The 142,249-nt window shown below is 43.1% G+C and overlaps 10 protein-coding genes across 12 annotated transcripts in view; 5 read left to right on the plus strand and 5 right to left on the minus strand.

The window, feature by feature from the left end:
* The window catches only part of PAO1 (polyamine oxidase 1), a 3,715-nt gene extending 2,997 nt beyond the window's left edge, over window positions 1-718 (minus strand). Inside the window, exons 1-3 of the mRNA XM_078580729.1 lie at window positions 560-718; window positions 242-485; window positions 24-170 (exon numbers count right to left, since the gene is read on the minus strand). Of these exons, the coding sequence (XP_078436855.1) occupies window positions 24-170; window positions 242-485; window positions 560-686 (518 nt within the window). The 5' untranslated portion in view covers window positions 687-718. The remainder of the gene's footprint in view (window positions 1-23; window positions 171-241; window positions 486-559) is intronic.
* A 2,228-nt stretch (window positions 719-2,946) lies between these two features.
* LOC144707429 (uncharacterized) lies at window positions 2,947-4,771 on the plus strand. The gene is made up of 4 exons (XM_078580527.1): window positions 2,947-3,006; window positions 3,104-3,208; window positions 3,492-4,477; window positions 4,593-4,771. Coding segments are annotated over exons 1-4 (1,152 nt in total). The 3' UTR covers window positions 4,594-4,771.
* Window positions 4,772-6,573: 1,802 nt separating this feature from the next.
* LDL2 (LSD1-like2) lies at window positions 6,574-9,255 on the minus strand. The gene is made up of 2 exons (XM_078581361.1): window positions 7,722-9,255; window positions 6,574-7,426 (listed from the first exon to the last, which is right to left on the minus strand). Exons 1-2 carry the CDS (start codon window positions 9,253-9,255, stop codon window positions 6,672-6,674), a joined length of 2,289 nt encoding a protein of 762 aa, XP_078437487.1. The 3' UTR covers window positions 6,574-6,671.
* A 54-nt stretch (window positions 9,256-9,309) lies between these two features.
* LOC144708067 (oxidoreductase, zinc-binding dehydrogenase family protein) lies at window positions 9,310-10,947 on the minus strand. The gene is made up of 5 exons (XM_078581362.1): window positions 10,334-10,947; window positions 10,180-10,261; window positions 10,004-10,111; window positions 9,766-9,924; window positions 9,310-9,687 (listed from the first exon to the last, which is right to left on the minus strand). Exons 1-5 carry the CDS (start codon window positions 10,763-10,765, stop codon window positions 9,491-9,493), a joined length of 978 nt encoding a protein of 325 aa, XP_078437488.1. The 5' UTR covers window positions 10,766-10,947; the 3' UTR covers window positions 9,310-9,490.
* A 33,741-nt stretch (window positions 10,948-44,688) lies between these two features.
* LOC144707504 (katanin p80 WD40 repeat-containing subunit B1 homolog KTN80.3-like) lies at window positions 44,689-53,753 on the minus strand. 2 transcript variants are annotated; one of them, XR_013582481.1, is made up of 20 exons: window positions 52,742-53,753; window positions 51,627-51,757; window positions 51,263-51,380; window positions 50,816-51,042; window positions 50,623-50,725; window positions 49,791-49,861; window positions 49,418-49,492; window positions 49,198-49,341; window positions 48,924-49,110; window positions 48,219-48,851; window positions 47,203-47,262; window positions 47,081-47,134; window positions 46,834-46,961; window positions 46,607-46,738; window positions 46,442-46,516; window positions 46,206-46,318; window positions 45,333-45,449; window positions 45,192-45,260; window positions 45,009-45,118; window positions 44,689-44,929 (listed from the first exon to the last, which is right to left on the minus strand). XR_013582481.1 is itself a non-coding variant. In XM_078580641.1 (19 exons), exons 1-19 carry the CDS (start codon window positions 52,770-52,772, stop codon window positions 45,061-45,063), a joined length of 2,526 nt encoding a protein of 841 aa, XP_078436767.1. In that variant the 5' UTR covers window positions 52,773-53,753; the 3' UTR covers window positions 44,689-45,060. The 2 variants fall into 2 exon arrangements, 1 of the variants encoding a protein (XP_078436767.1); XM_078580641.1 differs by having other exon boundaries at window positions 44,689-45,118.
* Window positions 53,754-55,055: 1,302 nt separating this feature from the next.
* On the plus strand, window positions 55,056-60,460 carry LOC144707503 (helicase-like transcription factor CHR28). 2 transcript variants are annotated; one of them, XM_078580640.1, is made up of 13 exons: window positions 55,056-55,305; window positions 55,413-55,491; window positions 55,573-55,601; window positions 55,705-55,783; window positions 55,862-56,113; window positions 56,268-57,010; window positions 57,096-57,167; window positions 57,256-57,333; window positions 57,415-58,210; window positions 58,365-58,495; window positions 58,654-58,875; window positions 59,178-59,951; window positions 60,112-60,460. In XM_078580640.1, exons 1-13 carry the CDS (start codon window positions 55,171-55,173, stop codon window positions 60,214-60,216), a joined length of 3,495 nt encoding a protein of 1,164 aa, XP_078436766.1. In that variant the 5' UTR covers window positions 55,056-55,170; the 3' UTR covers window positions 60,217-60,460. The 2 variants fall into 2 exon arrangements, with proteins under 2 accessions (XP_078436766.1, XP_078436765.1); XM_078580639.1 differs by having other exon boundaries at window positions 55,057-55,305; window positions 55,862-56,188.
* A 4,001-nt stretch (window positions 60,461-64,461) lies between these two features.
* Window positions 64,462-66,767, minus strand: LOC144707994 (Pentatricopeptide repeat (PPR-like) superfamily protein). The gene has a single exon (XM_078581285.1). It carries the CDS (start codon window positions 66,465-66,467, stop codon window positions 64,596-64,598), a length of 1,872 nt encoding a protein of 623 aa, XP_078437411.1. The 5' UTR covers window positions 66,468-66,767; the 3' UTR covers window positions 64,462-64,595.
* A 6,124-nt stretch (window positions 66,768-72,891) lies between these two features.
* On the plus strand, window positions 72,892-74,054 carry LOC144707927 (alpha/beta-Hydrolases superfamily protein). The gene has a single exon (XM_078581204.1). It carries the CDS (start codon window positions 72,907-72,909, stop codon window positions 73,960-73,962), a length of 1,056 nt encoding a protein of 351 aa, XP_078437330.1. The 5' UTR covers window positions 72,892-72,906; the 3' UTR covers window positions 73,963-74,054.
* An 8,019-nt stretch (window positions 74,055-82,073) lies between these two features.
* Window positions 82,074-89,826, plus strand: CLUB (TRAPP II complex TRAPPC10/CLUB). Its single transcript, XM_078580703.1, has 21 exons — window positions 82,074-82,314; window positions 83,540-83,769; window positions 83,848-84,029; window positions 84,212-84,395; window positions 84,569-84,659; window positions 84,994-85,157; window positions 85,455-85,544; window positions 85,652-85,813; window positions 85,889-85,950; window positions 86,125-86,215; window positions 86,301-86,464; window positions 86,553-86,745; window positions 86,812-87,357; window positions 87,434-87,646; window positions 87,723-88,056; window positions 88,130-88,223; window positions 88,423-88,507; window positions 88,597-88,768; window positions 88,837-89,105; window positions 89,408-89,498; window positions 89,580-89,826. Exons 1-21 carry the CDS (start codon window positions 82,251-82,253, stop codon window positions 89,756-89,758), a joined length of 3,660 nt encoding a protein of 1,219 aa, XP_078436829.1. The 5' UTR covers window positions 82,074-82,250; the 3' UTR covers window positions 89,759-89,826.
* Window positions 89,827-92,895: 3,069 nt separating this feature from the next.
* On the plus strand, window positions 92,896-97,363 carry LOC144707768 (uncharacterized). Its single transcript, XM_078581009.1, has 8 exons — window positions 92,896-93,236; window positions 93,347-93,432; window positions 94,130-94,271; window positions 94,635-96,422; window positions 96,590-96,680; window positions 96,841-96,893; window positions 97,021-97,078; window positions 97,198-97,363. Exons 1-8 carry the CDS (start codon window positions 93,102-93,104, stop codon window positions 97,239-97,241), a joined length of 2,397 nt encoding a protein of 798 aa, XP_078437135.1. The 5' UTR covers window positions 92,896-93,101; the 3' UTR covers window positions 97,242-97,363.
* Window positions 97,364-142,249: the final 44,886 nt, after the last annotated feature.

A 142,249-nucleotide genomic window follows, 5' to 3' on the forward strand; every position in this document is an offset into this window, starting at 1 on the left:
CCTAGAGAATTCTTCTGTCCTACCTTTGCGAGAGTCGCTGGAAAGTCAGGACGGAGATATCATCCTGTCCGCTGGGAGACAAAGATTTGGAAAACTCCGACGCGGCCTCCGCAACTTTATCCGCGTCATCCAGAACACTCTGAGCAGTAGAGGAGTTTAGCAGCCCGTTCCTGAAGACTTAACCGCATCACACAAAGAAAGAGTAGAAGACAGTTAAAGATTTGAAGGGGACGTGGCGTACTCGTAGACGTTGGACGAGAGATTGCTGAAGTCGGAGCGAAACGTCCGAAGCTTGAGCTTGTTCGCCAAAGTCCATATGGGATTGACCTCTTGTCCGTTAACTCCTTCGACCCAGTTCGCTCCGATCTCCACGTTGAGGCCCGCAAAGTTTTTCTTGTGAATCCGCCCGCCGATGCGGTTTGTGGCCTCGAGTATCAGTATGTTCTTAATGCCGGAATCGGAGAGAGTCTTCGCCGCCGAGATGCCTGCCAAGGTTTAATCAAAAGATTAAATCATAGTCTATGGTTCATGAAATTTTGACCCATTATGCAAAACTTACCAGACATGCCAGCGCCGATGATGATCACCGCTGGCTGTTGCTCTGACCTTGCCGAAACGCTGTAGATGTCGAGCACGAACAGGAGAAGCGTAAGGACTGCTCCGTGAAGCATCTTGAGGACTGCCATATCTTCACCGAAGTTGATTTTCGCCAATGGGGAATGCTAGAACGTCTAAATAGCAAGAGCGGGCGTTTGCCAGCGCCGACCGGCCACTTGGCACGTTACTATTAATCATTAAATTAGCCAATAAAAAAAACGGGATGGGGACAAACAAGACCATTCCATCAACAAGATAGCAAAATCGTTTAAACCGCAGACTGGTTCGGGTGAATTCAGTTCTGACCCGTAGTCGGACTTCATGCCGTTCAGATTGTCTGACCAAAGGAATAGGGAAACACGGAGAAAGAGGAACTCGAATGGTAAATTGCCTGAAACTGTGACTGTTGGTCAGTCCTCTATCTGTGATTCGTAATCTTCAATAGCTGTGCTAGGTCGAAGCTAAGTTTATCCAACGGTAGGTTTATTCGTAGCCTGGGCTTCTCCTTGATTTATTTTGGTAAGAGTAAGTTGGCGACAGGTTGCTTCCCTGTTTGTCCTTTCGTGTCTTACGTTTCCAACTTTCCAGACGATTTACACGTGAAAATCCGTCCCGTGAACATTATAATATATTCAGAAGGAAGAAAATGCGGATTAAAATCAGACCCAAAGAAGGGGCCTACGCCAGTAATATTGGTTTGTAAATTCGGCTCGTAGAAGAGCAAAACAAATACCCCTTTGCCAGTACATTTCGGACCTAGGGAGGATCATTTTTCTTTAAAACAATGTGGGCAACATTTATTTGAATCATTTGATCGATACTCCCCATTAAGACTGTGCCATCTTCGTGGCCCTACTGACATTGAATGAGGATCTTGTCTCTCCCCCTGTGTCTGTACCTTTCTTTTTCTCATTTAATAGTGGGCCACAAGGCTTAAATAAAAATCTTATCTTTCCCTCGTTTTCCCATACTGTGGCAAAAGTACTGCGGAGATTTTGGAGGGGAGAATGAAGGTACATTCAGTAAGCTTGAAAGGATAAGCATTCCGTCCTACATTTTCAAAGCACACGAGTTTCATGCATGGAGGATAATGTCAGATGTAGGAAGGTCGGAGGGCCAGACTCCCTCCAACGAAGGGACCTACTTCACCGGATAGAGGACACGTAACTGGATATCAGATAACAATATCGGTAGCTGTTTCGTCAAACTTTCGTAAAGATAATGGAGTTCCATTATCGGTTCTCCTTTAACTGATAATACGGTATCGGTATTCGGGTCCGTTGTCCGGATCGGATGTGCACCTCGATGTTTGAAATTTACATAATTCGATAGCCAATATCGTAAACGAATATAGGATACTGAAACAAATTAAAAATAGAACATACTAATATAAGTCTGTCTATTGCAAAAATCAGAGAAGAAGAGAGCTGGAGAACGAGCGAGAATCAGTGAGAGACAGACATACATAAAGGGAGAGAGAGAGAAGGGGTGAGCCATAGAGTTAAAGAGAGAGCAGGAGGGCAAGACAAAGAGAACAGGAGAGCCAGAGAGAAGAAGAGCAAAGGAGGAAGAGAGAGAGAATCAGATAGAGGGAGGAAGAGCTAACATGAGAGCAAGAGAAGGAGAAAGAGGCGGGAGTGAGAGACAGAATTGGTCCAAATGGGAGACCGAAACTTTTTTGTGCGATGAGATTTCAGCATATGATAATTGATGATGATAATGATTCCACGAGAGACTTTATTTATTACTATGTGCCTTCTGGAGAGCGAGTTGTAAGTTAACACCCCACGTCCTAGAAACTTGGCCTAAATGGCATTGAATGATTAAAGTTATTGACTCGACTAATACATAGGACTAGAGGGCCACGCTGGCAAGATTTTTGGATGATAGGTATACTTCAATTATAAGAGTTTTCAAAAAAAGGTTCCAAAAATAAGTATAAATAGGGGCACTCGTTCTAGGTCCCCATGCCAGCCAGATCTGGGTGGCCCCCCTTTCTTTTATCTTTCGAAAAATCTCACTAATTGTGGTGTGACTAGTTGGTTAGAAGATAAGGTGGACCGAAGAAGATTGAGAGAAGATCCATCATCACATTGATTGCACGGATACATCAAGAGGCCAAACACATGATCAACACGAAGGATCTCTTCCACAATTGTCCATCAGCACCCTTTCTTTTATGCATGAATTTGAACATGGGTGTGTCCTCCTAAAGCCGACTTAGTTTGACCTGGCTCATGCTACCTACAGGTGGGCCCTACCAATGAAGAGCCGTATCAAACCCAATCTACTTCTAGTGGGCTCACTAGCACAATGCTGGGCCAGCGTAACATGAATAAGAGTGTAGACATGCGCCAAACCGTGCGAGCGGATCGCGCTCGGGCGGTTGGGCGCAAGTGCGACGCGTGTGTGCGAAATATCGCACACAAATTTCGCACACCGCACCGCCCATCGCATAGGGGTCGGTGCGGTGCGAAATTTTTGCGTTGTGCGATAATTTTTGAAGCCCGCCCACCTCCCCGCTCTTGCCCCCCTCTCCGCCGCGATCCGCCCCCTCCACCTCCCGGCTCCCGCCCCCTCGCCGCCGTCCCTTGCACCTGCTGAGTCTGCGGTCGCTCTCCGCCCCCCTGGTCCCTGCTGAGTCGTCTGCCCACCGCTGCCCAGGTCAACCGCGCCGCTGAGTCCTCTCCTCTGAATTTTTAACTGCACCGTTAGAATCGATTCTTCAAGATAGAAGAATCGATTCTTCAAGACTGAATTTTTCTCTTCTTCTTCCTTTTCCTCTTCTTCTCTTCTTCTATTCTACTTCTTTTTTTCTCCTACTTCTCTTATTCTTCTTCTCTGCTTCTGCTTCTCCATTTTCTTCTTTTTCTTCTCCTCTCTTCTCTTCTTAGTCTTCTATTCTTCTTCTTCTCCTTATTTTCCTTCTCCTCCTTCTTCCTTTTCTCTTCATCTCCTTCTTCTTCTCTTCTTCTTCTTCTCCTGCTTCTTCTCTTCTTCTTCTTCTCTTCTTCTTCTTCTTTTTCTCTTCTTCTTCTTTTACTTCTTTTTTTTCTTCTCTTCTTCTCCTCTTCTTCTTCTTCGTTTTCCCTGTTCCTCCTCTTCATTTCTTCTTCTCTTGTTCATCTTCTTCATTTTCTTCTTCTTCTTCTCTTCTTCTCCTCTTCTTCTTTTCTACTTATTTTTTTCTCCCACTTCTCTTATTCTTCTCTGCTTCTGCTTCTTCATTTTCTTCTTTTTCTTCTCTCTTCGCATCTGCTTCTTCGTTTTCTTCTTTTTCTTCTCCTCTCCTCTTCTTCGTCTTCTATTCTTCTTCCTCTCCTTATTCTCCTTCTCCTCCGTCTTCCTTTTCTCTTCATCTCCTTCTTCTTCTTCTTCTTCTTCTTCTTCTTCTTCTTTATTTTTTTCCCCTACTTCTCTTATTCTTCTCTGCATCTGCTTCTTCATTTTCTTATTCTCTCTTCTTCTTCTTTTACTTCCTTTTTTTCTTCTCTTCCTCTCCTCTTCTTCTTCTTCGTTTTCTCTGCTCCTCCTCTTCATTTCTTCTTCTCTTGTTCATCTTCTTCATTTTCTTCTTCTACTTCTCGTATTCTTCTTCTCTGCTACTCCTCTCTTCGCATCTTCTTCTTCATTTTCTTCTTTTTCTTCTCCTCTCTTCGCTTCTTCTTCTTCTTTTCTTCTTCTTCTTTTTATTCTCCTCCTCCTTCCTTTTCTCTTCATCTTCTTCTTTTTCTCTTCTTCTTCTTTTACTTTTTTTTTTCTCCTCTTCTTCTTCTTCGTTTTCCCTGTTCCCTGTCCCTGTCCCTGTTACTTCTTTAGGTGACCTGAAACGAGTCGAAGTCGTTTTGAAGAGGAGGAGCATGATTCTCCGAGCTTCTTGGTAACCGCATCTTCATTTTCATATTTATGTTGATGGAGTCCTCTCTTTCGCTCAATACGTGGGGGTCATGGCCATGAGAGCCATTAAATGAATTCTTCTTGATGTTTTATTACAGATGAGCAACGGCGCGGAGCGCGGAGGTGCCATCGCTATAGGGATGGAATGCTTTGCCCGCCGTCTTCTCACACGTCTCTAATGAAAGAGCCAATCCTGATTTTGTGCCATCGCTTATCTGTTGATATTTTGGAATTGCAATCAAGGATTTTTTAAAGAAACTTTTCTATAATTTTGAAAGCCGTTGTTGTGAATTCGATCTTTAGAATTACTATTCTCCTTGCCTTTGAAATAAAGCAGGAAGAAGAAGAAGAAGAAAAAGGAGGAGGAGGAGGAGGAGGAGAAGAAGAAGAAGAAGGAGAAGGAGAAGGAGAAGGAGAAGGAGAAGAAGAAGCAGAAGCAGAAGAAGAAGAAGAAGAAGAAGAAGAAGAAGAAGAAGAGGGAGAGGGAGAGGGAGAGGGAGAGGGAGAGGGAAAGGGAGAGGGGAGGGAGAGGAGAGGGAGAGGGAGAGGGAGAGGGAGAGGAGAAGGAGAAGGAGAGGGAGAGGAGAGGGAGAGGGAGAGGGAGAGGGAGAGGGTGGAGGAGAAGGGGGAGGAGTAGTTTTAAAATTTAATACTATCATTTAATAATGCTTAATAAAATTGCTTAAAAACAGCGAATTAAATATGATTTAATTATTTTTAACTAAGAATTAATTATTCAATAGTGTTACCACATATATTATGAATTAAATATTAAATAATGTTTAATATTCCTTTAAAAAATAAAAAATTAAATATTTAGTAATGTTTAATAAGAATTAAATATTTTAAAATGTAATACTATGATTTAATAATGCTTACTAAAATTGCTTAAAAAACATCGAATAAATATGATTTAATAATGTTTCATTTATAGTTAACTATTTAATAATGTTTACCACATATATTATGAATCAAATATTAAATAATGATTAATATTTAAAACAAATATAGAATTAAAGATTTAATAATGTTCAATATGAATTAAATATTTTATAATTTAATACTATGATTTAATAATGCTTAATAAAATTGCTTAAAAAACAGCGAATTAAATATGATTCAATTATGTTTATTTTAGAATTAAATATTTAATAATGTTTACCACAAATATTATGAATTAACTATTAAATAATGTTTACCAATTTAAAAAATATAGAGTTAAATATTTAATAAAGTTTAATATGAATTAAATGTTTTAAACTTTAACACTATGATTTAATAATGTTTAATTAAATTGCTTAAAAAATAGCCACTTAAATATGATTTAATAATGTTTAATTTAGAATTAAATATTTTATAATGTTTAACACATATATTATGAATTATATGTTGAATAACATCGCTTAAAAAAATTCAAAAATGTGCGAATTTGGTGCGGTGTGCGGTGCGTTTATGCACACATAACCGCACCGCCCACCGCCCATGGCCATTTGTGCGTGCGGAAATTCGCACACCTGGTGCGAATTTCTGCACCACACCGCACGCGCATGTCTATAAGAGTGAATAGGATTTCAAAAACTAATTGAAAAATATTTTTTTGCACCCCATTATGGGTGATTTTGATGTCATTTTTTCATCCCAATCTCAACAAAACTCAGCTCTGACACAACTGTTAGGTTCTAAGGCATAGATTAAGGCAAAAGTTGAATAATTCATGCAGTAGAGTAGACATAACAAAGTTACTCAGAATGTTATTTATGATTTATCTTTCCCCCTTAAATCATTATTAATCAGCAATTAGCCTCACATAGTGTTTGACAGTCCTGGTCCGTTCTGGGTTTTTAGTAAAGACCTAAACCTTACCTAAACTTCGGTCTGGTTCTGGCGCTCCCGTCCTGTGAAGTTGACTAGTCAATGTCAAAGTCAAAGTAGAAATTTTGAATGTACTAACATTACTAAATGTAGTAATGTTAAATAAATATTTAATAATATACTTTGGGTTTATCCCTTGGACCTAAACCTGTTTGACCAACTGGTCCGTCCTAATTGTCCCAACTCTAGAGAGTCTCGCATCCAAAATTCAAGCAAGAAGAGTCCAATGGAATCCGCCGGAGATCTTCCCAGAGCAAAATTTACAAAAAGAATCAGATTAAATGTCCCACAAAGAGGGTTCTTCTTTACATTTGTGTTGTGCCAGAGTTGGACGCGTCGTCGCGGTCAATTTCATCCGGAAGAGAGGCTCGACATATACCCGACTCCTGCGGCGGTGGGCGGCGGCGTCGCCGGCCCCTGCGCGCGTCGGCGATGGCGGAGATCAAGAAAGCTCCGGCATCACAGAGGCAGGCCAGGCCCATCAACCTGAGCCCAAACTCCTCACACAGGACAGACAGCGCGGCGGCGGCGGAGTCCTCGGCGGCCACCGCCGCCAGCCTCCGCGCCTGGTCCCTGGACACCAGCGCGTACAAGTGGAGCTCCGTCGGGCCGCCGTCGGCGGCGGCGGCGGCGGCGGCGGCGGGAACGGGGACGGCGATCCTGAGCAGGCCGACGGCGGAGGACGGGCCGAAGACGAAGGAGAGGCAGCCGGCGGAGGAGTCGGGGGTCCGGAAGAGGTCGGCCACGGCGCGGGGGCCGGGCTTGGAGGCGGCTCGGTGATGGGCCGGTCGGAGGTGGGGGTGGTGGTGGAGGATCTTGGCGGCCTCGCGCAGGCCGCTGAGGAAGGCGCCGTGCATGGTGGCGGGGTAGTGGCGGCTGGTGGCCTCGCCGGCGAAGAAGAGGCGGCCTCCGACGTCCTCCGCCAGCGCGTCGTAGTCCTCCCCGGACGAGCCCACTCGGACGTGCGAGTAGGAGCCCCGGCTGAGCTCGTCGCTCCCCCACCGCGTGCACGCCGTCTCGATCGGCTCCGGCACCTCCACGCCCTTCCTCCCGAATATCCCTACAACCCGCTAGAATAAGCAGAAGCAGTAGCTCGTCCTAGACGAAGAAGCTCTAAGAAGAAGAAACTTGAACAAGCTCGAAGAAGAAGCTTGAACAAGCTCGAAGAAGAAGAAGAAGAAGAAGAAGATGCTTGAACAAGGTCGAAGAAGAAGAAGATGCTTGAACAAGGTCGAAGAAGAAGAAGAAGATGCTTGAACAAGGTCGAAGAAGAAGAAGATGCTTGAACAAGGTCGAAGAAGAAGAAGAAGACGAAGAAAAGGAAGAAGATGAAGGAGGAGGGTGGCATGGCGTACCGCGGAGGACGGCGAGAACGCGGTGGAGGGAGGCGACGGGATCGGCGGCCTCGAAGGCGAGGGCGGCCTCGCCGGCGACGAGCGCGACGAGGGCGGCGCCGCCGGCGACGGTGTGGTAGCAGTAGAAGAGGAAGAACTCGCCGCGGCGGCGAGAGTCGCGGCTGAGGCGGCCGAAGGTGTCCGTGTCCTCGCCCCAAAAGGGGTACGCAAAGACCATGGCGATCTTGTTCAGCACGCCGAAGCCCAGCCTGGCGATGGCCGCCGCCTTCCGCGCCGGCAGCGGCGGCTCGAACCAGACCCCCCCGCTCTTGAGCACCCCCAGCGGCACCGTGCACAGCGCCGCGTCCGCCACGAACCGCTGCCCCCCCGCCACCACCACCTCCACGCCGCCCTCCCCGCGCCGGACGCCGCTCACCGTCTTCCCGTAGAGCACCGGCACGCCCTCCGCCATGGCGCGGACCAGCCGCCCGTTCCCCCCCGCGACGAAGCAGTGGTCGCCGCCCATCTCGTAGGGGTCGTCCTGGTCCCAGTGCGCCAGCGACAGCTCCGCCAGCCGCCCCGCGTTGGCGTACTCGAGGTTCGCCAGGTGCCACTCCAGCACCTCCCTCTCCTCCCTCCTCCGCCCCGCGCCGTACAGCCGCCGCAGCGTCTCCACCGCGCGCCCCAGCGAGATCTCCCCCGCCGCCGCCTCCCCCACCGCGCTCCTCACCCGCGCCGCCTTCTCCAGCAGCTGGTTGAAGGCCGCGCCCGCCGCCGCGTCCAGCCCGGGATCCACGGCGGCGCCGTCGGGGTCGTAGAGAGGGCAATTCTCCCACCGGATCTTGTGCAGCGGCGCGCCCACCTGCCGCGCCACGACCCCCAGCGGGTTCGCGTGGATCCCCGTGATCACGCTGCCGCCGAGGTCCACCGCGACGGCGCCGCCGTTCATCCGCCGCGTGTAGACTCTCCCCCCCGGCCGGCTCCTCCCTTCCAGCACCAGGACCTTGAACCCGAAGCTCATCAGCTGGCCCGCCGCGGCCAGCCCGGCCAGCCCCGCGCCGACCACGACCACCGAGCCGCGCGGGCTCTGGTCCGGCGCGGCCCGGGCCCGGACCACGCCGAAGTTGATGTGGCCGCGGTGGAGGAGGAAGTCGAAGGCCCTGCGCATGAGCGCGTCGTACTCGGCGCTGACGGACTCGCGGACGCGCGCGCGGCTGAGGGGGGAGCGGACGTCGTCGCGCCAGAGCGCGAGGATGTGGTTGCGGAGGACGATGTACGCGTTCTGGTCGGCGCCGGCGGGGAGAACGCCGCCGCGGAGCTCCTCGTCCGTGAGAGAATCGATCGGGAAGCCCAGGGACAGCGCGATCATCGCCTCCGTCTCCGTCTCCCTCTCCCGCTCCTCCGCCGTCCGATTGCGGCGGCGCCGCCGCCGTTCCGCGTCTCCGCCGCCGATGTGCTCCCGCAAGAGCTCGTCCAGCGCCGCCTCGTCGTAGGCGCTGCGCTTCCTCGCCGCCGCCGCCCGCACCGGCCGCCGCCGCTCCTCCGCCGGCGCCATTGCCCCGCTCTTCCTAGGGTTTTTCCCGCCCGAACCTGAACTTACCCCCCAAGCAAGCAAAAAACTATTTATAGGATGCCTTGATCGCGAGTCTTCTTCCTTGAAACGTAATTAAGCGCGCGGTTTATCGCGAGGCTTCTTCCTTGAAACGTAATTAAGAGCGCGGTTTATCGCGAGGCGATCCTCCTTAATCGCGTCGTCTTCTTCTTCCTCTGTTCCCGCCATGGAATTTGAATCAGGGGAGGAGGAGGATCTTGCCGACGTGCGCGCTGGACTCCATCAGACGGTGAGCGGCGGCCGCCTCGGCGAGGGGGAAGGAGCAGTGGACGACGGGCCTCACCTTGCCCGCCTCGATCGCCGGCCACACGTTCTTCTCCACCTCCGCCACGATCCTCGCCTTCTCCTCCGCCGATCTGGATCGAAGCCCCGCCGCTGCAATCGAAGATCCATCAACCGCCATCGAATTCCGTCTTTCTCGATCGACTCAAGCTTTCCGACTATTACACTGACCTTGGATCGTGAGGCGCTTGGCGAAAACAGTCCGGAGATCGACCTCCGCAATCGCGCCGCCTTGGAAGCCGATGACGAAGAGCCGCCCGTCCATGGCCAGGCTCTCGAGGTTCTTCCGGAGGTAGGAGCCGCCGATGCTGTCCAGGATCACGTCCACGCCTGCGGAGACGAAGATCAAATCAATAGATCAAGCGCGATCTTCAATAACGATCAAACGAACGAACGAACCAACGAAGACCTTTGCCTCCGGTCTCCTCCTTGACCCGAGCCGCGAAGTCCTCGGTCTTGTAGTTGATGCAGACGTCGGCTCCGAGCTCCGCGCACGCGGCAAGCTTCTCCGGCGTCCCTGCAACCAGATCCAGAGGTCATCGCCGGATTCCACGGCGGAGAAGAGAGAGACGACGAAGCAAGCACCCGCGGTGACGAACACCCTGGCGCCGACCTGTTTCGCGATCTGGATCGCGAACGTGCCGATCCCGCTGGAACCGCCATGGATCTTCACAGAAATCATCGATTAGGAGAGATTTGGGGTGGGGGATGGGAGCAGATCGGGAGGAATTTGGTTTACCAGGAAGGATTCGCCGGGGGAGAGGCGACTGGCCATGAAGGCGGTGGACCAGACGGTGCAGGCGACCTCGGGGATCGCCGCGGCGGCGGGCAGGGCGACGCCGGCGGGGACGGGGAGGGCCTGCGCGGCGGGCACGGCGACCTTCTCGGCGTAGCCGCCGCCGGCGAGCAGCGCGCAGACCTGGTCGCCGACCTGCCAGCGGCGGACGCCGGCGCCGACGGCGAGGACGACGCCGGAGCACTCGAGCCCGAGGTATGGGCTGGCGCCGGGCGGCGGCGGGTACGAGCCCCGGCGCTGCAGCGTGTCCGCGCGGTTGAGCGCCGTGGCCGCGACCCCGATCAAGATCTCGCCCTCGCCCGCCACCGGGTCGTCGACCTCGCGCAGCTCCAGCACCTCCGGCTCCCCCGCCGCCGCCATCGCCACCGCCTTCATCGCCGCCGACAGGAGGAAGACGATGAGATTGGTCTTCCTCTCGGAGGAGGTACGCCGAATTACGACTATTGTGAAATTTTGATTCAGAGGTCTGAATTTGATTCTGACCTCTGAAAAATCCAGATGGATTTACCCTGGTTTCTGGGGATTTAGTTGAGCCGATCAATGGGTTCTATCTGCAAGATTTGTTTGAACCTTACGCTGGTTGGAATTCAAGAACTTTTTCTCACCGTTCCAATCTCTCCGAGAATAAACTGAAAGGAGCCCCAAAGGAAACTCATCTGGCTGTTTCTCAAATTGGAATTTATTTCATTATGAAGTTGATAATTTTTATTTAGGATGTAGGTAATCATTCAAACCAGAGGGGTTTCCCAAGAGAGGTTTTTTGTTTTTTAAAAATCCCTATACTATAACTATGTCCTCTGATGTCCAATAATTGTTATGTGGCTTTCTAGGACCATGAACCGATATAGTTGATGAGCTTTTAAGCCCAGTAACATTTTTCTTATGACCAATTTAATTTGTTATATTTAATGTTTATATAATTTAGTCTTGGATTGATATACCTCAATGAACAATAAACCCTAATGGGTTATCCTTGTTAGACTGGTCCAAATAAATTATCAATTATTTCGCTATCTAGGCCAAGGATTTCATTACATTTTTCTTAGAGAATGTATCCTCTCAAACCAAGGGCACATAATTTGATATTGACTACTCAATTATCTTCATGGACTTGTATTTTCATCCAAGTTAATACTGTTGAGAGTCTCATGATTATGGTGTCATAGGTTTTAGCCAAAGCACAACCTTTTATTCACGCACGAGATGTCCTTGGCATCTATAGTACAAGGGCTACTTACACATCCTTGGCGTGAATTTACCTGGTTTACAATCAGGTACGGCTCAGTGAAATATTTCCCAAAGGAGCACCCCACTATTTTTCCTAAGTGTCTTTGCAATATTAGTTATGGGATCAATCATACTCATCTTACAAATATATCATACTACCATGATTACATATCTTTAAATTCCTATCCTAAACATTCCTGTTTATAGGAGATCTGAGAAAGGCATAATATATGATGATTAGGGGACGCGAATAGATTTGTAATACATAAGAAATATGGGGAGATGAGAAGCTGAAAAGTTAGGATAGATATGTGTAATAAATGCATATAAATATTTATAAAAATAAAAATTGGCGGGCATAGTAAATGGTGATGTTGAGTGATATGAATTAAGTACTTACATCAATGGATGGGGCAGTACAGATGTGGATGTACCAATGCCGATTAGAGTACAACACAAGTGCAAGGAGCTCTTTGTAGACCTTTTTATTCCTTTATGATAGATGCAATTTTCAGTTGTAGGAGAGCCCCTCCACTTTTATTTTGCCATCTAACTTCAATGATTAGCTCCACGGAAACATGATGGATGTAAAAATCACTTAATTTCATTCAACATACCAAAGTAGGAGAAATTTAAGCCAAAAACTCCTAATAGAGTTTTATATATCGTGTTCCAAAGTTGGATTATTTTGGGTAATTAGATTTTACTCTCTCCTTGTAGATCCACATGTCAGATTGTCAACATGTCAGTGGCATCCTGGGATTTACCAAATATTTTGCAATGACTTAATTCAGTTAATCATCATGATCTTCTTTTCAATCCATATACTAGGATTCACAAAAAAATTACCCTCATTTCATGTTAAAGACCATTCCCATTATGCCATGTGTTTGTACTTTTTGAGCCTTTAAAATTGTATTTAATATTCAGATTGTGTGATGTTGATACATGTACCACTTTAATCTCTATCATGATATACATACAATTGACCTTCATAATCTAAATCATTGGGCTTTGTTATGATAACACATGTCTGTCTTATCCCTTGCATTTATATTGAAAAAAAATCCATTTTTTCCATCTGCCACTTGTTCTTGTGTATTAAAAGAAGACACTTGGAGCATGTGAATTTAGTGAAATATCATGATAGAGCTTGCCACATATATTATAAAAGTATAGTTTTTTGTACTTAATGTGACCCACTTGGCCAATCAGCCGAGTGGGTTGAATTTAATCTCTTCTTTGGAGAATATTGGCCCTTTTTCAGGTCTAGGAAAATTGCTCTTACAAAAGGACCAAGGAATTCTTCATAGAGCCAAAGGAGATCTCACTGGGCTAGTGGGCCTCCCTCTTGAGAGAAGACCCAAGAAGGAACTCTAAGACCCTTTAAAAGGATTCAGATCTTCTGGAAGGAGAACTAATGAGCCTATGGGCTTGGCCCAAATCTCACCCATCAAATTGATCCATTATCTATAGGGCATGCATATAAATGTTTTAGACTTCTTTGTAAAAGACATTATGAATTTTCATTTGGAATTTTAATGAAATGGTGGGAAGATTCTTTTATTGATCTCTCTCTCTCTTTAGAGTTCTGAGAGTTAGCGAGGGCCAAGTGGAAGGTGAGCTGACAAGGCCTAGGTGGGAGAGAGAAATCATTCTCTCTTTACTCCCTCTCCCAAGGATTCCATCCTCTCTCTCTCTCTCTACATTGGAGCTGCCAAGGTGACGGAGCGCCCCAGCTTACTCCATCAGAGATGTCATCGGAGCCGGCATCATCGTCATTGACAGCCCGCTGGCTCGCGTCCAGCTCGACCGGTACGCCAAGGCGAAGGTGAAACACCCTGGTTCAAATACCCCCGGTAAAGCACGTCCGTGTATCCGACCGTTTTGGTTTTTTTCGGCACGTGCTTCTTATGTTCAGTGTTTTATCGTGTCCGTGTGTTCATGTTCGTCATGCCCGTGTTTGTCGTGTCACCTTCGTATCATTGTCAGTTGTGTCGTTTCATGTTGTCGTGTTCGCGGCATCGAACGCGTGTCAAAAACATATTTTAATTTTGTATTAAGGGGGGTTCTATGTATAAGACCCCCTCCCTCCCCCCCCCCCTAGTACGGGCACTAGAGCCCTTACTAAGGGCTCCCCTGTCCTTACTAAGGGCCATCGAGCCCCTATATAAGGGGGCACAATGGAGCCCTAGAATCAGGCTAGTTAATTTTGAACCAAGGAATATTATTGTTCTTCGTTGGTCTCACCTATAAGAGGGAAGGAGGAGAAGAGGACGAGGACGAAGAAGGAAGAGGGGAAGAGAACGAGCGAGAAGGAAGGACAGAGGGGGTGTTCCCTACTTCTCGGTCGCACTACCTTGACCTACCACTGGACGCTGTCACTTCACGTGCCCATTATGCTGCTGCATGTGCTGCGTCCGAGCCGCCTGCCACAATGCGACCATCGTGCATCAACCCTGCTCTCCGTGGACCACCACTTGCTGCTGGCCTCGCACAACGTCTGAGCTGCCCACCGTAGCCGCTACTGCCACGAACGCCGCTAGCGCTGCTCCCTGCCGATCAGTGCTCCCGCCCCAACTTGCACCGCTGCCGTCGTGCGACTTGTGCCGACCATGCCCTGCGTTACGCCGACACCGCCACTCGCACCGCATGTATCCGCAGTCAACGCCTGTTGCTAGTGCCACCAAGCCATCGCACCCTCCACTTGATCTCATCCTCGCCTCCAACCTCTAGTATCACGCTCCTGTGCCGCGACATCGCCACCAGTCGAGCAAAGCCGTGCTCGTCAACAGCATGCCTCCGCCTTCCTGCCCGCACTGGCATGTGCGCCAATGAAGACACCTACGACGAACGCCGCTTTCGACGAGGTAAGTCGTCCCCCTTGCTCGTCAGTTATATTACGTCTTTCAGTATATTTTTGGCTGCACTCCATTGCTCGGGTTAGATAAGGTGAGAGAGTATATAGAGAAAATAACGAATTGAGCGATTTCCTATGTACGGTTGAGCCCGTCCGTTACATGTGAGCACCAACGGAGGTCAGAAGGTCACCGCCACCCTCACCAGTCACCCATCCCGGAGCTCGGTGCTCGGCGAATCTCCATGAGTTGGGGCCTGCACGTACATCCACCTAGAACCCATCGCATCACGTAGTTTCATTCCCTTAGGGATTTATCTGTCAGACGACATCATTGGCGATGTCCGACACTATCTCGGTATCCAAGCATCATCTCAATACCCGACCGAACGACGTCTCCAATGACGTATGGCATCACAAGGGATCCAAGAAGTGAGAAGCGTCTAGGGCATGTGGAGGCGGAAGGAGAGGCCTACCAGCCAGGTAAGCCAGTTCTTTTGTTCTCTACCCTTCTCCTTCTTGACTAATATTGATTTCTTGTGATAGAAATCAAGATTAGGGGTTCTTTCTCTCTCTAGACCACCTGCCCTGTGGGGATTGTGTGTTCTTGGTCAAATAACACAACTAATTCCATTCACAACACTTGGAATATCCCACAAGTGTGGGGAGAGACAAATTCTTACAAATCTTGGTCACAATTCAGTTCCAACCAAGATTTGTTCAAGAAGAACAAGTCGATTATTTTATTCTAAATTTCTTCCCAATTTAATTGCAATGAATTAAATCTAATAAAACTAAATAAAAATACCTAAAAGTCATTAAAACACGTTCTAAACTTTCCTGAATTTATGAAACTCATTAAAAATCATTTAAGTGGGTAAATTCATAATTCACTATCCTGCACACTCCATTTAATCAAAATAAAATATAATATAATTCCTAAAATTCTTAGACACCCGTTTTTAGGTTAAATGCACTCAAAGTAGGTACAGTTGCTCTCTGTGGTTCTACATTCAACCACAGAGAACTAGGTTAGTGATACTTAGTGTCAATAACCTAGAACCCTATTTTTCTAGATTATCAATTGGCACCTTTGCCGGGGAGCACAGTGACCATCTCGGTGGAATTTTTGTTATGCACTTTTACTCCTTCCTTACTATTGGTTAAGGGAGCTCACTCCCTTAACCAAGTTTCTAGTTGTGTGTTGTGAGACTCAACGGTGTCAACCAGGTCACAAAAGAGCACACCAGCTGCACATTCAAGTGAGGGCTTAAGCATAGAAAGCAGATTTTTTGTCGAAGAACCAGAAACCTGTGAAAGATCTACTTCAAAGCAAGATATGGAGATGGGAGACCAAGGAGAGATGAGGAATGCTCTACATCAAGCTCAAAGAGCTGTGAACACCCTTATGGATGAATTCAACCTTATGAAAGAAAGGAGGACTACTTCTATTCACCCTAACTTAGGTGCACAGGTAAAATTTAAAATTGACAACACCTTATTGCAATCTTTGCCCAAATTTAACGAAACGACACAAGAGAATCCATATTACTTTATGGATTCATACAACTTACTATTAGATTCTCAAAATTTAATTGGAATAACATTTGATCAGCTGAAGATGTTATACTTTCACCACACCTTGGAAGACAAGGCCAAGGATAAGTATAAAAAGTTCATCAGTTTTTCTACTTGGAATGAAATTGAGAATGAATTATTTACTAAGTAATTTCCTCTTTCCAAAATTAAAGCATGCATTAGGGACATAGAAACTTATTATTAGTATGATGATGAAACCTTCAATGAATATTGGGAAAGGCTTCAAAGTCTGTGTGGAAAATGTCCCCGTCATGGAATTGAGGATGTGAAATTGGTCAAGATCATTCATGATGGATTAAATGAATCTAATTAGTTGAAATTAGACAATCCTTCAGGGGGGTATTTCTATCCTATACCTAGGAATGAAGCATATGAATTGATTGAAAAAGTGGCAGAAATCGATCTTCAGAAAACAGATGCAAACCATCATGGTCGAAAAAGGAAAAATGTGAAAGTGGCTAAGATATGCATCTTTGTAGTTTTGTGGTGTATATTCTCTGACTATCAAGTAATGGAGTGATGTTCTTTTGTTCCGCCAACATGTCTCCCATCTTATTTCATTGGTCTAACCTATGAAATCCATAACTTAATGGAAGTAGAAGATTCAAAATACTCAATCAAATTTTAACACAAGGATTCATAAGGTCAACAAGCACTCAGAGCAAATCAACAATTATATCAAAGTTAAGGCGTCACAATGTACCTTGGAGAAGGGAGCCAACATCTTGGTTTTGATGTTGAATGTCCTTGACTGACCCTGATCTACAGCTCCATGGATGGGTGTGAATGAGAAGAGGAGAAGGTCTAGGAAGCAGATATAATGGGAGTGAAAGATTTTGTTGGCGAGAGAATATGCTGATGTGTAGCATGAGAGGGGTGGAGGTGAAGTGTGGAAAATGAACTCACAGGGTAGATGGGATAAGATGTGAGAATGGATGAAGATATGAATAAAGGAGAAAATGAGAGGCGAGATGGAGATTATGGGGGTGAGACGAAGGTGTGTGGTCAATGAGGTCAAGTGTTAGATGTCAGGAAGATTATGGAGGAAGATAAGGTATGGAAGAAAGGGAGAGAGGAACCCAAGAGGAGCTAATAAATGTTGAAGGTTAGAGCCGTAATAGTCATTTCCATCGTCCTTATCACCAGAGAAATCCCTATTCTCTAATAAACAAACTTCACAATAATTCTCAAGTAAAAGTGTTCATAAATAAAGTGATGTAAGCAGCCAGTCTGATGGAAATAGGACCAAATGGCCGACAAGAAAATTTCTGCAAAACAACTAAAAGCTGGTCAAAATACCCTTTTATGTGATAGCTCATTAGAAAATATCCCTCCAGAACTACAGCTGCCAAGCTGTGAATAACAATGTTTTCATAGTTGCATGTGATTGAAATATTCTAGAAGATGAGCATAAAGCCATCTGCAAGAAGGGCCATCTCATTGGCGAAGTAATCGATAGGAAACAAAGAGGGGAGGAGTGCATGCATCAACGGGTTGAACAGGAGATGAGTCACGAATGAGGTCGAGGTGAGTAGAGAGAGCTCAGAGGAATAAACATCAATGAATACATGGTGATCACATGCGCAAAAGGAGAGTTCGACGATGATGATCCAAGGGCAAGAAATACTAGATCGATGAAAGAAGAATAGCAGTTCAAAGTAAGAAGAAAGAGTGTAACTTCAAACAAAAACTTCTCCCATTCTCTCTCTTACACGACAATGTTTAATCTAATTTTCCAAAGGGAACGGGATAGTCTGGATCATTAATTAGATAAAGTCTTACCTACCGATGAGGCCCATAAAAGCAGATATGTAGGCCGGCTATAGGATACATCCTACACAACCTCTTGTGGGGTAATAAAAGTTCAACTCCATTTGAAAAAGCATTTTCTGCAATGACGAACTGATGGCAGGACCCCTATAGGTGGACGACACGATGAGCCATCCATTACCATCACCCAAGGAAGCTGGGGTTGTCGTTATGAGGTCATGGTTTGCGAAGAGGCTAGTGGATGAGACTTTGCACTTTTATGGTCATCTTTGGGAAAAATTGGTTGGCTGCCAAAAAGATAGGTGATGGGGGACCATCTAGCTTTGAAGACCTGGTTTCTTTGTGTTTGTTCGCACATGTTTGGACCCCGAGATGGTCCTACATTTATTGGTGCGTGTGTGAGCCCGTGTATGCGCATGTATATGGAGCTCTCTCTTATTAGGGGCCCCTAGGACACTTACTTGGGCCGTCTTCCCTTTATTTCCAAGGGGGAAGGCCCATATTTGCCCCAATAAGAAGGGGGGTGCCCATCGTAAGAGCAAAGAGAAGAAAATATTAGCAAAATGTAATCCTTCAGATTTTTCAGGTTATTTTTGGCATCTTTCTTTTTAGTTTTTCTATGGTTTGAAATAATTATAAAAATATCCCTTTGCGATCAAGAGGAAAAATAGGTCACAATAGCCACCTTCGTTGGTGCCGCCATCAATGCCTCGTAGGTTTTCTAACTGCCGGCCACTCCATGCACCCCCGTCATGACTGTCATCCCACCAATCGAGGCCGCAATTGCAGCCACCAGCTACGACTGCCATCAACGGCCACCACGATGGCCGCAACTGCCAGTCGCCATCATAGCCATCGATCACCGCATCCACTCGCGGTCGTAGCCGCAAGTCACAACTGTAGCCGTCGATCGCCAGCCAGGTTGCAGCATGGCCCGCCGTCTGGCTCTACGCTAACCGCGCACGCCTCCGCCAAACCCTTCGCCACCGCGCCCATCGCCGTTGTGGCTGTCGTCGTCGCACTTGCCGTAGCCACTGCATCCGATGTCGCCATGCGTCGTTGCCATGCCACGCTGCCGCACCCTAGCACCACAGTGCCATTACACCATGTTGCCGCATCACTCACTGCCACACCCGCTGCCACGAACTTGTCCCCGCGCATGCTGCCACATCCCATCACCATGCCTGTGCCACATCTCGTCGCCGCACCCATCGTCGCACCTGCTATATAGGTCGTCATCCTGCCTACTTGTGTCGTCGAGCCTAACCGCACCACTGCGCCTACCTGCACCACCGTGCCACAACTTGGCAGTGGCACGCGGTCCGACGAACGTCTCCCTCAAGGCTACTTTAGAGAACAACAGGCACAAAGTACATCCTGTTGTAGGAAGAACAGCTGTCATTGCTGACGCCTATCTCTGTTTGCCTACAAATAGCCTTAGTCATCACTCACAGCCGATGTCACTACAACGACACCTGGCATTGTCATTACTGCAGCCCGATGCATTGCCAATACAGCAGCCATGCACCCAATGTCATGGCTGCCCTATGCCCGTTGTTCCTTTGCACCACCTCATGCCCCGCCGCTACTATTTCCTAGAGTAGCATCATTGGAGATGCTCGTCGTATGACCCGTCGTCGCCAGTTCACTCCCACGAAGTACATCCCACCGCAGGAAGAACAGACGTCGCTGATGCCACCGATGCATATCTTCCTTTGCATGTAGCAAGCCTTAGCCAGCCCTCACCCTGCCACAATTGCCAACGCAGCCAACCTGCGCCAATGCGACCACCTTGCACCTACCACTCTACTGATTATCTACCCTCCCTTGTGGTGTAACATGAGCCGCTCGATCCCGGCATGTCATGTTACAGCAATAGGATCATAGAAACAATCTGCCAGTACCTCTTGGTGAATAGCGGTTGGAAGTACGAATGGATGGAGATGATTGAGTAGATGTGTTTGACTTGCATTAATCAATTCCTTCTAGTTGAAAAACAGGATGATGGAGATGATTTTGGCCAAGGAGCTACAATCTCAGATTTGAACTCAGATCTAATGAGGATAACTTCCAACATGGGATGACGATTAGGCGAGTCATCGTTGAAGCAGGCGAACACTTCTATACGGAATGTTGTACCTGCATCGGGAGTTTCGTCGTCAACTCCCATGCAAGTGTCTAGGGGGTGGTACTGAAGTTGAACCACGATAGGGTGAGCCGTGGGAGGGCACTGAGAGTTCGTTTTCTTGGTAAAGTTACGGTCGTGATCGGTTGCTCCATTGCACCTACAAAATACTCATCCCACAAGTACGGTGGAAGAGTTAAAATATCTTTTAGTGAAATCCAGGTGACTTTCGAGATGGGTTGATCCCTCCACTTGGTCAAGATGTTTGTGGGCGAAGAATCATCCAGGTTAGGTCTTGTGTCTCAAAATTCCTTTAGAAAAGGGTACAATGTAGCTTGATTAAATGGCAGGTTGGTCAGCTTTGGGTCATGTTGGAGCAAAGGGCCCTCCTCTGAAGGAACATGGGATACTGTCAATTCACCATGATAATGTGTGATGTCAAACACATTAAAAGTAGAACTGATGCCCTAGTGCGAGGGACTGTCCAAAAAATAGACATTGGGTCCTAGCTTCTTGAGAATTTTGAAAGGACCTGCACTTCGACTCTACAGTTTGTTGTATGTGCAAGGAAGTCATAAGGGATGGAGGCGAATCATTACTAGATCACTTTTGTTGAACTCTGTTGGGCAGCAATGAGTGTCGGCAAGGGCCTTGTACATTTGATTGGACAAGGTGATCTTACTGGTGACTTCAGTGTGGAGAGCTTAAACGAGAACAACCAAGGATTCAACTATAAAGGAAGATCTTCCAGACACATCAATTGGTTGCAGCTCAATGGTTTACAGGTTGGTGACCATAAACTATCTTGAACGAGCTCTTGTCGGTGGAGTGATTGCAAGTGTTGTTGATGCAAGCTTGGCGTGAGTAGCAGCTGATCCAAAGGGCAAAATGTATAAAGTACGAGAGAATGTGACAGGTTTTCCAAGCTCCGGTTGACGATTTCTGTTTGCATGATGGTCTTAGGATGAAAGGCAGAGATGAGAACTGAAGCTTGGTGCCCAGGTGATGCTATAACTTCTTCCATAAGTTATGGAGGACCATATAGTTGGGCACGTCCAGACTCGTCATTAGCCACATCGCTCGAGTGATGGAGGAGCCCGAGCCGACGTGAAGAACCTGAGTTTTTGCCACCATGTTTAAGAAGCTACGTTCTCGTCGTTTAATTTCGTGTTCATGTCTTCTTTTGGTTTTATGGAGGCCCTTCCCCGTGTACGGTGATAACACCCTAATTTCGGTCTTTATTTCAAGATAAAAGGGTTTGTTATCATATATTTACATGAAAATAATTTTTTCAAGTGATTTCTGATTTTTTCCTAAATTTCTGTTAATTTTATGAATTTTAAGGGATTTATTTGAGCTTTAAATAATTATTTTTAAATGAAAATGGCAGGTTTAATATTTAATTTCGAGATTTATTAGTATGGGGATGAATTAATGAATTTTATAGGATTTTTTTAGGATGTTATTGGATTTTTCTGAGATTTATTTGAGGAAGAAATGCATTTTTTATTAAGAAAAGGATATATTTATCAGGCAAAAATGAGTATTAAAGTTATTTTCAAACTTTGAGGGGCTTTTTGTAAATTTCAGTTGCAATTATGCCCTCAAAAACAGCTCTCAGTCGTGTATGCAGGCGTAAGGCTATTATTTAAACAATTACAGGGTTTTAGTGCAATTAATTAGTATTTTTTAATGGTTTTTATGAGAAATCAGAGGAGAGAGAATGCGCAAAGGGCATATACACAATTACTTTTGGGTGGCGTCAGACGGCAATTTCATATTTTAAAAAGGACTTTTACGCAAAATGTCCAAATGATTTTTTGGGAGTCGACGTGGACTCATCTCCGCCGTCGGATGCAAATCCGACGGCGCTTGATGATAGGGTGCTACAGGAGGTAAGTTCACCGCCCGTGCTGCACGTATGACACACGTGCATGGACGGTGATGTGGCGATCTGGGAATAGTTAACGCAGTGAGAAGAACGCATCTTAGGTGCATGGCAATGCGTACCAACCTTATTTTTCTGACCTTCTCTCTTTGTTTTCTTTTTTCACCAAGGGGTACGTGGCGCTCAGAGATCAAACCCAACAAAATGAAATCAAAATGCATCCACCAATGAGAAGACGACACATCATGGCGTGTTAGAAAAGAAATCAATAAATAAACGAATTTAAATCCAATGGCTAAATTTGGTTTAAATTCCTTTATTAATAACTTCTGATCCTGAAATCCGATTGAGACAATTTTTTTATGGATTTGCTCGTCTTGATCCCCTCTTTCTATCTGTATTAAAAAATTGGATCATTCAGATCAGTCCTACATTGATGGAAAAAAAATTACTAATGAGGGTTAAAATGGTAATTTTTACCATTTAACCTAAGTATAAAAGCCAAATTACCAGAGGAGGGGGTCATTCTAGATGGTGCTCTATCACAGCTGCAAGACAGAGAGGAACTCCAGCTTGGATCAACCTACTTGGTACCTTTTTCTTCATTGTATTTGGGATGTTTAGTGTACTTTGGATGATATTTTAGTTGAATCTCTTTATCGTTCTTCTTGAACTTGGTTTGAACTTCTAAACTGCTAGGCTTGAGCAAAATGTACAAGCCCTTACTGAGATTGAGAGATTTACCTAGCTATTCCAAGTGCACATTAGAAAAACTATTAAAAAAGATTTAACTTTCTAGGAGATTAAATTTCCCATTTTACTATCTAGTAGTGTAGTTATTTCTTTATTATCAAACCTACAAAACCAACCAAAACACAATCAAATTTCCTTCCGAATCCCTCTAATTGACTACTTTGATCCTTTAAATTGGATCAAATAATTCAATATAGAGCCCATATTTCTTCTATTCTTCTCATCTCTCCTACCTCCCTTTCTAAATTCTCATTTAATTAGGGTGATTTGATCTTCGTTGAAGATCAAATTAAATTTAACTAGTGTCAAATTATTCAAGTGGATCATCAATTGAATTAACTTACAAGCTTCCCTTGGACGATACCCTTTACTTATCACTATACATCTTAAGTTAGGGTTATATAAATTTTATTGTATAAGTTAAAATCGACAACGACAAGGGATTATAAAATTGCAAAATTTACCCCTATTTTTGGCTTATCAACGGGCCCTCCTTGGAGCGTCATTTTGGTCTTATCTCGTCATCTCCTTTGATTGTAGGGAGGCCCCCTCTTGAGAGTATACGGGCCTCCCCCCATGTGCGCTTTTGTGTCTTATGTGTTTTTGTTTACACCCTTTAGGGGGGACGCCCTCTAAGCTTCTCCCCCTAAAGGGGCCCATTAGGGCACAATAAGCCCCTTTTTTTTCTTTTTACTATAGAAGAGAGGTGGAGGCTCACGATAGAGTAGTGATCTTTGAATAAAGCCTCTTGTGAAAGAAAAGAAGTTATCAGTTTTTTCTTCTTTTGAGTTACTCCCTCGTGCCCTATCTTCTTCCTCCATGGAGGAGTAACCTCCTTGCATTGTAGGTGGTCCGGTAGAGCGGGAAGAATTCCCACTCGTTGCCATTGTCGAACGACTAATAAACTCAAAATTTAGGTAAATATTATGTCGTTGAGAATTTGATTTTAATCAATAAATTTATAAACTTATGCTCGTAGATAATTTAATTAGATAGTGACGAGTAAGGGTCGTCTCAACAAGGAATGGATATTAGGGAAAATATGATCTCAATTGGGTGAAGCACAAAGATGAGAAGACTTACGTATACGGTAGTGAATGTGTGATGAGAGTGAACGATAAGATGAGAGATGGTTAGTTAGGATTCTTCTAATTAAGGTTTAAGATAGTTGAGGATGGAGAAACGAGATGGGGTCATAACGACGACATGTTAGGTGGTGGATACGATGAGCGATGTAATGGTATTGAGAAGGGATGCTAAGTTGAAAAAGGAGAAAGAAATGTTAGCTTAATGGGAAAGATATAGGTAGGTAACGAGATCGTCACTGCGTAGGATGGAATATGAAATGGGTTAGAGTGGATGATAAGGTATGATGATGGAGAGGATGAAGGATAGGAATGGATGATGGTGAAGGATGGTAGTGAAAGAAGGTGAAACTAACTAGAGTGTTGGAATCGATTCAATGTAAGGTGAAAGGCTAACCTTAGATACCTATGTTCCGCCAGGATCAAGGCATCTTCCTACTGCAGATCAGCCTTCCCACTTCTTTGTTGAACCTCTCCAAACACTAGAGACACCAAGGAACACTTGATAAACCTTCAAAATGTCACTTTCTTTCAATCAGCCTCACTAGGAGGAAGTGAGCTTAAAGATTTTTTTTACAAAGACCGGGGGCTCAATTTATATCATCTAAAATATGGATGGATAGAGGATGAAAAGATGAAGCTGCCCTTAAAATTTCAGCTCCATCTGAGTTTTGGATCGTCAGATATTAAGCCTGGAAGTTGGATGATTTCTTGTTGTCGCTTTACTTCAAATATTTCCCTCTCCTCGTCCTCGTTGATGAACTCAAATTTTACGTATTTTAATTAGGTCATTGTTGTGATTCGAGTATCATGCAATGAATTTGTAAACCTCACTTAGTATAGGAGTTAAGGGTCGATCCTCAGAGAGCCTAGGTATTGAGATATGGTGATTTCTTTAGTGGGGAGAAATGACTATTAGTGATTATGAGAAGGGGTTCTAGGTGAGAAGCGGAGAATTGTGGGAGTTGAGAAGATGGTAGGGAGTAAGATAGTGTAATTATTAAGTAATTAACTATTAAAGATGATGTTAAATGGATTTTAGAGGAGGTTTGATTGAGTGGATTGAGAAAAGAAGATAGGGGCAATGATTGGGGAATGCTAATTGAGTTGCAGTGATTAGTTCCACTACATTAAAATAAAATAAAACCTACATTATCCAAGGAAGAAAATACAAGGAAAACTTCGATCCAAACCTCCACAAAAACCCCGATGAGTGCCAGTCCTAGGCCAGGTGATGCTTCCCTTGCTTCGATTGCGATCCTTCACTTGTTCTTGCTTCCGCAACACTCTCTATGCATCAAACAATGTAGAGAATGGACCTTGAACCTCTCCTTCACCTTCTTATTGCCTGTTGCTGAGAAGAGAACAAAAAGCACGAAGAGAGAGAAAATATAGGCATTTATAGGGGCTACTTAGGGTTAATATAAGTCGTTTGATAGGTGGATCTGATGATCCACTGAAGATGGGACTTGTGTCGTGCTCTGATTGGATGCGACAGTGTCCATTCTCTTAAACTTCAAAAATCGGCTTAAATGTGGACTGTCCGATCGTGATCATCGCGATCGGATGGTCTGTGATCACTTAAAATTCAAATTAGTGTAATTAGGATTTATCTCAAAATGAACTTAACCCTAAATATGGGGTGGACGTGGTCCACAGGTCAATTCCCTAACGAGAGGGCATCGATCGGTTCACTTCTTAAATGTGTGGATCATCCTAATAGAGTTGGATGATCCTTTAAATGTTTACTAACTTGATTAGTTATGCTTCGAAGTCAATGGCGTGTCGGGTCCTTCATCATCGTTGCGTCTATTCCGTAGCAAATTACCTATCCCTTGCATCCAAATTCTCATTGGAAGTGTGAGAATGAACCATTTGACTTCAGAGAAGTCAAATGGGGCTAGTTTATAGAAATAAACAGACAAATATGCATTAAATGATGCGTGTAGAGATGAGAAAACACTTAATTCACATAAATGCGGTTTTTCATGTTAAAAAAACATAATTGGATGTTTTGATCATAATTCATCATCTAAAATAGGCATTTTAATGCATGTATGCAATGACAAATTCATGCTTATCACTCGTCATCGCCGTCACGTCATTCGGTTAGGAATTTGTCTCTTTTAGGCATTAAATGTGATGATTGGCTGAGATTCCTCCTCATCATCAATGATCGATGGCTCTCATCATGCCACATGTCAGCCTCTTATAAACCAATATAATGACATGTATGTGCCATGTGTACATGTGTGTCCCACGTGTACACGTGGCACTCTATGGTGCTACCTCGTCTCCCGACCGTCATTGTTGACTAATCCAAGGAGAGAGAAATAATAATATTTTAATCATCTCTTTCTCGAGCCACGAAATGCATTTATTGCTAAAAAAGACCGCCTTTTCTGATTGGTCCACGTCACCTGGGCTATTAGAAAAAACCCAAAATGTATTCTAAAATTCATACAAAAATACATAAAATATAGAAATCTCATAATATCATTCTAAAATGAATTTAATCATTTTAAGCTTGATAACATGCATATATGATTTATTCGATGCAAATAAACATGTAAATATGGTCATATTAAGCTACTAAAAATTCATGTTATCAACGACCACCGACTCAAGCCACCGGTCGTCATCAATCTACTCTGGGCTACTCCATCGAGCATGGAGTTACCATCACCAGGGAAGTTCCGTCGAGCAAGTTCTGGCCTCGCCACAACCACCGGGGTGTCAAACCTTTCAACATTCTGGCAACGCCTTGACTCAACCCCCGCGAACTCTTGCAAGAGTCACATACACGTACTGGAGCTTCCCTCTTTGCCCAACCGAACGTCGGTGTTGCACCGCGGGGCTGGTCTTCTACCGTCAGCGTCTACTGACGGTCTACCCCTTGGGACCCAGTCCATATGTCAGAAAGTCTTCCAGCCTTGAGAAACTGACCCTAGACCCCACGGTCTTACTGTGGTCGCTCGTCAAACCTCGTCCCCCCCACTAGCGAGCCCTGATGAACCCAGCGACTCCGCCCAGCGCGGACGGCTGACTTTTCTGATTATCCCCTGCCAAAATATTACTCATCAAGTGGTGCGACGACGTCCCTATCGCGGGTACCAAAACTCTAGCGACCCCGCTATGACCAAAAACTACTTGAGTCGATGGGAAGCCTCAAGAACAACTCCGTTGTGCCCTACGACTTGTGAAGCTACAATCGGTGACCCTGCCCGGTGATTCTCCCCTAGCTCGCACTCGTCCCTGGGTGACACCTTCATCAGTCTCCCCTCTACCGCACGCCAACCTGTGAGTGCTCACACCTGATGCTCACACACCCACGGTGTTGACCATCGTTGCCGCCATGCCCATTTAAAACTGCTAGGCAAGTGTGTTGATGTTCGAGCCAACCGTGGACCTCTCGAGGCCGACTAGGGACCGACCTTCATCTACCGCACCTTATAAGTCTGCACTCCACCACTTTTCACCACCTTGGTTTCATCGGTCGTGCTTCCTGTCTGGTCAACGTCGTCCTCCCTTGGTCAACGGGGCATCACTATACGGTTCCATCGGTGGCCTCAATCACCCCGCCTGTGTGCGACAACCATTGAATTGTTGACTACGACTAGACCCCCCCTCCCCCATGGCTCCAAATCGTCTCTGCTCACCGGAGCAGACTACAGTATGCCTCAACGTCCAGTCCGAGCCGATCAAGTCACCCTCTTCCCCTCTTACGATATTATTATTTCTTTTAGTGTCGGTCTCCGGCTGCTTCATTGCCTCGAGAGTTTTGTACGCATTATATAATTTGCATCTACCCTATGTTAGGATTTTCCTTTGTTGGTGTTGAATCAGTGGCGTTCATGGTAACGGACGTGGACTCTCACAAGAGTTGATCGTCCCCCTCTCTGTCAGCCTTTGAACTGATCACAAGGGTCAGTGGGAGCCCATCCGTGACACGACCCCTCGTGTCGTCTACCTGCCTATCGTCTCATATCTATCTGTCTTCTCTCGTACTTTTTTTTTTGGATTTAAACTGTGCATCATATATTCACATTCACATCACGCAATCACGTTGTTCCCCTGTGGTGTGACACGAGCTGCTAGATCGCGGCACTCATGTTACATCAATAAGTAACTAAAATACTTCCAGTCCAGATCTGAGACGATTGTCTTAGAACACCATGAAGTCTTACATTTTCTGCAAAGAACACTTCCTGATAAGCCAAAAATAGGGGTGAATTATCCAATATTAATCCCTTATCATTGTTGATTTGAGCTTATGCAATAAAATTTATAAATCCCTAAACTTAAGATGTATAATGATGAGTATAGGGATCGTCCAAGGGAGGCTAGTAAGGCAATTCAATTATTTAACCAATTGATTCATCTTTGCCCTAATTAGGGTTTATTTAATCTTCAATGAAGATGAAATTATCCTAATTATATGGAGAATTTAGAAAGGAGGGCAGAGGAGATGGGAAGAATAAAAGAATTTGTGATTCTCTAAATCGACTTCTTTGATCCAATAAAAAGGATCAAAGGATTCAAGTAGAGGGATTAAGAGAAAAAATTGGTTTTAGTTTGTTTTGGTGACACTGGAATCCAAACTAACTAACTACTATCTCATAACTATAATCTAATCTTCCCAAGAAATTAAACTTTTTTATTCTTTTTTTGGTCTTAATTTGAAAGTGGAATAGTTCGATCAATTCAATACTCACTTCTCTTAATCCTAGTAAGGGCTTGTACATGCCGCTCAAGCCAAGAAATTTACAATTTCAAACCAAGATCAAGAAGAATAATAAAAATTCACTAAAATTCAAATACAATGAAGTAAAAAAATACCAAATGCAGTTGATCAGGCTGGTTCTTCTCTCTGTCTTACAGCGGTGAAAGAGGCACTTCCAGAATGATCTCCTCACCTCAAATTTATGTTTTTATACTTTAGGTTAAATGGTAAAATTTACCATTTTACCCCCAATAATTAATTATTTTTTACCCATCTATGTAGGCTTGATCTGAATGTTCCAACGATACAAATAGAAAGAGAAGTTCAAGATGAGCAAGCCCATAAATTTTGAGCTTAATCTAACTTCAGGATTAAGAGTAGTTAATAAATGAATATTGATTGATCTTAGTTGTTGGATCAATATTTCATTTTTAATTAAATTTCAAATTACATGCAATGTTGTGTCACTTCGTGATTGGCTGGCTAAACTTAGAGATAAAAGGGTGGGTTTTCTCTCGGCATGCCACGTACCCCTGGGTGAAAATACGAAAATAAAATAAATCCATTGAAATATTGTGTGATTTGCTTGTACCTGTGTGTTTTTACCTGCAGCACCCACTCAGGCATTGCCACATCACCTTCCATGCGTGCGACTTGTATGCGCAGCATGGGTGGTGCACTTACCGCCCAAAAGAGATGCCTCAGCCCACCGCATTAAAGTCGTCCGATTCAATTTTGACAGACTAGATTTTTCCATATGGCCCTGCTAACTCAAGTTCTTGATTTTTTTGCAAAAGTCCATGCTTTCATTCACGTACACAAACGGATGCTGCCCAAAAATAATTGGGTATATGCTCCCTCCTCTTTCTCTCTCCTCCATATTTCCCTAAAAAAACCTTAGAAAAATCCCAATTAATTCTAGAAGATCCTATAATTATTTTTCATTTGATTTTTACGCCTGCAATGCACGACCGAGAGCTATTTTAAGGGTATATTTGCAACCAAATTATCAGAAAAAAGTTCTGCCAACTTTAAAAAATTAATTTAAACTATTATTTTCCTTATAATTATATCCTTTTCTATTTAAAAGTTCATTTCTTCTTTGAATAAATTCCCAAAAAATAATAAAATTCTAGAAAAATTTAGAAAATTTGGTAATTCATCCCCACATTAATTGTCATTAAATTTAATTTTCAAACCTGCCATTTCCATTTAAATAGAGTTATTCCAAGCCTAAATAAATTTCATAAAATTCATAAATTAACAGAAAATTAGGGTAAAAAACAGAATTCACTCGGAATAGTAATTAAAATGTAAATATATGATAACAACCCTATTTTCAACTCTTTAAATAGATAAAACTGTGCTAATTACTTTAATTAAACACCGAATTTAGGGTGTTATCATTCATCAATATATGACACATCTGAGGTCTTGCTTTAAATGATTAAATCTATGTTTAAAGTTGTATTCTGATTTTTTGGATTTAATGATATTTTAACATTTTTTCTGACATCACATCCTTAATCCGTCCATATCCTAAGTATTTTATCACGACTAGTGTCCGTTCTTTACCATTTTAACTACCTTCTTCGTCTCTAGAAGATTGGTAAACTCAAATTTGGTGTTAAAAATACATTATTTCTTATTTGATTTTAACCACAAAAATTATAAAAAATACTCAAAAAATAGTTCTACCTAGAGGATGAGTACATGTCTCCTCCGTAGGTAATGGATATTAGGGTTCTAATACTCTTTAAATGGTAAATAAAAAGAATGAGATGGGATACTTGTGAAATAGGTGATTGGAAGTGGTGATGAGATGAAGACGATGAGATGAGATGAGATGGTTATAATGACTAGATAATAAGACTGAGATAAATCAAAATAAGTGGGAGGATGGAAACATATCAAATAAAAGTAAGGAGAGTAGATATAGGGAGACATGTGAAGATGTGAGTTGGACAAGAAGGTGATCAATGGATGATTTAGGGTTTGATATCTTAAATGAGAATCTAGGAAGGGACATGGTATAAATGATGTTTGGTGTGTGGTGATGATGGATGATAATAGATGGAGATGATAAAGAGGAAATGGATATGGATCTGTGTAAGAAAACATGTTAACTATATATCAATATAAGGTGAGAGACTAACCTTAGATCCTTATATTCCATCAAGATCAAGGTGTTTTCCTGATGTAGATAAGCCTCACTACTTCTCTGTAGACTTTTTCAGAGCACACCAGACATTAAGAATACCCTTGATGGACCTTCAAAGCATCACTCTCTTTCAATCTGCCTCTCAAGAAAGAAGTGAGTTCAAATATGTTTTTTAAAATATTTGTGAACCAGTTAATATATCAAGTAATACAGAAAAATAGAGGAGATAAAGACGAAGTTATCCAGATTGGCCTTCTGGATCATTGGATACTAAGCCCTAAAGTTGGATGATTCCTGGTCATTGATTTACTTCACTTTTTTCTCTCTCCTCGTCCTCACTAGTGTCATCTCCTCGTTTAGTGTTTATTCTTTAAGGTCGATGAAGACTCCTCAATGATTGGGAACGTGTTTTCTTCAATCCATGGCTCCCACCATACCATGTGTTCCAACGCATGTTAGACAAGAGACAAAGACAAAAAAAGAGTCATACTATTAATTATAATAAGTGTGCGCCACGCCGCCGCTTTATATATTATTATCCATTCAGTAATTGATGCATGGGCACCACACACTTGTGCGATGCATGTACACATGGAACCATGTATCTCTTGCCACATGGGCGTGACACCATAATTGTTGACTTTCAAAATCAATAAAATAATAAGAAAGAGAAGTCTGTTTGAAATGTGCCCCATCAATCTAAGTGCACATTTATTGCACAAAAATCCTTTCTTTTTTTGATTGGGTCCCATCATACCTGTAGTTAGAAAAATAATTAGTTTTTGTAATTAATGTTCATTATGGCATCACTAATCATGATGCCATAACGATATATTCTCAATGATTAGTTGACACCAATCATTAGCAAAATTCAATGATTGGTTGACGCCAACCATTTTAAGGAATAACCTTTTGGTCATTGTATGGATATTTGATGTTTCTAAGTCAAAATATATATAATTATTTATATTTTGGCTTTATACTTTTTGAATATGATTTTTCTTGAATTTTTTTACATTATATATTCTTTCAGAACATGATTTTAGAAAAATCCCTAAAAACTTATAAATTTTATAAATTCAAAACATCATTCTATATATGGATTTAATCATTTAGGTTTAATAACACACATATATAACAAATTTAATGTAAATAAACATGTTAATATCCTCATATTAACCTATTAATAATGCATGTTATCAAATATCTCCTAGTGGCTGCTAGGTATATTGGATGGCACCTGCCTCAATGGATGAACTATTTTGCATCCAAACTACTTTCCATGCACTGGTCAATTTTTTGATGTGTCAAAATGTTTCTACTGCTTATTATATATTCCATATAAATTTTCAACAAGTGACCATTTCGTTAAAAGTTGTGGAGGGCATTAGTCAACCACACTGTAAGCAAGAAATGTACACCAAAATGGCAGCTCTGCATGCCAATCATACCTGGGAATTAATGGCTCTTCCTGTAGGGAAAAACCCTATTGGATATAAATGGGATTATACTGCTAAGTATACAGCCAATGAAGCCCTATTGGTTTGCTAGGATACACCCAAAAATATGGTATTGACTATGTGAAGAATTTGCTTCCTATTGGAAGAACAACACCGTTCGACTTCTCATCTCCCATTCTAGTCAACATTGGGGGTTATATCAGTTTGATGTCAATAAATACATTTTTACATGGAGATTTAAACTATGAGGTCTACATGAAGCTACCTATTGGATACAATATTCCCATAGACAAGTCTGCGGTGTGAAAAATGCCCTATACAACCAGAAACAATCACCTCACGCCTGGTTTGAGAAATTACTCAAGTTATGTGAAAGCTTACCTATCACTAATACACTGGTGATCATACTCTCTCATACTGATATACTTCACTTGAAATGTCAGTCATTTTTTATGCATACGATTTATAGTTGCAGTAAATGATCATGTAAAACATGAACAGACCAAGCAAATCAATATCTATCTCCATTTCCTAAGGGAAAAACTAGAGGTGAAGGTTATTGATCTAGTCTATACCAACATGACCAACATGTTACTACACCATGCTTTAGGAAAATTTAGCCATTATAGTCTTGTCAATCATTGTATTTGTTGGTGGGAAGATCCTTTATTTTCCCCTTTTTTCTTTTTTAGCCTTAAAATTTTATATTTGGATTTATATCCTCTTGGAATATGATTCTTGGACTCATGATTACCATATCCACTATCCATTCGTTAGTGGATCTGAGAAAAGCATGTATTATTATATGTTATTTAAATAAATGAGAAAACTCTTTTCTCTGGTCATTTAATGACCTCTTTCTACATCAAAATGGTCATCTAGTGAACTGCACTCTGTTGCACCAATGGGAAGGAGGTAGGTTCACCTTCTCCTGGTTTGAGATTTATATTTTCAATCTTCCTTCTTGGTATCAAAGCAGTCTGCCGAAGTATCATTGTTCTAAACATATGAGCCTATTTTTTCCCATGATCTATTTTGGTGGTTTTGTTCATTCCAGGGTAGAGCTGTAATTTTCTTGAGTTGTGGAGATTTCTTATCCACCTATACTACATGGAAACACAGTACACTTCAGTTTTGATGTACTTAACCCTCTTTAGTAGGGAATGCTCATTACATATTTTATCAAAATATTTACTAGAGACACTCTTGATTTTACTTCTAGTTTCATAATTCTTTAGTAGGTATTTCACACTACCTATTTGATTGAAGTCCTAGATGTGGGAAGGGCTAATTTTATTGTCAATTATTTCTTGAAATTGGATTGCCCATTACCTGCTTTATGAGGTCCTTCTTGGGGGAAGAACCATGTTACCAAGTTTTTGCTATCATTTTTTTGTCCCATATTGTATACATAGTGGAATCACATCTAAAACATATTCCTGTGGATTTTTGTCTGCCAAATATGTTAAACTATGGTATGCTGTATTGGAAGTTCCTGATGCATTCAAGTTCCTAATACTACTTGGTCAATGGAAGTCAAAGCATCTCACTATGCAATCACTTCGCCTTTTCATTCCTCTACACGAGGATTGGTATGAGGCTGACTCCTTGTGCAAAACATGGCTAATAAAATCTGAGGAACCATCCATTGGGCGACTTTGCTACAATGCACATACGTCAAATATGTGTGTAAGAAGATTTTCAATTGTATTATCTGGGCAATGATAATACATTTATAGCAGTCTTGATTAAGAAATCCATCACTCTAACCCAAGGGTTCATGAAGGTTTTGGAGTATGTTGTTGCACTAGAAGTCATATGTAATGAGTTAGATCACCACTGACCTGTCAAGATGTCAGTGTGAAGAAAGGGCTTATGCATTACAAGATTGCATTCACAAACTTATATCCAGATTTAACTCCAAATTTGACATGAAAAGACTCCCAAATTTGGAGAACCTGTCAGCTTTGCTATTTGAGAAGATAACCTCATACAAACCTTGAACGATGATCTCTCTCTATAGACCACCACATTACGGATGAAGACAATTCAAAGGATGAGTTCTAGTGGCCCCAACGCTTAGAAGACTCAGGACCCCTTATAGAATGATCCTAAAGCACATCTATGGTGTAGTGTCACACAGTCAAATCCAAAGCTAAGAACAATGCTTGGATCAAACACGTGCTAGCCTCAATGCTTGGACACTAAGGTTGAGCAGCCTTTGCTTGTACATCAGATGTCTCTTTGGACAGATTTAGATTGCTTGGAGGTCAAGGAGAGAAGTTAGGGCTAGGCCCTCAGCATAAAAGGGACTATTTATTTTAAGAAAGAAGATTACATAAGAGGACATGGCCATTACATTGGGAAGACCAGGGATGTTAAAAAAGTAATAAGACATGGAGCAACATGCACCATTGGGTTGTGGCGCAAATGCGCCTTGAGGCCCACAGCCCCGCACACACACTTGCAAGCACTGTTAATTCAAGCTTTTCCCTAGGCCAGACGTCGCACGCCTGTGGACCATGGCTCTCAGTGCATCCTCCAGTCGGTCGTACCACACGCCCCAGCCCATCCGTCACACCCCTATGCTCGGTCCCAACCTCGGCACGCCACGTACCACCAGCACTCACACTGATACCTCTACTGATTGATCCACATTGGCACCATTGTGCTTGGTGCTTCACGCGACAACACTATCCACAAGAGCATTACGTGCCCCAAATCTGTCTCAGTGCTCTTTGTGCCAAGCCTTAGTCTCATGGTGTAATGTCTCCCCTCCCCAACATCCTGCACTCCCATCTCAACCACTCACATGCCCTATGAATGGGATGCAATTTTGCTCTATCAACAAGTTATGCATCCTTCTTTTAAAACTTTATGCATGCTATTCCCCACCCCACGTAAACATTCAACCGATTTGGATCTTTCATGTGAAACATGTCAAATAGCTAAGCACATGCATGCACATTAACCAGTTCCATCTCAACATAGTTTAATTCTATTTACCCTACATAATGGCATTTAGGGTCCCACTCCAGGAGCTACAAGTGGGGGTAACATGTGTTTTATTACATTTATATATGACTTTTCTAGAATGAAAAGATGTATTTATTAATCATAAATCAGACTCTATTTCAATATTTACAATTTTTAAAAAAAATTGATTCATTTACAGTTTGGTAGAAGTATTGCTAGATTTTGATCAGATAATGCAAAAGGCTATGTATACAATGAGTTAAGGAAGTTCTTCAATTGCATAGGTGTTGTACATGAGACATCATATGTACATACCCGTCTATAGATGGATCTACCCAGAGGAAAAATCAATGCATATTGGAAGTCATTAGAGCCCTACTGATTAACAACAATGTTCCTACTTTCTCATTTGTTAAATAATGGGCCAACACAAGTATTGTGCCATAAAAGTACAGCCCACAAACTTGAGATGCACATCACTAGTGTTCAGTTCAGGTCTCAAATCTCGTTGAGAGTGTTTGGTTGTGAAACCTATTTACATTGCTACACACAAAAGAAATTATAACCCCAGGTTGATTAAATGTAATTTTTTAAGCTTCTCCACCACGCAAAAAGAATATCAGTATTTTGAACCTAGAGAAAGAAAAAATCATGTGACATTAGATATCATGTTTCATGAACATGTTACATTTTATGGATCAAGCAATGGAAATAGAGTTTCAACCATAGTGCCCAACCAAATAGAGTATCCATGGGAGATAATGGAATAGATGGAAAACTGAGGACACAAAAGTCTTCTTCCTTTAAAATTTTGGGAAGCAGCACGTCCATTACTGCAAGTCAGGAACATCTGCTTTCACCCTCTTCCCTACATTAGTGGGTACTAAGGAGACATTCAAATATCCCAACAAAGAGTATTTCTCATTGAGGGACCTCACTTGATCTCCAAGGTCAGATCTATGGTCATATCAAGTAAGTTTATAAAATCACTAGAGGGTAGGAATTGGAAGTAGGCCATGGAGGAAGAGATATACGCCTTGAGTAAGAACAACACACTATCATTGGTTTCTTTGTCGAAAGAAAAGAAACACGTTGGTTACTGACGAGATTGAGTTGTACAAAATTTGACTTGCCATGAAAGTATACCAAAAAATCATTTGTTATAGATGCTACGAAGATATTTCCTCCTGTTTCAAAAATGAAGCACAATGAAGATCATAATTTCCCTTGCAGAAATAAGAGGACAGACCTTACATCAACTCGATTTCAATAATGTATACTTACATGGGACCCTGGAAGAAGAAATATACATGAGTATTATCCAAGTTTAAAAAACAAAAAAAACAAGGATTTGGTATGCAAACAAAGCAAAACCCTTTTGGCCTAAAGAAATTTCCATGTGATTTGATGACTAATATAAAACATTTGAGTAATAAACAAAGACATGGTGAACATACTTTGTTCATTAAACATTCCTTAAACAAAACGTCTACTCTATAAGTCTAGGTGGATGACATGATTCTCACAGGTGATGATAACAGATAAATAGAGAATTTGAGTGAGCAGCTGGCCAGGGACTTTGATGTCAAGAAACTTGGCAAGTTAAGATACTTTTGGGAGATAGAGGTTGTCTAGTCATAAAACTAGATCAGTTTATCTCAACTGAAATCTACATTAGATATATTAAATAAAGCAGACCTGCTTGGATGTAAACCTGCACCCACACCAGTTGATCTAGACCTCAATATTGATTTAGGAAAGGACAATCTTGTGGATAAGTTCCGATATCTTGTGGTAAACTGATTTACTTTTACTTCACAACACCTCATATATCTTATGGTATAGGTCTAGTTAGGCAGGTATGGAGGATCAAAAGGACATACATGAACATGGAATTTTTTCATACTCAGATACTGACAGGAGATGCTAGGATAGGAGATTAGGTTTAGTAAAAAGTCTCACACTAACCTTGACTTTTATTTAGATCCTGATTTTACAAGGAAAATTTTTTATCGATAGTCTAGCACCGGGTATTGCGCATTCTTGGGCTATTATATTAAAAGCAACATGTTTTTTAAGATTGATCTATTTCTACATCAAAATGATGACCTAACGAACTGCACTCTGCTGCATCAATGACGAGGAGGTTTCGTGGCCCTTCTCCTGGTTTAAGCTTTCATGGCCCTTCTTCCTTCAATATTTATGCTGTATATATTCTCCAATTATCAAGTAACATAGTGTGGTTCTTTTGTTCAAATAATTTATCTCGCATCCTCTCTGGGTCTTTCAATCTTTTTTATTAGGTTGGATTGACAAATCAGAGCAGTAATGATTAGGATTCATTTTTGGATTTAATGACTTTGAAATGATACAATATTGAGAGAAAAAAATTTGAGTTTGAAAAATACAAAGTGATAAGAACAAGAGCAGTATATTATTCATAAATTCGAACCTGTTAGAGTTCAAGCAAATCTAACTTGTTCTTGAGCTATCTTGTAATTAGCCGATTCAATTTTGGGTTTTCAAAGACAACAATAGACGAGAGACTGTCACCTTTATGATTTTTGCCTTTCCCCTAATAGATCATTATTAGGTTCAAATTTGGGGTTTCAATGAAAATATTAAAGAGATAGATAGTTTTATATTTTTTTGTGAAATAACAAAATCCAATTTGGTTTTACTTTTTAACTGATAGAGATAGACCAAGTAGTTTCTGTCTTTCACTTATTATTATATTTCTTGTTTCTATATGTAGAACTAATAAAAACTAGAACAGTAAAGTTCATTTATTATTCAATGGCAATAACCAGATATCAATTTTGTAGTCTTATCCAAAATTTAAGTCTGATGATTAACATTTTTTAGTCTTGTACGTGGAGATTCCTCGTTGATGGAACGACACCAGGACATCAAGTCTTCAACTTCTTGTAAAACACACAAATGAACCTTGCAATATTTGTCGAACATATCAAGGGCCAAACCTTGGTGATATTGATACAAGGTGAGAAGTAGATCTCTGAGATGATTCAAATTTAGATTTCAGTCATCCAAAAAATAAATTCATAGAATCACCTTTATGTTGGTGTTGATTTTTTTAATCATTGATGGTATTTATTATCATTTTTCTTATAACTAATGAATCATTGGATTTTTCCTTAAGGTGTATTTAAACTATGTTATAATGACCTAAATACAAGCGAACCCAAATCAATAGGAGAATCACGCTCTACGATTGTTTTTAAACTTTCGGAAATCTCTGAATACCTCACTCATTTTTCTTGCTTAGTGCAAACCAATTATTTATGTGATCACTATTACTTAAAGAATGATTTATTCTTCAGGCACATGATGACATTTTTTCATAGACTATGGGATAGGTTACATGAAAGGTATGTGATTGGCTCTCATTTGAAATTATGAAATAGTGACTGAACTAACCCATATATTTAGACCCCAAAGTATAAATAAATTTTCATAAATGCGACCTTTACGATTCTTCACATGTTGGTATCGAAAAATTGTTTCCTCAAAAGTTTATTTCAGTAATAAACTCAAGGAAAAAAATTTATATGATATTTACATATATATATATATATACATTGATATGTATATATATACATTGATTTTGTTAGTCCACGATGTTCCGCATAGGCCTCGTAACAGGCTCTGAAGGGACAAGAACCATGGACTCCCCATGGACCTGACAAGGTCTCAGTATTTTATCTCTTTACTTTGTGTCATGAGGGTGGGAGAGTGGGGTCAGTGTGTGACTGGGATAAGTATGATCTCTCCATGCTAACAAACTCTTGCAAACATGAAAACTTTACATATATAAAACCCCCTGCATGGTTTCCAAGGCACAACTAGATCGGTCGTACCAGACACGTGTTTTTGCCAATAGAAAACATTTAGCTATTTTTTTTTCAAAAAAAAATGAATGATAGTTAACATGATGGCTTAGAATGAGCAGTATTTCCTTCATGTATATCTAAATATCAAGAGAAGAATTATTCCCCACCTACAACTTGAATCATTTCATTACATCTTGATTTCTAACAATTGGTTAATTATTTTCCAACAATAGTTTACTCACTTTTGATTTTCTCTAGGTGTTTAAAATCCTATTTTTTATCTTGTTTAATATGTATCTCATGTAGGACCTTGATTCCAACCACGAGTCCTTCTCATTTCACAGATGTATTGACAAATCTTTATTAGTATTGATCTATTGACTGGAATAACCATGTGAACCTTTTTTAGCACTGATGTGTCCAAAAATTTTTATGTGTTTATGTCAAGAAAAAAATTCCCAACACATACTTTCATAAATTAATTCTAAGGAATTTTGTTTTCAAATAATAAAAATATCTAAATATGTTTATTGACTTGGTAGTTCACTTCCCAAACAATGAAAAATAAAATTTTGAAAAGAAAGGAATACAATATGATGGTAAGAAAAGGAATACCTTTGAGGCTTTTATGATAAAGATTTTTCCTCCATTATATGCATGTAGATACCGAGTCAAGAATTATTTTCCTCTTATTTTGATTGTTTCATTCGTGCAAATCTCTCGAGTAATCTAAGACAATCCATGGGTTGACCATGAGCTTACTAGATTTTGACAGCTTACTCGTAATTGTCTTGTGCCAAAAATTCTTCACTTATTTTCAGTTATAAAACTTCAAGTGAGCAATCTCCAAAACTGTTAGCAAATACTTCAACTCCAACCATGATACATATTTGTCTCTAGTTAAATAGTTCATTCATATCAAAGAGATTACTAGGCAAGGAAAATGCATGTGTGCATTATTATCAGGGTTAATATCACGGTTCAGCCCAAACTTTTCCGAAAATACGAGTTATAGCCCTAACCTTTTTTTCGCCGCGGCACAGCCCGAACTCCCTATTTGGTCCGCCGCCGTAGCTCGGCTGTGACGTGGAATCGACGTGGCTGCCAGGTGGGTTTCCGGCGGAGTCCACCTAGGCGAAATCCACCTGACAGCCACGTGGATTCCACGTCATAACGTGATTTGAAGAAAGTCAGAAATAAGTTATCGATTAGTCCGTCCAAGTAGAATCACCCGGGAGAGAGATCAGAAAGGTGGAGAAGGAGAAGGAGACGGTGGAGAAGGAGAAAGAAAGGGCGTGAGAGAGAAGGGGCTTCCGCGCTGATCAACGCCTTCGCCCACAACGGCGACCACGCCGCCGCCCTCGCCCTCCTCGATTGGATGATGCGGCGGCCCGACTCCGTCGCGCCGACGGTCCTCACCTACAACACCGTCATCAACGCCTGCGCCCGGGCCACGGAGGTGCCCTGGGACACTCTAATTGGGCTCTTTGGGCAGATGCGGCATGATCTCGTCACCCGCAACACTCTGCTGGCGGCCTGCGGCAGCCAGGGCCTCGGCAACGAGGCCGACATGGTCTTCCGCACCATGAACGCCGTTGGGGTCCTCCCCGACATTGTCACCCACGCCTACCTCGTCGAGACCTTTGGCAAGCTCCGCCGTCTCTCCAAAGTGAGTGACCTGCTCAGAGAGATGGAGGAGGAAGGCAATGCCCCCGAGCCCGCCTGCTACAACGTCCTCATGGAAGCCCACGCCCGCGCTGGGCTTCCATGAGGACAATTTCTTCACGGGGAGGAAGGAGAATGTGATGCACCACTTTGGTAATCCTCGATTTGAGCTCATCCGGCACGATGTGGTTGAGCCGCTGCTGCTCGAGGTCGACCAGATCTACCATCTCGCCTGCCCTGCCTCCCCCGTTCACTAAAATTCAACCCCGTCAAGACCATCATATCCTTTTTTCCGTTTCAATTCTCGGTTTTTTCTGCCTCTTTGTTCATGAATTTAGCTTATCCCGATGTCCTCCGACGCTATCTGATGCAGGTTGTGTTGAATTTTGCGGGATTTCAACTTGCAACCTTGGTTCTGATAGCATGTCTAACGCCTGTTTATTCATGAAATTATGATTCAAGTGTGGTAGCTTATTGCTTGGCAGCGTGCCCAATGTGGTAGCTTATTGCTTGCTGTTGTCAGTTTAAGCTAAAAATGATAGGTAAGTTTCTGATTATTATTTTTTTAAATCGTTTAAACTGTCTCACTTTGATCTGATGATGTCTTTGTCATGATAGGTGGGATAGTGTGAACCAGTTGTTGGAAGAAATGAAAACAAACAAGTTCTCCAATGCACACCAAGTGTGACTATGATGACAAATCAAACTGGCAGAAGGTGGAATATGTTTTTGACAGCCAAAAGTCCCCTGTCAAAGAAGAGAACAACGCCTAAAAATGCAAAGAAGGCGCCACAACCCAGAAGGCCAATGCCAACCTCTACAACGTCATAGAGCACAGAGTTATTATCACGTAGTAAATAACATAAAGAAAAGAATCCTATTATGTGAAGAACCCTATATTCTTTCAATTATTCAGTTGCTAAGAGCAGACTGAGGGCTGGTGAGCAGGATCAGGCCTGCAAACCAGAAAGGGAGAGCTCACAGGAAATCTCCTTAAACTCTATCAACGTTTATCTTTGTGTGATCTCTCTTTATTGGCTACATTCTCTTTTCTGATTTGTGGAGGAACCTGTTATCAATGTTGATCGATTTTTACTGAAATATTTCAAATTCTGTTGAATAGATGTTCGCTCTGGTTTTATACGAGTTTCCTCAGATCAATATCAGCTTGAGGAAGTTAACATTATAGAGTTTGTGTTAACATTATATAGGTATATCTTGGTCCTCTAATTAGCAGATCAGTGGGCCTGAAGGGCTACGGAAAGTGTTTTAGTTGAAGTGGACTCTGATATGAACCTAGGTGTTCTATTCGGGAGAGAGAGAGGAAGAAGAGAAAATGGCTCAATGGATTTGGGAAGAGGAATATGCAGTTGGATGGACATTGTCGGTGAAGGTATAAGGTGGAATGTGCATAAAACGGTAAGACTAAATGCCCTATAGATCGCCGAAGTGACGCAGCAAAAAAGAACGAGCTGCCTAATAAGAAGATTAGTAGGGACACAGAGCACCTTCCTTGGATGAACAAGACCAATGGGGGAGATAATAAGGCAGGCCCTGACGACAGCAATGAACCCTACCTCGTGGAACTCCCGTAGCCAAGAAGAAACTCGCAACGATTCCACTGCAGAAGGTGTTGATCAGCGCGGAAGCCCCTTCTCTCGCACGCCCTTTCTTTCTCCTTCTCCACCGTCTCCTTCTCCTTCTCCACCTTTCTGATCTCTCTCCCAGGTGATTCTACTTGGACGGACTAATCGATAACTTATTTCTGACTTTCTTCAAATCCCGTTATGACGTGGAATCCACGTGGCTTCCAGGTGGATTCCGCCTAGGTGGACTTCGCCGGAAACCCACCTGGCAGCCACGTCGATTCCACGTCACAGCCGAGCTATGGCGGCAGACCAAATAGGGAGTTCGGGCTGTGCCGCGGCGAAAAAAAAGTTAGGGCTATAACTCGTATTTTCGGAAAAGTTTGGGCTGAACCGTGATATTAACCCTTATTATCATGAGATAATGTCAAATTCAAAAAAGTACAAATACTTGCCATTTGCATACATGCATTAAAATGTCACTTTTAGAGAAGGAACTATCATTAAAATATACAATTATGCTTCTCTTAACATGAAATATCACATTTATATGAATTATACGTTTTAATCCCCAAATGCACGACTTTATGATTTTTTGTGTGTTTTCTTTGATAAACTAACCCCATATGACATTCTCTGAAGTCAAATGATTCAATCTCACACTTTCAACGAGATTATGAGTGCAAAGGATAGGAAATTCACCGCGGTATGGATGCAATGACGATGTCGAGGAAGGACAGGACACGCCATTAACTTCAGGGTAGATTCAATCAGGTTTGCAAGCATTTAAAGGATCATCCAACTCAGTTTAGGATAATCCAAACACCGAAGAAGCCAAACCAGTCAATTCCCTTTAGGTAGTGAAATGAGCCGGAGACTGAGTCCACTTCACACTTAGGATTAGTTCACTATGAGTGAACCCTCACTTTATAAGCACGATTATTGATTTTAAAGGATTTAGAAAGACAGAGGATAAAATTATTAATCCAAGGGAGAACATTTGGGGTTAAATGGATTTAAAATGAGGGAGATATGAACATTTGAGTAGATGGGGGGTTGTATGCGGAGCCACGTGGACTTGATGTACCAACGGCGCACCTGCGCTCTACGAGGGCTTGAGGTCTGCCGCGCAGGAAAAATGAGTCCACGTGGACTCGTGGGAAGCGCAGGTGTGGTGAGCATGTGTGTGCACAAGCTTGCACACATGGCGCGTATATGGCGCACAGGCGAGAGATTATATAGGGCATTGATGCGTGATTTGGGGCTTTAATTCATACACTGATATTTTGCTAACTTTTAACATATGGGAGTAAAGTCCCACATAGGCCCACGTGCATGTGGCGCAATTTGACGGCTCCGATCGGCACCGTTAGATTTGATGGACCAGATGGTGCCGCTTTTTTCATTCTCCTCCCGTCTAACACTTGTCAGATGGTTGAGTTGTCTGATCGTGATGAGCATGGTCAGATAGCAACGATTTAACCATGGTCCCCCCACTAGGTAGTCACTTTATTAAAGTGAATATGTAGATGATTGTGGACCCTCCAATCACGTTCGTCATGACCGGACGGTCCGCATCAAAACCACCGATGCTTTTGATAAAAGAGACACTTTCACACCCAATTAGGGTGCAACATGTGTCAAAATTGGTGGACCCTTCGATCAAGAATGATCAAACGGTCCACATTAATCCACATTCAAACATTGATATATTTTGATCTACAACTCCGATTCAGATGATTTTTTATGGCAGCTTCCCTCAAGTATGCCCTTTAATTTGGTTTAGTTTCATCTAGTTTTGAAGTTCTAAATTATTTGTTTAATATAATGACCAAAATGCCCCTTTAAACCCTAAGTAACCCTTATAAAAAACTACATTTTCTCTCTCCTTGTTATTTTTTGTTCTCCCTTTAGCAACAGGCTACCAGAAGGTAAAGGAGAGGTTCAAGGCCCATCCTCTTCATTCTTTGTGGAAGCAAGTGCAAGTGAAGGATTGCAATCGGAGCAAGTCAAGCATCACCCGACCTAGGATTGGCACTAATCTGGGTGTGTGTGAAGGTTTGGATTGGGTTTTTCATTGTATTCTGTTCCACGGATAATGTAGGTTCTATTTTTCTATTATTGTAGTAGAATTAATCGTTGCAATTCAATTAGACATCTCAAATCTTCCCTTCTTGTCTCTCTTCATCATACCTCTTTTTTTTCTCAATCCTATCAACCAATTCTCTCCAAAAACCTTTTAACACCACCTCTAATACATAATTATATTATAATTTCTCTCTTACTCTCTGCCATTCTCTCAACTCCCATAATTCTCCATCTCTTTCATTATAATCATAAATATTTTTCTCTCATCATCAATGAAATCATCTTATCTCATTACCTAGGCTCCCTGAGGATTGACCCTTCTTACCGACTATGCTAGGCGAGGTTTTTAAATTTATTGCTTGACACTCGAATCACAACAACGGCATAATTAAAATACATAAAAGTCGAGTACATCATATGGCTTGAAGAGGCCTTAGTTTCTTGCACAAACAAATTTTGTTATTACATGTACAGACGAATGCAATTTCAACCAACAATTAGAAAACTGATTTAAAGTGGTATCGAACCATAAAATTCTTATTATTCATATGATTTGAGGACATACATGGATGTACAATGCAAAAAATATCCATCCATTCAACTTTGTACCATATCAGGGAGATGTCATCTTTCTCCCTTCCTCCCACCCTTGTGATGCAAATGAGGATTCGGGTGTCTTTCTCTATCTCCTTCCTCTATCTCTGTGAGGTAATTTTCTGTGAGACCTGGTTTACAACATATTTACTGGATGAACACGAGAGAGATAAAAGCCAAAGGGGGAATGAGAAATGTTAGCAGGTACACATCTACGGGAGGCCTGGTTCCCAAAATCAGGCCACCGAGCATCCTGCACAGGTCAATCCTGCAGAGAGAGGTTCAACTCCACCGACCGCCTCGCTAGGGAACCTCCTCTCCTGTGGACCCCACCAAAGTTAACAGTCTGGGCTGAAAGTCAAAGCCACAGGAAGAAGAAACTGGCCCACTTACTTGATCAGTGAGGGCAGCTCTTGCTTGATCTTCTCCAGCTCGTCACAGCATGCCTGGCAGCGGTCCCGCCTGACAAAACCCAGGTCAGCAACTCGATGACCACCTCGGTCAAGTGATCAAATGGTCAAATAGTCAAATTACCTCTCTTCAGCGTAGAGGTCAACCCCCACTGGCAGTGGTGATGATGCTGTTGTCCGCACAACAGACCCAAACACTCTGACCAGCTTCAATAACATCTCCAGAGATACATCAACGTGCCTGAGATACTCAGAGACAGATTAAGGTGTGAGAACATTTAAATGGAATGATAGAAAATTTAAAATTTATGGACTAGAAATAAACAGAATGAAATGTTATATAAATATAAACATATAATTATCTGGGTAAGTCGATATAAAAAAATATTTAAGATTGATGAATAAATAGGCGTGATATAGAAAAGGAAATAAGGACAGAAAGATTTGGAAAGGTAGATATATCGATAGATGGATAAATATTGACTTACCCAGATAATGCCTAGACACCAAAATTCATAGGGACTGGATAGAAAGATACAGGGACACATAGATTTACAAGATAGATACATAGATATTGCATAAATGCACACAAATATAGATAAAACAAAGAAATATACATATAAATATTGTCTTCAATAGAGACAGGTCTCCCAGTGTCTTTGGTAGAAACCCTAATAGAAAAAGTAACTGATATTGAACAATAACAACACCCTTTTCTCGCTCAACAATCCTGGTTTACATACCAGGTTATGGGTACATGCACTGGGCTGATAATTGGGCTCATTAGTTTGAAAAAGGGAATAACTAAAATAGGAAACAGAGAATAAGAAATAACAGAAATAGGACATATAAAAAAAACTAGAAACAGGAATATCCCAGCTGACACATCAAGATTCAAAGAAGATAGATCGATACAGAATTTTTAAAAATATGTACATAACATAGTGTAACTGAAAGAGTGATATCACAAGAGAGAGAAAGGAAAGAGAGAAAATACCTTTCAGTCTTGCTGGTGAGTAAGTCAGAAAGTAGTGGCAAAATCAGAGAAAAAAGTTCCAGAGTGAAGATCTCAACGTTCTCTGTAAGAACGCTAATTACATCTACTTGCACCTGCGCAAAATCACGGACAAGAAAAAAACTTCAAAACGGATAAAACTCATTTCGTGATTTTATCTTTCCTCCTATATTAAGTTTTCTTCTTTCGTTTTTTCATCCTCGATGGAGAACACGTACTGAGTGTTCTGGTAACTTTGATATCGAGGTAATTGCTCCCTTAACACCACTCGATGTCCACAAGTGTCTCACCATCTGCAATGGCATAATTAAAAATCATTTCACAGATTTTAAGGCAATGAATCACTCATCAGCCACAAAAAGAAATACAAGAAAAATAATTACCTGTAACTTTTTGAGCCTAGACTTTAAAGAGTTTATGATGGAATCATGGTTCTGAAGGAGTGCATCAGAGCCATCATCATCATTAAATCTAGAGACTCTACCCACCGTCATCAAATCCGCGCTTCCTTGGTTCTTCAATATTGATAAACCATAAATCAATAAGAGTCTGCTACAATGCAATTCTAAAATAAGATTCTACTAAATTGGAACCAGAAAAAATTGCGTACTAAGTTGGACGGCATAGCGTCAGTTTCATTTATCAAAGTTGAAGAAGGTTTATTGACGGCAGAGCGACTGCCTTTAATCTTTTCCCAGCTCTCCACAAGGGACCGCGTCCTTCCAGGCTGAGCCGAAACTGGAGAGTTTAACATAGTTAAGTCCCCAAGAGTACTTCTCCCCTCAATTATTGCACATCAATTATTTGGTGAACGGAAATTTTACAAAAGAAAGAACGAATGAAAGATGATTGTTTACCTCTCACATTTTTAACGGGAGTTTTCTCAGCAACAGAACAGGCAGAATCATTACCTAGTGACGAAAATTTTAAGTTCTCCATCACGTAATCCCACATTAAATCAAGAGATATGGGAACTCACCTCCTTCGATTGTACTTTTGTGGGAAAATTCTTCAGTGACCAAATTGATTGAATGACAATCTACAAAAAATTATTAATGCAACATTACTAGAGTTCTTGTCAAAAGACTCTCAATATTCATAAAAAAGACACTGACACAGGAAAATGGTTTACCATGCGTACAACTAAGAAATTCGGAGCAAAATCAGACAAAATTCGCAGGTTCAATACATGGTCAACAAATCATGAGAAAAGTTTGCACCGAATGATTTCGACAGCATCAGGCTGTATTGACCATTGATATGGAAAGAGACGGAATAATTCAACAGGCCATCTTTCTTTAAGAGCAGAAGAAGGATAGATAGGTTTAATACTACCATCAAACACATCGGGATATTTGTTGCATATTCTATTCCATATTGTTGGATAACACCATGAAAGAATGTTGGCAGAGCGACTAAAGAAATAGATAGGGGAAGGCTCTAAAAGGCTCCAAAAGGCAAAAATAGATAGGGGAAGGAAATTCTCAAAGGCTCATTTTTTATAGTTTCAGCTTCCCTATTTATAGAGAAGATGAAAACCCTAAATCCAATACAGAGCCCTATTAAACCAAAAACTCTAACTTACAACACATAAATAATTGCATTAATGGAGCTGGAAGAAGAGGTTAGATAACAAAGTCAAAGATCACTTCCCGTCATTAAATCTAGGATAAAGCATAAAGTCAACTATCTGACTACCTACTATAAGACATTAGCGTAATTATTGGAGACTAAATATCATACAATAAATTCCATGCATGAAAACACAAAGACTTTAACATGGATAGAAACAAAGAAAATGATGTTAGATAACTATGTCAAACGCCACTGCATCTCATAAAATCTAAGATTAAATTTACAACCGAGTACCCTTAAAATCGCCGTAACACATTAGACTAAATATTCAACACTTTTCAATATCAAACACAAGAACCGATAAAATTTAAAATAGTGCCGCGCAGAAGATATAAAATTGTTAAGTCAGTTGTACCATACTTTTGTCATCATCAGCAGAGTTAGAACTGCTCTTCAGAGATAAGACCCTCCCTGATTTCACTGCAACAACACGGATACCAGAGCGCCCTTCGTGTTCTACATTAACAGGAAGTTCCTCTGCTTCTTCACGGGCAGAGCGGAGGCATGAATCTGCCACACCAATTGGACCAGATTCATTTCCTTTGTTCTCAATCACTTGTTGACCAATGTTTCCATATGAGTGACTCCGTATTAGATTACTTGATGACGAAATACTTCGTGAAAGATCTGCCATGCTGTTAGAAGAGCTTTTTCTGGAAAGAGCAGTCCTCGGTAGATGATTCGGGCTTTCCCTCTCCCTGGGCACAACAATTGGCATACAGATTCGACTGTTTGAAGTGACCTTTGAACGCTGATTGATCATTCTTGACTTGTAACTGTTTGAAGCAGTCTTCTTTGGATCTCCTGAAATGCTTTCTCTGGCTGAATTTGAATTTGAGAGGGACTCTTTTGGAGCAACCAATTTAACATCCGACTTCAAAGGCGAACTTGAGTTCAAACTTCTCTCAAAAATCGCACTAGAATTTCTCAGCTTCATGCTAGGAATTTCAACTGTACGTGTGCTTCTTGGAGCACTCTCACAACGATCACTTGCTTTTAACACGAAAATTAAAGATTTTCAGGACATTGATTTTATGCAGGACTAAAATAAAAGAAAAGACTTACATGTAACATAGACACTTTTGATAGTTTCTTTCACTTCATCTGGAAAATCTTCAGCCTTTTTTTTCTCCGTAAGTTGCGTATTGGGTTTGCAATCATGATGAAAATTCTGGCCTTGATTGTAGTTGTAGAGAATGTCGATTGTAGCTGGAGCCTTTGGCACTGTCCCGATGGCGTATGGCGAGATAAGCTGACCAGTAAAGTAATCATATGACACTTTATCAAAGCACAAGAGAAACATGAGAGGTGAAAGATAGGATAAAGAAAAGATATTTACCGAAAGATCTGCAACCCACACAGCAACAGAGCTCTCATGGTAAGAGCAGCCCAATAATTTTCCTTCATAAACGCTGAGATCAGCCAGAATGGACCACTTCATGTCGACAATATCATGGCATCTTACAGGTTCCCACGAGAAAACCTGGATTTGATAGCGGAAATTGATGAAAAAATACCCAAGAGAATTAACCTTAAATATAAGAAAACGATCTACTCACTTTCAAAGTCTCATCCAAACCGCAGAAGAGGGCCTTTCCGTCTGGGTGAAAGGCCATAGAGCGCACCCCAGTCATCTTGTCATAGATATCATTCGTCAGGAATGAATTATAACAGTATATACCTGACATCTATTAAAAAAATTGCCCAGCAACATATATCTGGATAATTATAAGGTAAAATTACATGAAGATGGAGCAGTTATTATTACATGACGAGAAGACTAATTCATAAGCAAAAATACAGTTTGGTGATAGTATATTTAAAAAAGTACTATGCCTGACTTCCAGACGAGAATAATTACAAGGGAGAGCACACAATAAAAAAATCCGGCGGGAATATTTTCTAATTTTTTTATAAAAAGGAGAGAAATACCTCAGGACCGGCAGATCCTATCATTTCAAACGTTTCCAAGTCCCAGAACTTCACCGTTCTATCAGACGAGCCTGAAAACGATTATGGGCGATTAGAGTAAAGAACTGACCAGAGAATATCTTTTGGAAGAAAGAATCAAAAGCCGCAGTGGGGCCATTAAAACTTATGTTTCCTCTTGTTAGACGGTCTGATAAATTAAAAGTGCTGTAATAATGACCTAATGTCGTCTTAAATATTAAACATATCAAACTTGTCTCAATAATGTGTGTTCATGTTTAACAAAACAAAGATTGAGATATACTGGGTGGCAGGTAATCTGATAGATGCCTCATTGGATATCTATTGAGAATTAAGAATGAGAGAGAGAGAGAGAACTAGATGAGAGGTTAGAATGGCCTAAAGCCTCAAGAATTACCAAATGCAGAAAGTCTTGCCCTCATAATCGCTGAATACGGCCAAGTCATGCACAGAAGAAACCTCAAACGATCATTCCACTAATGACTTTGCAATGCATTTATAACCACCCAGTGAAGCCGGACAGTTACGAACTTTCCCGTCCTATACTTCAATGGGCTCTTTTGGGCCTGTTTGGGCCCCTTTGATTACTCATTAACAAGACTCTATCATAATCCAAGGATGGCTCGAGGAATATCAGTTGTCAAGGCCATACTGATGTAAAATGTGACTCGTGCTGGATATCAGCAAGCTACGAAATGCACCAATTATCAGGATTACGATTTCTTCCCTAAAAACTACATAAATACGTTTTAGAAAACCATAAAAGAATGCAAGATTTTCTAGTTCTTGGGGCCTGATGTGCGAGGATAGATACCTGTGGCAAGAAGAAACTCGTGGGGATGAAAATTAATACTGTGGATTGCACCAGTATGAGCCTTGAATTCATGCAACAGTTTCCCAGCAGTCAGATCCCACAGCTGAACAAAACTCCAACGATAATTTTAAGTAAACAATAAAAAAAACTGTAAACTACTCATAATTCACAAAACTCTAAGCCTCATCATCACCTTAACAGCATTATCCTCTCCCCCAGATACAACCCAACGGCCATCTGGTGTGAACTTGATGGTTTTAATTTCTCTTGTGTGGCCTTTGTATGTGTGGATGCAGCCTTTTCGTCTAATGTCCCATATCTTGAGATCAGTATCCGCAGAACCCGATGCAAAAAACTCACCAAACGGATGAAACTCCAACGATGTGCAACTTGATCTATGTCCAGTGAGTGTTCGAACAACTACAAACATAAGGGAGATGAGTTAAAACGAGGAACAAAAGATGACTGCTAAGTCATCTTGAAATCACCGGTAGATAATTAATATGATCCAGATTGCACTTCAACCTCCAGACTCTGAAAGTAATTTCTCTAATTTATAGATAATATCAAATCTAAATAGGGAAAGCTAAAATATCAAGTTCAAAAAAAAAAAAAAAAAGATGTATGAGAAAGCACCCACCTTTATTCTCTTCCAGATCCCATAGCTTTACAGTGCCACTGTATGCTCCCCCCAGGACCAACAACTCGGCAGAGTCAAAGGTTACAGACTCTACTGAGCTTGAATGACCCGAGAGGCTCTGAAAAATGCAGGGAAACAAATATGAGAAAAATTACGATCTACTGCATAACAACAACTGAGGGGGACAGTAGATATTTCAACATTTTCTACAAAATGCAAAATGAAGTAGAAATTGATAAAACCCAATGGACGATGTTGGCAAATACGCGAATAAGTGCAAGTAACTTGAAGATGAACTGTGGTTGGCAGATACACAAAGACCAAAATGTGCAAGCGAACGTGAGAAGAAAGCATTAGGACTGACCAGTACAGGCGCAGGCTGGCCAATCGACCACAAATTCACCTTGCGATCAACTCCACCAGTAAGAAATGATCTGCTTGACTTTTTTCCAATGTTCAGGCAATTGACATCCGATTCATGCGCCACGAACTCCTCTTTAATTATAAGTCAAGGAATGCAATGATATGCAATAATTTTACACTAATCAAATTAGAATCTTCTTAGAACACATTATGGAGGGAATAAATCATAAATTGGTTTAAAAAATCTAAGCCAGAGAACCAAGTGTCGCACCAAACACAGCTTTCATCTCAACAACATTATACATCTCAATTTTTAAATAAATTCATGAATCTTGAATTTTCTCATTTTGTCATCTCATGATAACATAAATGTAGCTAAATAATCCTATTGACGGGGAGGCATTGGTTCATTAAAGAATAATACAAACCAACTATGAAACAGCACAGGAAAATGCCTCAAGAATTTTGAATGTATGGTGGATTGGCGCCAGGAACACAACTCAGATGGGGCAAGAATACACGAAACCCACAGAAAGAACATCATACCACAGATGAAAGACTCCACTTCGCGCCCCAAACAGATTAGCCGGAGAAACAATCAATCCATCTCACTCAAATTCCAAGACAGTACAAGGTAATTGCATTCTCTCTCTTCACCTCCCTCAGTCAATTCAATACGAATCGAATTATAGAAGAACACGAAAACGACTCTCCCAGGCAGAGCAACTGGGTTGAAGAATTTCCAGAGTCCCCTTGCAGAAATCGTCAGGTTAATGCCTCCATCGCCGGAGACAGAGTAAGAGAGCCCAAATCTCACTGCATGAACCCTGGAGATATCTGAGTGAAACGGGGGGAACTCATGCCCAAATCAAAATAAAAAAGACGCGACTTGCCAGCAACAAGGTCTACCCACTGTTCAATCGACGTTGAAACTGCCCAGATACAGACGCTGAAATCCGGAATCGGATGAAACCCCATCAGATTTGGAAGCATTGCGGACCTAATTCCAGCTCATCTCCGCCACTGGAGCGGATTTCGATTCGTCATTCAGAGGAGCAGAAGGGGAAATTCAGCACCCAAAAAAAAAAGGAAATTGGGAGCAACAGCAGAGGATACGCAGCTTGTAGGCTCGCCTCGCAGTTTCCATCACGAATAGCCAAGAACAATCCGAGATCCGTTCATGAAATTTTCAGTCGGCGAGGAAGAAGACCAGCCAAGAATGGCTGTGCGAACCAGGCAAATCGAAAAAAGAAAAAAGAGCTCAGGCCACTTTCTCCGGGCCGAGAACCCAGAAATTTCCTCTCAATCACAGGAAAACCCTTTTTGGCAGTTTATTACATAAATATCTTGAGAAATGGTGGGCAGGGGGATATTTAACTAATAAAATTCAGAGCCGAGGTAAGAACTGAAGTCGTCGCGTTGACTTGTCACGTGGTAGGGTTTAATCGTAATGATTAGGGGGAGAAAGGAAATTAGCGGCTAATGAGTGCCAGGTCAGCATACTTTGGGGGGACACGTAAGCGGGTTAGTCTGCGGCGGGTCTGACTACGCGGCTGGTACTGCTGCTCTCGCCTGCCCCAACACAGCCACGCCATCTCAGGCCCTAGCCTGTCCTTTCTCATTAAAGGACCCTCTCTTTCTCTCTCTAACATTATTCTCTCTCTACCTCTTACCCTGTTTATTTCTCTCTACGATTTCTCTATCTCTACCTCTTACCCTCTCTGTCTCTCTCTAACATTATTCTCTCTCTACCTCTTCCCTGTTTATTTCTCTCTACCATTTCTCTCTCTACCTCTTACCCTCTCTGTCTCTCTCTAACATTATTCTCTCTCTACCTCTTCCCTGTTTATTTCTCTCTCTACCTCTTACCCTCTCTTTCTCTCTCTACCTCTTACTCTCTCCCTACCTCTTTCTCTCTCTCTCTGCCTCTTACCTTCTCTCTCTGCCCCTCACTCTCTATCTCGTACTCTCTCCCTCATATTCTCTGCTCTCTCTCTACCCCTAACTCTCTGTCTCTCCATCTTTGACTCCCTCTCCCTCTTCTTCTGTCTTATGTATCTTTCCCTCCCTCTTATTCTATCTCTTAATCTTTTACTCTTTCCCTCCCTCTCATAATTCTGTCTCTATACCTCTCTCCCTCTTTGTTCTCTGTCTCTCCATCTCTTTCTCACCGCCCTATTCTGTCTCTCCATCTCTTTCCCCATCTCTCTTTGTTTTTCTCCCTCCGACTCTCTCTCCTCTTCAATGTCTCCCTTCTTCGTACTCTCTCTCTCTTACTAACTCCTCCGTCGTACTCTATCTCGTTCTCTCTCTTCTTAGTTCTTCCCCCCTCTCTCTCTCCGGCATAAAAAGAAGCCCATTTTCCACCTGATACTCTCCCCCCTCTTCTTCTTCCTGAGCTTCTTCTTCTTCCCCCGGTGGGCTATGCAGGGGAGACAATGGGGAGCTGTCTGACAAAGAGCGAGAAGCCCCCCGCCAAGAACAACCCCCCCACCACCCCACCGCCTCCTCCTCCGCCGCCGCCACCGCCGCCGCCACCGCCGCCGCCACCGCCGCCGCCACCGCCGCCGCCGCCGAAGGCAACGACGGCGGCGACGGAGGAGGAGACGGTGGTGAAGGAGGTTCTGACGGAGACGACGAGCCCCTGCGCGCAGACGGGGGAGGCGGCGCCGCCGCCGCGGTCGCCGGAGAAGAAGGGCGGGGCGAGGAAGGGGGAAACGTCGGAGACGTCGGAGATGTGCAGCGCGAGCGAGAGCTTCTCCGTCTCGACGACGATGACGGAGGTCAAGGACGGCTCCGGCGACGAGGCCGACTCGGCCGCCGCCGCCCGCCGCCCCCGCCGCCGCCCCGAGCGGCGCCGCCTCCCCGAGTGGTCTCCCCCCGGCAAGAGCGCGCCCCACCGGCGCCGCCCCGCCCCCGCCGCCCCCGCGCCCCGCCGCGACCGCCGCTCCGCCTCCCCCGCGCCGCTCCACCGCACCCCCTCCGCCCGCCGCTCCCGCCGCCGCCGCCGGCGGCCGAGGACGGCGCCGCCGACGCGGAATCTCTCGAAAACCCCCTTGTATCCCTCGAGTGCTTCATCTTCCTCTAGCTGATCCCGGTAACAGAGACGATTCACGCAGAAAAAGACCAAAAAACTGCCGTCTTTCCTCGCGTTCTTCTCTTCATCCGTCTCTTTCGATCCGCGAATCGGGAACATGGGTTCTGTTCCTCGCGTCGTTTACCGCCGACCCAGTTGAAGATTTGGGATTTTTCGCCGATGAAATCAGGGAAAGATGGCGTCTTTCTTCGATTCCCCCTCGCCCGGGTCAATCGAAGAGAGGGCTGGGATAAATTGGATTTGCGGTGCCCAATTACCGCCGGGCACGTGGCGTCCGTGAACGCTCCACGCGCTTTCGGCGACAAAACGCCCCCTCTCTCTCCGCCCTCTTCGATCGCATGGCCTTTCCTTGTCGATGCGATTGATAAGCGGCGGCGATGGGAGAGTTTGGAAATAGCGGAAGATGAAGCCCTAGTTCTTCCGGAATTTTGGGGGGGGGCTTCGGAGAATGTTGCGAGAGGGCAGCCATGCGCCGTCCTCGTCCGAGATTTTCTTTCCGGGAGACATGGATTCCGTCGAAGATCGCCTCTCCATCGGTCTGGATTCCTTCTTCGCGATCCTCGACGAGGATCTCGACTCCCCCGTAAGCCCTCGCGATTTTCATTTCCTTTCATTTCTTCCGACGGAGGGATGTATAGATTAAAGTATGTTTGATCGCTCCTTTTCTCTATGTCACGGTCCAACTCGCAGAGCATCTGCGAAGAGGATTATCGGGAAAATCTTGCGGAAGTGAATTGTTATCATGCGGAGGCCTCTCCGCTTGAAGATGGTGAAGATCGTCGCGTTTCCTTCTCCCGATTGACGAGTAGAATACTATTCTGATTTTATTTTTTTCTGTTGATGCTTCCAGGTTACGAATTCGTTTCCAATTTGTCCCCTGTAAGCGAATCGCCTCTTGAATTCCATATCTTCAATTTTTTTCTCCGACGAAAGATCGATCTGTATTTAACCTGTTCGATTTGGGGTTTGTTGGGTTTCGCAGAGTATCTGCGAAGATGAATATCAAGAAAGTCAAGTTGAAGAGAATCGTTATGATGGGCAGGAATCTCCGCCTGAAGATGGTAATCTTATTATTGAGTTTCGTTTTCCCGACTTGCGACTTGAATAATCTTCTGATGTTTCTTTTTTGATGCTGTCAGGTTTCCAATTTGTTTCTCTCCAGCATGCTGAGGAACTGGAACGCTATGACGACGACCGTTTGAATTCTTGCGATGCGAGTTTGAATGAAAACTCTCGGAATTCTTCTCTATACGGCTCCTTCTGTTCTTCATCCTCGAGGAATGAAGATGGCTTCATCGAGATGCCAGGAGGTTTTACCGATGCTCAACGCCAGGAAATTCGGTCTGAAGTTTCTGGAGCTTCAGGGATTTCTGGGCACAGTTCTTTTCGTGGTCAGCAATTTCTAGATCCGGATCAATCTCCTCCTTTGGATTTCAGAGAAGGACGAGAAATTTTACAACCAAATCGTAATTAGACTTTCATCTAATCTTTTTTCTTTTTTAGCTTGATGCGCTTCTTCATAAACTGCACATTTCTTTCCCGCAGATTCTTTTTCGCATTTCGAGCCGATCAAATTCAATGGCACCAGGACCGATAATTCAACGACCACAGAAAGTAACTTTCAAGAAATATGGCAGAGTGCACCGTATTTATCTGATGAACCTGGTTTGGGAACAACAAATTCTTTTACCAAAGCTTCTGAAAATGGCAGGAATGGGGACTGGATATGGAATTTTCCAAACAAACCACAGTCCAATCAACTGTCGCCGTCGTTTTCCTCATGCCACAGCAAATATGCCCTAAATCTGTACGAAAGAGCAGAGCGAGAGGATCGCACATCCCCGCAGGTTGATTCTTCCTTTCCAGACCCCGATTATCTTTCTAAATCTACTGGATCATGCAGCAGAAAGAAGGATATCTTGAATTCGAGTCTTCGTAGTTTGCCGAGTGGAGATTCTCTGTCATTATACCTCAGCAGCAGCCTACGCACACCTCTACCTTGTCAATCCAAAAGATTAATGCCAGACTCAATCCAATTCATTCAGAACAAGAAACAAAATATTGTGAAGGAATGGTCACGCCATTCAAATGTCGATGTAGTTCGATCCAGAAGCTTTGCAAATGGTGTAGACAGCCCTGATGTTTGTGTAATCGATGTTGATCTTCCAAAGAAGGGTTTGCATTCAGAAATAACCCCAACTCCATATAGCTATGTGCACCAATCCCGAACAAGTTCATCAAAGCTTCAGACAGACGACGATAAATTGGCTTTTCGCATTGCCTTGCAGGTCCTTCCTCGCTCTCCTCCTGTCTGGCTAAAATTATAGATGATTTTCTTACCTTTTCTCTGCCCACTTTTACATTTCATGTCAGGATCTGGCTCAGCCGAAGCTCGAAGCCAGCGTTCCCGAAGGAGTTTTGTCCGTTCCCTTATTGAGACATCAGGTTGTTCACTCGTTTTTTATCTTGATATTATACTTTACGGATTGATATTTATGTTTTTCGAATTTTGCCATTATGGTTGTGTAAACAGCGCATAGCTCTATCCTGGATGGTCCAGAAGGAGACCCGCAATCACTACTGCTCAGGGGGTATTCTGGCAGACGACCAGGTTCTTCATCTTGTAAAATTAAATTAATTCGTCTATTTGATATTTGTATGAACTTAGTTGTTGGTGTTGATGTTGTTACAGGGATTAGGGAAGACCGTGTCAACAATTGCCCTAATTCTACTGGAAAGATCTCCGGCGTCCAAGTCCTGTGTTATTCCCGCCAAAGGTGAAATTGAAGCTCTGGCCCTAGATGATGAGGAGGAGATCAAGAGGGAAAGTTCTTGCCTACTTCAGAAAGGCAGGCCGGCGGCTGGAACCCTAGTCGTCTGCCCGACCAGCGTTCTGCGGCAGTGGGCGGATGAACTGAAGCGCAAGGTGACTAGCAATGCCAACCTCTCCTTCGTCGTCTACCATGGAAGCAACAGAACAAGAGATCCGCAGGAGCTTGCCAAATACGATGTCGTGCTTACCACATACTCCATAGTCAGCTTGGAGGTACCGACGCGGTCCGATGCAGGCGACGGTGAAGTGAAAGGACGAGTGAGCTCTGTGGCTGAACATAAGAAGGTTTCCTCATTTAAGCAGAAGAAGGCGTTGCCGGAAGATGCCTCGCTCCACTCCGCGGCGCGTCCTCTTGCCAAAGTAGGATGGTTTAGGGTGATATTGGATGAAGCTCAGACCATTAAGAATCATAGAACCCAAGTGGCGAGAGCGTGCTGGGGACTCCGAGCAAAGAGGAGGTGGTGCCTGAGTGGGACGCCAATCCAGAATGCCATTGATGATCTCTACAGCTACTTTAGATTCCTCAGGTACGAGCCGTTTGTGGCATACACCTCGTTTTGCTCAGGAATTAAAGTTCCTATTAACAAGAATCCGGAGATTGGATACAAGAAGCTTCAAGCTGTTCTTAAAACAGTCATGCTTCGCCGTACAAAAGGTAAAATTCACCGATATCTATGAATAATGTTCGATAATTTTGAACTTTAAAATAGTTATTGATGATGTTCTATCCTTTAGAATTCAGAGAGTTTGAGAGGAACATATTGGTATTTTTCATGAGGTTTAATGTAAGGGTATAACCGTGGTTTCAGGCACACTTATCGATGGAAAACCGATTATTAACTTGCCACCAAAAATTATCAATCTTAAGAAGATCGAATTCTCTGCACCAGAACGGGATTTCTATTCCAGGTTGGAAGCCGATTCTCAAGAAAAGTTTAAGGTATAAAGACCTAGAAGCTCCATTAGCAAATCCTTGATCTTCAACAATTACAGGGAAAATTCAAGCTTTCTTTTTTTTTTGGTTATTTTTTAGATAATTGTGGTTTTATTCATAATTTTATATTTTAACGTAAATTTTTATTTTGGGCCTGATATTAGGGTTACGCGGATGCGGGGACGGTGAAACAGAATTATGTGAATATTCTGCTGATGCTGCTAAGGCTTCGGCAGGCGTGTGGTCACCCACTCTTGGTCAGAGGATGTAACTCGTCATCCGTTTGGAAGACGGCCATGGAGAAGGCAGAGAAACTTCCCAGAGAGCAGCAAATGAAGCTTCTGTCTTGTTTAGAGAGCTCTCTGGCTCTCTGCTCTCGATGTAAAGTGCGTATCTGCAACAATTTTTTTCATTCAGTATCATTTTTTATTCTCCAAATCACAGTGATTCCTTCATTCAAAATCGTTATTCCTGAAGTTCCTGAATGTTAATCTTAATGACAAAGTCTTTCTCATTCTTCGGCAAAGTTGAAAATAGCCGCAAAATTCTTCCAAATATGAAGCTCTTCCTTCTAAAAAAATGTCTATCTTTCCTAACCTCTATTATTGAAGTACACCCAAGTAAAAAGATAATGTTTGATCGGTGCTTTTGATTCTTATGACGATAATGAGGATACTGATTCTTGTAGGACCCGCCCGAGGATGCCATCGTTACCATCTGCGGCCATGTCTTCTGCAACCAGTGCATATCCGAACATCTCACCGGGGACGGAGACTCCTGCCCTGCTGCCAAATGCAGAGTTAAGCTCACCAGGTCTTCTGTTTTTTCAAAGCCTACCCTGAAGACCTGTCTCTTTGGCCCCCAAGTAGATGGCCAAGAGCCACCAGAGATGCCTGAACCTCTTTTTGTCGACGCGCCTTCGTATTCCTCAAAGATTAGAGCTGCCGTTGATACCCTCCGATCACTACCCAAATATGAGGATTCTGGCTCCAAAAATAAGACCTCTACTTTGCCAACTGATGATAAAGTTATGGATTCTTCAGGGGTTTCCTTAAATAATGACATGGCCAACACAAATCGAAGCAAGGAGTTGGTGTCAGAGAAAGCTATCGTCTTTTCTCAGTGGACTAGGATGCTGGACTTGCTGGAATCTGAATTAAAGAACTCGTCCGTAAAGTACAGGCGGCTGGATGGAACAATGTCGGTTTCTGCCAGGGACAAAGCCGTGACAGATTTCAACACCCTTCCTGAAGTTACTGTCATGATCATGTCTTTGAAGGCTGCGAGCCTGGGATTGAACATGGTGGCCGCCTGCCATGTCATGCTCATGGACCTCTGGTGGAATCCCACAACCGAGGACCAGGCGATAGACAGAGCACACAGAATTGGCCAGACTCGCCCTGTTACTGTTTCAAGGTTGACTGTGGAGAACACCGTTGAGGATCGCATTCTAGCCTTGCAGGTGGACCCATCAAACGTTAATTCACAATTCTTAATTTTTTTAATTTTAATTTTTTTAATGACAATGATGATGATAGGGGCAAAGTTAAGATGGCGATGACGTCTTTGTGCCCCAAGGGTGAACCCTGATTAAGACCTTCATTGTCTTTTCTTCTGTGTAGGAGAAGAAGAGGGAGATGGTGGCTTCGGCTTTTGGAGAGGATGGGTCTGGGACCCACCGGTCACGTTTGACGCTGGAGGACTTGCGATATTTATTCAGAGTCTAAATCTTCAGGCAAATCCTGATGGGTCTGGAAGCTCTCCAGGTATTGGGTTGCCATCATCATAATCACCCTGCAAATATCACCTAACCTCGCTTTCTTGTAAATGAAATACTCCCATAGGAATTCTTTCTACAGTTTTCCCATTCTTTTTTTATGACAGTATGCCCAACTCATGGGTTTTGTTGCAGAATGTAAATCACTACATTGAAAGATTTGACAAATATACAGGTCCGAGGTTTTAGTAGAACTGTGAATTTTGCAAGAAGATATCTACATTGACATGATTTATTTTGTCAGAAATAGGGGTATTATTGTAATTTATGGGTCTTAGTATTCCTATCCTCTCCCTAGAGGATTGGGGAAACCGCGTATTTAATTTAAGTTTGATTTTAACTTTTTCCAACTCCCTGACTGGCAGAGGCCTGCTCTCTTTTTTCCCAACAGCTCGTCTTCATCTTTCTCCTCTTAACTTCTGTTCTTTTATCTCCTTCCTCTATGAATTTTAACAGTTATCTCTGGAGGGGCCATACTGTGCTCTTAAATCTCAAGTTCAAAATCGGATTTTTTTCTGAAATAATTCAAATTTGGAGAGATCTTGGCGAAACATCGAAGAACAATTATAAAAAAGACCTTCCTTGCGGGGTTCTAAATGTTTCAGATTCATCGTTATTAATAAGCTCCTCTAAGGTCATTGAATATTTTTAATTTTCAGATGCATATGTATTTAATGGTTCAATGAACATACTAGCTTCTTTCCATGGTATATAACCTAACTTTTGGGCAATTTTTTCTTTATGCGTTTTGTGTTGAATATTTAACATTTTTTTCCCACGAAAATGAAACGTATAAAGTACTACTAAAATTATCATGGGATTCAGAAAGAGTACAAGAGATGGTGTGAGATCCCTTCAAAGTTCTACTAATGAACGAGTAAGTGTTGATGGAAAGTAAGTAATTTTAAGATAATATTTTCTTAATTTTACAGAAGAAAATTATAGATTAAGATAATTGGATGTGTATTAGAGAGCCCTTTATCTCTTGAAGGATAATTTAATAGGGATTGAGACTCGTCCAAAGCTTAGGTATTTTTTTGAGAAAAAATAATACGTAAATTTCAAAATGTACACTAAGAATTGTGTTAAATCTCGAATAATACTGAGCGTGAGATCAGTCTCTCATGTGGTTCTGAGAACGATTGGCTGAAGACAATGGCACAACATCTGTGAGCAGACTGTATTTTTCTGGACTTGAGTTGTTAAATAGTTTTACAAAACACGTTGGGAAGAAAATTCCCAAGCAATGATGTTGTTGTATATCTGCCATTTATGTTTATGAAATGACATGAAAAAACACGTCTTGTACCAAAATACCTTCCATAATGGAAGTATATTTTTCATATCTAACCTGGTTAGACTCCATGTAAAATGAGGAAAATTTAGAGATTCGTGTGTTCTTTTCAAAAAAAAAAGTTGAATTTATATTAAGTTATACAAAAATATTAAGTTCAAAAGAATTTTGGAAAGGATAAGTTGTCCTCTCATTTAACATTTTCGACTTCTCTTCCTGCCAACCCGGCGAGTCTTGACTCTGGATTCGTGGAGTTTGTTGAGTTGGTCTTCTCTTTAATACCCCTTGAATTTCAAAGCTCCGCAAGGTTAGGTTGGTTTCCCATATTTAGTTCATTCAGTTTCATAGAAGCATGCCAAAATTCCACTCTCCTTATTGTTTTTCATTCTAATTTTGTAGTAATGTCTCCCAATTTGGTGAATGAGATATGAATATATTAGACTTTGCTAGTCCTAAGAAGTGGTGTGAACAAAAATTTTAAAGACTATGAACACTAGTAATCGATGCATTCATCTCTTCAACCCGATTTTGAAATATGCCGCACTTGGTGGCTGCTGAAGCAGTTAACCTTAACTCGTCTGACGATAATCATCTCCTTTTTTTCATCCGTTTTGATACTAAGAACCAATTCTTCATTTTGTTTTATAGCCTCATTTAATTCTGACTTAAGCTGCTTGTTTATAGATTTACCGTGCTCACTAAAATCATAGTTTTTTGAGTCAAATTTCTATTTGTACTCTCAAATTTCTATTCATTTTGTTAATAGCCTCATTTCATTTTGACTTAAGCTGCTTGTTTATAGCTTTACCGTGCTCACTAAAATCATAGTTTTTTGAGTCAAATTTCTATTTGTACTCTCAAATTTCTATTCATTTTGTTAATAGCCTCATTTCATTTTGACTTAAGCTGCTTGTTTATAGCTTTACCGTGCTCACTAAAATCATAGTTTTTTAGTCTCAAATTTCTATTCGTACCTCTAATTCTGATCTTCATCCCCTTTCTTCATAATACAGAAAACGTAGCCTATTTTTATTTTGAGTTTTAGCTTTACCTGGTTCAGTTCAATCATATTTTTTGTCTCAAACGTTCATCTCACCTATAATTCCTAACATCATCCCTTTCCATCATAATACAGAAAACATAGCCTTAATATATTCTGAGCTAAGTTTCTTGTTTATAGCTTTACCTGGCTCAGTCAAGTCATACTTTACTCATCTCCAATTTCAATTCCTACATCTAATTCTGAACTTCATCCCGTTTCGTCCAAATACAAAAAATATACCATTATTTCATTTTGACTTAAGCTGCTCGTTTATAGCTTTGCCTGGCCCAATCAGAACTTAAGTTGTTTCTCATTGGGAGCCTCTCTCTCTCCCCTCACCTACTTTTGTCCAAATCTTTGTAACTTTCCATCTTTTTAAAATATAATTAAATCATCATATTCTTGCATATTTTCAGACCCCGATTAGTGTTGTATGGGAGCATGAATTGAGAGAACCACATAGAAGAACATGGTTAGCTGATAAAACGTAAAATACAACAACCCTTTCTTGAGCTAATAAGAAATTTTGTTCTCATTCGGCCTGTCATAAAATGGATGGTTTACTTACATGCATATTGTTCATCTATCACGACGTCACCACCATGTGACGACAAGTCATCTTACGGTCATAGCACATCGTCACAATCTTTAATGGGGATGTCACACGTCCGCGTGGTTGGCAACGTCGTCTTTGATGGAAATATATGTGGTCAGCAAGCCAATCACACATTTCAAATCTTGTTACATTTTAATTATTAAAACATATTCATTATAGTGCATGTGTGATGCTTATAATGAAGTCCATGAATACATGATCGGACTTTGTGAATTATGATGAGATCGTAATACAGAGATCACTAGTATTTAAGGATGTGTTCTAAATATTCTTATTCGAATGATACAAGAGAAGGACATCAAAGTATTCAGATAGAATAACACTATCTAGTCTCACTCATATGATGAGTATGGCCGATCCCATAGCCATTAGTGTGGAGACGCTAAGGATAAATAGTGGGTGCTCTTTATTAGAAAGAGTTCACTGAATTGATCACTATTAATCCCTGATTCGTATTATACCAAACTATCAATCATTTTGATTCATGGCACGGTTGTATAAGTGGTCCTTAGACCCAAGACACCAAAGACGTCTTATGGATGGACAATTTTACTTTGACTATGGCCAACGAGTCACAAACCATGGGATTCTAGACGGTCTTAGTTCGGGTGCATCAAGAAGTTTGTGAAGACGATTGAGTGGTCAAGATGGGATCGTCCACCCTCAGTATAAGAGGTGACAGCTCAAGGAAGACGATGCGATGAAGTCCTTGTCCAAGGCAATGAAATATCGGAGAAGAGTTCTCAGATGATTTCCAAATGTATCAGTACTAATTCGGATGACTGATTAGGGTTTGACAGTTGACCATACCCTAAGTCGTATTAGGAGCATCTAGTGTGTCTTACCTATAATTCTGAACTTCATCCCCCTTTCCTCACAATACAGAAAATGTAGCCAATTTTTATTCTGAGTTTACAGCTTTACCTGGCTCAGTCAAATCATAGTTTTTTTTTGTCTCAAATTTCCATCTCGCCTATAATTCTGCGCATCATCCCTTTACATCATAATACAGAAAACGTAACCTTATAATATTATGAGCAAAGCTGCTAGTTTATAGCTTTACCTGGATCAGACAACTCATACTTTTATGGTCTCAAATTTCTATTCATACTTTATACATTGACAACGCAGGGACATGACAAGGCTGACTGCGTTGTCTCCAGTACTTTCCTCTTATCTCAGCTTGTTGATGATCCTCACAATCTTCTGCATTAATTCACCTCCGGATAGGCTTCAGCAAGTGTTTATTCCCAACACATTTATTTCTATTTGAGAGAATTCATGATACTCTATCATGGGCATGGCTGGATAAACAGTCTAAAGACCGATGAGAAAGAGCATAAAAAACTCATGCACGCATGCCCAGACGGTGCGAGTTTAAGTGGTGGAGGAGGGTTGGAGGAGGGTCTGAAACTTGACCCGGCGCTTAACGCTGCCGAGGCGTCGGTAGCCGATGCCGATCCTGCTGTGCAGGAGTTTCATGGCGAGGTCGGCCCGGCCGGCCTTGCGCAGCGCGTTGAGGAAGAGCGTGCGCACCCTGGCGGGCACCTCCCGCCCGCGCTCCACCATCCCGTCGGCCAGCCTGCACGCCTGCGCCAGCCTTCCCGCCGCGCACAGCGCCCCCATCATCTCCTCGTACGCCCCCTCCGCCACCGCCCCCCGCGCCGCCATCTCGTCCACCGCCCTGCACGCCCTCTCCACCTTCCCCGCCGCGCACAGCCCCCGCGCCATCGCCGCCGCCGCCGCCGCCGTGGGCGCCACCCCCGCCGCCACCATCTCCCCCCACACCCGCATCCCCTCCTCCGCCCTCCTCCCCTTGAACATCCCCTCCACCAGAATCGCGTACGTCCGCGCGTCCGCCTCGCACCCCTCCCCCGCCATCCGCCCCCGCAGCGCCGCCGCCTCTGCCGCCCGCCCCGCCCGGCACAGCGCCGCCATCGCCGCGTTGAAGCACGCCGCGTCGGGCCGCGCGCCCCCCCGCGCGGCCGCCATCTCCTCCAGCAGCGCCACCGCCTCGTCCGCCCTCCCCGCCTTGCCCAGCCCGTCGATGGCGGCCGCGTAGGCCACCGCGTTGCCCCCCCACCGGCGCGCCCACTCGGCCGCCTCGGCGGGCCGCCCGGCGCGGCACAGGCAGCCGACGACCGCGCCGTGGGTGACCTGGTCGGGCTCCAGCCCCTCCTCCCGCATCCTCTCGAGCATCTCCATGGCCCGCGCGGCGTCGCCGGCCTTGGAGAAGCCGTCCAGCAGCGCCGTGTACACCGCCGCGTTGCGCCGCACCCCGCGCGCGGCCATCCGCCGCACCACCGTCGCCGCCTCGAAGGGCCGGCCCTCGCGGCACAGCCCCGCCACCACCAGCGTGCACACGTGCGGCGGCGCCTCCACCCCCCTCTCCTCCATCTCCTGGTACAGCGCCGCGCACCCGCCGTGGTCGCCGTCCGCGTACCGCGCCTGGATCACCGTCGCGTACGAGATCTTGTCCGCCGCGCCGCCCATCTCCGCCAGCAGCGCCGCCGCCGCCGCCGTCTCGCCGGCGCTGCAGTGCGCCTTGATGACCACGTTGTAGGTCACGGCGTCGGGGGCGGGGCCGTCGCGGCGCATAAGGTCGAACACGCGGCGGGCGGCGGCGGGGAAGGAGGCGTTGACGAGGGCCGTGAGGAGGCAGTTGAAGGTCTCCACGGAGGGCAGCCCGCCGGAGGCCTTCATCCGGCGCCACACGAAGAGCAGCTCCTCCACCAGGCCCATGGCGCCCAGGCTGCGCATCAGCGCGCCGCAGGCCGGCGGGGGCACGGCTAGGGGGCCGAGCCCGCGGACCAGGGCGCGCGCCGCCGCGTCCCGTTCGGCGGGCGGCAGGGCGGCGGCGGCGAGGAGGTCGAGGAGGGAGACGTAGGCGGCGAGGCGGTGGCGGGGGAAGCGGGGCTGGCGGGCGGCCCAGTCGAAGAGGCGGAGGGCGGCGGCGGGGCGGTCGCGGAGGTCGGGGCTGCGGAGGGCCTCCGCGACCAGGCTCGGGGAGAGGCGGACCAGGAAGCGCCGGCAGAAGGCGTCGAGGTCCGAGTCGGGGTCCGCCGAATCGCGGAGGAGCGCCACCACGCGCCCCACCCACGGCGACGGCTGCCGCGGCCCCCCCGCCACGTCCGACAGGTCCATGAACGCCTCCACCCATTCCGCCGCCGGCGCCGCCCCCGCCGCCGACGACGACGACGAGCTGTGCCTCGCGTAGAGCGCCGCCGCTCGGGCCAGAGCTCTCCTCATCTACCACCGACGCAAGTGTAGCTTACTCGAGACATAGCTCACAGTGAAAAATTAGAGGAGTCTCTAGAGAGAGAAAGAAGAGAGATAGAGGAGGGCAGGTCAGAGAAACTTCTTCCTCTTCTTGGGACGCTCGGTGAGAGAAGCTGCTAGCAGTGGGAAGGACGAGATTTAGAAGAGGATGGGTAGAGAGAGAGAGAGGAGATGTTTAGAGAGAGAAAGAGTACCCGGATGGCCGCAAGAGAAGGCATCCACGCCGGTTTGTAGTTTTAAGGACTGGGCTTCGACCGATCGAAATTTTGTTCAAACAATTCAGTATAAAACATAACATTCCAGTAATTTTTTAAAGACTGGTGTACGAGGAAGCTCATACTTTATGAAGATTATTTGTACTGTGATATAGATGAAATTCTGTTGAAATAGTTTGAATTTGGATGGGAGAATTGAAAATCACCCATTATTATGTAAGTTACATAAGATTGAAGACATAAATTTATTCTTAAATATTTTTAAATAATAAGGTATGACCCTATGAGTTTGGGGAAGAGAATGATCAATCTACATTATTAAGAAATCATTACATTATTATCATAGGCGTTGCAGATGGAGGGCATCCCCACTTGAGACCACATCATTACCGTGATTCCACGGGGTGATGTGGCATGACAACATGATAGGATGTCCCCAACGCCACATGCCGATGATGTCATAGGCATCACCGATGGAGGATGTTCCCATTTGAGATCACATCATTACCGCAACCCACCTGGATGTCGTGATGTGACGGCATGATAGGACATCCCTGACAACACATGACAATGACATCATGGTTGTCGACGATGGATGACATCCCTGTTTGAGACCACATCATAATCGTAAACCAACAAGAGAATGGGATGTGAAAGCTTGATAGGACATCCCCAACACCACATGCTGATGACGTCAAGGGCAGTCGCCAATGGACGACATCCCTTTTTGAGATCAGGGTGATCACTTCTCATTTCTACAGGAGTGTAAAAGAAGGTATTCATTTAGATAGAAATTTACAAACCTTAGTGTGCAAAACTTCATAGACATTGGTCTCCCTTGCTCTGTCCTTCCTCACCAAACGATTTGGGGTCTGCATATGAATTATTCATATTAAAAAGAATGAAATATGTCTTACTAAGAACTGGTTGCAGTGTTTATAGTGATAGCAGTAGCTTGTCGTCCCATAAATCTTTGTTGATTGTAGCATTTCGCGCATGCCACTTGGTTTTGTACGGCCACAACCAACTCTTTATTAAGATTCTGTTGTATGTGATGATGGCCTGACCAGTGGAGTACAATCTCTTTGGTGGGGAAGAAGTCAGAGAAACTAACAAAACTCTAGTTATCTTCGCCAATCGAGGTGATTGCAGTTCCCGAGTCTCCTTTTAGCACGAGAATGCATAAGACGTAGGAAAAAATGAAGCAGAAATGTAATAACTCACATTTTTTTAGTCCAAGAGCAATCATTAGTGATGGTGGATCACATTTCAATAAGTCATATTTCAGGACCCTCCTTAAGAAGTATGGGGTTCACCATAAGATGACAACTCCTTACCATCCCAGGCCAATGGCCAGGTTGAAGTTAGCAACCAAGAAATTAATAAGATCCTTAAAAAGATCATACAGCTGAATGGTAAGGATTGGAGTGAACGATTACCCGATGCACTATGGGCTTATAGAACTGCCTATAAGGCACCCATTGGGATGTCCCCTTATAGGCTGATATTTGGTAAAGCTTGTCATCTTCCAGTGGAGATCGAGCATCCCACTTATTGGGAAATTCTGAAATTAAACCTTTCTTTCGAAGATGCAAGAAAACACAACATTTTATAGTTGCAGGAGCTGCAGGAGTTGAGGAACGAGGCATACGAGAAATCAGTGATTTATAAATCCAAAGTGAATGATTTTCATGACAGTAAAATAAATCGGAGAAATTTTTATGAAAATCAGAAAGTTTGGCTTTATAACTCTTGATTGAAGTTATTTTGAGGAAAGCTTAGGAGCCGTTGGGATGGGCCATGTATTATAGTTAAACTGTTTGATTACAGAGCTGTTTTGGTTTCCAATCCAAACATAGGACAACAATTCAAAGTAAATGGTAAGAGATTATAGACATACCTGGGACTCAAACCTCAACCGAAAGGAGTTATGTTGGACCTACAAGATGATCAAGCGCATGATATTGCACAAATCAGTCTTCTTAGTTACTAGATTTGCTTCCGAACATTTAAACTTGTGGCATTTACCTTTGACATTCTTTTGCTTTTTGCTTTTATTTTCATAATCACTAAAAGGCAATCATATGCATATCCTTGATGACCTTCACAATATCTTTCACTAGGAAGTCTAATATTGACAGGGCTCCAACAAGGTGAGACCAACTGAACGGAGCAAGCATTCACACGAACAAGTACCAACTCATTCCGAGTTACATGACCTATGTAACCATGGTTTACAATTTATTTTATCTTTCTCTTTATTTGCTTGCATTAGGGACAATTCATGTTTCAAGTATGGGGGAAAAATTGTTTTCCAAAAAGTTTAATTCCTTGCCTCCTTTCAAGTTGGGGGATATCATTCACTTGTATGAATTTAATCATGAACATCTTGGAGAATCTCTCACCCCATGTCTTAGCAACGTGAGTATAGAAGTTAGGATCATCTAGTGGATCAAATACATCTCTTAATAGTAGGAGCCACGGTCTAGATGCATGTGTTTTTCTTCCAAGTAGCTAGGATATCTAGTAGGGTGAGAAGCAGAAATTAAACTCTGAGCCGTAGCATAAAATTTATGAACTCATGTGTGGTCTCCTTCATTATACTTGTATCATCCAAATTTTATTAAGTTGGATTGGTGGAGCATACTCCAGGCCTGCCTATTTGGGAGTGGGGACTAAAAAACTAGCGTCTAATAGAAAGTTGGGGTACGATGATACCATAATATGGTCATGACTAGTATTCAAACATATGTTCAGAATGTTCCTATTCCATATACACTTAAGGTGGACATAAAACTATCCAGAAATAATAGCTCTATCTGACCCTAATTTGATATGTATGGTTGATCTCATGACCATTAGAATAGGGACACTATTGACTGAATATTGATAAGTACGTCTATTTGGAATAATATTATTTTTTAATCCATATGAATCACCATAATGGCACTATACTTAAATAAATCAGGTTGATTAATTTCCTAGTTTTGTAAGTGGATCTTAGACGTGAGACACCATGTGCATGAGTCTCTATGCTTTCACTACACCATACAAGTCCTTCGTTAGGGGATACAAATCATTTTTTCCGCATATAGCAGGAGTAAAAAATGTGATTGAGTGGTCTAGATTGGATTGTCCAGCCTATGTATTATATGAGACTAACCCAAGAAAAAAGAGTTTATGGAGATCACGTTCTCCAATGATCTCCATTACACATCAGTACTAGCTAGAATAACAAATTAGGAATTAATGATTAACTATAGCCTAAGTCATTCAGGAGTCTTGTGCGGCTAAATAGTTTTACCGATATTAGTAAATAGTTCATGAGAAAGCTCAATCACCACTATATATTGTCTCAATCACGAGGTGCAGCTTTGCGCCAAACTGACTAGAAACTTACTTATTCAATTCGGTCAACTCAATCCCTAAATATATATTTGGCCATTAAAGTCAATATATATGTTAACAAAGTGAAGAATAAGCTTGTCCTATACATATTATATATGTTAACAAAGTGAAGAATAAGCTTGTCCTATACATATTATATAATTTAACAAAGTGAAGAATAAGCTTGTCCTATACATATTATATATGTTAACAAAGTAAAGAATAAGCTTGTCCTATACATATTATATATGTTAACAAAGTAAAGGATAAGCTTCTCCAATACATATTATTTGGCCATTAAAGACATTAATTAGAGCGCTACTTAGGTCTAGAGGGTACATGTACAATTGGACCTTTTGGACTGGGAACAATCAAACAAGAGCAAATTGGGACAACCAGTCCGCCATTCAAGGATGGGCCTACGAGTTGGGCCAGATTTTTTCTTAGGGGCAATCAATATCAGGACAGGAATTAATTGCTTAATCAATTTATATTTTATTTTGTTTTAAAAATCAACCTGGCTCTCCCCGCTCTTATGTGTTTCAATAGATGTAAAGAGACATACATGAAATAAAGACAACATGAACAAAAAATAAGGAAAAAAAAAGAGAAATGAACAAGAAAATATCAAGGAAGACAAGAAATCTTTAAGAAGTAAATAATAAATGACAAATAAAGGAACAAGAGAAGATAAAATTAGAAAGAAAGACAAACTAATATTCATTATTTTGTGGTGATTTAAGGTCAACGTGTAAGAATGTAATAATTTAGTTTTAACTAGAATATGAAGAAGTATAATGGATATTAAATAAAATAAGATTTACAGGGTTTTAGAAAATAGCAAGAGTTTTTGAAAGTTATGAGATTATCCACTAAACATGAATGAAATCAAGTAAACTTTTAACACACAATATGATAAAGGTGTTGTGGGCTATTTTCTCCAGCTCCAAGATTCAATTTTACCTTTTCCTTATGTCTCTATTTATAAGGATAAGCTTCTGATGCTCCTACACAATACATCCACTCAAGAAAAATCAAATAAACTCTCATAATAAAATCAATTTAATCTCAATACTAGTAATGGAGAGAATCAATGAGAGAGTTTCATTTAGGCCAGGCTAAAATGTGTAACACACGACTTTTGCTTTATTGAGGTTCCATCGAGATCTGCTTTATTATCACCTGGATCAATTTGTTTATCTGATACCAATGGATAAAATATAGAAAGAGAGAAGTCAGGTAACTGCTGTGAAGTGTCAGACAGTAGGGGTCCCATAAGTTCTAAAAAATAATCGTGGACCTTGATCTTCTAACTCATGTTGCACTCTTGCCAGTAATCCTTCCATTGGATTGTGACTTTATCACCTTTAATTTTCATGTCAAACAGGATATGTCTTGTACATGAAAGCATTACTAGAAAATTTGGCTTCTTTGTGCATTCCAAGTATATGGATAATGTTATCTTTTTAGGCCCTTTTGACTATTGATCCATCAGCTAAGTGGGTGAAATTCCAGGTATTTTTCATTGACTTTCACCCATGATCTCATTTTATTCCACTTAATGCCTATGTCATCCACACATCAAAACATCTAACCGATATTAGAAAATAACAACTTAACTTGTGAGAAGTGGTTTGGGATAAGTAAACATAAAAAAATTCAAAATAATCAAATAGTGTAGAAATAATGCAAAATACATAAAATATATCAATAAAGTGAATTATATGATAATACTGTAAACACAGGTGACATGCTGGAATCGTCGAGGAGAATGGGAAAGCCTTGGACAACTTGAGTGAAATGTGGTACAATATTTGGGTGATATGAACGTTGCGATACATGATTGTAAAGTTAAAAATGGTGAGGGAGAAATGGAGAAGAAATGAGAGGAGGTTGATTTAATGTAGGCCCTCTTGGTCTCTTTAAAGAGTGACCTGATCCTTGGGGGGGACTCATAGTAGAATACAATTTCTTTATTTGAAATATCACTGGGCACATCACTATTTTATCCCCTGTTTATAGATGAGTCATAGGACACATTTTGGACATTATTTGAATCAAGAGATAGAATTTTCATATACAATAGTTGACCTGGGTCGTGAGTCAACCCAATCTTGTATAAACGTGGTGTTCTTACCCCTACAGTTGCTTGATTTGGTGAACCGAGAGGTGTTACGGGCATCCCTTTCTTGGCCTCCCTTGTAAGTTGAAGGCCGTTTAGGATTGTTGAGTGATATGCCTCTTAAACATGGACCTCATTCTAGGTGGTATCTTGGGCTAAAATTTGGCCTTCTTTTTCATATCCAGCTAAGTTCAAGTAGGAGCCAAAATGGATTTTTAAACTTGATCAGGGGACCCCTTCACAGTGATTTATTTGTTTCATGGTGAAAGGCATCAATGGATGTACAAGTGATAACTAGGAGTGATTTAGCCTTTTAAAAAGTGATAGCTAGGAGTAATTTAGCTATCAACTACATATAGTGGCACACAATTTCATCATTTTTAATTTACCTGCCTTTACTTCATCTTGGGTTGGGTACATTATAAAGGATAACATCAACATGCACATAATTGGCGATCCAAAACTTTCTTAATTGGATTGTATATTCCATCTAACTCTTCCACTTCTTTATCTAAATTGGATTCCACTCTCATTTTTTCTCCTTGTGAGAGTACCTTCAAGCCGTTCATGTGTCCGGCTTCTAGACGAGATGACGCCACTCTGGCTATAGAATGTGGGCTTGGAGGGCCTTTAACCCATTAGGAAATAAGCTACTACCGGGCCACCTATCTATTTAGGAGAAGGGATGCGGTCCTCACGCGCTCACTGGCAGGCCAAGGACAGGAAGGCCAGATCCCCAAACGGAGCTGCGGGCATGGCGGATGACGAGGGCGAAGAGCAGCACTACTGGGGGCCGTCCCCGGACGAGGAGACCTTCTACAGCTCTCACGGCGTGCGAGGGAGCAAGTCCTTTTACAAATCCCCGCGCGGGGCGACCCTCTTCACCCGCGCCTGGCTGCCCGCCGGGGCCGCGCCGCCGCGCGCCGCCGTCTGCATGGTCCACGGCTACGGCAACGACATCAGCTGGACCTTCCAGTCCACGGCCGTCTTCCTGGCGGGCGCGGGCTACGCCTGCTTCGCGCTGGACCTCCCCGGCCACGGCCGCTCGGCGGGCCTCCGCGCCTTCGTCCCCAGCGTGGACGCCGTCGCGGCGGACTGCGCGGCCTTCTTCGCGCACGCGCTGGCGCCCTTCCCCCCGGCGCTGCCCCGCTTCCTCTACGGCGAGTCGATGGGCGCGGCCATCTGCCTCCTCCTGCACCTCCGCCGGGAAGGGCAGGAGGAGGAAGAGAAGCAGCAGGCCGGGTGGGCGGGGGCGGTGCTGGTGGCGCCGATGCTGAGGCTGTCGGACAGGCTGCGGCCGCCGTGGCCGCTGCCGCAGATCCTGAAGGTTGTGGCGCGGGTGGCGCCGGAGCTGGCGGTGGTGCCGACGGCGGACCTGGTGGAGGCGTCGGTGCGGGTGGCGGAGAAGAGGGCGGTGGCGCGGCGGAACCCGCGGCGGTACGCGGGGCGGCCGCGGCTGGGCACGGTGGTGGAGCTGATGCGGGTGACGGAGTACTTGTACGCGCGGCTGGAGGAGGTGAGGCTGCCCTTCCTGGTGGTGCACGGCACGGGGGACGCGGTGACGGACGCGGGGGTGAGCCGCGCGCTGTACGAGCGGGCGGCGAGCGCGGACAAGACGGCGGAGATCCTCGACGGCCTGCTGCACTCGCTGCTCTTCGGCGAGACCGACGACAACGTCGCCCTCGTCCGCCGCCTCATCCTCGACTGGCTCAACCGCCGCACTCCTCTTCCCACCGACTAACTCACCCGCTCCCTCTCCTCCTCTTCTTCTTCTTCTTCTTTGATGATGATCGCTTTGTTTATGCATACATGCTTGGTGTGCTCGGGCGCTCAGCATGATCGCAATAGATAGAGGTAGTGAGAGAGAGAGCGAGACAAGAGGGGGGCAGAGAGAGCAAGATGCAGAGGGGGAGACGGAGAGAGAGCAAGATGCATGGTGGAGAGACAGAGATCAAGATGATAGATCAATAACTTAAAACATACCTTCCATTGATGAATCTCCTTCTTCTTTTCTTCTTGAGGGTGGAGGGTCCTTCTTGATCCTTCACCGACGAGTTTCTTCCTTAGGACGATGGCACCTCGAGGACTCTCTCGATGGTGGACCAAGGGGACCCGAAAACTCCTTAAAAAGAATCCCAATGGGATTCGAAAGGGTGGCAGTTGCAAGCCCCTCCATCAAGGGCTTGCAACTGCCGGTATACCAAAGGTTGCAACCGTTAAGAAAACAACGGTTGTAGCCCACTTTAATGGAGGAATTCCAACAATCTCCCACTTGGGCTACACACCTTGACTTTCCATATTTAATGAGCTCAAACGGTTACTATTTCTCAAGGTACAAATATTCATCTCGTCCATCAACATATTTAGCATAGGACTGAACAGCTTTCATCACATTATTGCGCAATTAAGCCACCACAATCACTAATGCTATAATGTAGAATGACATAGATTAAATTTTTATACGAGTCCCACTTTGTGGAGATCTTATAAACAAAATGGATAAAAGAAACTTTAGTTCTGCAGAAAATGTATACATGTCCACATTAAGAACACTTCATACAAACTCCCACTTAAACTCACTATTCTTCCCAATGAAGAATGCCCATGTGAGTAGTATGCTCCATAAATGTTTTAGGCAATACACCTTTCGTAAGCGGATCCGCAATCATTGAGTTTGTTCCAATATGCTGTGTAGACAATTCTCCATTTTGTATCCTTTCCTTGACAATTAAGTACTTGATGTCTATATGCTTAGACTTTGTCAAGCTCCTATTGTTGTTGGAGAACAGAACGGCTGACTTATTGTCACAATATATCTTCAACGGTCTTTCACCACGATCTAGAATTCAAAGCCCCGTGACAAAATTCCTCAACCATACTCCATGATTAGATGCCTCGTACATAGCAATATATTCCGCGGCCATAGTGGATGAAGCTACAAGTGGTTGCTTTACACTCCTCCATGAAATGGCTCCTCCAGCCAACAGAAATATATAACCTGACGTGGATCTTCTTGAATCTTGGCATCCAGCAAAGTCAGAATCAGAATATCCAATGATCTCCAATTGATCTGACCTTTTATATGTGAGCATGAAATCCTTAGTTCTCTGTAAATAGCGCATGACTCTCTTGGCCGCTATCCAGTGATCCATTCCTGGATTGCTCAAATATCTTCCAAGCACTCCAAGTATATATGCAATATCCGGACGCGTACAAACTTGGGCATACATCATACTTCCAATAACTGATGCATAAGGAATAGTATGCATTGCTTTTGCCTCCTGATTATTTTTAGGGCATTGACTAAGATAAAATTTGTCTCCTCTTGATACAGGGGTATTTCCTGGTTTGCAATTTTGCATGTTAAACCTCTTAAGGATTTTATCGATATAGGTCTTTTGTGATAACCCTATAATATTTTGAGTCCGATCTCGGTATATCTCTATGCCTAAGACAAATGAGGCTTCACCGAGATCTTTCATCTCAAAATTCCTTGACAAGAATGATTTGGTTTCACTCAATAATCCCATATCGTTACATGCAAGCAAAATATCATCCACATACAAAACTAAAAATATGTACCTACTCCCATTGAACTTATGATATACACAATTATCAACTTTATTCATCTCAAAACCATATGAAATGATAACCTTATGGAATTTGTGATACCATTGACGAGAAGCTTGCTTGAGTCCATAAATGGATTTCCTTAATTTGTAAACCAAATTATTTGAATCTTTGGACTCAAAATACTCTGGTTGCTTCATGTATATCGTCTCCTCAATGTCTCCATTGAGAAAGGCGGTATTTACATCCATTTGATGAAGCTCAAGATTGTAATGTGCAACTAGTGCCATTATTATTCTAAAAGAGTCTTTTAAAGAAACTGGAGCAAAAGTCTCTTTGTAATCAATACCTTCCCTTTGAGTAAATTCTTTGGCTACGAGACGTGCTTTATGTCTCTCCTTGTTACCTCTTGAATCCCTCTTGGTCTTGAATATCCATTTACAATCTATGGATTTTGCACCATCAGGTAGTGGAACAAGTTCCCAAACGCCATTATCATGCATGGATTTGATCTCTTCCTTCATGGCATCAATCCACTTTTGAGAATCTGAGCTTTCCATGGCTTGACGGAAGTTGATTGGGTCATCTTCCTCGATGCTCATGTCTACTTCATGCTCTTGAAGATACACAAAGTAGTCATCCGGAATAGCTCTCTTTTTCTCTCTAGTGGATCTCCTTAATGGTATTGATTCTTGAGGTTGTTGAGTTTGAATTTCAGGGTTGGAGGATTCTTGATTATCATCTTGTACTTGAATTATTGTTTCACCAATGTCATAAGATTTTTCTTTATCTTGAGCATTGTTGTGAACAATAGGAGGCATTGTTAAACAATCCTCTTCAAAGACGATAGTTCTAATCTTATCTCCCCCACAAACTCATCATCCTCAAAGAATATAGCATTCCCCGTCTCAAAAATAGTTCGAGTTGTAGGATCATAAAATTTGTATCCCCTAGATCATTCGGAGTATCCAACGAAATGGCAGCTTAATGTCCTAGAATCAAGTTTCCTTTCATTAGGCTTATAAGGTATTGCCTCATCAGGACAACCCCAAACACGTAAATGTCTTAGACTAGGTCTTTTGCCCGTCCAAAGCTCATAAGGGGTTTTTTCTGTTGCCTTTGTTGGTACTCTATTAGTCAAATAAACTGCTGACTTTAGCGCTTCACCCCATAATGGTTCAGGTAAAGAAGTCTGGCTCATCATGCTTCTTACCATATCCTTGAGTGTACGATTTCGTCTCTCGGCAACACCATTCATGCTAGGAGATCCTGGCATCGTGTATTGAGGGACTATCCCACACTCTTCCAAATATTTAGCGAAAGGTCCTAGACGTTGTTCTCCCGATCCATCATTTCTGCCGTAATATTCTCCACCACGGTCAGATCTAATGGCCTTAATCCTTTTGTTGAGTTGATTTTCAACTTCAACCTTAAAGTTTTTGAACACGTCAATGGCTTGAGATTTCTCATGAATGAGATACAAGTAACCATATCAAGAATAATCATCAATGAAAGTGATAAAATACTGTCGGCCATTCCAAGAGGGTATAGGAAATGGACCACAAATATCAGTATGAATCAATTCTAAGATGTCTGAAGCTCGATATGAACCATATTTTCTAATATTTGTCCGTTTTCCCTTAATGCATTTTACACAGGTGCCAAAATCCTTAAAATCTATGTAATTAAGAATTCCATCTGACACAAGCCTTTCAATTCTCTTTTGAGAAATGTGGCCTAACCTTTTGTGCCACAAAAATGATGAAATCTCATCACCCAACTTTCGCTTTGTACCAACCGTCCTTAATTGAAAGGAATATTCTGAAGAGACTTTAGTGTCAACCAAATACAAATTATCATAAGCTCCTAAATTTCCTGTACCTAGAAGTACAGAATCCTTATAAAGACCAAATTTTCCATCCCCAAATGAACAATTGTAACCAGATTTGTCCAATACTGAAACGGATATTAAGTTACGTCCAAAAGATGGCACAACAAAGGTCTGATTTAAAAGCAAATGATAACCAGTTTTAAAAACGACTTTAAAGACTCCAACGGCTTCAACCTCCTTCGCTTTCCCATCACCTTGATAGATGAACTTTTCACCGCTATTTGGTTTGCGATGGCTGAGTCAGCCCTACAAGGATACACTCACATGAGTAGTGGCTCCAGAATCTACCCACCAAGTGTACCTTGGTACAGAAGCTAAGTTAACTTCCGAACAAACATAAGAAAGAAAAATACCTTTCTTCTTGAACCATTCTATGCGCTTGGCACAGTCTTTCTTCATGTGTCCACCTTTCTTGCAGAAGAAGCAACGCATCTCCTTATGCAGCTTCTTTTTAGGTGGAACGCGAGCAATATGTTTGCCCTTCCTTTTTCCCTTATCCTTAGATTTGTCAGAAGAAGCAACTGTAAGATGAGCACTTTCACATTGTTCTGACTTCAGTCTCTCTTCCTCTTGCACACAATGCGAGATGAGCTCATTCAAGGACCATGGATCCTTTTGACAATTATAGCTCACCTTGAATTGACTGAATTGATGTGGGAGAGAGTTTAAAGCCATGTAAACAATGGATTCCTCCGGAAGTTCCAAGTTTAATCCCTTTAATTTGGAACGTATGTGAGACATTTCCATAATGTACTCTCGTATATTGCCTTTTCCTGTATACTTCATATTCGTAAGGCGATTCATGAGAGTACTAATCTCAGCTCTATCTTCTTTATGATACCGTTTCTCAATTTCTTGAATGAGAATTTTGGCATCTGTTGCCTCTTCCGCTAAGGTGTCCCTTAGGGATTCAGGAATGGTGCACTTGATTACCATTAAGCACATCCTATTGGACCTTTCCCATGTTTCATGGGCCTTCTTTTCTTCAGGAGAAGAAGATTCCTTTATGGCCGGTGGTTGTGCGTTCCGGAGGGCATAATCAAGATCCGAAGCACCCAAGTACAATGATAAGAATTCCTTCCATTTCTTAAAGTTTGCACCACTTAACATAGGAATGGAATTCAAATTCGTTACAAATATCAGAAGATTTTGAGCCTAAATACAAAGAATAAATAAACTCACATAAGAACGAAATCAAAATTTACGTCAACACCAAATGGTGAAATTTGGCACAAGTGATCAAATGCAACATCAATTTCATCTTTGGATGATAATCAACTTTCGAGCGATCCACTTCGTAAGATAGTTAAATTCAAACAATCATAAATAATCATTGGTAAGATCTCCTTTGGGATGACTTATCCTGATCATTTACACATAATGATCGTTAAATTTTCTATCATGAACATGGCTTACATTCGGCCAAGCACTCATTTTCCTTTGGGCCAATAAGTGCTTGCATGAACAAAATCATTTCTTTATCTTAGTATTTTAAGAAATAACTAAGGTTGATATAGCCATCACATTGCATGCGAAAATACTAGATCCATTTCAAATTTTAGTGACCTAGTGTGCAATAAATTCTGCCAAATATTTCCTCTCCTTTGGGTTAGGATATATTTGCATGAATTAAAAAAAAGAAAAGACTTTAAAAATAACAAGGATGTCATTTTAACATAAAAGAATTAAAAATATATATTATTTTGGAAATATTTCAATGTTGCATTCAACCTTTTCTATGCCGATATAAACTCTAATGGGCCACTATTATAAGGCCAATATGAACATTAAAAAAAATGTCATATATATTTCCAAAGAAAAGAAAAAAAAACTGTTTTGGGATGGTTTTGAAGATGACCTTATGCCCTTTCATGAAGCCCAATTCGGATGGACCTTTCTTAATGGGCTATATTTTCAGTTCCTTTTAAAAAAGAAGAAAAATCGATGCAGGAGGGGGGGCCTTGAACCCACGACCTCCCCCAACCCACCATTCTCTCGAACACCTTAACCAACCCAGCCACCATCATTTTACGAAAATTGGTATATTTAATATAATATAAACCATAATAGCCTTCAAAAAAAAAACGAACCGAAAGCTGCGAAAACTCAATGCGGAGACGGATTATGGAGATCCAAAACGATGAAGATCATCACTCAGAGTGATCGATTTTCGTCGACCTATCATGCTCTGATACCACTTGATAGATCAATAACTTAAAACATAACTTCCATTGATGAATCTCCTTCTTCTTTTCTTCTTGAGGGTGGAGGGTCCTTCTTGATCCTTCACCGACGAGTTTCTTCCTTAGGACGATGGCACCTCGAGGACTCTCTCGATGGTGGACCAAGGGGACCCGAAAACTCCTTAAAAAGAATCCCAATGGGATTCGAAAGGGTGGCAGTTGCAAGACCCTCCATCAAGGGCTTGCAACTGCCGGTATACCAAAGGTTGCAACCGTTAAGAAAACAACGGTTGTAGCCCACTTTAATGGAGGAATTCCAACACAAGATGCATTGGGGAGAGAGAGAGCAAGATGTATAGGGAAGACCGGAAGAGAGAGAGAGATAGATAGGAAGAAAGAGAGATCGCAAGATGCATCGGGGGGAGAGAGGTACAGAGAGAGAGCAAGATGCATAGGGGAGAGAGGTACAGACAGAGAGAGAGAGAGCAAGATGCATAGGGGGAGAGAGGGAGAGAGCAAGAGAGGTACACACAGAGAGAGAGAGAGAGAGAGAGAGAGAGAGAGAGAGAGAGGGAGAGAGAGAGAGAGAGAGAGAGAGAGAGGGAGAGAGAGAGAGAGAGAGAGAGCATGATGCATAGGGAGAGAGAGAGAGAGAGCAAGAGAGGTACAGAGAGAGAGCGAGAGATGTAGGGATAGAGAGAGAGCAAGAGAGGTACCAAGAGAGAGAGAGCAAGAGATGTAGGGATAGAGAGAGAGCAAGAGAGGTACCGAGAGAGAGCAAGAGATGTAGGGAGAGAGAGCAAGAGAGGTAGGGAGAGAAAGAGCAAGAGAGTTGGGGAGAGAGCGAAGGAGCAAGAGAGATAGGGAGAGTGAGAGCGAAAGAGGTAATGAGAGAGATAGAGATAGGGAGAGAGATAGCAAGAGAGACAAGGAGAGAGATATTAACAGAGAAACGGATCTTGAGAGATATAGGGAGAGAGAGATTGCAATAGAGATAAGAAGAGAGAGAGATCAATAGAGACAGGGAGAGAGTTATAGCAAGAGAGATAAGGAGAGAGAGAGTTCAACATAGATAGGGAGAGAGAGAGAGAGAGAGAGAGAGGCCCAGAGAGAGAGAGAGAGAGACAGAGAGCGAGAGAGAGAGAGAGAGAGAGAGAGAGAGAGAGAGAGAGAGAGAGAGAGAGAGAGAGAGAGAGAGAGAGAGAGAGAGAGAGAGAGAGACAGAGAGAGAGAGAGAGAGAGAGAGAGAGAGAGAGAGAGAGAGAGAGAGAGAGAGAGAGAGAGAGAGAGAGAGAGAGAGAGAGAGAGAGAGGGAGAGAGAGAGAGAGAGAGAGAGAGAGAGAGAGAGAGAGAGAGAGAGAGAGACAGAGAGAGAGAGAGAGAGAGAGAGAGAGAGAGAGAGAGAGAGAGAGAGAGAGAGAGAGAGAGAGAGAGAGAGAGAGAGAGAGAGAGAGAGAGAGAGAGAGAGAGAGAGAGAGAGAGAGAGAGAGAGAGAGAGAGAGAGAGAGAGAGAGAGAGAGAGAGAGAGAGAGAGAGAGAGAGAGAGAGAGAGAGAGAGAGAGAGAGAGAGAGAGAGAGAGAGAGAGAGAGAGAGAGAGAGAGAGAGAGAGAGAGAGAGAGAGAGAGAGAGAGAGAGAGAGAGAGAGAGAGAGAGAGAGAGAGAGAGAGAGAGAGAGAGAGAGAGAGAGAGAGAGAGAGAGAGAGAGAGAGAGAGAGAGAGAGAGAGAGAGAGAGAGAGAGAGAGCGAGAGAGAGCGAGAGAGAGAGAGAGAGAGAGAGAGACAGCGGGAGAGAGAGAGAGAGAGAGAGCGAGTGAGAGAGAGAGAGAGAGAGAGAGAGAGAGAGAGAGAGAGAGAGAGAGAGAGAGAGAGAGAGAGAGAGAGAGAGAGAGAGAGAGAGAGAGAGAGAGACGGAGAGAGAGACCGAGAGAGAGAGAGGGGAAAGGGGAGAGAGAGAGAGAGAGAGGGAGAGAGAGAGAGAGAGAGAGAGAGAGAGAGAGAGAGAGAGAGAGAGAGAGAGAGAGAGAGAGAGAGAGAGAGAGAGAGAGAGAGAGAGAGAGAGAGAGAGAGAGAGAGAGAGAGAGAGAGAGAGAGAGAGAGAGAGAGAGAGAGAGAGAGAGAGAGAGAGATAGGAAATCTGGTCTGGGCCTGGCCCAAAATTTGATGATTTGCCCTTTATTACATTAGACAGCCTTTACGTAACGGGGAGCGGAGAGCCCCCTTGATGGCTTGATCTGGTCTGCCGAGATCTTCCGCTTCTTGCTCAGATTTCGCTACCCCTTCTGCTCCTCCGAAGAGGAGGAGGCAAGGAACAAGGGTGGTGATCGCCGGTTTGGAGCGATCTTGGCGGTGTTGTCGATGCAAGTGCGAGAACTCGGCCGGCGTCGATGGCAAGCTATCTCGCGCAGTTCCAGTCAATCAAGAGCGCCTGTTCCCGCCTCATCATTGCAGGTACTCTTCTCGCCCTCAGTTATTCCTTCGTTTCTCCTCGGCGGATGGGTTGGATTCAATCCGGAGCAACACGGAATTCTCTGGATCTAGTTCGTCTCTCGGCTTAATTATTTATTTGATTGGCTATCTGAGGCTTCTTTGTGGCCCTATTAGCCCTGGTCGGCTGAAAACTCCCGTTTCCGATGTCTTCCGAAGTCACATTAGGCTAAATACGTTTCCTTTTTTGTCTGAATTTTGTGCCTCTCGCGAAATACGTTCTTCCAATCTCCCTGTCCATGGCTGCCTGCCGTGAACGATTTTTTCTGCTGAACAGCTTTCCACTCCTGATCTGATCATGATTGTACCGCTTGTTTGGAAGAATGCAGTGCCGATATTTTCAAATGATCGCGGAGTTAATGATATTTTGATGACAATTGTTTGGAAAAAGGCGATTGTGAGTTCATGTAGAAAAGTTTTGCAACTTGGATGAGGCACGCAGAAGGTGTTCGGTGGACTAAACGGGATGCTGGTACATCTGCCTGGCTTCTTGCTGGAGCCTCTATGATGCGGAAAGGAGTTGGGATTATCCCAAATATACAAAATGCCGAGAATTTTTACTTATACGGTGCCCGCGTCCTTGATTTCCTTAAAAAACCACAATTGGACTAAACTCATGAATATTTTTTAAAAATGTATGCTCTACCATATTTGTTTATAACCCTACCTTTTTAAAATTTTATCTCTGCCATTTTGCCAAGTGCAGTATTAGTTTCTTGGGGGCGAAATTTGTGTTCTTCAATCTGATGTCCTTCAGCCTTCATCAATCATCCCATAAATAACACTTGCCCAAAGTTTTTCTTCGCAGTTTCTCTGATTTTTGGGGGTGTTCTTTTGGAACATCGGTTCTCTTTCTTTGTTATGGCGTCAATTCTAATCCCTGAAAAAACATTTTTAAACTCATCTAATTTATGTTAATTGGCCAGTGTCCCATGAGAGATCGCCCGAAAGAACTTTGTGCATCTACCACATCTGCGTTACGTTGCTGTTTCAATTTCTTGGTTCACTTTTGTCCTTGTGATGCTTATTCTTTTGGGTCGTTTCTGTTAGATTTTAAAATACAATTCCATGAAATATTGGTAATCACACAATCTAGTTTCATGGTTAGTCAGGCAAACATTTTCGTGTTGCTAGGTTCCTTAGTTGCAGATTACTTGGTAATGCTCGTTGCTTTTAAAAATATTTTCAGTGGAGGATGTAAGTGACTTGTGGCCCCTCGTGAAAGATGCATTTGAGGAGCGAACTCCATTCAAAAAGACTACTTTGAATAATAAGACTCATATTCCTATTCATGTGGAGAATCTTCCGGCTGAGTTCATTCTGACCACTGATGCACGACTTCGTAGCCGTTTTCCTCAAGAACAATCAGTGTTTTGGTTTCGAGAGCCGTATGCAACAGTGGTTCTTGTGACATGCGAGGTACAAGATTCAATGGCCGATTGCTAATCTTATTTTTAATCGTTTACGGTTCACATATGGCTGTTGGCTTCTATGTAGGACCTTGATGAGTTCAGGACGATTTTAAAGCCAAGGTTGAAACTCATCGTTCAAAATGATGAGAAAGAGTGGATTATTGTATTTGTTTCAAAGGCTCACCCAAGCAACGATCAAGCATCCAAGATGGCTAAGAAGATATATGCAAAACTTGAAGTTGACTTCAATATTAAGAAGAAAGAAAGGTGATGGGAATCGATTGTTATTCTTTATTTTCTGTCCTTTGTCTATGTCTCTTTTATGCCGTTATGTTTTTTACATACCGAAATGTTATCCGGTTGCACTTTTAGTATAAAGGGTAGATGACTGCCATCATCTTCTGTTATAGAATACTAACTTCTTCCTGTTTGTTCTTGCATGCGTGTAGGTGCTGTAAGTTTGACCTGCACGGAACTGAAGCAAACATTTGGGAAGATTTAGAAACGAAAATCTTGGAATCCATTAGAAATACGTTGGATAGACGGATTCAGTTCTATGAAGAAGAAATTCGCAAGCTTAGCGAGCTGCGTTTTATGCCGACGTGGAACTTCTGCAATTTTTTCATTCTTAAGGTGCATCGTCTCCCCATTGCCACATAGTACAACTGACACAGTTAAACTCCTGTTTTTTCTTTTTAAGGTGCATCAGCAAGAATTTGGTTGATATTTCCTTTTTTTTAAGCCATTAGTGATCCAAAATTATTACTAATGGCTCCAACGACTCATATATTTTCCTGTGTTTCCAGGAAAGCTTGGCTTTCATGTTTGAGATGGCTCATCTTCACGAAGATGCTTTAAGGGAATATGATGAGTTGGAATTGTGTTATCTGGAAACAGGTGTTGGATTGCTTGTCAGATTTCCTGAATTTCATAAGATTTTTGTTATTTATTCTTGGAAAATAATTATGTCAATGAGAAACATTAGATCTGCTTATCGAACACCTCTTACATAACTCATTATGACTGCAATAATGGTCCTTAACTTATTTCATTTATTCTTAGGATAGTTTCAATATTATTAGGATCCACTGGAAGCTATGAATCTTCTCTACATTTGACTGCTTTAAGAGTTAGAGCTTTGTTCCCAAAGAATTATTTGTTTAGATTTTGAGGATTATCGTGGAAATTCTCAAAGAAATTCTCGTGGTTTCTGTTCTTTGCCAAATTTCAGTTAACTCTTCTACGATCAAAAGGAGGGAGTTTGGAGGATGTCAACAGGGCGATGATCAAGCAGCTCTTCTCAATCCAGACTCCAAACCGCTAACTCAAATTGTTCAAGAAGACTCTTTTAGGGAGTTTGAGTTTCGACAATATCTTTTTGCATGCCAGTGTAAGGTGCACTGTTTTCTTCAGTTGCCGGATGTTTTCTTGTTTATCATCTCATTCTTTTTCGGTAGATACTGCGTAGTTTTTTACGTACTTGTGGTAAAAGACATTTGAAACATCCCTGCAATTAATATAGTTTTTTTTACAAAATTATATCATAGTTTTTTTATGGTGTCGTTAATTTGCAAGTTTTCTTTGACTTATTTATTTCAAAGGTAATATTGAAATAAAATAACTTCTCAACATTTTACTTCTAATGTGAACTTCTTTTCTGGCCTTTGTTGAGATAACGTGTTGAATTTTCAGCTGTTAATTAAACTCTCTCGCCTGGTAGAGATTGCTGTCCGGGGCCATTCGTTTATGGTTAGTTTCTCAAGGACGCTAACATTACACGAGGTATTTAATTCTTAGCTTCCTCAGCTTCAGAGTTCACGAGTATTAATCCGTACAATGTTTTTTCTGATTTTTCCAACATTTGAGTTTTACCTTTATTTTGTCTCTAGAATGCGCTACCATTCTGCTTGAAAGAAGTGTGGACAATAAGTGCCTCTATGGCTTTAATCGACTTAATCAATTCCAAGTATGATGCTACACTTGTGACTCCTGATGTCGATAAAGAATGCGGCAGGCTAGTCGGCTATCTTTATTCACTTGCACGAGTTAAGGTTAGCTTCCAATGATCTTTACCATTCATGTTGCCCATTTCAATTTCTAGCGCTAATTTGACTCTGACTTGACAGTTAATGCGGGTGGCATATTTAATTGGAAATGGAGTGGACATAGAAAGAACCCCAGTTAACAGGTGCTGCTGAGTCTCTCTAACTAGTCTTACCCTCTTTATCTTTCTTTGATTCCATCAGCTGCCCAGTTTTCTGGATTCTAAATACACAGATAACATTTATATTTATAACTCTTTAATGCTCTGACTATACCTAATTTCATTCTGATACGAACCACATTCCTTTTCTGTGAACAGTGCAGCACTAAGCATGCTTCCCTGGCCAAAACCAGCGTATTGGCCTTCAGTTTCGCTGGGCACTTCTCCGGAGTCACTGTTTGCAGTTGAGGCAAGTTCTTGTCAACTTTCTGTTGTATTATTATTATTTATTTTGAGAACGTTACTTTCCAATTAACTTTCTATTTTTCATGTAGACAAATGTCGAAGCAAAGACAAATGCCAAGTTCATGGGAATCGAGAGAAAATTACTGCCGCTTGAACCCTCGTCGCTTTTAAGAGAAGCCAATCGGAGAAGGATCTCTCGTTCAGTTGGGAATGCATCCGAGTTACACGAAGGTTTTTCAGAGCGAAATGATGGGTTAGTTTTCACGGGGAAGTAATCCTCAATATCTGTTTATTTATGATTTTCCATTTTTCTCTCTTAATTTATACTCAATGGCTGGCAGTTTAGATCACGGTAGACTGCCGGTGGGTCCTATATCGCGTGCATACTCGTCACCCCTCAACTTTGAGAGCCCCATGCCTCTTGATCAGCCTATGAAGTTGTGCGACATCCATGCTGCTGCAAGAGAAGCGCTGCGGCGCACCATTTCAGATGCTACTCTGTTGAAGACTCTTTCATCCGTGGAGCAGTTTGAGGTAAGAAACATCGCTCGACCACAGAGAACTGGATAGATGTCTTATTTTTTGCTGGAATTTCAATAGGCAAAATTCATTGAGCTCACGAAAGGCGCTGCAGAGAACTACCACCGGTCATGGTGGAAGCGACACGGAGTGGTTCTCGATGGAGAGATCGCAGCAATCAGCTTCAAGCATGGAAACATCGATCTTGCTGCCAAATCATATGAAAAGGTCTGCGCTCTTTATTCAGGAGAAGGCTGGCATGATCTGTTAGCCCAAGTACTGCCCAATTTGGCCGAATGTCAAAAGCTTCTAGACGATCAAGCAGGGTATCTGCTATCTTGCATCAGATTGCTCTCTTTGGGGGAAGGTCTTTTCTTGAACAATGAACGTCGGGGTTTCCAGGCTGAAGTTCTTCGTCTTGCTCGAAGTGAGACAAGGGAACCTCTGCCACTGGATGTTTCGTCATTGATCACCTTCTCAGGAGATCCTGGCCCCCCTCTTCAGCTCTGTGATGGGGATCCTGGCGTTCTGTCTGTGACACTGTGGAGCGGGTTCCCAGATCATATCACTCTTGAGTCCCTCAGCCTTACCCTGATACCCACATTCAGCACGGATGAACAAGTTAAGGTACAAATTACAACTTTTGACAATCTCATCATTAATTGTAAGTTTCATGTTTGAGGGATCAATCTTTTGGTTGCAGCCTATAAAACTCTCAAGCAGCACTGATCTTAAGCCGGGTATGAACTTAATTAAACTTGAGCTGCCCCCTCAGAGGCCAGGGTCCTACGCTCTGGGTGTTCTCACTGGGCATATTGGGACTCTACTGTTCAGATCACACAGTTTCTCGCGGTCAGGTCCTCCTGACAGTGAGGATTTCATGAACTACGAGAAGCCGACTCGCCCTGTTCTCAAGGTTCTTTAGGCCTCAATACTTATTTGCATTAAGAAAGGTGATTAGGATCAATCTCTTTTGTAATTAATGTGTGCAGGTGTTCGAGCCCAGAGCCCTGGTGGATATCAGTGCGGCTGTTTCTTCGGCTTTACTGATGAATGAGACTCAGCGGGTTGGGCTGGTGACAAAGCCATTGGATTACCCTTTGAAGGGCGCTGTGCTACAGATAGAGGCTGGTCCTGGGCTTGTGATTGATGAGATGGAGCTTGTTGAAGTTGAGAGCACAGATAATGTAGAGAGTCCGTTTGCATCCTCTTTGAGAATTCATGGTGGTAGGGTTACGTTGCCGGATTGGGCCAGCAACGTCACCAGTACCATCTGGCTACCTGTTCGTGCTGTTTGCGAGGAACTCGCAAGAGGAACATCGACAGGTTGGAGTTTTTATTGCTTTTTTTTTTCGTCTGATTTAGAAAATGATAAATCCTTTTGTGGACTTCTATAAAGGTTCAACTAGTCAAAAGCAGAACATTGTGGATGGTATGCGGACGATCGCCCTGAGACTTGAGTTTGGAGTGGCTCACAACCAAATTTTTGAAAGGTTTCCCAACTGAATCTCTTGATTCTCTTTAGAAGCATTTATAAACTGTGGAGAACATTTGTACATTCATATTCATTCATCAGCCATTATGGAAGCATCATTCATCTTTTCCATTTTAATGTCTAAATATTGTTGAAATTTGTACCTACGCAGTACACAGAGATATTTTTTTTCTCATTTTTTGAACTTTTATGTCCAGGACCATCGCAGTGCATTTTACGCATCCATTTCATATATGTAGCCGTGTTGCTAATAAGTACAACGGCGATGGTCTGCTCTTACAGGTGCTCTCTGCTCCATTCTTGTTGACGCACTTGTCTGATGGATGAAAATAGTTCTTAATTAACGTAAATTTACAATTACGATGGAGCAGGTTGAAATCCATTCACTGGTCAACGCCAGCCTAAGAGTTGACGAGGCATGGTTGGAGGTCCAAGGCGAAGTACTCGTCGTGGGAAAAGGTGATGGAAAGCCCATTTCCACCTCCTTCCCCCTTGTCCTTACGCCATCATCCTCCGCAGGCGTGCTATTCAGCATTCACTTTGGTAAAATATTCACTTTCTCTTAGATTAGTAGCTTCGAAAACAAGGTTGGTGAACTGTGTAAGGCACAGGTGAGTCGGATGCACTGCAAGTGGAAGGAGTGTTGACCCTGGAATATGGGATCAATGGCGACAAGAGAAGAGGGGCACATGAACCCATTGGTGCGTCCCAGGAGAAGCTTCTGTTCAAGAGTGTGCTCACGGTGCAGAGGCCGGTTCTCAATCCTTGTCTTTCGGTTGGCTTTTTCTCACTCCCATCATCCAGTCTACGAATGGGCCAGCTGATCTGCATCAAGTGGAGACTTTCTAGGCTGAAGAAGCCCGACGACGCGCCAGCCCAGGTAGCCACATTTCTTTCTTTCTGCTCGCTTTCATCCATATTAGGCATGTCGTAAATGAGTTGGATGATGATTTGTCCTCCGTTCTGTCTCTTACTGTCATCAGTCATCTGTCATGACCTCAGAACAGATGAAGGGGTAAAGTCTTTGTGCCGTCTGTTCGATTCAGTCATCTGGGTGCCGCTTATTGATCCTAGATTTACGAAAGCGCAGACTCTGTAAAGGATGACTAATCAAAATGTTGTTTCATTTGTCCATCATATTACATCGTCTGTACCCGAGCCTTAGTTGCATGTTGCATGCAGACTGAGATTCTCTATGAGGTTGATGCAAACCCGGAGAACTGGATGATTGCGGGGAGGAAGTGCGGCCATGTGTCGCTTTCTGGGGTTCAAGGTTTGTCTCTTTCCCACTGCATGAAGTCTCTTTTGAATACAGTGTAGACAGTGGTGGCTGACTTAGGGTTGGGTGTGGCAGGGTCAACAGCCGTGGTGATGGTGAATTGCTTGGCACTTGTGGCTGGGCATGTGCATCCGCCACAACTGGCACTGCCGGGCGTGCAGGCGGCCACTGTGAGTTACGATCCGCCGGGGCCGCATCTGGTCTGCGTCCTCCCTCCTGTGCTCAGCTCCTCCTATTGTGTTCCACTGCCTTAATTGTTATGCACACCCATTGTTTCACTTCAATTTAATTATATCGTGTAATCTAGCTCTCATTGTCTTTCTCTCTCATGTGCCCTAGTTGAAGTGAAGTTAAACGATTGAATAGCAAGATATAATTAAATCTAGAAGCTCATCATCTATGAGATTAGGACTAGTGAATTAGAAGTAAGATATTAGATCTACATATCACAAACGTCCAGCTTGTCGAAGTTGGTCTAGCTTCGGGTGTACAATTACTAATTGAAACCATTTAGGAATGAAAACCTCAAATTCAGAGCAAGATTGTATTGATCAATATCTTCTAGAAAACCCTTATCCACAAAGTTACATATTCAAATTTCAGAACAAACTTCAAAATAACTAAAAGTTCTGCATTGACAAATACATGCAAATCTCATTATAAGAATGAACGTATCCAGAAACCCTGCATTGATAGAAGTTTTTCATTCAGATTTCATACAAATATTCTACTGAATGTCCACTGATAAAATGTACAGGCTTCTATTGGATGAAAGCAACTCAAATCTGCTGTCAGAAAAAAAAACAGATGTTGGAGCAGTTAGATTTCATAGATCTGCATTAACTTCTTGTCGTGAACTTAGAAGACATGAGAACACATTAATTCTAAGTAAATGAGTGGGTGTAAGATACCCTTTTTGTACAACTTATACTCTTTCTTACATTCTACTATTCTTTCTCTTCTCAAGTTAGAATTTCCCCTGGTCGTTATCTGGCCAAAATTTGATCTGATTTGAGATGTTTAATCTCAACAGAACCAACTTAGCTGGCTAGCCACATTTTCATTGTCATTATTGAGATCCCCTGAAACTAAAGAAGTGAGATATGTCATAATATCATATCCCCAGCAATAACCTTTAGCTCAATAGTCTGATAAATATGAAAGAAATTTTGGTATGCCAGTAATAACTCATGAAACACATATGAATATAAAATAAACAAAAAACACCTGAAAACCACATAAATGAACATAAAGTAAAAGCTCATGAGTAAAAGCTAGAAGATCCCCTTAAGAGGGTATTTGTATTTTGGAAAAATGGGAAAACCTAAGTTAAGCATGTTGGCATGGAGACACACATTGACTAGACGGGTTGTCATGAAGGACATTCATAAGATATTCATGGGATATTCATGAAGGACAGCCAAATATATCGATAGAATAACACAAAAAATCCTGTGCATATGATAGGGATGGATAAATTAGGCCAGGGGAACAAAGCCTAACGGACACCCCTAACTTGGGAACTTATATTTCTTCAAAATGAATTCAATAAATTATTTTATTTTCTATGATAATTAATTTTCAAAATTCATGTCAAAATTTTCTTTGGTACACCAAATTTCATTCATGAAGCCTAACTCCTTTGTTAAATGGTATGGATCCATAGTTGGTCATTTACCATACATATATATATTTATTTAATTCATTATGAAGAGACATTAGGGAAAGGTTTCACTAAGTTTATTTGTATGAATTCCTAGATATTTTAAAAAGAGTCCCGGTTCAATGGCCAGGTGGAGGGAAGGTAAAGTAACATGGAGAAAATTAGCCAAGGGGAACCAAGCCTAATGGATACCCATAAGTTGGGAACTTATATTTCTTCAAAATGAATTAAATAAATTATCTTATTGTATATGATAACTAATTTTCAAAATTCATGTAAAAAATTTCTTTGGTCCACCAAATTTCATTCATGAAGCCTAACTCCTTTGTTAAATGGTATGGATCCATAGTTGGTCATTTACCATGCATAACGTTCAAAGATGATGTTCTACACATGTCACTAGTTTAATATTGATTCAATATCTGTTCTTAATTTTGAATAACAGTTTTTGAATTTTCTGGCTCAACTTTGACATCGAATAGCAGATTTGGCCAAACTGATACTTGGCTGAACTGAGATCAGATCAGACTTTGTATAGAGCTTTAGTTTTGTTTCCTAAAACTACACATGAGATTGATAATACAATTATATTATGTTTTATCAATGTTGTGTACTGGTATAAGTATGTCATATCTTAAACTAATTTGATGCTTTCGTTTTTGTTCTTTTTATAATTATCAAACCATGTAACTAATATTTTATTAGGGATTTTATAACTCCATTCCTTACAAAACTTGCTTTAACCATGTCAAGAAGGGTTTTAACCCATCGCGTTTCAAAATATAAACACAAGCACAATGAAGAGAGTATCACATATTTTCTCGCAGTTTTATGTTGATGGGTAAGCTGTTGGGTTCTAGAGACCTAGATCTGGATGAAGACAATTATTCCATGCAGCGGATGACTCATTACGTAATCGAACGTGATCATAAAAATATTGAATCGAAGAACTTGTGCGCAGATTTCATTCGTGATTTCTTAAATCCCCGAGCGAGACGAGTCGAGCTGCTCTAATGTGCAGCCTCTAAACGTATCCATATGGTCTGTGGCACGTTGGATCTCCTCCTTCTCTTGCCGAGTCTCGTTCTACCTTCATCGTCGTCGTTACGCTATCTAGATTGCATCAGGCATTGAGAGGGGTTGTGGGGAGAAGGGAGAAGAAGGGAATGGCCCCTGAACAATTCTGGCATGGGTGAATTTATTTCAGGGCTTTCTCCTATTTATACCAGGTGGGCATTTGTCACACAAGTTTCCAATACTTAAGTATATCTTCCGACATCCAAAAGACCATTTGCGTGTGACCCTTTAGGCCCATGTATCAGCCTCTATCTGTTCAACTTGATTAGATACTGTCTAATTAACTCAGGAACGGTTAATATTGTTCACACAACAAAGAAATAAAGGTCTGATAACTAAGTTACATATTTCTTTGTTTCATAGTACGGTAATTAATACATCGGTTCTATTTCAATTTCAATATCAGATATTGAAAAAACCAATAGCTGGTATTGTCATCTAACCCTTACGATGAAGATGGATGCAGATATCAGGACGAAGAACAACATTGAATATTGGTACTGTAGCAACTGATATCTGGATATCATCATCCCATATAGGGATCATGATAAAAAGGCCACCACCCATGTAAACAAAGACAAGCGGACCGGGGCGAACCGGTCTACGCGCAAGAGAACCGGTTCAGGCCGACATACACTATTGAAATCGCTGCAAGTTTGCAACTTCCCGCCCCGCGACGTCTCTCTCTCTCTCTCTCGCACTCCATCTATCCATACATACTATCTCTCTCTCTCATCTCTATTTATATTTCCCAATTTCTCTTGATCTCTCTCTCCCGCTGGAGCTCGCGCGCACTCTTTCGAGCTCTTCTTTTGCAGAATCTTCTGGTTTAGGATTTTGTTTTTCCGATCGAGGGAATGGCAAACAGTACTCCCGGGAAAGTTTGGACCTCGGAAATGATCGGGCGATGCCGGCCGGAGGATGCAGCGAAGATTGAATTTGATATCAACCCTTCATCCGCCTCCCGTACCACCTCCTCTATGGAGAAAATGGTAACCCCGCTTCTCTCAATTTTCTCTCGCCCTTTTGTTGCCTATTCTGTGACGAGTATTTCTCGAATGATTCCTGTTCGAAAGATTGAGCCCTTTTGCTGAACTGCCAGGTCTGGCTTCGTGACTGGTGGCTGATCAAAGCGAGAGACGAATCCAATCGAGAAACGCTGGGTGTCGGCGGGGTTTCGGCTTCCGGGTGTGAACCTGAGATATCTTTTCTCATGAAATTTACAACCCAGTTGAAATATCTTAATTTTAAAAGTAATGGCGTGTAAATATTTATGGCGGCAACTTTCTTGTATCCTGAACATTTCTTGAGACTGGCGGCTTCCGCTGCAAAAATCTCCTTCAATCGAGAAAGTTTGTTTCCCTTGAAATTTATCGTGAAATGCTGTGGTCTTTACAGTTGAGCGGAGGAATCTAATCAGCTTGCTGGAGAAATCTTTTGCCAGTGATGGATTTTCTGAAAATTTTCTTGCGCCATAACCGTGATCACTTTTTATGCACATTCTTAAGTAATTTTTATGAGATATTATTGCTCTCGTGTGCATTTCCGCCATGTTCCTACCTTTTAGCATTTTATTATGTTAGTATTTGACACAACGGAGTGTAATTCGATTTCCCTGTGAATATGTTAGCATTAGAAAGTCACGGGTTTTTTTTTCTTCTTGTCATTATGTTGTTTTCGTAAAATGCTATGTGAAATAGTTCCGCTGAATTCTGGATAAGTTACAGAAACTGAAGTTGACAGCTATTGATTTTTTCCTGGCGCCACTTGTTTTGTTTTAAGCTACGTCTTTTGATTTTTTACTGCGCTTTCAGTTCTCTGAAGCGGATCTTTTCCATTCTCCCAGTTTTATTTATTATTTATCATTGAATTTACTTTTATAAAGGAAAGCAGCAAGGATATTTCATTCTGCGCCTATCGTGAAGAGATTTGACACATTCAACGTTGAGACAATGGATGGAATCACTATTAAAATTCAAGGCCTCATCAACGTCTCCCGTACGAAAGACAATGGGTTCCCGCCGGAGGTACTTAAATACTCGTGTATCATAAGATTTATTTCTCCCGTACGAAAGACAATGGGTTCCCCCCGGAGGTACTTAAATACTCGTGTATCATAAGATTTATTTTTCTTTCTTCGAAAAGGATTTACCTTTTTTAAAAGGTTGATATAATTCGAGCTAGTTTTATCTTTAAAAAAAATTGGTGCTTGGTATAATTCCTTTCTGATCAGCTTGGAAAAAAAAGGGGATCTTCTTTTAATTGCGTGATTAAGGTTATCTCTTATTGTTTCAAAGAGTGACAATCTTTTTGTCTGAACGTCCCAAAGTTCTTATTTAATTTTATTCTGTATGGATTTGATTATCTATCTTTTGGAGGTGATTTGACAGGCTTGCAATAATTTTCGGATCGGATTTCCTTATGCCTGGAAACAGTATGGTGAAAAATACTTCCAAGAGAATGCCAATGAGCGTGTTCCGTCCAAAGCCTCTGTTACTGTAGACTGCTCCTTGGATATGCCAGACCCCTTCATGGAGTTTCCAAAGAAAAAGATTTTAGAGTGCCTTCATTTGCTAATCAAAGAGATCAGTAAGAGCAGAATAGGAACAAATGACTCTGAAGAACATATGGAGAAGGATGTATGTACCAACATTAACACAAATCGAACTATTCCCCCAGAGGACAGAGATGCAGATGGTAATGTTAACGATCATGTGGTAGAAAATGTTAGCAGCCCTGTTACAATTCCTGCAGAGAATTTGAAAAAGTCATCTGGGAAAAAATCAGTGCAGTTTAGTGCTTCGATTGGAGAGGAAAATATGAATTATTTTTCAAGGGACACTCCAGATGTGGCTCCTCCTACTTGTACGCCAAATCAAGAAAGAATCTCTACGTCAGAAAGGCCCTTTTTGAACGAGTGTACACCCACCAGAGGTTTCTCTGAGGTTCATACTAGTACAAAGCGAAACATGGGTTTGCCGACTGCTGCAACTCCTTTGGTTGATCTTGAGGCATTAGGTTCTGATGATGATGATCAGACTGTGTCGAAGACTGTGGATAAATCAAAATCACCTGCTAAGTCGTTTCCAGCGGAGCCTGGAATTCCCTTTGAAACTTCGTCTTGGGGAAGAGAAAGGCATCAAGAAGGCGACAGACCACATGGGATCCGCAGTAACTGTGGTTCTAACAAAACCAATTTAGATCAGGTAAAGGTCATCAATTCAGCTTGGAAAACTCCCAGGAAGCAGCTCTCATTTGCTGATGAGGAAGTACCTGAGAAGTGTTGTCGTAGCTCCGGTGTGGAGAGAATAGATACTGAGAGGGTTTCTTCTCCTTCAGTGGTTGAGACACTTGCTTCTTCTCCCTCGGCGACTGAGACGAGAGCTCAGGAGGCCAAGGAAGGGGTGGATCTTAACACTGTTCCTCCAGACTGTAAAACTTCTGATTCTGTTCATGAGACTTCTCATGACAGATCAAGTCAGCCTCCTGGCAGTAGCCGGGTCCTGCGGCGAAGAAGTGGAAGGCTGCAGAAGAGTGACAAGTCTACACTAGGTGATTCAGATTCAAGTTCCTCCAAGCCAATAGACAGTGATAAAAATGAATCTACACTCAGGGGTAAAAGCGTCCAGAATATGAAGAGTACTGCCCAAGTTGAAATGGATGAGCGTAGCAGCCGTGTCTTGCGGCAAAGAAGGGTAAGGCTGAACAAGGTTACCAAAGCTGTGACTGGTGATTCAATCCCAACATCCTCCAAGGGAGCAGAGATGGATATTGATGATTCCTCTTCCTTACGGGGGAAAAGCACCCAGGATAAGATGAATACCAATGAAAGGGCCGTGACTGACGTTCCATCCGTTGTTGGGAGTGCAAAGGCCACGCCGATGTCGAGGTTACAGCTGTTTTCTATGGCGAAGGGTCAAGTGGGTCATGGGAGCAAAAAGGAGGTGAGGACAAGGAATGGGTCAACGAAGGTTGACATTTTCTCATTCTCGGATGAGAGTGAAGGTGTTTCCTCTGTTGATTCTGCCAGGGTTCAAAACGAATCAATAACTAATGGTAAGAGCAACGAGACAGTGCAGAAGAGCAGCGTTAACACTCGGGATTTGCTACAGAAAAAGAAAGCATTGGCAACAAACAAGACTCCAAAATCATCAGAGAAGAGGCCTTCTGCTTCAAAGGTACAAGTGCGGCCCCCTATAGAGTATAATCTATTTACCTTTTTTGGTTTTATTTGTTTTCTTTACTTCATGAAAATTAAAAGATTTATGGAAAAAGTTTAGGTGAATTTGATTTAAATAGGATAGATTATAAATAAGTTTCAGTTACCTATTTCTTGGTGCTGCAGGCAGCGGTAAAATCACCTTTGCTCAACAGGGAAAAAGGAAGTCTATCATTCGCCTCACCCGAGTTGCTGAAACTTAAAAGATCAAAGTCAGGTTGGTTAGATTTCAGTACTTTGATTTTTTCTTCAAATTGTTGAGTATCTTTTGTAGCCGGTTTACGAATGGGGGGATTTAGTTTTTGTTAACATTTGGGACTTGAATTTGAATGCATTCTTTATCAGCCTTTAACCTGTTATCGGTGTTCTCTGCCTAGGTCGGGTAATTGTGCCCAAGCTAGCAAATTGGTGCCAGCAAATCCTATACCAGGTATGTCCTCCACCGGTATTCCTGATTCTTTTTCCCCAAATTAAGGAGGCCTACAAAGCACCAATTCCATAATTCCATAATCGTGTATAAGCAGCGACCATCATCTATGGGTAATCACTTCTGACAGGATGGTTCGATTGCGGGGATACTGACTGGTGTGGATGCCATCTCTTGCGGCCATCCGGGTACTATTGATCTCTCTAAACATCATCTCTCTCTCTCTCTCTCTCTCTCTTTCTCTCTCTCTCTCTCTCTCTCTCTCTTCCCATCCACCTCTAAATTCCTTCCTTCCCACTGCTGGCAGGTTCTCGCACTGAGCCTCCCAAGAAGAGGAAGAAGTTTCTCTGACCTGCCCTCTCTCTCTCTCTCTAGAGACTCTAAAATTTCTTTGTAAACTATGTCTGAAGTAAGCTATACTTATGTGGGTTGTCAATGAGGAAAGCTCTGGCCCAGGTGCTGGGCTCTCTGTGCGCCGTGCCTCATCGGTGGTGGTGGTGGTGCCAGTGGCGCAATAGGTGGAGGTGTTCATGGATCTGTTAGGTGTGGTGAGACGATCGAGCCAGCCATCTGCGACTTGGCAGACCCTAACTCAGACCTGGATGCTTTCTGCCGACACTTACTGGTCTGCCTCTTTCCAAGCCTGGACGTTGAGGCCCTCCACACCTCGAACCTCTGCACCCGACCAGCTACGCACTTTGCCTCTTTGGTTGGGCCACCACTAGCCCCACTTCCCCAGCAAGTGCCTAGTTGCCTACATCTTCCTCTACCTCCATGCGGCCGCTGCCAACCTGCAGTCCTTGAGTGCGACGTGGCTGCATGACCTTGATCTGCGGCCTAGGCCTCATCTCTGTGACGCTGCCAGCCTGCAGTGCATTGATCTGCAGCCCGGGAATCATGGGCCTAGTCAAGGAGTTCCTCTTCATCTGGCAGTGGATGGAGTCCAGTGATTGGCTCATTGTCAAAATCTTCAACTTTCTTCTCACTACCCTTGTCAAATGCCCCCTCCATTGCTGCCCGCCTCATGTTTGGTGTTATGAACCACGACGAGCCGCCCTCGACGTCATCACCAACAATGTCAACATCATGGGACCCTTTAGTGTTTGGGAGAAATTGTAGGCGCTGCTGGCAGAGATGGGTGGCGCCACGGCCAATGTCTTTCTCAATGGTGATCCATGTGTGGTATCCCAATATGCACTAAGGTTCGGGGGAGATGTGTGGCGGAGAATATCTCTTTCTCGATCAGACCTCAATAGTACTCGTCAAAATGACGTCACTTTATGAATTCTAGAATTTCAAAAATGACGTCATCTTAATATTTTGTATGTTTTAAAATGACGTCACCTTATGAATTCTAGAATTTCAAGCAGTTTGGATGTAGTGAGATGTCAAATAAAATGTTTATATGGTCAAAATGGGATTATATATCTTTATTATCAATGAGTACTGACTTTTGGAAGATGGTGCAACTAAATTGTGAGCCATGTTAGTTTGAATACTATAGATGGTGATGGTCCGGCGACCGGGCGGTGCGTACGGGCAGCCGATGGTACTGACGGTTGGGCGGTGCGAGCGGATGATCAGGCAGGTGGTCAGGCGACGCAGTAGGCGATCAGGCAGGGCAACTTTGGCGTCAGCGGCGTCGGCAGCAGTGATGACATTGTTAGGGTTTCAAAAAGAAGTACAAAATTCACAATGCCAAAATCAACATTAAGTTGAAAAGTAAAAATTTCAATAATAATTTCAAGAAAATAGTACATTTTTTCTTTCCTTTTCTCCCTTGCTAGTAAGGAGGCACCCCTACCCATCCCATCCTCCCCTACACACACACACACACACTACATAAAGGTACTAATGGGCCTCTAGAATGTCCATACTTGGGATCCACCTCCCCAAGTCTTGACACAAGGCATGGGATTGAACACGGAGGCCCAGAACACGAAACGACATGCTAAAATGTAAACTAGGATATTGTCAATGTACAAGGCCTGTTGACTAGGCCGAATACATGAAGGCTGGGTATTTTGCCTTTGCGCTGCCTCCTTGTGTGGGATGAGACTGGGTCTCCAGTGCTAGATGGTCCCCATCAGTCAAACACAAAACATTTATCTAAATCTAAATTATGCAGTTTAAGTTTCTGGTTAGTTACAAAAATATCCTTAAGTATAAATCTGAGAATGTTCCACAGAGTTTGACCCATGCAAAAGTCTTCACGGAGCCATCTTTCCATCTTTTCTATCACACTATCCCTCATCTCCATATGAGTGTTATGTTCAAAAACTGTTCATGAGTATCTAGCAGCACTTTTCCAGAATCATAGTATGTGACTTGATGTGTTGTGGACATTGTGGATACATTTAGAGGCCAGACATTGGAATAGCTTAAATAGTTAATCAAGTAATCTCTTAATTTTGGATTGGAGTTTACACAAGGTGATTTGATAATCCTAAATTTTTTTGTTATAATATAAGTTTTGATTCATTTAATTTTTTATTGTTTAACTGATGTGGATCTGAAATTAACGTAGAGGACTCAACAAAACTTAGGTAACCCATGTGTAACTCACTTGTTAATGCATAAGAAGTGCACAAGTTGTTTGTTACCTGATAATTTTAATACCAATAACTCATTATAAAAATTATTCCCAAAAATTCCAGCTAAAAAATTATTACAAATCATACAAATTTAAGAAGAACCTAGATAGTTAGAAAAATATCTAAGCCATACAAGAACATTAATTTTTATGTATATATTTATACACAACTATTTTTGAATAAATTATTTTTACTATTAATATCTTAATATTAATATTTTCCATCTTCAAAATCGGGTGGCGTACAAAGATATTTGTACTTCATTTTTTATCCAAGCTCATGGAACAAATAAATAAAACAGCCTATTTAAAGCACAATAAATGCAATATGACGAATGGCACATGGCGGTGGTATTGGAAATATGTGGCCTGCAATCGAGTTTCACATTCTGCATAGCATTTATTATTCATCAATACAATGTATTCATTATAATGTATGTTTGATATTTATGATGAAGTCCATGAATACATGATCTGACTTAGCGAATTATTGATGAGATCATAATATAGTGATCAATATTCTTGGAAAAAAAGTTATAAACATTTTTTTTTGAAGGAGACTCCAGAAGGGCATCAAAATACCCAGTTAGAATATTATTTTTATTGTCCTAGACATATGATAATTATGAGTAGTCCCCAAGCCATTAGTGCGAATACATTAAGAACATATAATGGGTGTTCTTTGAGGAATTAGTTTATTGAATTGAGCCTTATCAATTCTTGAGTGTTATTATAAATATATCAGAGTGTACCTTGGCACGCCATGGACCCAGGAATTAACTGGCTGATTTGGATAAACCAATCCTTGATTAATGAATTGATTTGTGATATAGTTCATTAATAAGGTAGGCCCAAAAAAGGTTATTTGTGATGTAGCCTAGAAGCCCCATTTTCTAAGACCCATTAGCAAGTTGTGGCCCAAGAAGGAGATTCTTCTAGAACTGACATGATGTGCAGAAATATTCCTAGAGCCCCTCAAAATCCTCTGACAGGATTTTCTCTGACAAGATTTTCTGACAGGATTTTCCCTGACAAGATCTTCTGACACGATTATCTCGAATAGGATTTTCTCTAACAATATCTTCTGACAGAATCCTCTGCCAGATTCTTCTTCTGCCAGGATCTCTGCTCTAACTTGTCAGATCTTCATATCTTCTATTTTGTCCCATCAAGATCCTCTTGAGCCACACAAATATCTCCTGACAGCTTCTACAAGCCCCGGAATCTGCAGGATATCTCTGCTTAGGCCTGTCAGGCTGCTTATCCTCTGTTTTAGCTTGTCACATTTGTTTTTCTCAATGTTTTGACTCGTCTTGTCATGGGTACAGTCATTATGGATGACCCTGAACTTATTGTGGCCTAGCGATACTGCCCTTAGGGGTGCTACCCAAATAGCTATTGCCGGACGCGACGAGAGGTACCCCAAACCTGCTCTTTTCGTCTCTTATCCTTTTCAGTACGCTTTCGAATTGCCTTCATCGCGCTCAGGTTAGACATAGGTGAGAGGGACAGATTGAGAAAACAACGAAGAATCAGTCTAGAGTCTTACATGTTAGGTGCGAGTCGGGCTCGCCCATCGCGTGTGAGCATCTCTGTGGGACATTCTCGTTCGAAAGCGTAGACGTCCTCGACCCCTCGGACGATGTTCGAGAAGCCTGGACTATCCCTCCCTGGGCGACCATGTTGAACCCCAGGAACGGGACACTCCCGCAAGTCGGCACTTGCACGTACTACATATAGATCATTGGCATTCCATCATATATCATATCTGGTTATTAGCATTATCGGACGACGCTCTCCACTGTGGTCCGATTGAGTTCCGTTATCGACACCGAGTCGCTACCCTCGGTGACAACCGGATGATGCTTTGACGATGTCCGGCATCACATGCTCACAGCCGGCCACCATAACCCACTGCTTGACCTCACAGCTGTACCAAGTAACTCATCGCTGCTTTGTTTAGGCCACATCTGCCTCCGTCATGCCGTCCTGCCAACACCGTGTTTGATCCTCTGTCTGATTTATGTGTCACTGATGATTCACACCCCAGTTCTTGTTGTCACTATCATGGATGATTTGGTCAGGTCTACTCTAGTATGATCTCACCGCTTCCTATTTCCGCGCGCATTATTTCCTTCAGTGCCTCTCGAACTTGTCTCCATTGTTAGGTTAGGGACAAATATGGCTATGCTTTGGGACTTACGGTCTTTATCGGTACATCCTTTGTTGGACTCGTTGAGGTGCTAGCACATTGCAATACTTGTTTTTTTTGGATCTTTGTGAGAGTAAAACTTTGATCAGGTAAGTTTTAATGGTTAACCAACATTTTGAGTTTAATGAGTAACTGTTTCTTTTTGATGCAGATGTTTAAAGTAGTTAAAAGAGTGCTATAATTTGATTTTAAAAATAATATATATTTTTAATATAAAGTTGGTTTAGAAATATTAAATCTAATGTAGGGTTGTTTGGGTTCTGAACCCAAGACCTCAACAATTTTAAAAAGGGCCTTTAACCGTTCCTCCTAATTTACTTTTTTGATATTAAAAAAAAGTCCAATATAATACATTTTCCAGCCCATTAGGGTAAAGGTACTATAAAAGCAACTTTTGAAAAAGGGTACTTTACGTTTTGGCCGCCAACTCTCTCTCCTAAAATTTGTTGTGGTCACCGTGGGATCTTAGATCTGTTCCTACTTGAGGGCTCCAAGCATCAAAAAAATTTGGGCTTTCTAGTGGAATGATTCAGGATTCACTCCTTGGATGTGCATTCATAAAGATTGACGAGATTGTTTCATAATAACTGTTCTTGAGAAATTGGTTAATAGATTCAATACTGACAGTCTCTTATTGAATGTATAATAATTTCAATCTGAGATCTATATCCTGAATTATTTTGACATTAGTAATTCAGATTAGTCATCAATCATTGCATAGTTCTTGATTCTTCAATGTGAAGTTCATAATTTAATATTCAAATCGGAGTTTACTATTCTGAAATCTGAAATGTACAATTCTAATTTTATTCATGATTCTTTACTGTGTAATTCATATGTGGATATTTGAATTTTTTTGGATTACTTGTCTGAAATTTGAAATTGCATTTTCTATTTTGATCCCTGAAACCTACTAATTGAGAGCTGAAATTGATTTTCCTTATTTGATTCTTAAATTGTTGATTAAATATCCATATTTAATTACTGGTTACCTACTCTGAAATTTATTCTTGTAAAATTTACTTTGATATAAAGAATCTGTTGTTAATCATTCATCTTATCCATATCGTATTTGTTGGCTTGATCAAGACAGTTTATTCATCTAATTTGACCATAACAGATAATTTGATTTAATATTACCTGTTAACTGAATTTGATCATTTCAGATCAATTTAATTATTCTTATTGTGACCTTAATCTTCAACTAATTGTGATTATATTTGTTGATTCAGTTCAATGTAAATTCGATTGAAAATTTGATCACATTTGTTTCTATCATTGATTTGATAATAATTCATCTCATCCAGTTATACCTAATTTTAGTTGATCATTTCTGATTAATTCTGGTGGCGTGGACGCGAACGCATCGACACCGTACGCACCGCCACCATCAACTGAAGTCAACATCTCCGCGACGAACACAGCGCCACAGTCAACTGACGTCAACGCTTACGCCACGGACACGCCGCAATCGTCTCCACGCACGTCTCCACGCACGCACGCTCCTTCACGCATCATAACACGTGGCCAACGACAGATCAACAACTGCCCCTTTGCGTGACACGAAGTACGTCTCGCGTCTTTAATTTCTCATCTTTAAGTTTTATTTTCTCTTTCCTCCAAGGCCTATATGTATAGGTCATTGTTTCAAGAAACAGTTAGGCAGTCATTATTCAAGAATCGAGTTTTTGTTTAACTCTTCTTGGAGGACTGCCCAAGCCTCCCTATCCCTTCTTCAACCCTGCCTCCACCGCCGCCACCACCACCGCCTTGCGTCAACGGCCTTCTACTGCCTCGTCCTTCCTTCCTCTCCATTCCTCTCCTTCCCTCATCTCTCTCTTTCTCTCCCTTTCTCTTCCCTTACCCTTGGCAGCCCTAGGCCACTGACCAGATCGTCCCAGGTTGCCGCCCAAGACAGCCCAAGGCTACCGCCCAGGACAGCCCAAGGCTGCTGCCCAGGCCGCCCCAGGCTGCCGCCCAAGGCAGCCCAAAGCCGCCGCCCCAGGCTGCCGCCCAAGGCAGCCCAAGGACGCAGCCCCAGGCCGCCCTAGGCTGCCACCCAAGGCAGCCCAAGGCCGCTGCCCAGGCCACCCCAGGCTGCCATCCAGGACAGCCGAAGGCTGCCACCGGGGCTGCCCCAGGCTGCTGCCCAATACAGCCCAAGGCGGTCGCCCCATGCTGCCCCTGCCAGGGGCACCCAAGACCGCCTTCAGGCTGCCCGCTTAAGCCGCCCAAAGGTCGCCCCAGGCCGCCCCAACCAGGGCTGCCAAGGCTGCCCCAGGACACCCCAGGCCGCCTGCCCAGGGCCGCCCAAGGGCCACCCCAGGCTGCCTGCCCAGGGTTTCCCCAAGGCCGCCAGGCCGCCCAAAAAGGGAAACCCCAGAACTGCCCTAGGAGCAGCCCGTGCCCTGTCTGTTTGTGCGTGCCTGTCTCGTTCCTGTCTGCACTCGTCGGTCTCATTCTCTGCCAGGGCCGTGCAATGCCCGGAACGCCCAGATCCCATCGTCTAGTGGGCCACCCAACGCCCAGAATCGCCCAGTCTTGCCTTGATCAGAATTCCCCGCATCCTCTTCACGCACTACGGTGCCGAGGTACGCTTGAACTCTTTGGTGTCGAAGTGTTCTCCGTCTAGTATTCCACGAGAAGTTTCCACCGCAGTCAGATTTGTTTTGATTTGGATTTTTTCCTAAACTCTCAAGTGTTTCTATCGTGACGTGAATTCGGGTATTGATTTTGGTGCTTTGGCATCGTCGCGGTGGGTGAAGACAGTACTCCCACCCCCTCGACAAGGATCGGAGCTGCACCACTAGTATTTCATCGGTTTTTAAACTCCAAATTCGTCCGTGTGGATTTCTGTGGTCTGTTTTATCCCTCCCTCACCCTATCCATCCTTTGCCTTCCCTCCGTCCTCATCATTTCTCCATCCCTCCAGTCGTCCATTTCCTAGTCATTCTACATCAAATTCATTAGTACATTCAATCATAACCTTGAGTGGAATTGACCAATATTATTTCTCTCTCTTTAAGTAAATTGAATTGAGTATATCTATTATTCTAATTTCATCACATTTGATTCTAATGATCGACTTCAAATGATCATAGTTAATGTTATTATTAATTCAATCGTAACTGATCATATACAGAAATTCATTCACATTTGTGCTTTGCATTAATCTTCTCATCACATTAGATTTCTCTTCACGATGGGTTTGTGCTTCTCATTATTTTTCTCATCGCATTAAAATCAACATTGATTCACATTTCACCCGCCCATGTAACAGCAGAACAGGCTTCTCGTTAATTATTTTTTTTGCATAGCTCTGCGTTGAATAGTTGAGATTGTAGGCTGTGCACATCAAATCTACGCGCTGGACATTGACCATGTTACCTATTCCTTGTTTTATAATATTTATTTATTTTTTTACTTTGACCCCATGATTTCATTTTATGGATGTCAGAAGTTATTTAGAGGTCCCGAAAATGCCCTTCCATGAAGGTTTACTGGTAAGAGAAAAAAGGTAGCAGTAAGCTAAGTTTTCTCACTCTAATTCAAAAGGTGTGAGTGATAATTTGCAAATTAATATGTTCAATTGATGTATATTACATTACGTATATGTGTTTTATTGGACATATTTGCATGCTATCATACATAAATGGACATAAATGACATGCACTCTGATTTTATGATTTTTTAAATTTTTTAGTATTTTTACATGGTATTTAAACTTAGTTCATTGAAGAAATATTTGTTACAAGGCATAAAATATTTGGCTAGAGGTTGTTAAGGGTTTTAATAATTTTATGTACTATTTCCATATTTTTTATAATTTTCGGACTATTATTTAGTCAAGAAATAACTTTTAGAATTTAAAGAATATATTTCTATTTTATCTGACATTTTAAAAAGTGATATATATATATATATATATATATATCACGTGGCATCCAGGGCATTCGCCCGAGATTGGGGCAAATAAGTGGATGCATTAAACGGCAGCTTAATTGGCTCATTATGGCATTGCAGTGCGCAATGCCATAATGAGCAAATCATTACTTCAAAGGCACAGCTTGCATGGGCGACAAGGAAAGGTACTCTTTGTTAGTTTTTTGGTTTTTTCGTGCAATTAATGCACGTAGAGAATCGAGCTCCGCATGCATTTATGAAACAGCCATGTTCTGTGTAATGAATACATGCGGAATCGATTAGCTGCGTGAATTGATTTCAATCTTAATCGAATGCTATGGCATGGGCAAACTGTACACGCCCTTGAAGTTGATTTGAATGGTGATTAGCATTGCATTATTATTTTGATTCAAGATCTGACTCTTAATCATTAATTCAGCATTGATTTTCATCCAATTTGGCATCTTAGATCTGTAAATTAGGGCGGAGTTTCACCTTTAATTCATTTCCCCCCAAATTCTTTAACTTTCTCTTTCTAGGTTAATTATATCTACTTTATCTCTCTAGATTTAGAAATTGATTGTTTGAAAATTCAATTCAATATATAAAAAAACTAAATACAAAATATCATCCAAACATTTGTCCATCTTTAAGTCCAATTTCAATAATCCATTTGTTGATTATCAGTTCCCAATTTTAATACATAAGAATTGTCTTAAAAATCATCTTGATTGGAATATTGGTAATCCAAATTGATCTGATATAGGAATTAAAATTATCCTACCTTGAGTGTCTTGACAAAAAATATTAAGATCAAAATTAAGCTTCTACTGGATTTGGATTAAGTATAAACATAATTAAACATAACTAAGGTTTAGTAAATGCAAAATTAATTCATTCTTGACTTATTTGATTTAAAATAGGACAAAATTTAATTCTTAGTGCCTCCCTGTGCTTCGACCCCTTGCTTCTCTATACATAGTATTTAGTGATTAAGGGTTATTATAAATTTTATTGCATAAGTGTAAATCAAAACGACATTTTTAAACACCAAATTTAGGCTTCTCAATGAGCATGTAATGCTGTCACCATTATGGTGTCAAAGTTGAAGGACGTTCCCATTGTTTTAGTCTAGTTTTTGAAGTTGAAAGTTATCTTCTTAATAAGTCTCTCTACAATCCAGATCCTCGAAGAAAGATAGAGATGGCCATTAAATTTTTGCTCCCATTGAGATCATCTCTCATAAGGGTAGGCGTTAGGCCCCTAACTAGGCGGCATTGCCTGCCTAGAGGCCTACGTGCTTATTCGGAGGGCGTGTCCGCATTATTAGGCTCACGACATTTAAGGACTGAGTCATTATGGGTAGTGATGCCCAAACACCTGATCTTTCATGCCATTGCCCATCTATGTGGTGATACACAACAGAGATTGCACGTGCCCATCCACGCTCAAAGGCAGGACGAATCTAGTAAGGTCTGCACGTGGTGGGCGCGTGGGCCGAAAGGTGCGAGCGTGCGCACGCCAAGCGCCGCGCGCCACGCACGGGCACCAATGAGACGTGCGAGCACCAAGGGCCGCGTGGGAACAGGAAGTGCTGCAGGCTGGCGCGGGACGCGCAAGCTAGGCGGCGTGCCGCGGTTGCAGTGCGCAGAGTTGTGCGGGGTGGGCGTAGCAGCCGCGTGGATAGTGCGCACATTGTGTGTGCGGGGCGTGGGGCTGGGAGGCATCCCGCCATGAGACTAAGGCATGTGGCGCGCTGAGAGCACCGAGACGGCACAGAGGGCGCGTAGCACTCCTACGGGCAGTGCTCGGCACACAACGCCCAACTCAGGGGCGTCGAATGCGGTAGTGTCTCACAGACTGTGCACGAAGGTGTTGACATGGGTGCTGGTGGTGTGTGTGATCGTTAAGGCAGCGGTGACATGCGTGCGGGCGCATGGCGCACGACGCCCGGCCCAGCGCACTTGTGTATCGAAAGAGCGGGCACGCATGAAGGGACGGCCTCGACATGGTGTGGCGACACTACCTTGGCGCAAGGCGCCTTGTCTCGTTCGTTGTATCACCCCTCATCTTCCCCTATGTAATTGGTCCCAACGATGATGTACTCTTTTATGATATTAATGCAATGACCCTATTCCCTGATGGGGCTGGGGCCCCACCATCTCCTGTACTCCCTTCTATGCAATCTTAAGCATTTGCAAAGACTTCTGCTGCAAGAGATCAAGGCTGCTCAGTGTTTTCTCCAATCACTTAGGCCAGCACACGTCATATTTGAGCAAGAGACCTAGCTTGAGATTTGACCGTGTGACAGTAGGGAAGAGGACGAATTAATGATTCATTCTTCATTCCCGGTATATTTATTTATTTTCAAAATTGTATACTGATTTCAGGTTATGAAGAGGAAACTAGAAATTGAAATGAGAAGATAGAGAAATAACATTCAAGGGAAAGAGAGGCAAATATATGAGTTTTGAATCATCAAAAAGATGCACATTTTGGTTCACGTAAGAGATAGGTCTTAATGAAAGGTAAATTTCTTGGATATAAACTTAGTAAATATAGAAAATATTGAGACACAGATAGGTGAGAATGATTTGAAACAAAATGAGAGGAAGTTAAAGATTGAAAAGACAATAAAAGGAAAGTGTATGGGATAAGGTGTTCTATATTTTAACCTAAATCTAGTGAGTTATATTGTAGAGTACAGATGCAAATTAACATATTTTATCTTTGCATACATATTATCTTGAACATGAATTGTCTTTCAAATAATTTATTATCACTTAAAAATCATTGATATATGTTTGTGAGTTGGCTTGATTATTGCTTGAATTCACAAGAAAGTATAGAAGATTGTAGAGTTCTTCTAGAGTAGGCTATGTTGGTAGGCAAAGCATAATTTGTGAGAAGATGGAGGCTCGCACGTTTGAAAAAGCTTAAGGGGACAAGGATGTTGAACTTTTCATCAAATTTTAGATTTTTTTGTTACGGAGTATATTCTATTCTACCAAGTGGTTTTATTTAGGGAGCATTGAAATTGGCTTACATATTCTAATAACTCCAACTAGGATATGGGACTAGCCCTTACTTGTATACAAATTTGTGGCTCGACCTCCTTCAACCATCCTAGACTATATAGGTATAGAATCATGTAGATGGGAGTAATTTAAACTATCAAATTAAAAAGGTAATAAGTCATATTGAAGCTGTGTTGTTTATAATGAAAGTTTTCAAAATTCAATTACTTAATGACTTATAATGATATAAAAGCATTCTGACCACTAGCTTTTACATAGATTTTCAAACTGTTTCTACTGAAAAATCAAATTATCTAGAGATAATATTACAATCAAATTATGAAGAGAGAGTATTACAATTGGTTCCAACATGTATGATGAGTATTACTGATATTGTGACAACCATTTATCTACACACATGAATGAACAAGTTGGGTGATATTAGATAACGGTCTTTACTTAATTATTCCACATGAACTCTGAAGTGGAATAATATATGGACACATATGTTGTGGTAATACACATTCAAAACAATATCTTGCAGATTGACCACTATGTGTTCACTGTTACATATGGGTGTCTTACTGTGGCATAAGTAGGTGTGGATTGGAAGAGCTATCCATGATCTGACCTTTTATGACCTAAGTCCTCAACCTGATTTCACTCTAAATTTTATCCCTCTTTAAAAACTTGGAATATTTTTTTCACGTGGAGCCTCTATCAGTCTAGGTGATGTTGGTTTGTTTCATTAATTTCATGGATATAAGGATATTTCTTTATATCCATGAGTGTCTTTCTTGGTTTTTGTGTTTTTCTTTTTTTGACCAAGACGGGATCCCAGATGCAGCCACGACATATCCAAGATCATTATAATTATCTTCTCAACAATGAGCCACAACTTCCATCCCCATTGTCTGCCATCCTCTCTGTCAACTTTTCTTTAGGTCATTTATTCAATGATGCATCGAGGACCATGCCTGTTCTTGTGGGGATGAGCTAACTCATTTGATACGGCAAACTATGATTTACAGATCAAGAGCATGTTGTAGGTGGGAAAATGTGAGTTTTAGCAATGTGGGTTCTATTTGAAATTAAAGAGAGTATCCAGTGTGTAATTAGATAATGGAAGCTCTAAGGGCTGAAGCTCTATGGTCCAAAGGTGGAGTGATGAGTGAATCAAGATCCCCCATTCCATCGGCTCAGAGTAATCGATTCCACTTATGCATTTTATCTCATCATTAGCCTAATCATATTTCATGATAGGGGTCAGTCATTCTCCAAGTCCTATGTACAGAATACATCGTCTTCCTCAATCTCATTGTTACCAAATAGTTTACTTCTTAACCATTATCAACTTACTTTCAATACTGAGGATATATCTATCTCCCATGTGCGTCTGTACTCCTTTCCATGATACCACTTTGAGATCGCCTCTTCACATCTTTATATGTCCATGTGTCTCTGTATTTGCTCAATCTTATTTTTCTGTCCCTTCTTTGTTGAGCAATGCGATTGTTATGTCATTCATTGCTAGTGGTGATAAGATGTTTAAAAACCATTTATATAATGGAAGGTTTTTTTTATGCCCTTTTTGTAAAAAGAATAGAAAATCAAAATATATTATAAAAAGAGAAAAGGGGTATTGATGTGTATGAATTTTTTATGTTAATATTCCCTTGATGGTGATATTGGTCTACATGCATGTATCATCATATTGGTCACATTTTTTCTATCTCCCAAACTTCGTCTAAAATATTGGGAATAGGTTATCTTAGGTTGAACCCACTCTCTTTGACAATAATTTCATCAAACTGTTAACACTTACCCTATCTCATTTATGAAACTTCCATATTTCCAACCAAAATCTAGAGAATTCTACCATATATTCTTCTTGTTATCTTTCATATTCTGTGCTCAACAAGAGGAATTCGGTTCTTCTATTCTTGAGTAGGAGGAAAGATAATGGAAAGACAAGAACTAAGCAGTCGCCACCCTGAGATAAAGTGATCTTTATGTAACACGACGGCGGAGTCGATGGGGTCGTGCTACACCACAGGGGGAACGACCACGAAAGTGATGCAACAATGTGATAAGATGCATACAAGTATAGGGAAACAGGTATGACCTCTCTTAAATTCATTTTCAAGCCATGGCCAATATCTACAGTCTATTCTCTTTAATTCTTCATGTGGTTCATATTTGAGAAATCAATGCGAGAGATCTACAGGTTCTTTTCAGACTATTCTTTAGTTATTTCTGAACGTATTTTTATTTTTCTTGTTGTTGAACCTTGAGTTAGTCTATCATGGATCCAATCTACTTCTCGCGATAGTAAACGACGAGGAGTCCAGAAGGATTGAGCAGCATCCTGACTCGAAGACGAAGGCGGAGATCATGGAAGTTTTGAGGAGCAGACCATAGCAGAGGGGATAGATATACTTTTCCCCAAATGGTGGTTGAAAGGGCACCTTCACTAATTGGCGCATCTGAGTTAGCAGAGCTGAGTATGATCAGATCAGGAAAACTCCTAATCCTAAACTTATCAATACCCGTATTCCTTAATTCTTGCTTCTCTTTTAAACTATCTTAATTTTACATTCTTCCATCAATTACCGGTTAAAAACCCCACAGAATCCATCAAACTATATCTCAATGTATCCTGGTGTTGTGTAACATTTTAATATTAAGCTCCTATTTCTCAAAAAATGCTGTTATGAGTCTTTCTGGGAGTTGAGTCCCGTTATATTTTTTTCTGATGGATAAAGGCGCTAGTGGGAATATATTACTTCATCAGGGAGCTCACTAGCCAGCACTACAATGGATATGTACACATGGCCTATCTCTCAAGTTTCTGGAATTCTTGGGGGATCTGCAAACTGAAATTGGATCAATTTTTATTTTTTTTGTGACGCGATAAAACAACCTTTCCTTTTGCAGGCCTGGATTCTGCGTTTATGTTGATTAGTTGCATCAAATATGAATCTTGCAACATGCAGATTGACACCAAGGCTTAAGAGTCATTCCAAGAAGACTTGAAGACGCCGATGACCAATGATGAATTTGAATAGTGTTTGCCTGTTGATTTCTGTCCGCAGAACAATAAATGATACTTCTAGGTCTGTCCATTTTGACTAATAATAAGAATCAATTACACTAAGTTATTTTTAAACGTTTCATCTGGGGGACTTGTTTACCTCATTTTCCAGGAATGCTTTGGTATCAATAACTACAGTTTTTGCATGTATAATAACTGCAGTTAAATCTTTTATGAAAGCTTATGCTAGTCGTTGCCACAAAAATAACTTTATATTTCTTAGTATTCAAACCCAAAAACAGATTAGTTATTCCCATAGTCAGTAAATGCTTATGCAACCTCAGTGGTGTTCGCACGTTCAAAAACTAATATCGGATGACAATATCAGAACGGATGCGGAACCAGATCTCATAAATGGGCTATCTGATATCCGTCTACATAGAAATCTGCATACATGAGGATGTCACTAGATATCAGTTCCCACAATACTGACATCCAATAACATTATCCATCCCGATATCGGCATCCATCCTCTTCTCAAAGGTTGGATGATGATATCAGATATTTAGATTTTGGATATCAGTTTCTTCGATACTGACACATGAATATAAATATATTTCAAAATACATTATGGTGCATAATTAAGCTCTTGGGAGCCATATATAATGTTAATTTGAGTTTTTTCCATATCCTAAATGTCTACGATTAATATTTTGCTTATAAATTAGAGCTTAGTCTGGGCGAAAGCACAATGGATCGGACAGCTCTCACTGCTTGCCCCCCTAGATAGAGTGTAAGACTTTTGATTACCATTTGAGTGATGCAGGGTATTAATACTATCGTGAACTTAACATTTTAAGCCCGTATTGGAATGTTAGATACCAATTTTTGATACAGATTTTGATATCTGTTATATGCATATTGGATTTTGATACCCGACTTTGGGTTCTATATCCAGTACAAAACCACTCAAAGAAAAACATTAAATTATTGTTAACGAACATTATTTGAAAGTTAAGGCATCACAATATACGTCAAGAATGGCATTGATTGATGTTGTTATGAAGCTCCACAAAAGGATATGAAGGATAAAGGGAATGGTGGGCAAAAAAATATGATGTGAGTGAAATAATCGGCTAACAAGAGAGGATGGTAATGTGTCATGTGGGAATTGTGGAAGAGAAGGGATATATTTGAAATGACATGATAAATGGGACAAGTCGAGAGAAGGGATTAAGTATCAAGAGGAGAGCAGAGGAGAGGCAAGATGGAGAATGAGTGAAACATGGATGAGAGGTTAATGAAGATGGTGGTCAAGGGGTGAGAGTACAATGTACACAAGAAGGGAGAGAGGAACCAAGAGTAGTGAGTCACTGTATGAGATGAGAGGGTGACTTATGCGTATACGATCATATTCATTGTCATTATCACTAGAAAGTGGTTATTATACAAAGAAACAATACTTCAAAATATATTTCAAGAAAGATAAGATTTTACAGACAGGCTTGTGGCCCTTTCAAAGGAAAATAAAATATGCAAATATAAAAAAATTGAACATTGATGGTTATGCAAGAGTGGCATAGAAAAAACATGGGAGTAACAGTTTATGTGGGAGAAGATAATGGAATAAAATTAAGAGAGGGAGGTTTTGAAAAATGTTATGAATGGCGGATGGTTGAGAGAATGAAAGAACCGATAGAAAATGGAGTGAATAGATGGAAGAGAAAAGTCAAGGAAAGTGGCTGAGTGAGGATTTAGAAAAATATATTGGCAAAACAAATATATTTATATATATAGGGAGAGATAGAGAGAGATAGAGAGATATACAGAACGATAATGGGAATATTCCCTTCGCTCAATGGAATAATTTAATGATAACTTGTAAATTATGGGGTCAATCATGGGAAAGCTACACTTCTTTATGCATTGAAAGTAATATAAACGAGCATTATCAACCTTTAAAATGAGCAAACCTATTCTGTCGATTGATATTCTATTTTTGGAGGTTTTCATCGCATTTGATGTAGTTTTCTGACATAGGAGAACACACAAATTACTGCTTTAATTCTATAATATTTACAATTTCTATGGATTAAAATAAGGTTTTATTCTTTCTTTATTCTTGGCAAAAGACATGGTGCCGATTACGACCAACCCAAAGGTTGTGTCCTAGATGCCACCGAGTGGGTTTTTGTATATTATGTGGAATGTTTATAAGCATTTATTGGCATGGGACGGGTATAATTGTATCAATTACACACAAACCCTACTCGCACATACTATAGTGAAAAAGTGAACAAATACAAGAGATGATACAACGACGGATCTTGGAGAAGGCCCCAGGTGTCCATGTCATGCGTGCGCCCCTCAAAGTTGGTGCTACATGTAGTATGAAGGTCCTCGAGTCATTTCAAATGTGAGCATGGAAGTGTAAGGAGGGACGTTATTTGGCAAGAGGTCATGCACTACCACCACAAGTGCTCTGGGCAATACAACACTCTCAGGAGCTAACCTTCAGTAGGAGGCGACACGTGAGAAGGGTAGGCAAGCCAAGGCTCTCAACATGATGACAACCATGAGTCTCATGAGGGAGATCCTGCCAAGTAAGGAAGAGGTAGGGTGCGTGGGAGCATACCGCATAGTTGGGGAGGGTATTTGTCGTCTATTTCCCTCTATGGAAAGGGTGGTGAATGCTGGTCACACAGGGGCGACACCGCATGATGTCTTCAATATGTTCTAGAGACACCGTTGTGAGCATGAGCCTGCACAAAGCATGTCGACCAACAACTATAAGTCAGATTCTATGATGATACTGTAAAGGTTGTGCTCCTCGTAGAAAATTAAACCACAATGAATCGCCATAGCCTGGGTTTCTGTGTTAGTTGGGACTCCATAGAAATACGAAAAGGTAAAAATGATACTTCATGTGTGATTTCATTGAATACCACCTCCTCTGGTTCATCTCAGATTTCCATTGACCACACCATCCACATTGAGCTTTAGAGTACCCATTGGTAGTGGTTACCAATGGACAATCTGTGGGCGAGTGGTGATGGTTGTCAAGGCCACTAAGATGCCCAAGGTGCGAAGTAAATTGCAACCAACTAGGGAGTTCTAGGCAACTGGAAGTACGAAGTGGTGCGTGCACCGTAACAACTTTTAGATGCATTGCATAACATCTTGTGCTCCAATGCGAGACTTTACAAAACAAAGAAGAATTTCTTCCTCTCCATATATCCCATAGTAGATAAGATGTGGTGATGTGTAGATAGGGGTGTCACCTAGGGCAGGTCGACGCGATAAAGATTTTTTCAAAACACTATAATAGTGTTAGAGGATTGTGGGTGTGTAAGAGCAGATGACAATGATTAGTAAATTGGCTCCAACATTATACAATAGTATCACTATGAAAGAAAAGGTCTTCCATCGTCCCAACCTGAGGAGAGATCAGGAAAATAGTGGTAGCACAGACTACGTGAGTGACTAGTACAGGTCACCTGATTATCAATAGAGAGACCATGGTGCATGAACCTCCAAAGGAAGAATGAGACGTGAGTGAGATTCATTGGATACCATATGTGATAACTGATAAATCCAAAATGATAGTAATATATATGTGCAATTTCAGCTAATTTATCTACTTCTTTATCTTTATCTGGATATATTATCAACATTTATGTTAAGTCGTGAAACATCATGAACCAAAATCACCTTTTTCTAATTTGGAGTTAATTATTATCATTTCTGGGACTAACCCCACTTAACTCAATGAGTTAAGTGGAATGAATCTCACTCTCTTCTTAGTTTATGTGGAAGATGCAGGAATTAGGTGAAACTTTCATGAATAAAGGGGATAATTTAATGAAGAGGAAGCTATTTGGACCAGAGGAGCAGGCTCAGCCACAACCCTGGGCCAAGAAAGAAGGCCCAAAGCAAGACAATTGGCTCTAGTCTAAAGGCCCACTAAGGAAGCTCCACTAAGCCCACTATGAGAGGCATGTTGGGCCAAAGAAAGGAGGGCAAGGGGAAGGTCCAGTCATGATTATTTATGAATATTTCAGGGGCTTAAATGATGATTGGAGGACAACCTTGGACGTGGATCCAAGCCAGAGAAGAAGATCCAGCCATTCAATCCACAAAACATCCAAGGGTGGAGACTTAAAGATAACACCTTTAATGCTAATTAAGGAAAGAAGCCTTGAACGTCCAGGGGGTATTTCAAAGGTCTCAATGCTGATTGGAGGACCATAATGGACGTGGATCATGACCCTGAAAAGAAGATCTGGCCATCCATTGTATTAAAAATCCAATGGCTCTCCTTTGCTCTCTCTCCCTATATAAACCCCTTCACCCTATTGTAAAATTCATCTTGTGATTCAATCCAAAGTAATGTTTGGTGGCCTAAGAGCAATTGAGTCATAGATCCATTCACCTCAGTGAGTGCCAGGCTGAGCAGGAAGCATCCAGGGCTGAAGAAGCTGGTGGAAAGGAGAAGAAGAAGTCCCTTGGACCTTAGCGGGTGTGACAAAGAGGTTACCCTCTTATTTCTCCTTTTTCATTCTTTTCTGTTCGTCTTTTGTCTTTTGGTTAGTCTTGGATCAGCTAGCCAATATCCAGACGGTTCCAGTGCATCCAACCACACTCTAAAATTCATTCTAGAACTCATTCTAGAGTGATTTTAGTACAGTCCATTGTTTCTCTCTCCTCCACCAAGGCACCTTCCCCATTTGGCATCCGGACTTAGCCAAATTTTGACCAAGTCCAGAGCGCCAAACTGTTTCATTTCCTATTTTGTTTTAGCTTTCAAATACTCCTAAAAATACCAAAAAATTATTTTCTGCCTATTAATATTATTATAATATTATAATAATATTTTATTTTTCTTTGTTATATATTTTTATTTAATTAGTTATTTATCTTCATATGTAGTAAACCTACCTCTAAAATTATTAAAAAATACATAACTAAAGCACAAATTCCTAAGAAAAAAACCCTTGCTCCCTGTGGATCGACCCTTACTCTCCCTACGCTAGTAAGGTTATTATAAATTTTTGTTGTTTTAATTCGGATAAACCAACGACACTAATTAGTGAAGTTAGCTCATCACTAATTACCCCAAAATCTGAATTATCAAGAACCCCAATTCTCTATAGGGAATCTCTCTCAAAAATGGTCCCAAGAGGACTCAAAAGAAGAATTTCAATCAATTGTGAGCGTCCAAATAGGTTGATCAAGACAGGTCCCTATGGGAGTAGCCATTGCATGCGATAAGGCATCTAACTTGAGACCATGCTGCTCCCATAGGAATCGTAGGTTCGAATGAGAAATTGTGCCACAATCAACTATGGTCAATGATGGACAAAATGAGGATCGTGGGTTAAGGATGTGTCAGCAAGCCGCATGTATCATACTACACACTAATCGTCACTTGGTCGACCTGCCGACGGTTCGCATTGGATACCCGTAGCTAATGTCACTGTCAAGTATACCAACTTTTGTGGACCTTAATAATACAATCCCTACAAACCCACTCAATGTACTTGAAAAAGATGAAGCCCTCCAATGGGGAGCTTATGGTTTGCATACACCACACAAGTTTCTTTTGAAGCATATTTTGGAAGTCTTGAGGGTGCCTGATCTCTAGACCCCCTCTTCCCTCACTAACATACTTTCTACCAAGAAACCGAATGGTGTCTAATGCATCCCTTGAAGTGACCCGACTATAGGAAATGCGTGCATATATGCTCCATAGAGTAGAGAATAGTGAACAATAATTAGTTTCCCGCCAAGGTACGCAACAGAATGCTCACGAGGATGTGTTAGATTAGTTGGATTTTGCTCCCCATGGGATAGAAAACAAAATTTTCATCCATCTAGTTTCTTTCTCAACTTGGCCAGCAAGGCATCAAAATAATGATTTTGTGCTTAGCTAAGAAAGAAGGGGCATCCAAGATACACAAAAGAACAACTGATGCCGGACGTCGTCAAGACGTCGTCCAGTCGTCACCGAGGGTACGGGCTCGATGTCGTGTCGAGGACTGGTCGGATGGCATCGACAAACGTCGTCCGATGGATGCAAGTGAACAGATATAATGACAATGATGTATGTATGAAAGTCCTACTATCGTATGTGCGTGCGCCGATGAGCAGTGGGTGTCGTTCCAGAAAATAGACGGGTTACCCTGAGTGAGGCCGGACGGACCTCCTGAACCTCGCCCGAGAGGGTCGAGGGCGAGTACATCGTCGAATGGGAGAACCCCGCTGAAGTGCTCACACGCGTCGGGGGGTCCCGACTCGTACTGGGCAGGTAAAGACTCTCGATAATATCTGTCGTTTTCACAACCTGTCTCACTCTCACCTATCTAACCCGAGTGGGGAGGAGGCAAATCGAAAGCGTACTGAAGGACGTAAGAGACGTAAAAGAGCAGGGAAAGGGGTACCTTCGTCGCGCTGGCGACGGAATTCTCAAGTCAGCAAGAGATCCTGAAGTAGCTGGAGTTGTGGGGGAGCGGGATGAGTCGGTGACATGGGTGTTTCTAGGCGGGCGGTGCCGGCGGAGGTCGGGGCGGACAGCGGCAGCAGGCGCAGACTAAGGTGCGGCGTGCGAGAGTGACGGGGTGGATCTCGCCACGCGGGAAGACGTCGCTCGATAGAGGCAGCCGCAGGCAAGGGATCACGCGCGGGCACGCGCACACAGGTGTCGCGGGCACGCGACGCGCATCGTGGGCGGGCGCGGCACAGCGGGCGTGGCTGCTGATAGGGCCGGAGCGAGGCCGCACGCGCTAGGGTCGTTGGCGCGACGGCGCCTGGTCGCGGGGTCGAACTCCACTGAGGGGCGCGTCCGTGGGCGTGGCCAGGCGCGGGCCATGCGCGCCCGTGGAAGTCGAGTGCGGGCGCGGGGTTGCCTTTCGGCGCGGCGGTCGGCATACGGGGCCCTACGGGAAGGCGAGCCGGCTGCAAGCAGACGGCCGAAATGGCTTCCGGAGGGCGTCAGAGGGACCAGCTGTGGCGGCGACGGAAATGAGGACGGGGGCGTGACCGTCGAAGGTGATGGGGAGCGCGGGCAGTGGTGTGACAGTTGGCGTCGGCGATGGAGGCGTAGACGGCGGCATATCCGGCGGCGTAGATAGGATGACAGCGCGGGGTAGTGGCGACCGGGGCTGCGGTCAGCGGTGCGGTGCGGGACGATGACGACGGCCGGGTGCGGAGACGGGGGGCCGGACGGCGGCGCCGAGCAGCAGCGGCCGGAATTGCGGGCGGCGGTGTAGGGCCGTGGCGGCCAGAGCTGCGGGCGGCGGCAGAGGTAGTACGACGGGCGGCTGGCGGCGGTCCACTCCTCCTTTCTCCTTCTCTTCTTCTCTTCCTTCTCCCTTCTTCTTCTTTTTCTTCTTCTTCTTTCTTCTTCTTCTATCCTCTCACGAATTGACTCTTCAACTTCCGAGATAAACGTCCAAATTCAAGAGTGGGTCTTTGGGACGCCCACCCCCCCCTTATATAATGGGTGAAGATGGGCCTCTTTAGAGCAACAAACAAGAGGGAAATGAAAAAAGGAAAACTAAAGGATAATGGCTTGTCAGGCCCATGGGAGGGGAAGATGTCCTCATATGGGCTCTTCCCCTCACTACACGACAACTAAGGAGACGACGATGACGAAGATAAGGAAGGCAAAGGTAAGAAAAGAAAACAGAGGGAAAAGTGGGCTGCTCCGAAGGTGAAGTGGCGCGTGCGTCATGCTGAGTATTTGAACTCGGGGTCGCGCGTCGCTGCGGCGGCTCGTCGTGTCGGCTGGACATGTATCAGTGGCAGGCTCGATGACGACGGTGGCTCCTCGCGTGCTGGCTCGATGATGTCCGGCGGTGCTGCGCCATCAACAACATCCTTGTGAGTATCTTGTATATTGTTGGATGATATATGAATGCTTTATGGTGGTGGATGGGCCAATTATAAAGCTATTTCTGAGGCATTAACTAGCTAGCCAGAACGCTCCTACATATTCAGTACACTCATAAGCCCTATAATGGAATTTTTAGATCCATTATGGAAAATGATAGCATCATATGTGAACAGACAATATGCGATGATCAGGAAACCCCTTTTTTGAAAAATAAGACTGAATGAATCCTTGGGTGGTCGCTCGTGTGAGTGGTCAGCTAATTACCTTCTTCATCAATAAGAAAATGGTGGATGAGATAGGGCCCTCTTGCCGTAGACTTTGTGTGGCAATAAATAAACTAGTGTAGTTTTTATCCACCAAGAGAGACAAATGATTCACTCTAATACAGTCATCAACTAGATCGATGAATGCATTAGTGAATCCAAAGCGGCGTAACACTATGGTAAGGAAATTATTCTCGACTCTTATCAAAAGCTTTCTCCATATCGAGTTTGAAATTGATGTTTGAACTTGGAATTTGAGTGTCCACAAACTGTGATAAATTGTGACTTTTAACCCATTAGTATTTGTAATGTATGCTACAAATTTTCATCTGCGATAACTTGACCTTTGATAAAACCACAATGTTTAGGAGATATATGTCTATCATGGAAGGTCCCAATTCAATTGTTAATGATTTTGGATGTAAATTTATAGCATACATTATGAATACTAATGGGGCAAAAGTCTTTAAAAGAAATTGGACTATCCACTTTTGGGATAAGTGCAAAAAAAGTAGATTTGTAACTTCTAAGAAAGATTTTATGTGTGCAGGTCTTCTTAATAGCTCGTAGTAAGTCAATGCCTATGATATCTCAGCAAGCTATGTGGAATTCTGCTGAAAACCTTTGCGGCCTTGGGCCTTCTTACTACTCAAGAAGAAGACCACCTCTTTGATTTCTATGTATCTAGGAAGGGCAGTCAGTATAGCATTTTCCTGGTGGGTCACCGATCGTGGAATGCAGGCTCATATTTCCTTCCCAACCTCAGTTGGCTATGAGGTAAGGAATGAATTAACGTAACCAACCCCAATTGTGGCTAATTAGTCGGGAATATGATTAAACTCCCCTAATAGGGTCGTAATTAGGCTCAACTCTATGCCAAATCGAGACATCAAAGTCATATGTGTTTTTATCACCCTCTAGAAGCCATTTGATTTTTGATTTCTAGAGATAGTAAATCTTCTGTTGTAGTATGACATCCTCTAGCTGTTCCCTAAACCTAAGCTTACGCTCCCCCACTACATCCATCCAAGTCCTATGTAGTTGTCGTCTGATTACTACAAGCTGCGACTTAAGCGCTTCAGCTTGTGCGTGCGCATCTCCGAATATAAGTCGTCCACCATTTCAGATGGAGTTTGTCATTCCTTAGTCAACTGAAGTTCTCCATAGATGATGTAGAAATCTCTTTGTGCTAATCATGTCGCACAAAAGCTTCATGTTTGGGCTATATTGTTTAGAATCAGAAAGGACACTGACACACTCATGTCGGGAAGAAGGAGCGGCAAGTGATTATAGTAATATCATGGGAGAAGCATGATACTAATAGTGCAATACATCATAGTACTAATTTTTGTGAAACAGCGCCCAAACTGCTCATACTGGTCCACCACTCACCTATGGTGGGTGGCTCCACTGGTGATGCCTGGTGGATAAAGTTGTTAAACTCTTGCATGAACCTCGACTTTGGTGGTTGACCGCCGTGATGTTCACTGACTGCTCTTATGTAGTTGAAATCCCGAACTATGAACCAAGGGAGATCTACATGCCAAGGGCAGTCATGAGTGTGTTGTGGGAGTTCCCTCCATAGGGCCTCATGCACTAGGTGCTGATGAGACAGATAGACGACTGTGAACATGTAAGACTGAGAGGGATATGGTACTGGGAAGGTAACACACTAAGCCCCCAGGCGAGAAATTCCAACAAATAATCTCTGTTCCAAAATAACTAGAGCTTATTGACGGAGTGACAGTAGACATCAGTTCAATAAGCCCAACTATTTTTACTTTGTGCTTATTGACGAGTGAGAGAACATGGGACTGGTAAGAGGGTTGCCAATCCCTCAACTATTTTATACTAGACTTGGAATCATAGGACTATCAACTTGTGTGGTACACCCTTGATCGGATGTTATATATGTGACTTATGTGACATATGTGACATATGTCACATATGTTACATATGTCACATATTTTCTTAAAAAAATGTGACATATGTGTGGGGTATCCGAGTGATGGCCGAGAGGAAGGGCCGTGTCTGTATCTGAATTCTCAGATATAGAGTCCTAATCCTCTAGTTGGCACGTGGAGACAAGTTCACCATTATCCTCCTTACTAGGGAGAGAGGCTTGGCATTTGGTAGAGCTCTCTTGCCTTGCAAATTGTATGCGAGATGGATGGATAATGGTGATTGGGTGGGTTTGACAGATGTGAAAGGGACATCAGATGGCTAAGATGGTTACATGGGATGGGAGAAAAGTGGGCGTTAGGGGGGTAAGAGATGTGATGGGGGGATGATTGGTGTTGGCAGCTGGAGGGTGCCGGGTGGCAAGGTAGGGGCATAGTGGGGGAGGAGGGGACATTGAGATTCATGAATGGGGAATGTGGCTAGCGCTCGGGGATGTCAGGGGTGGGCAGTGAGTACATATAGGGAGAGACGATGGGCCAAAAACTGGTGATGATCGGTTATGAGAAGAATAAGGCTTGAATGGTGCCTAGTGGAGGGAGAGGCATGTGTGCCCTGACTTATTGTTACCTTGATGCAGTCTCGAGCATCAATTGCATTATTGAATTCGAGGACAGAAAACACATTCGAAGTTGGTACATGGACCATGGCCTCTTTGCCCTCGGCCAATGATACCACCTTTGGCGGGGGGGGGGGGATTTAGGCTGCTTGGCAGCACCCTTTTTTACCCACTATTGAGCTGTATAGTTGGGCTTGAGGGTTTCTGGCGCATGAGTGGGCGGGCCTGGCACATTCGTGTCGCCTTGGGGTATAGGGTTTGATCGCGTACAGGGGGATGGCCACCATCGCTTAACTAGTGTTCCTTTCGTCTACAATATGATCATTGTAGGGCAAGGGGGAAAGAAAGTCGTTTGTAGAGGATGGGGTAGTTTGTATCGCCTTTTGGCAACACATGTGAATAGCATGCCCTATAAGTGTCCAGTGTGTACAAAATTTTGGTATACTCATACATAATGGCTTGATGAATAAACTTGTTGCAACTCCTAATGAGTATCATGCAATGAATAGGTTCTATTAGATCAATGTCTACACACGTGTGCATATCCAAGACCACTGAACAGTTGTACATTTTTGTTAAGACGTAAATGTGCCTACAACACTATCCAATGATTCCATGGTAATGGGCGTGATGAGATGGGGCCGTACTCTAGGGAAGCCTATCCATATTGGAATAGAGTGTGGATAATGATCGCGTGAGCTGCTCGTCTGGTCTGCTGTCTAGAGATAAGTATGCATAGTGGATCCAATAATCCTCTAAGTGGTGTGGCTACAAACCTTTCGTCTTGTACCAGAGTGTGGATAAAATATTCTGATGATTTTGGGCTCCGATTTCCACATGATCACAGAAGTTTTTTGGTACTAAGTTTGTCCATGTGATGTCGTCTATAAGGGAACACTTAAGAGCTAATCTGTTACAAAGGTGTAGGTTAATGCTGCGGCCATTCACGAGACCTCCTCTTTGGAGAATGCGACGAGTCTCATTCCCTTTGATTCAATGTAACCTCACGTCAGAATCCTATTTATCGTACATAGGAGGAAGCATAGTTGTTATGAATTGTTGTATAATAGCACGTTGTGAAGGGACAATGACTTCAGCCGCCCTTGTCTTCGCTTGGGTTGCATTGGGTTGTGTCTGCCTGGTCCTTTTGGGCTCGGTCTGTCCGACCTGTTTGGGTGTACTCTGCTGGCCTATGCAACCCTTGCTGCACAGCCATTGGGGGCTCAATCCGCTCTTCCTATTTGAGCCTAATCCACCCAGCCCATTCGACCTTTTCGGGCCCAATCTGCCTGACTCAATGGTGCAATGGGGGCCTTGTTCATTTGGCCTCAGGCTACCTGTCCCGTTGGGCTCTAGTTGATTGCGCCAAAGTTAGAGTGGGTGGGAGTCGACCGATCAAGCTCGGGTGAGTCAACTGGTCAGACTCAACCAAGTCTACTAGGTTGGGCTTGGTTGATTCAAGGCGATCGAACTCAACCAAGCCAACTCTATCGAAATAAGTCGAGCCAAATTGATCAGAATCTAGCAAGCCAACTCAGTCAGAATCATCTAAGCCATTCATTTGATAGATTGTGGAATCTCATCAATGGTGCAGGTGCCTTCTTTCTTAGTGATTAACCAAACAACATTTAATGCTACTTGTGGATTTTTTTCAATAGTTGTGGGGTGCACCGTGAGTCCATAATATGGACCATTTGGATCATGACACTTGTTGTGATTACTGGTCTACGTATGGGATTACCGGTCTTCAATCCAATCAAACAGAGAAGCCTGCATTGGATTGTGGGCTGCATATTTCGTGCCGTGTGGGAGTTTTGGGGCTTAAAAATCTAACTAAAATGGGAAATGCATAGAATAAAATTTGTATGAATTGATTTGTGATGTAACACGACGGGTGCCGGGATGAAACGCCTCGTGTTACAATCTAGGAAGGGGGAGGGCAGTCATGTCATGCAGGGAAGATGAATAATGTGGATGTCATGCGAGTGAGGATGCATCAATGAAATCACTAAGAAGTATAAATGTGGTGTCGACGTACACCCATTACAATTCAGTTACGGTAAGCATGACTTGGAAGTGACACTAGGTCCCTGATGACCTGAATGTCAAGTTGAAGACTGATGGTGTGAGCTCGGCTACTATTACTTTTGTGCAAACCGTTGATAGTCTCAACCAAGACATACCGATTGAAATCCTAATCCTTGAAACGTAAACCCTATCTATCACTAATATAACCCCGACGGTGGAGAAAACGTTTCAAAGGCACTGAAATAAATAATATAACGATGGGTGGGAGTTTAGGAGTGTACCAATGTCGGTAGACACGGGAATGCCTGATTTGGTAGCTGTAGAAGGTGAGTAACACGTAGGCCCAAAGCTGGCACAAGTAGGTGCGGTTGCACAATAAAGGACGGTGATGGAAGTGACGGCGGTTGTAGTGATGGGCACTGCGACGCGACAATGCAGTAGTGGCAAGGGGTGGCAGCAGGAGGGTGTGGCGGCGCGATGGCACAACGACACGATGGTGCGACAACGGCAAGGCACAATGGCAGCAAGGCACGACGGCGCTGCGGTTGTGAGGCACAGCGGTAACAATGCACGGTGATGCAGCAACGGTGAGTCACGGCGGTAGTTTGGTGGCGATGCACGTAGATGCAACTGATGATAGTGGTTGCAACCTCAGTTGCTTTCGTAGTAGCGGGTGGAAATCCCAGTTGTGGTTGCAGCAATGTTAGGGGCATTGGCAACACAAGGAAGCAAGGCTCAAGGACGAGAAAGCCTCACAGCGATGGGGGCCAGAACTGTGGCGGAGGTGGTGGTGGGCTGCGGTGGCTGCTCTGGTCTGCCACACCCATAGAGGATGCGGTGCTCCCTAGGGCTGTAGTGATAGTGCACTACTACGGTGATCGCAGGTGCATGTGGCGACCTCGGCCTACTACGACGGTCGTGGGTGCTGCTGGGGAGGCTGTGGGCAGGCCATAGCAGCTAGGGCGAGCCTGGGCGAGCACGGGCAGCTTGGGAGGCGACGGGCAGCATGGTGGTTGCCAGGAAACTTGGGTGACTAGGTGGCCTAGGGCGGCTGCAAGCGGCCCTAGGCCGCGGCGGGCAGACTTGGCCGATTGCGGGTGGCCCTTGGGGGGGAGGGGGGGGATAGGTGGCCACGGGCGGTAGTGGGCAGCCTCTAGAGCAGCGGCCAGAAATGTGGCGAAGGTGGCGGCAGTTTTTGGCGAGCACTACGGTTTTTTTCTCTCTCTTAACTTTGTAGTAGTGTTTTCATAAATATGGCAAAAACTGAAAGAACCAAAAAAACAGGAAAAATCACATTTTTCAATCTTTCTTCTCTTCTCTATTCTTATGGGTGTCCTCACTTTTTAATAGGGGCAAATATGCGCCTCCCACCTTAGAAATAAACGGGAGAAGGCCCAATAAGAATGAACTAGTGTTCACTAACAGGAGAGAGAGACACATTAACACATCCACACATGCACTAACACAAATGCAAATGTGCCACTCAGTATAGCAGTACAAACAGATGCAAATAAAAATAATCACATATGCAGTCGACATATAAGGCCTACTAAATAAAGAAAATATAAGGAAAGATAACATCAAACCTTTGTGGCCCGTTGACGAGGCTGGGTACTCCGAAAGCTGGATCTCCCCCGTGATCCCTCTGAAGGGACTAAAATTTGAGGCCGTTAAACACAAAATTACGCGTTGAAGAAAGTAAAACATGACTCAGAAAAATGAATGAACAAAACACAGTATAGTGATGAGTCGAGGTCCAATCCATAGGGAAATATGGACTTTTATATCAGATCTTCACGTACGAGCAACAATTCCATAGAATCGAATGACAAACTGAGAGAGGAACCATGAATAAATGGTGAAAACATGAAGAGAGATGCAACATATCTGTCCAATGGATCCAAAATTGTCACAATTCAATAGTATCTGATGAGAGATCGTGAATATAGAAAGTTGGAAATAGATTTCAAGGGTTTTATGATTTTTGGACTAAAATTTAAAAGTAAAACCAAATTTAACCTAGTTGAGCGATGACTTTGACAAAACACGTTGGAACAAACCTTAAACGCGCGAATCGGTGGACCAGAACGCGTCAGATTGAGTTATTCTTCGTCGCGAAGTCCTCGATTCAAGCATTGGCATTTCATTGAGCATGTGGCATCTGGTACTCTCCCGTTGATTTTCCACGGTGGATCTCACTGTCGACGTGTACTCTTGGCTCCTCGGTAGTGGATCTTACTATCAGGGCAACAATTGATGACTAGGACCTTTCTTTCCCTCCAAAATTGCCCAAAAAAAACCCTCGAGAAAGGATTTTTTCCAAAAGAAAGATCGATCAATGGTTATGTTTGTTTGCCCCTATTAAGGCTGATCATGGCCTCTCCTGGCTGACCGATTGCCCTTAAGGGGAGGGGGATTGGCTAGGATTAGGCCACGTCACCCCCGAACAAAAAAAAGGGAAAAAGAAGAGACAGAAATTGAGGAGAGAGAAAATTAGGGTGGAAGAGAGAGGGTAGAGGCGCCGCCTGCCGACGCCCGCCACCGCTGCGTGCCGACGTTGGGTGTCACTGCCTGCCGACATCGACTACCGCCGACTGCCGACGCCCGCTGCGGATGCCTGCTGTCACCCATCACCGTGCTTGCCGTCAATTTAAGATGTCATCGTCGCATCACGCGGTCGGTGGCGCAGGGTCGCACGGTTGCCGTTGTTGCATCGTGCGGTCGCTGTCGTCACGTCACAAGGCAGCCGCAACATTGAGGCATCGAGGCCTTGCAGCCACCATAGCTGCCACCTCCGCTGACGCTTGGACCGTCAACACCTCCTTTCTCGCCGCTTGGACCCTCGCCGCCTCCTCCGCTGCCACCGCTGCGGGTGCCTCCTCTGTTTATGGGGGCTTTGCTTGTGAAGCTAGGACTGGCTCCGCCCAGGTTGAGTATGTGGCTCTAGCGGGTTGGGGGGATGAGCGCGTGGCTCTACCCGAGGATGAGGTGATGGGTAGCTTGGCCCGAGGATGAGCACGTGGCTCTAGCGCCCACGGGGCTGAGCACACGCCTCTGCCCGTGGGGATGCGCGTGCAGCTTGGCCCGAGGCTGAGTGTGTGGCTATGCCTACCTGTAGGGTGGAGCGCACAGCTCTTCCTACGGCTAAGCGTGTGGCTTTACCCACCCGCGAGGCTGAGCGTGTGGCTCTGCTCGTCTGCGGGGCTGAACGCGCAACTTGGCCCGAAGCTCAACGCGTGGCTCTGCATGCGCTCAAGGCTGCCCGTGGGCCTGACAGCATGGCTCTTTTTGCCCGTAGGGCTGAGCACACGACTCTGCCTGCGGGGCTGAGTGCGTAGCTTGGACCGGGGCTGAGCGCACAGCTCCGCACGGGGCTGAGCATGTGGCTCTGCCCGCTTGCGGGCCTGAGTGCGCAGCTTGACCCAAGGCGGAGCGCGTAGCTCTGCATGCGGGGCTGAACTTGTGTCATTGGCACTTCTACATCAGAGCCGTCCGTAGTATCTTTCCTCACATGATGCCGCTCGAGCAAAGTCAGACGACTTGACACACTAGTATTGCAATGGCGTCACGCTCGAGATAAAATGACTCAGAGGCGTTAAATGGCTTAACCTGCTCCTTGCACCCATTAAACTCTCAAAAAAAGAATAATTCACCAAGGTTTGACCTTGAAAATGGTCAATCCTGTAAATAGCGCCATGTTAACGATAAATTCACGGATATAAGTAAACAGGTGATGAAATGGAATGAATGCTAAAATGATGAGAGTGTCGGATAACAAGCATAAAATTTATACAAATGATGTGTTAATATTGGTTATAAATGGACTTAATGCATATCATGATAGCATGTTATTACACCCCCAACTTCAATTATTGCGAGTCTCTTAGCAATGGAGGTAGATAGGTGATATAGTCAAACTGCTCAGATCCATTTGCAGACCCGCCAATAATAGAATCTAATAGGCAGATGGCTGGCCCGCCTCAAGTTAATAGAAGCAAAGATCCCCCACGTCCGGAATCTAATGGGCTAGAAACCCATTTACCTGGAAGCTGTGGGATGAGTCATCACCCTCGGCCCGAGCTAATGCATTTAAGGTTGGGGCAGTCCCTTAGGGATCTCAGCCTTAAGGTTTAATTTCCTAAGATCTCATTGCTCACCTATGACGCAAAAATAAATATTTGAAAGCAAGTTGTTTCCCCCAGGTCAGATCATTGCACCCCTAGGCTATTACATGTACGCAAAAGACCAGTTGTGGTGTCATCTACCACAAAAGCAAGAAAGGAGGAAGACAAGGATTTACATGGCAGAATAAGGAGCTTATTGCAGAAAGACAATAGGATTACCATGTGTTGCCTTCAAAATTTCTGTTTTTTTTCATTTATATATTTTTTTAACTTTGCAGCTTTTGGGTACAGTTTGGCTTCCGCTTCTTTGAATAGGGATTGCCCCTGATGCATATACATGATGTTTTTTGTACATTTCTAGGCTTTTCAACACAAATATAGACTTTCTCCATTATTCAAAAAAAAAAGTCAAAGAATTCAGAAGAATGAGGGTTAGAGGATGTAGTTTGAAGGGATTAGAAGATGCAGACGAAAGGCATATGACACTTTTACCTGCTCCCATACAAATGACTTTTACCTGAGGCTTAGCCGACCCAACCTAACTGGAGACAAACGAGTAGGTAAAGTGGATGTTTTCGAGATATCTAAAAGCAATGAGATCCCAGGGTTTCGGTTTACTAAGGTGAAGGCTCACCCCAAAGGAATACCCTACCAAACCCAAGTCACTAAATCTGATCTGTCTAGATCGGTGCCACGCCACAGGTTGCTTCTCAGCAGGTCCACTTATGGACATAAACAATAACTGATATATATATTCTATGCCTTTATGCATTTATGCTTTTAGAGACATTGGCTTTATGGCCTTTTCCATTTTGTGTGCATATGAAGAAGAATGCATTTAACGTTGAATTGCTCTATTTTAGGTCAATTTTAACCTTAGATTGTGATCTTCGACCTTGAAAGATTTCTTACGGGTTTTCCAAACCCACACCCCCCAACTTGAACATTTTATTGTCCACTATAAAACCTTTATGCAGATAGATCATTAAATGATGGATGCATGTTAAGATGAGGGTTGAAAAAATATCTAAAACATTTATAGGGATGCCAATAATCTCGCATCCCTTCTTCATCAGGTGGCGGCTGCGGGCTCACGGTGTCTAGATCTCTCGATTGCTCTTATTTTTCTGCCTAAAACAAAAACAAAAGCAAGAAAGAGAGGCAATTTGGGTTGCCTCCCAAGAAGCGCTAACTTTTATGTCTTCAGGTAGACAAAACTCTCTCTCATCATTCTGTCGGATCTGGCATAGAGAGGAATATCACTTCCTTTCTTGGTGGTTTCGGTGAAACAAGAGTGCCTGAGTGTGATATAGTCGGTGAATCTGCTCTGATATATGGTTTGAGTCGATGCCCATTAACTCTGAAAGTTTGGTCTCTTTTAGGATCTGAAATGATGATGGACCCATTATCATGAACCTCTTTGATTATGTACAGCCCATTCCATCTCGAGCACAGTTTTCCTGGAAAGAGTTTGAGGCGTGAGTTCTATAACCAGACTTTATCATTGACATTGAAAGTTTTCCTATTAATGTTTCTGTCATGATAAGCCTTATTCTTAGCTTTGTAGATTTCTGTGTTCTCATAGGCCTCATTATGCAGCTCTTGAAGTTCTTGGAGCTGGAGAAGTCATTTTTTGGCCTGCAGCATCCAGAGCAAGATTAAGCTTTTTTATTGCGCAATATGCACGATGCTCAAGCTTGACAGGTAGATGACAAGCTTTCGCGACGATGAGACGTCAGGGTGACATTTGTATTGGCATCTTGTAGGCCACCCAATATGCCCACAATGCATCGGGGAGTTTACTAGTCCAACCCCTACCGTCAGATCTAATGATCTTCGGCAGAACACGCTTTATCTCTTGGTTGCTCACTTCAAATTATCCATTTGCTTGGGGATGGTATGGGGTTGTGATGTGATGATGCACGCCATATCATTTTAAGAGGGAGCGTAAATTGGCACGTGTGAAGTTTGATCCACCATCGCTGATGATTGCCCGAGGACATTCGAACCTAGCAAAAATTTTGTGTGTAATAAACTTCAAAACCACTCTATGGTCATTTGTCCTTGTCGTCATTGATTCCACCCACTTGGACACGTAATCAACCACCATCAATACGCATTTGTTGCCTTCAGATGGTGGAAAGGGTCCCATGAAGTCAATTCCCCACAAGTCAAATATTTCAACTTCCAAGATGGCTTGCAATAGCATTTCATCACGCTTAGAAATATTACTTGTTGACTGACATTTCAAACATTTCGTACAGAAGTGATACACATCCTTAAACAGAGTGGGTAAGAAGAAACCACTTTGGAGCAATTTATCTCCAGTTATCCTTGCTGCAAAATGGCCCCCACAAGTGGAGGAATGACACATCTCTAGAACCACCTGATGCTCTTCTTCAAGCACGCATCGTCTAATAACCTGGTTGTCACCTATGTTGAATTAGTATGGTTCATCCCAGAAATAGTACTTCACGTCGTGAATAAATTTATGTTTTTGTTGGGTGGACCAAAAATCTGGAGTCGGCCCAGTCACCAAATAGTTCACTGATCTCTCCTTGAGCGCTACTATAAAGGTGCGATAGATGGTCAGCCACTGAATTTTCTTTTCCCTTACGATCACAGATTTCAAGATCAAATTCTTGAAGCAATAACACCCATTGAATGAGTCTCAGTTTTGCCTCCTTCTTGGTGAACAAGTACTTGAGGGCAGCATGATCAGGGTATACTATGATCTTGCTCCCAAGGACATACGGGCAAAATTTCTTCAAGGCAAAAACTACAGCCAACGGCTCTTTTCAGTTGCCGTATAATTCAATTGAGCATCTATGAGGGTCTTGCTGTCATGAGATATGGTGTGAGCTTCTTCTCTACCCTTTGGCCTAAAACTGCTCCAACCACATAGTCTAAAGCATCACATATGATCTCAAATCGTAGGTCCCAGTTAGGGCACTATAAGATCGGTGCCTCTACGAGGAATTGCTTCAGCTTGCGGAAGGCTTCCTCGCCTTCCTGGTCAACATGGAATTCAACATCCTTACACAAAAGAGCAGTTAAGGGTTTTGAGATTTTGGCAATGTTTTGGATGAATCTTCGATAAAAACCAACATGACCAAGGAATCCGCACAGCTCTCATAGTGATCTAGGTACCTCCAAGCCCTATCTACCTCCAAGCCCTTCTTAGAGACCACGTGCCGAAGCACTACACCCACCCACACCATGGAATGTGATTTCTCCCAACTTAGGACCAGCCCCTTTTTGAAAAAAAATTGAAGAATTTTATTCAAATGGTCTAGGCGCTCGTCAAATGTTTGTCAAAATATAGAGAAATCGACCATGAAAATCTCCAAACAATATATAATGAAGTCAGAAAAGATGGACAACATGCATCGCTTGAATGTAGTAGGAGCATTACACAACCCAAACGGCATGCGCCTTAAAGCAAATGTACTGAAAGGCCAGGTGAGTGTAGTCTTCTCCTGATCATCATGATGTATAGTGATTTGGTTATATCCAGAATAACCATCTAGGAAACAGAAATACTTTTTTCCTCCAGGCTTATCTAGAATTAGATCAATGCAAGGGAGTGGAAAGTGATCCTTCTTTGTTGCTGCATTGAGTTTGGGATAGCCGATGCAAACTCTCCATTTAGATGTCAAACATGTTTGAATTTTTTCTCTCTTATCATTGGTTGTCACAGTTACCCTGGCCTTCTTTGGTACTACATGAACCTGACTGACCCATTGACTGTCTAAAATGGGGTATACAATGTCAGCGTTGAGCCATTTCAAGATCTCTTCATTCACTGCTGACCGTACTTTCAGATTCAACCTACGTTGAGCCTCTCTCATTGGTCTAGAGTTTTTCTCAAGGAAAATATGATGTAAGCACATAGTGGGGTCTAATCCTCGTAAATCCATGAGTGTCCAGCCTATGGCCTCTTCATACATCTGCATAGCATTAAGTAGCAGATTCTCTTGGTCCTTGGTCAAGTGAGATGAAATGATGACCGGGCGCGCACTCTGCTCATCTAAATATGCGTATTTAAGAGTGGATGGTGAGGGGTTTAGGTATTAATTCAGATATGATGAGGGAAATGATTCTAATGTGTGCTCATCTATGAGCTCATCTTGCATGGCCATCACCTCCTCCACACACGACTCTATATCCTCATCATCATACAAATCAATGGCTCCTATATTTTCTGATGCGTGTGAGGGGTGTTTCATTAGCTTGTTGATGTTGACCCATACTTTTTGCTCCCCTAATCGTAATTCAACTTCACCCTTTCCCCAATCAGTAACTGCTCGTGCAGTGGCCAAGAGGAGACTTCCTGAAATGATTGGGGCATGGGCTGTTGAGGCCCGCCACCGCTGCCTACCGACATCGGCCGCTGCCGTGTGCCGACGCCTGCCGCCGTCGGTCATCACGCCTACCGTCATGGAAGTGGTCACCATTGCATTGCGCGGATGTGACTTCTGCGTCACGCGGCCGCCAGCGCTGCATTGTGCGGTCGCTGCCATCGCGTCGCGAGGCAGCCACCGCGTCAAAGAATCGAGGCTTTGTGGCCGCCATAATGACCACCTTCGCCGCCGCTTGGACCGTCACTGCCTCCTTGGCTGTCGCAGCCGCTGGTGCCTCCTTTGGTCGTGGGGGCTCTGCTTATGAAGCTGAGACCGGCTCGGCCCAGGACTGAGCATGTGGCTCTGGTGGGCTGCGGGGATGAACGTGCGGCTTGACCCGGGGCTGAGCCCATGGCTCTTCCCATGATGGAGGACCATCCTGGAGACGTCAAAACGGGATGACATCAGTCACGCTGAGCAGCTCGCGTCGATGCATGCCGCCCAGGGTTCAAGTACCCCATGTAAGCATCTCTATCTTCCTTGTGTTTGTTTATGTTTTTGCTCGTGTCTTTGGATTTCATGGATTGAGCCAATGTTGGGCCTTGCCTTCGTCTTTTACTTTTGAAATTTTAGTTTTATTTTCAAATTATAAGGAGAGGCTGAACCACGTCTCGCGACGGTTCGTCCTCTCCCCACGTTCACTTGAGACCTATCCTCGCTATATAAGGGTATAGCATGCCCAACTGTGTCTCCACCGATAGGTCCGGCTAGCCTCGCCCACGTCGAGACCACTTCGTGGTTAGAGCCCCGTCGTCACGTCAAGATCACTCTGTGATGGCGTGTCCAATCACTCCGTCGAGATCACTCTGGAACGAGAAAGAGATCCAAGAAGTCGTCATCGCCTGGAGCTGAAGAACCCTTCGTCGAGATTACTCCGAAGGCGCCTGAGGTTTGAGATCGCCGTCGACGTTCTCCCGCCACGGGATTCCCCGAGATTTCCCCAAGGGAGCCCCTAATAACGCCCAAGAATCATCTTCTTGGAGGTTTCTTGAATCAGTTACGGCTCAAGAAAACCCCTCTGGGCCTCAAGATCCATTCTCCTCCGTCGCCGACCTCTGCCCTGCCAACACCTTGCCCGCACGCCGCCCGCATTCGCACTCCGCCCGCGCCTGCATCCGCACTCCGCCCACGCCTGCATCCGCACTCCGCCCACAACCACACACCGCCCACGCCGTGCATCGCCCGCGCTCGCGTGCCCCTGCCTCTGCAGGCGCTCCGTGCTCGTGCGCCTCCGCGCCCGTGCACCGCCTCGCCCGTGCATCCCGCGTCTGCCCGCTCCACGCCCGCGCGGCCCACGCCAGCACACCCCGCGTTCGCGCGCCCGAGCCCATGTAACCCTGTGACTGTGCATCCCTCGCGCTCGCGCACCCACTCTTGCGCGCCCCTCGCGCTCGCGCGCCGCCTCGCTCGTCCGCCAGCCGCATCCATGTGTTGTCACGCCCGCGCGCCGCCGCCGCGCCCACAGTCCGCCACGCCTGCACGTCCCTGTGCCCGCGCGATCCCGCAACCCCGCAACCCTGCGCAGCGTGCCCAGTGTCTGCTGTCCAGTTCATCGTCGTCTCCGCCCGTCCTCTGTCCACGACCCTCGTCCAGCGCCACACCACATTGTCATCATCTAACATCGACACCGACCTGATACGAGCGATGTCGTGGACTATCGACTACTCAGGTACCCTCTCGTCTCCCCTCCATCATTCCAGTATCATTATCTCTTCTAGTGTCGTCTCCCGCTATCTCGTCCGCTGCCAGTTTTTTTCAATATAATCACGGATAGGAATAGCCACTTGCGGCGAGAGACAAGATCTTCTTGTGGTTGATAGGATATTCATTGATTTGAACGCCCAACACCTTAGGGCCGTCAAACGGCCTTCACCACTTAGCCGTCTAGTTGGCCAATAGAGTCATTGGGAGTTTGGTCTTGGGTCAATATCTTCCCCTTGATCGACGAGATCTTCCTTGGGTCAATATTGGTCTTGGGTCAATATCCCTGATTGTGAACGGCCGAGTCTTTGCTCATGCGACGCTTTCTTCATTTTCATACATTCACGTTAGTCATGAATTCATCCATCGATTCCTGTGGCATAATAAGAGCCGACCGATCCCGGCAGGTCGTATTACATCATCCGGCCTACGGGGCTGGGCGCACAGCTTGGCCTAGGATTGAGTGTGTGCCTATGCCCCCCTGTTGGGTGGAGCGCACAGCTCTGCCCGGTGGTGAGCATGTGGCTCTGCCCACCCACAGGAGTGAGCACGCAGCTTCGCCTGTGGCTGAGCCCGTGGCTCTGCCCGCCCGCGAGGCTGAACGCGCAGCTTGGCCTGAAGCTGAACACGTGGCTCTGCGGGCGCTCGGCGCTGAGCGCACTACTCTACCCGCGGGATTGAGTGCATGGCTCTAGCCACCCGTGGGGCTGAGCACACTGCTCTATCCACGGGGCTGAGCGCGCAGCTTGACCCGGGGCTGAGCGCGCAGCTTGACCTGGGGCTGAGCGCGCAGCTTGACCCGGGGCTGAGTGCGTGGCTCTGCTTGCCTAGGGGGCTGAGTGCACAACGCTGCACGGGCTAAGCGCGGGGTCTGCCCGCTCGTGGGGCCGAGTGCACAACTTGGCCCGAGGCTGAGCGCAAGGCTCTGGCTTCGGGGCTGAACTTCCGTCATTGGCACTTCTATGTCAGAGCCGTCCATAGTGTCTTTCCTAGCATGATGTCGTCTCAAGCAAAGTCAGATGATTTCGCATACTGGTATTGCAATGGTGTCACACTCGACATAAAATGACCGAGAGGCATTAAATGACTTAACCTGCTCCTTGCAACCATTAGACTCCAAAAAAATGATTAATTCACAAAGGTTTGACCTCGAGAATGGTCAAACGTTTAAGTCACGTCATATTAATGACAAATTCACTAATATAAGTAAACAAGTGATGAAATGGAATGAATGCTAAAATGTTGAAAGTTTCGGATAACAATCATAAAATTTATACAAATAATGTGTTAATATTGGTAATAAATGGAATTAATGCATATCGTGATAGCATGTTATCACCCTCACTCGAGGAACTGGTTTGATGGAGTCTTCGAAGCTGGAGGGTCCTCCATCAATATGTCTCTCAGGAATGATCAATTTAAGTGTAAACTCGACATGATTACCTATTCAAAATCACGTGATACTAGGAATTGAAAGTTCATGGAAAATAATTACCCTAGAGCATACTTCTCCTTGAATCCGAGCTGTACAGCTCTGTCTGGTGTCGTTTGGAGCCAAATAATAAAGATTTGGACCTTCCCAATCCAAAGAAACAAATTTCATATCCATCAAACGTCAAACAGAAAAGTTACGAGCCAAAAAACAAAATTATAGGAGTTTTTAAATCAGAGATATATAGATATGCATTAAAATAACTAAATGTGTTTGTTATCATGCTTAAGATACTGAAATATAGTATGATATTGATATTCTGATATTTTGGATTTAAGTGAATTTAAGGATTTTTCTGACATTATATTCTAAAATAAATTAATTTTACAATTCGGAATACATTTTTGTATTTTTTTGGACTAATGTTTAAGGAGATATGAATTTTCTAAGTCAAAAGATACAGTCATTATATTATTATGAACTTATAATTTCATTTAAAACAATTTATTATACATTTTTTAGATGTATAATACGCATGCAACGTGTCCTCACTCAGTTTATCAAAAGGTGATCAATCAGACACTTTTGTGATTCTTAGCTGCACTAATCATTGTGAAAAGGCAAATTATGGCATTGCAGATCCCTATGTCATAATGCAACGATCATTATCTGCCATGCTGACATATGTTTATCACAGGAGGCGGCAAAGACCAAGGAAAAGAAGAGGCGGTTTTAATCACATAAAATGCAATCGAGAATAGATAAAAAATTATAAAAAATAAGTAAAATTCAAAATTCGAGGCATTACACATGGTACGCATGTGTACCACCATAAGTCATAAAAAGAAGAGTAAGAAAAAGTGCTACAACACGTGCGATACAAGACGTTGATACAACAACTACGACCGAGAGTTCTATGCCCTAGTGCAGTCGCTACACCACTAGTGCCACTATCTCTTACCCAAGGAATTTGTCCTCTTTTCCGACCATAGCGTGCTATGATACTTGCACGATCAATGGAAAGTCACCGACCGGCACACTCATTGGATCGCATGTCTCCAGTACTACACATTTGTCATTCGAGAGAAGAATTGAAAAGATAACGCTGTCGCTAATGGTCTTAGCCAGAGAACAGATGTCCTCACCATGATGAAGACTTGCATTTTTGGGTTTGAACAACTCCCACGGGACTATGCCAACTATCACGACTTTGGGGAGATTTCCAGTGCCATTTGTGATGGACCAAGGGTCGAATATCGAGATTATTATTTTTTCGATGGTTACCTCTTCTATGGAGAGAGGCATTGTGTACCCACACCTCGTTGCGGGATTTTCTTATCTAGGAGACACACACGGGTGGTCTGAGTGGACACTTTGGCGTTAATAAGACCATCTTATATTTGGAACACTAGCTTTAGTAGCCATTTTTCAAGAGTGATATGGCGAAGAACATCTCGCGCTGCTTAACCTGCTCCAAGGCTAAGATGACCAAGCAGAATATGGGACTCTATACACCCTTAACCGTGCCCACACGACATTAGGATGATGTTAGCATATATTTTGTACATGGACTATCAAAGACCGTCCAGTGACACGACTCCCTCATGGTGCTCCTGGATAGATTCTCCAAGATGGCTCATTTATATCATGTTTGAAGACATCTGGTGCCTCACGAGTAGCGCACCTGTTATTTGATGAGATTGTCTGCATGCATGGAGTGTCGCAGTCAATTGTGTCAGACCGCAATGTATGCTTCACTAGCTATTTTTGGAAAACCTTATGGGTCCTCATGGAAACGAAACTTAAATTTTTTATGGCCTACCAGTCGTAGACGAACGGACAGACAGGAGTAATGAACCAGAGTTTAGGAAATCTGCTTTGCTCTATCGTGGGTGAAAACCTCACCACCTGGGATCGTATCCTTCCTCTTGTAGAGTTCGCTTTCAACTCCTCCATGAACCGCACCACCGGCCACACTACTCTCTAGATCATATATGGCCAGGTACCGCGTAAGCCCTTCGATCTCATTCCCGTCGAGTCGCATTCTAGAGCATCCGAGGATGGCATCGCATTTGCACATCATATTAGGGACATGCATCATGACATTCATAATCGCATCGTCATCCAAAACGAGAAATACAAGGTCGCGCTGATGTGGGTTGTAGGTCAGTTAGCTACGCTTAGGGAGATCTAGTCATGGTCAGGCTGAGGCCCGAGAGATATTATCTTGGGGTCACTACAAAGCTTCATGCTCGTAGTGTCAGGCCTTTCTTGGTATTCCATGTGATTGGCGAGAATGCCTATGTCGTGGGTATCCCACCTTCAATGTTAGCGATCTGATCTGATACCATCCTATGCCACACATAGTCGAGCCTAACAGCACCTTGAGCCTTGGTAGTAATGTGAGCGAGAGCCCCCATCTATCCCCTCCCGTCTTGGCCCCTTAGAGGCATGAGCATGTTGAGCCGATACTGGAGGTAATTAACACTGTAGAGGAAAGGAACACCACAAGAAGTTTCTTGTGCACGAGCAGGGTCGACCGTCCTCCAACGACACATGGATTTCAGAGGGAGATCTTTTGCGACTCCGGCTAGAGCTCGTCCAACCCCTTAGGGATGTTGTCGGTTTTGACTCGTCTGAGCCGAGTTCCCCCCGTCCCGGGAGGATGATGGAGGACCATCCCATTCTACATGCTCCACTCATCATCAGCCCATCGCGGAGCCCGAGTAGATGTGAAGAATCCAAGCTTTCACTACCAGGTTTGAGACTGCTCGCGAGTCGCATTGTTTCATCATATTCCGTTTTGCATCATTGTGTTTTAATTCATCACTCTAGACGCTGGGGAGGGGGGAGAGGTTACACCTGCGCATGTACAGCCTTCCTTCCCATGCCAATCATATTTTTTGTATTTTGTACCATCATTTTTGTTGCACCTTTGAGGGAGGGAAGGCCATGCATGGCTTCTCCCTCCATGGAGGACTCTTTAGGGGGCTAAGAGCCCAGTAGGCCTTTCTCCTCCTCCCCCCACCACATTAAAGGAGGCCTATTAGGGCATTCCCTATCTCCCTCTTCCACCTCTCCCTCCTGCACTACCCCTAAGAATGTTCAATCCCTCTTCTCCAGCGTGCGATGCCCCGTTCCATGATCCATCCGGGTGATCAGAAATCTCTTGTGCAACGACCACCCCTGTTGCTTGAACAGGCGGAACTCTCTCGCCGAGTCATGGCATCGGGGCCAAGTTGCACCCTCGACTGGTGACTGGGAGTAGACGTCGTGATCGATTCCCTTCCCCTCTGTTTGTGTGGTCAATTGGGTCCCCGACTTTATAACCGCGCTGGATATCGGTCTCACGGACGTACCAGCTGCATCCACCACCGACTCCAGTCACGCTCGAAGAGCTTGCCCCAGGACAATCCGTTGTTGTTACCTATTGACGAGAGAAGGATCTGCCCCTTGCACCCATCATACGTCAGCAGACCGCCCTAGTCGACGGGCAAACCCATCACTCTGGCCGTGTGAACGCATCGATATAGCAATCTCTCCATCCCCTTTCATCCGATTCTCGCCAGTTTTGCCGCCCATTGATGTTCTCCCAAGCAACGCACCTTCGCCTTGTGTTAAGCCTCCCTACCAGGTCCATCACCTGATACTTGAGGCCGCGCCTGGACGAACCTCTGTTGCTGCCTTTTGAGGGTAGAAGATGAAGAAACTCGTGCTTTTCGTGTAGCAGCGTCAAGAATGGGGGCAGAAGAGAAGGAGAGAGAGCCGAGAGAGTTGACACACGAGTAGTTGGAAGTAGATCGTTGTTTTAATCCATAAAACTTCTGTTAACAATTGGTTTGTATTTATAAGTAAAATAGTAGCCGTTGTATAGTGTAAATATATGATTTAATCATAGCCGTTGTAACATAACACAACGGCTACAATGAATCGAATCTTATCCGTCGGATCTCGTCTATCTTTTATTTAATCCTAATGGCTATCTTTAATCCTATCTAGATTTGATCCTAACAATCTAAGTTTGAACTTACGTTTAATCCTAGTCCCTATTTCCTCTAATGGGTATAGGGGTACTTGGCCTCATTTTACTAGCTAGTTGTTTATGTGAGATCCTATTGGCTCATACCTTGCTTATTTGAAGACCTTGACTCGCCTTGAACGGTACTTGTGGGATGAACGGAGTTAGAAACTCCGTTATTACCCCCCGTCAAGCCCAACGGCGGAGCATCGAGGACGTTGAGCTTGGTTTGAAGCTGAAGAAATCTGCTTCCAGAGAGTGGCTTTGTGAGAGCATCAGCGAGTTGACCATCACTCTCGACCAAAGGAACAAGCAGACTCCTACTCGTGACTTGTTCCTGGACGAAATGGAAATCAATCTCTATGTGTTTTGTTCATGCGTGGAAGACCGGATTGGCGGCGAGATAGGTAGCACCAATGTTGTCACACCATAGAATGGGACTCGCCGCGGATGTTTGATGAATTTCTCGTAGGAGAGATTGAATGCAGAAAATTTCAGATGCACAGTTGGCTAACGCCTTGTATTCAGCTTCTGTGCTTGAACGAGCTACTGTAGGTTGTTTCTTGGAGCTCTAGGAAACTAAGTGTTTCCCAATGTAGATGAGGAATGCACTAGTAGAACGTCGATCGATTTTGTTACCTGCCCAATCTGCATCGCTAAAAGCATTGATCGTGAAATCAGAATTTCGATGAATGAATTGGCCATGTAGAACACAACGGCTATAATGAATCGAATCTTATCCGTCGGATCTCGTCTATCTTTTATTTAATCCTAACGGCTATCTTTAATCCTATCTAGATTTGATCATAACAATCTAAGTTTGAACTTACGTTTAATCCTAGTCCCTATTTCCTCTAACGGGTATAGGGGTACTTAGCCTCATTTTACTAGCTAGTTGTTTATGTGTGATCCTATTGGCTCATACCTTGCTTATTTGAAGACTTTGACTCACCTTGAACGTCACTTGTGGGATGAATGGAGTTAGAAACTCCGTTATTAGAAGACTCTGGTTCCCCCACCCGTGGACCGATAGCAGTTCACCCAAGTTGGCAACCTCGAAATTCCGTCGTGTGTTAAGACTCTGCTTTTCTATTGGGACTCCGTTGCTGCCTTTTGAGGGTAGAAGACTCTGCTTGTCTGTAGGGGCCGCCAATCAACACTTTTGGGTGGAGGCGTCACTACTGCGGGTGCAGTCTGCTGAATCCCACGGGGTGAGGCCCCTATTGGTGCTAGAATACCATCCACTGGTGACTACTCTAACCTCGGATGACTCGTGCGCCTAAGTGCTGGCCTTCTCTTCCACGTTTCGACTTGCTGCTGATTGTCCAATTGGCCAACAGGGAGGATTAATCCGTGGTCGACCTAACCTAATTCGGAAGATAAGCAACTTAAGGGGTCCCCTGCCCAGTCTCTTCTTCGCCGACAAACATCTCTAGCCAGCTTGGACACGGACTCCAGCGACCAGATTTCATCCTCGTCCCCCGGCATTATTTGTAGTATTATTACTTTTGTCAGTGCTGTCTCAGCTTTTCCTCTAACCTGAGATACCCGATATTGACAACCTAGGATTAGCCACCCTCTCCTTTTAGGAACGTTATTGTTGGTGTTAGATTAGCTTGTTGGTAACGATGGTGCAAATGCTGTTGAATGGTGACTCGCCCCCCTCTTCGCCATCACTCCAGCTGAGCTCACAGATCATTGGGTGTTTGGACCAGGGCCAACGATTCCTGGCGTTGTTACCTGATCTGCATCCCAGATCAGTTGGATGCTACATTTCTGGTCGATATTTTCACTAAACTTGCATACATCTTTGATTATTGGGGTTTCTGTCGTAGGATAATCCTTGTGGCGTGGCACGACAAGTCGACCTGGTCGTGTTACATCATAAACATATATTTTTCAATCTAAAATTTGATACAAATGGATAGTCTAAAAAAACTCAATCACTTCTTCATCCACATCCCATCTCCTTCATTAATTCTTTAATTTCTCTTTGTATCTTTATTTCCCACGTTTTCACTTTAGAATACGTTCTTTCTCATAAAAACCATCTGCAATACTTGTTTATGTATCTAGAAAATGTAAAAAGTTTTCTTTTTTTTTGTTCAAAAACCATAAATTAAGTATCTACCACATGTGCCGTTTTATATTGGGTCAAGTGGAACCATGCAAAACAAAGTCTGTACTGTTGATATACTGTATAGTAATTTCACGTACAC

The sequence above is a fragment of the Wolffia australiana genome, chromosome 9 (assembly GCF_029677425.1).
Source record: "Wolffia australiana isolate 7733 chromosome 9, ASM2967742v1".
NCBI lineage: Eukaryota > Viridiplantae > Streptophyta > Magnoliopsida > Alismatales > Araceae > Wolffia > Wolffia australiana.

What these genes read in the sequence shown, in the direction of transcription:
- LOC144707927 (XM_078581204.1), top strand. Translation starts at nt 72,907, where the DNA reads ATGCGGTCCTCACGCGCTCACTGGCAGGCCAAGGACAGGAAGGCCAGA.
- LOC144707503 (XM_078580639.1), top strand. Translation starts at nt 55,171, where the DNA reads ATGTTGCGAGAGGGCAGCCATGCGCCGTCCTCGTCCGAGATTTTCTTT. An exon ending in TCGTTTCCAATTTGTCCCCT is followed by an intron (nt 55,602 to 55,704) that starts GTAAGCGAATCG and finishes TGGGTTTCGCAG; the next exon opens with AGTATCTGCGAAGATGAATA. An exon ending in TTCCCTTATTGAGACATCAG is followed by an intron (nt 57,168 to 57,255) that starts GTTGTTCACTCG and finishes TTGTGTAAACAG; the next exon opens with CGCATAGCTCTATCCTGGAT.
- LOC144707994 (XM_078581285.1), bottom strand. Translation starts at nt 66,467, where the DNA reads ATGAGGAGAGCTCTGGCCCGAGCGGCGGCGCTCTACGCGAGGCACAGC.
- CLUB (XM_078580703.1), top strand. Translation starts at nt 82,251, where the DNA reads ATGGCAAGCTATCTCGCGCAGTTCCAGTCAATCAAGAGCGCCTGTTCC. An exon ending in GAAAGAACCCCAGTTAACAG is followed by an intron (nt 85,951 to 86,124) that starts GTGCTGCTGAGT and finishes TTCTGTGAACAG; the next exon opens with TGCAGCACTAAGCATGCTTC. An exon ending in GCGATGGTCTGCTCTTACAG is followed by an intron (nt 88,508 to 88,596) that starts GTGCTCTCTGCT and finishes ACGATGGAGCAG; the next exon opens with GTTGAAATCCATTCACTGGT.
- LOC144707504 (XM_078580641.1), bottom strand. Translation starts at nt 52,772, where the DNA reads ATGGAAACTGCGAGGCGAGCCTACAAGCTGC. An exon ending in CAAAAGTACAATCGAAGGAG is followed by an intron (nt 47,135 to 47,202) that starts GTGAGTTCCCAT and finishes TTTCGTCACTAG; the next exon opens with GTAATGATTCTGCCTGTTCT. An exon ending in CAAAGTTACCAGAACACTCA is followed by an intron (nt 46,319 to 46,441) that starts GTACGTGTTCTC and finishes GATTTTGCGCAG; the next exon opens with GTGCAAGTAGATGTAATTAG.
- LOC144707768 (XM_078581009.1), top strand. Translation starts at nt 93,102, where the DNA reads ATGGCAAACAGTACTCCCGGGAAAGTTTGGACCTCGGAAATGATCGGG. An exon ending in GGCGGGGTTTCGGCTTCCGG is followed by an intron (nt 93,433 to 94,129) that starts GTGTGAACCTGA and finishes ACTTTTATAAAG; the next exon opens with GAAAGCAGCAAGGATATTTC. An exon ending in AGAGGCCTTCTGCTTCAAAG is followed by an intron (nt 96,423 to 96,589) that starts GTACAAGTGCGG and finishes TTGGTGCTGCAG; the next exon opens with GCAGCGGTAAAATCACCTTT.
- LOC144707429 (XM_078580527.1), top strand. Translation starts at nt 2,947, where the DNA reads ATGCGCCAAACCGTGCGAGCGGATCGCGCTCGGGCGGTTGGGCGCAAG. An exon ending in GGCGCAAGTGCGACGCGTGT is followed by an intron (nt 3,007 to 3,103) that starts GTGCGAAATATC and finishes TAATTTTTGAAG; the next exon opens with CCCGCCCACCTCCCCGCTCT. An exon ending in TTGCACCTGCTGAGTCTGCG is followed by an intron (nt 3,209 to 3,491) that starts GTCGCTCTCCGC and finishes TTCTCTTCTTAG; the next exon opens with TCTTCTATTCTTCTTCTTCT.
- LOC144708067 (XM_078581362.1), bottom strand. Translation starts at nt 10,765, where the DNA reads ATGAAGGCGGTGGCGATGGCGGCGGCGGGGGAGCCGGAGGTGCTGGAG. An exon ending in CCCCCGGCGAATCCTTCCTG is followed by an intron (nt 10,262 to 10,333) that starts GTAAACCAAATT and finishes ATTTCTGTGAAG; the next exon opens with ATCCATGGCGGTTCCAGCGG. An exon ending in GGAGGAGACCGGAGGCAAAG is followed by an intron (nt 9,925 to 10,003) that starts GTCTTCGTTGGT and finishes TCGTCTCCGCAG; the next exon opens with GCGTGGACGTGATCCTGGAC.
- LDL2 (XM_078581361.1), bottom strand. Translation starts at nt 9,255, where the DNA reads ATGGCGCCGGCGGAGGAGCGGCGGCGGCCGGTGCGGGCGGCGGCGGCG. An exon ending in CGTTCTCGCCGTCCTCCGCG is followed by an intron (nt 7,427 to 7,721) that starts GTACGCCATGCC and finishes AGCGGGTTGTAG; the next exon opens with GGATATTCGGGAGGAAGGGC.